This window comes from Drosophila suzukii, chromosome X, assembly GCF_043229965.1.
Source record: "Drosophila suzukii chromosome X, CBGP_Dsuzu_IsoJpt1.0, whole genome shotgun sequence".
NCBI lineage: Eukaryota > Metazoa > Arthropoda > Insecta > Diptera > Drosophilidae > Drosophila > Drosophila suzukii.
This window is the reverse complement of record NC_092084.1, coordinates 24,427,887-24,551,261: the sequence shown is the minus strand read 5'-3', so window position 1 is coordinate 24,551,261 and position 123,375 is coordinate 24,427,887. Positions and strand designations below refer to the sequence as shown.

The following is a 123,375-nucleotide window of genomic DNA, read 5'->3' as shown; positions in this document are numbered from 1 at the left end:
TTATCGTCATCGATTCGCCTCGCAGCTCCTGTCAAATATGTGCAATTAAAAGCCATAAATTTGTGCAAGACTAGGTATATCCCACAGGCACTGGCCACGCCTCATCGCCCCTAGGATGCATTATCTTTGGCCATTTGTTTGGCTGCTCCAGAACAGCTCAAGTGGGGCCAGATCCTAGATCCCAGATCCTGCCAAGTGCCGACTGGAGATGAGGACCGGCACAGTGGGCTCAGGTGCTCATTTAGTGAACAAAATGTTGTTTGTTCTATAGTGCAAAGGCTGTAAATTAGGCAAAAAGTATAAGTTACTTAGAAGTAGTAGTATGAATTTAAAAGTTTATAAAAAAAATCAATCATCTAAATAAAAAAAAAAAAATTTTAAAATCGAAATTTTTTTTTATTACAAAATTGTTTAAAGTGGGTTTTTGAACCTTTTGAAATTTAATTTTTTTCTTTATTTAATTATATATATTTAATATATACACTTTTCTTAAGATGTATGATCCTTTCCCACTGTTCGCCTCTAGCTATGTCTAATGCTCTCGACATTTGTCGCCTTCAAATGGTTAACAAGTTTCTGCAAACATCGACAGACATCATTACTTACTGCTTTCTCCGCTCTCACCACTGCACTTTCTCCTCTCTCCGCTCGGTTGTAATCATGTGAATCCGCTTAAACTGTCGAAGTGTATTGTGCGTCATTATTCTCTTTCGTGCCATTAGACTTGAATAGTTTTTCCACACTAAGAAGTTAAAAAGGTCGGGGAAAAAAACACAAGAACGGCTAAGACGAACGCAAATCGCATCGTCGACTTTGCTGCTCATCATTTGTTGCTGCACTTTTGCCCATATCTGCAAGTACACTGGGAAAAACAAGTGATCGATGTTTGACCTAAATTTATAATTTGTAGTAATGATATTTAAACTACTTTTTTAATGATACAAATCATGTAATAATTCATGATAACAAGTTTATTATACTCGTAGTTAAAATGGAACTTGAATAGCTCTCTTCGATTGGTAATTGAAAATATGTAATTAGAAGTTAGATCTTAATTTCATATTTATAATTTTTTATTTTTTTGAGTTAAATATTATTAAGCATTATTTATTATTGTGTATTATACATGAGTCCCACTAATATTTTAATATCTAATAATTTTGGATGGTCAGGGCCTTTAAGCATTTGTGTTTGGAGATATCCCCACCATTTGGTAGTATTTGTTCTCTCTGTACAAGTGTCGTATTTGAAAATGTGCAATTAGAAGTTAGATCCTAAATTGATATTTGTGTTTATTTAATTTTATGTGTTAGTTATTTTTATGCATTATTTATTTTGATGTATTATACATGAGTCCCACTAGTATTTTAGTTTCTTATAATTTTGGATGGTCAGGGCCTGAAAGCATTTTTGTTTAGAAATATCCCCACCATTTGGTAATATTTTTTCTCTCTGCACCAGTGTCGCCCTTTTCGATTTTCTGCACTTGTGTGGGAGTTTGCTGGGATGTCCCCTTGATGATGATGACGACACTCGACTGCATTTCCACTTAAGTGCTCGCCCCTTTTTTTTTGCACCATCACACATTTTTTCCACCCGCTCCTCTCATTTTCCCACCATCTTGATCAAGTTGTGTCGGCTTTCATTTTTATACAACTATTTTCCGTTTTCGTTCTCAATTTATTTTGGTTTTTATTTCATTTTGCCTACAATTGTGGCCAATTTGGCTTAATTGTTTTTATTAAGAGTACGCCAGCACCGACGACACCCTGCGTCCCGCCAATTTCCAGTCGTCCAACAATGCGTATAAATAAATCACTTGAATTTTATTGAGCCTCGACTCTCGCTTTGCCGGGGAAAATTGCATTTTAAATGCACACACAAATTGAAAATTGCCATAATACAATATGCATGTGTGTGAATGGGCGAACTTTTGCTTTGGTAAAACGTGCCTCATTATAGAGATCAATGACATGTCCCGAACAGATATTAAACGCCATTTGAATGTAAATTGTTGCTCTTTTCATTTTCATATGCGTAAGCATATAATAAAAAATTAGTATTTAAGTATTTTAAAGTGGGGCTACTATGTAGGTAATATGTAGCGATGGCCGTTATTTGTACTTGCAACTCTTTAACAAACGCAATTTTTAACCATTTCCCAAATAACATTTTTGTTTGTGGCATAAACATTTATTTTAACTAAGTCGACCTTCTGAACTGCATATGGTTTAGTAGTGTAATGTAATTCGTGTTTGTGTTACATTTGCGATATTATAAATTCGAGGAATGATGTATAATGTAGTGTATGTCGGTACGATAACGTTATATGGTTAAATAGAATATTTTATAATACGAGGTGTACTTCAATGTGTTGCGATGTTTTCTTCAGTACCTTCCATGTATAACATAATACGATGTATTTATTTACGAGTATGATGCAAGTCCTCCATCCTCTATCGCGCAGCCCCCAGTTATGTGTGGATACCTGGAATAGCTGCAAAGGGGGTTTGTTAAAGTTAATCCTTGGATTCTTTGATCGAAGTACCAACCTCATCCTCAGGATTATAACGACGTCCTACTTCTGTTGAAGCTTACATGTTAAGGGCACATGCATGAAATTTCTTTTAAAAAGATTGTTGTAAGATTAATAGATCGTAACTATGATTCATTGAAAATAGATTACCTAGTTGAAACCTTAATTACACGAGTGTCTGTTAAAAAGTGAAAGCTCCTTAAATACAATATAATTTTGAGAGGATAGCTGGAATGGCTGCAAGGTAAGGGATACTGAACGTTAATCATTAGATTCTTAAATCGTAATACCAACCTCATCCTCCTGATTCTTCTGTTTAAGCCTATACATGTTAGGGGCACATGCATATTTTATTTAAATAGATTACCTTAATTGGTGGCGTGTCTATTTAAGTGAAAATTTCGTATCAGGGTCCTTAAATACCATATAATTCTGAGGGTTGCTGCCGATTTCATTCCATTCATCCATTTTAACGAGGTGGCTCAAAATTGTACGTCACTTGTGTTGAACATAGTGTGCTTTACCGTTTCCGTATCATCCAATAAATTCTGTTAGTTTTGGCTGCCGTATACAAGGTCTTTTTCTGTTTACTGGCGTCTGCTATGAGCTCTCACGTGTGAAAATACCAAGTGTGTAGGTGTGTATTACGGAGGACTGGTCACGTTACATCCTGGGGCTATTCTACAGGTAAACTTAGTGTTTCACATATCTGAAAATGAAAAAAGTTCACTTTGTTAGACCGGAGAGTAAAAAATAACAAACTAAATAAATTAAAAAAAAAAACTTGTTTTTCACTTGCCTAAATAAGTTAATAAAACACGGAGATGTTGCGTTGTCGAGCCCGAAAACGAAACTGAAATTATTTGGGGCTCTGGCCCTTAGGTCCAAATCCGAATCGGTATTCGACTTGACAGTTAATTTCATGGCTAACTTGATGCTTTTCCTGGCTACTAGATCGTTAGAAAAAATCCTGGACGAACTGGGGGATCCCGTAGGTGCCGGGACCGTCCGCCGGTGGTAACTGAGAGAGGGTATGTACAATTTCATCGACCGGTTCATATTTCACCTCGGGCTTGGCCTGGTCCAGGAAAGATGGCAGCTGGCTCTGGTTCTGGCCCTGACTCGGATGCTGGTGGTCCGGAGTCACGATCTGGTACTTGTCGCTGTGCTCTGGCCTTTCCAGTTTGATCTTCAGCGGCTTGTGGTGGCAGTCGGCGGGCGGCTGGTGCTGATTCTGCTGCTGATGGTGGTGGTGGTCCATGTTGGGCTCCCCGCAACCAACCATCGCGGCTATGAAGTGAAAGCCCGAGTCCGACTCCGACTGCGAGTGCGAGTGCTTCTTCGAGGGCTTTAGTCACATGCCGCCTCCGCCTCCGCTGGTCGGCAACGATTTCTTATGCGGGCTGCTCTTCAGCTGGCGGTCGTGGGTGGCCAGGTGCTTGGTGAGGTGGTCGCTGCGTGAGAACTTCTTGGTGCACTGGATGCACTCGAAGGGCTTCTCGCCGGTGTGCGTCCGCAGGTGCCTGGTGAGCTCGTCGGAGCGCCTGAATCCCTTGCCGCACTTTGGCTCGCTGCAGACGAAGGGCTTGATGCCCGTGTGCCAGGTGAGGTGGGACCGCAGGTTGGAGCTCTTGGCATAGCTCTTTGTACAGTTGTCGTACGGGCAGACGAACTTGCGCTTGGGATCAGAGGAAGGGGGCGTGGCCATTAGCTTTACACTGGGCATTATCCGGATCTTGGAGTTGCCGTTGTCGCCGTATGGGGAATCCTCCTCCGGCTCAGTCTCAACTCCGTGGTGGGGCACGTTCTCCAGGTTCGCGTCGTCGTGCTTTAGCTCCTCGAAAATCGTGGTGGCCCGTATAATCATATCGGACGCCTGCTCGTGTATGTTTGCGCCGCCTAGCGTGGGGAACGCTGGTGGTGGTTTCATGGGTTCTATGGGCGTTGATGTCGTCAGCATTTGGGGTGTGGGCGTGTTGGGTATTACTTGTGACATTGCGCTTACGTTCGGGGTTCGCTGGCGGCTATCTAGAGTGTCCAAATTGCGTTTATCCAAAACTACACTCCTGTACAGGAAACAGCATTCAGTCAGGGCGTCGGCCTCGGAATTATCAGTTTTGTGGTCCCGAATCGAATTTCGATTTGACAGTTGATTTCATGGCTAACTTGATGCATTTCTTGGCTACTAGATCGGTAGAAAAAATTTGCTTCGATTTAGTTTACTGTCTTTATACCCGTTACTCGTAGAGTAAAAGGGTATACTAGATTCGTCGGAAAGTATGTAACAGGCAGAAGGAAGCGTTTCCGACCCCATAAAGTATATATATTCTTGATCAGGATCACACCCAGAAAAAAAAGAACGAAAAAAATCAAGAACATTTTTATTGAAATGCGAACAATCCGTTCTCCATTTTTAGTTCTCACATTTCGAACGTTTGTTCACGAAAATCGAACGGTGTTGGTATCAATTTCTACCGACGAACAACTTGGTTCCAAATTGCGAAAAAAGGTTCTCAGATATCGAACGCCGTTCATGAAAAAGCTGCGATAGACGCGTTAAAATCTATCGAAATCGATAAATTATCAACATCGTTCATAAAAACATGTATGTAGGTCTAGTGTCCCGATTGTCCGCACTCGAAAAATTCGCTCGGTGGTCCAGCTGCTAGAGCGTCCGCCTCCGACACATGGTAGCACATGTTCGAGTCCGCGAGAAGACGGTTGTGAATTGTAAGTTTTATTAAAACATTATTTCTATTAATAAATAAATTCTTTGTCTTCAGCAAAATATCCAAAATACATTGAATTCTAGCAATAACAAAACATAAGGTGGGAAATTAAATAAATCTCTACCAGGCGTCCAGAAAGTCTAGCGTGTACACAAACCTCGTTTTTTTTTAGATTTTTATGTTCTCAGGTTAAGCCCGAAATGTTCTTAAACTGACACCATTCGTTCGGAACCCGACCCTAAAGTTTCGGTCACATTTTACGAACACCTGTTCATGAACTGTCAACAAACGGGCTCACGCACTTTTTGACAACGTTTGGTCTTGATTTTTGAACGTTTCGAACGGATTTTTTTCTGGGTGCACTAGCCGAGTCGATCTAGCCATGTCCGTCTGCCCGTCTGTCCGTATGAACGCTGAGATCTCGGAAACTATGAGAGTTACAATACTGGGATTAGGCACGCAGATTCCTGAGATTCCTGCGCAGCGCAAGTTTGTTTCAGTAGAGTGCCACGCCCACTCTAACGCCCACAAACCGCCCAAAACTGTGGCTCCTACAGTTTTGATGCTAGATAAAAAATTTTAACTGAAATGTATTGTTCTCATCAATACCTATCGATTGACCCAAAAAAAAGTTTGCCACGCCCACTTTAACGCCCACAAACCGCGAAAACCTGTGACGCCCACAATTTTTATGCTAGATAAAAAATTTTAACTGAAATGTATTGTTCTCATCAATACCTATCGATTGGTTCAAAAAAAAAATTTGCCACGCCCACTCTAACGCCCATAACGCTTAAATCTGTATACCGCCGGTAGGTGGCGCATTTTAATCTCGCTTTGCTACTTGCATATCTCTATTTAGCTGAGTAACGGGTATCTGATAGTCGAGGTACTCGACTATAGCGTTCTTCCTTGTTTTATTTTAATTTTACTGGACCTAATACTCAGGGGCCGAAAATTACCATTACACTGGACAACAAAATCGAAATTTTTAATTTGTGAAGACGCTGCTTAAAAACCACATTTAATATTTAGATTTAAGATATTTTCGAGAGTTGGTACTTAATTTCATTGATAAGCTTTCAATAGATAGCTAATATGCTAATAGCTACAGATTTGATTTAAAGATTTTATCATTTTTTATGTGCTTAAGTGGCTGTAAGCCGTTTATTAACCAGGAGAAAAGGCTTTTACAAATAGAAATAATGCATTTGCCGCTTACAATATCACCATATCAAGACCATATGCATCAATTTATAGCACTTTTTAGAGCTAGTACTTTTTACCCCTTACACGTTGAGTAAAAGGGTGTAGTACTAAATTCGTCGAATTATGGAACAGGTGGCAACCTTGTCCGACCCTGCAAAGTATATATATTCTTCATCCTCACTAGCCGAGTCGATCTAACAATGTCCGTCTTGCCATAGGCAAGTACGTAGTTCGGCATTTGTAGGTAGACCCTCATAAAAAAATTCACCATATTACATTTAATTATTAAATTATTATAGCATTTTTGTAAGCATTTTGTGGTATACATTTTTATTTTAACTAGGTCGACGTTCTGAACAGTATTGGCTTGGCTACGTTACGTTACGTTACATTGTTTTTATGTGTGATGTGTGATTTACAATTGTGTGTGCCGGTACATAATCGTTCTGTGCTAAAGTTTCTGGATAAATAAAATATTTTATAATACGATGTGTACTTCAATGCGTTGCTGTCTTCTTCAGAAGTTGTGCGAGTGTGATGCAAATCCTCATCCTCTATCGCGCAGCCCCAGTTATGTGGATACCTGGAATAGCTGCAAAGACAAGGGCTTATTAAAGTTAAGCCTAAGATTCTTTGATGGTAGTACCAACCTCTTCCTCAGGATTATAACGGACGTCATCCTCCTGTTGAAGCTTACATGTTAAGGGCATATGCATAGAATTTCCTTAAGAAAGAGTTAGTTCTAAGATTAAGAGATCGATACAATGATTTTTAAAATAGATTACCTAGTTGAAGCCTTAATTACACGAGTGTCTATTAATAAGTGAACGTTTCGTGCTTGGGTCCTTGAGTACATTAACTTCTGTTGGAGCTTATATATGTTAAGGGCACATGCATATAAATTCCTTAGAGGAGGGTTAGTTCTGGGATTAATAGATCGTAAATACATTTTGTTTAAATATATTACCTTAATTGGTGGCGTGTCTGTTAAATCGAAAGTTTCGTTTTTGGGTCCTTTAATACAATACAATTTTGAGAGGGTAGCTGGCGATATTTGGGGATTTTGCTCTTCCATCCATTTTAACGAAGTGGCTCAAAATATTTACAAAGTCAATGAGTCTTAACTTTACGTCACTTGTGTTGAACATAGTGTGCTTTACCCTTTCTGTATCAGAGTATAACATCATCCAATAATTTCTGTTAGTCTTAGCTGCCTTATACAAGGTCTTTTTCTGGTTACTGGCGTATGCTATGAGCTCTCACGTGTGAAAATACCAATTGTATGGGTCTGTATTACGGAGGACTCGTCACGTTACATCCTGGGGCTATTCTACAGGTTAATTAGTGTTTCACATATCTGAAAATGACCGGAGACCGGAGACCGGAGAGTAAAAAAAACCAACTAAATAAATAAAATAAAAAAAAACTTGTTTTTCACTTGCCTAAATAAGTTTGTAGAACACGTAGATGTTGTGTTGTCGAGCCCGAAAACGAAACTGAAATTATTTGGGGCTCTGTCCCTTAGGTCCAAATCCGAATCGAAATTCTATTTGACAGTTGATTTCATGGCTAACTTGATGCATTTCCTGGCTACTAGATCGTACGCTAATTTTGCTCCGATTTCGATTTGTACACTGCCTCAAATTAGTTTTATGTGCCTTCTCATTTGAATTTGATTGGATCTAGAAATAAACAGAATTTTGTTATATTTCATAAAAATATTCATTATGTGTTGATTTTATTTTCTGAAGAATAATGAGATTTTTAGTTCCAAGTCGCACAGGCCAAGAATAACACTCTTATCCATAAGTGTGTATGTATAAATTAGTCACATATTGAAGAAAACAAAACTAAATGTAGTGACATCGTTACTTAAAATCAGAGACATTGAAGAACTATATATATAAAAAGAAATTGCGACCCCTGGTTTTATGTTGGCAACGCAAAAGTCTTCCACTTTTCTTGAACGTTGTAAATATTTATAGATGTTTATATTTTTGCTTTTATTTTGTATTTATTTATCATCTCCTACAAAAGTTTACGCTATTTATTCGACTATTTAAATATACACATGTACTAGAAGTTGAAGGACGATTTGGTGGATGAGATTACAGGACAGATCGATGAACGCCACGAAAAGCCAGGCCGGGAATTCAGCTGGGATTGGACACCGGCTCTGGTGGTGGCCTGGCTACTTGGCCTGGGACTGGGATTCGCCTTGGGATGGGAATGGGGCTGCAGGTGGGGATGCAGGATGCGAGGTGGCCTTGGCCTTGGCCAACTCCTCTAGCCTGGCCAGTTCCTGGTCGATGCGCTCCTTGGCCCGAAAGACCTTCGACTGAATGTAGAAGGTGCCGCCGGAGGACTTCTCGTTCGCCCGGAACAAGTGCTGGTAGTGCGTGTCAATGGCCTGACGGTCCCCCAGGTCCTGCACATTGAGGATCTGCTGGGCCTCCACCAGGGTCATACCCTTGACCCTCGCACTACTGCTGCTGTCGCGCGAGTTGGCCGTCATGGTCTCGTGCATTCGGGCCGCATCCTCGAAGGCCTGCAGCTCCTGGCGCAGCGTCTTCATCAGCGCCCGCCCCACCACCTGGGCACCCAGAATCACGATCTTTGTCAGATACCGTGCCATTGCCTGATTGTCTATAAGGAATTTTGCTCGCGATTGTTTAGAGATCTCCGAAATCAGAACCTGAACATAATAGGAAGTAGAAGTGAAAACTGACTCGATTGCTTAATACAGATATGGCAGCTGGGTGAAAATTTTCATAGAACACTAATCTTCTTTCCTTTTTCTTACACAAAAAAATATATATACTTTTAAAATATTTAATAATTTATAAATGAACTTATTTATGTATATTTGTTTAGTCCTTAAATATTATTGCTTCAACAAATCATCTTTTACTATTTTTTTTGCTTACTGTTTACTTTTTCTTGATCTTAAATGTAACCTATTTTTATTTCATCTATCTACCAAATTTAACTCACTTAATGCAAAAAAATACAGCTTTTGCAAACTAGCAAATTCCATTTAGCAAAAAATATTCCAAGAATTCTTTTGCCATTGAATTTGAATCGAAGCCTTTCAGTTTTGACTGCATTTGTTTTGGTTTAAATGTTTGAATTGATGTTTCCATTTTTAATACACTCCACCACATGGCACCACACCCGGTAAACTCCTGACCCACTCAAGTGTTTAAAAATGCCAAGAAACGACTGCGTCATAAGCTCATAGTGACACAGTTAAGGGTAAAATAATAGAACTTCTTTGCCTTTTTAAGTTTGGGATTTTTGTAAAATATTTTGTGTTAATATATGTCTTTAATTTTAATTAAACTAATAATTTAATTAATTAAAGAAAGAGATTAATATTTCAACAACAAAATTTATACCAAGCGTGATTTGGGTGTTTAAATTATACTTGCAAATATTATAACTATGCAAAAATATTCCAACTGGCAGTGCTATTATTATGAGCATCGTTGTGGCTGGGATTTGAGAGACACTGAGGTAGCTGAATGAAATCAAAACGTTTCCTTGCTCTGATTTCCAGCTTCCGTATCCGCTCTGGAGGCGTTTTTGGAGATGTGTGTGTGTGTGCGAAGCTCATAAACAAATTATACGCAAATTGACAGACTTCCGGCCATATGAGCAGGCCATCAAGCAGTTTAGTCTACTCTCCAGTCTCTTGGTTGACACAGCCCCATTTTCCCGGGGCACGTACTCTCCCCGGGATGTCCTGGGTGTGGATAGTATGGGGACTGGATTGCATTGCATTGGATGGGGTGAATATTAACATAATTACAATAATGACTTGTTGCCTTGCCCTTCACTGGGTTGTCCGGAATTTCGGTCAGGCATTCAGCCATGCGGCGATGCAGATGCAAAGATGGAGCTGGCAACCCTGGCTGGCCAGAGTCACCATCCATCCCCACCGCAAATGCACAACAATGGCTTTCTGGCCATTTGCCGTTAAAATTCACAAACTGTAATTGATCACATTTGCGTTTGTCGTTTGATTTCATTGTCTTGTGCGTGAGACCAAGTCGACACTACTACCACCCCCCCCTCCCGGATTTCCCATTTTCCCGCCCACTTTTCCAATTCGGGAGCCGCAGTTGATGGTCAGCGGCTGTTGTTGCCACTGGTTGGGGCTCATTCATTATGCAAACACCTCCACATGGCTATCTAAACGTGGCCATGTCCGATGCGCTCTGCCACACAGAGAGAAAATGTGTTGGCAAATTTACAAAATTATTTTATTATATTTTTGGAATTATTTATAGTATATAGATAGTGCCGAAAAAATATTTCAATACAATTCCAGTGTTGGTAAAAATATATTAAATTTTTTATGAAGCAACTGGTCTTGTCGAACTGTAAATAATATTGATAAAGATAGTAAACATTTGCGGAATTTTAATTTAATGAATAAGTTTTGCTTTTTATACCCGTTACTCGTAGAGTAAAAGGGTATACTAGATTCGTCGGAAAGTATGTAACATGCAGAAGGAAGCGTTTCCGACCCCATAAAGTGTATATATTCCTGATCAGGATCACTAGCCGAGTCGATCTTGCCATGTCCGTCTGTCCGTCTGTCCGTCTGTCTGTCCGGATGAACGCTGAGATCTCGGAAACTATGGGAGCTAGGCTATTGAGATTTGGCGTGCAGATTCCTGAGCTTCTTACGCAGCGCAAGTTTGTTTCAGTAGAGTGGCACGCCCACTCTAACGCCCACAAACCGCGAAAACCTGTGAATGTATTTGTCTCGTCAATACCTATCGATTGGTCCAAAAAACAATTTGCCACGCCCACCCTTACGCCCCTAACGCTTAATTCTGTATACCGCTGGTAGGGGTCGCATTTTAATCTCGCTTTGCTACTTGCATATCTGTATTTAGCTGAGTAACGGGTATTTGATAGTCGAGGTACTCGACTATAGCGTTTTTCCTTGTTTAAATATGAAAATATTCAATTTAGTTTGAAATTTGTCAAATACTCGAAATAATGTAAAAATTAAAAAAAAAATACTAAGTGAGTGTTGCAAAACGGCTTCTTGGTGACAGTAATTTTCCCTCTGTACAGTTGGAGCTACTGCCTTTTGCGATTAGTTGCCATTTAAACTGCTGTTACCGCCCCCGAATCCTCGTCCGTTTCCCATTCGGAGTTCCATTTTGATTTCGAACCGTTTGGGGGTTTTTTCCGGGTACTTTTTTTTCGAATGGGCCTCGTCAGTTGTGTCCGATGGCTGGCCGCCATAGCATTTTGATTTCCGCACTGCATCCGGCAGTTTTAATCCCCAGACAGCAGCGTTGTCCACTAACTCTCAGTACCCCTCAGTACGACCACCGCCATCGGTACTCTTAAAAAAAAAAACACAAATTGTTTGAGTGCAAATGCAACAAGAAGAAGGGATTGTGTTTGACATCGAGTACAACTGTAGATTGGCTTACATTTCACTTGCAGTGTTGGAAAGCGATTTACCTTTTTGTAGCAGAACCTTTTGCAATACTATTTGGAATATTATAGTATTATAAGTGTGGGATTTATTTTAAACAAATATAGATTGATTAACTTGTGGTGAAATTGGGTATTATCTATTAAATATCTTATTATTTATTATTTATTATTTCTTTTGAAAGGGTAGTGTTATAAAATGAAAAATATTACGAAGATGTAATAGCTGATAGGTTATATTTCTTATAGAGCACTGCAGCCACCAAAGCGAGGGAGTCAGGGAAAATGCGAACAGTTCACTATTTACCACACACGCAACGTGGGATCCACTGCAGCGCGGTGGTGTTGGTGAGTGGGTGGTGGTGGGGCCCACTGGGTGGTGGTGGTGGTGAGGGTGGTGCTCTATTGGCGGTGGCCATCGGTGATGCATGGCCATGGCCATGGCGCTGAAAATGCCCCTGCCTGCCTGTCTGCCGTCCAGTTGGTCCGCCCGTCCAGTGTCGCATTCATTGCCATTCATTCGCTGCTGCCGTTCGTGGTTGCCCCACCACCCAGCCACCCAACCACCCACCAGCACCCCCAACCCCCTTCGGGATGTTGATGTTGCTGTTGTTGCATGTGGCTAACATGCAAGCTTAGGATTTGGAAAACAATTTCACTGTTAGTGGAATGTCAACGTCAGGTCTCGCTCTGCCAACGGCTACCCCCACCCACTCCACTGGTCACCCACCACCCACTTTGGATGCCCATCCCTTATCCGCCTTCAACCACCCACCACCCCCTTTTGATGGTCAGAAATTTTAGGCGCGATGCGTCGCACACATCACTAATTAGTGATGTGCAATAATCGTGCCAGTGCGTGTGGAGAAGGGCGGTGGGTGGTTTGCTGGTTCAGTGGGTGGGTGGTACACTCAGAAAAAATAGGGTAACATAATTTATTTAAAAAAACCAGACCTGGTGGGTTTTAAGCCTTAAAGAAGAGCTGAAGAAGCATTAATGGTATATTTTATTATTTATATCATCCATAAAATATTTAAAACTAGTTCTTAAAAATGAAAATAATATACATTTCATGAACAAAAAAAAAAAAAACAAAAATATAAACCTCCAATTTGGATTATTTTTAAGATCCTTTTATAAAAAGTACAATCTTTACGGTCCTTGAAAAAAACTTTACCTTTTATATTAAATAAATGTATTTTCTTTTATACAAGTTTAAAAATGTGTTGTACTTAAATTAAACTCTTAATTCTTTCTGATTCATTATATTATAACCAGTTGGTTTTACCTTATATTTATTTAGTTATAAAACTGCCGAATTTTTATAGTTTCCATTTTATAAATGGGGCTATATATATGCACTTGAAATTGAAGTGCATTTTTTTCCGTGCATTTTAGCCCTGGGTGAGATTTCGTCGTTGGTTCGGTTCAAAAATTGCGACATTGTTAATCAACTGTGCGTGTCGCATAAGTTGCATTTGCTTTCGGTCGCTTGGTCGGAATGGATTGCATGCGATTGCCATTGGGGGTTAAGGCCGGTTGGTGGAAAAAGGGTTAAGTCGGGGGGTGCGATTGGGCACTGGGTTGTGTGATTGGTTTCCATGCTCCAGAGGTCGAGCTCAACTGACTCAACAGAACCGGGACTATCTAAGTAAGTGGAAAATTGCTGTGGGTCATCAAACAATGATATGCAGTGGGATAATTACTTTTGGCTGGGTTCAAGGTCGTTTGGTGGGGAAAAAAGTTATCAAAACCTTTAAATATTTGTATTATTTCAGGAGCAATTATAGCGAATTTCTCTGCAGCTTTTCCGAGTCCCATAAATGTTGGACCTTTTTTTACCTTTGTAATTACTAGCCAGTTATTCATTTTTCTGTTAACAGCTTTAACCTCTCATATCTCTTTACAGGAATTTTAAGCTTTCGGTGGCTCTTGATTTGCTCGATTTTGGTACTAGGTTTTAACGGCTTTCGAAAAAACAAAATGCAATCCGATGAGAAGTGAAAAGGTTATGGCAAATGGGGCAGAGATGAGGCTGCGGAGTGCAGGGGCAGCCGATATGGTTGCATTTAATTGACCAGAAAAACAGCAAAAGGGCTGCGGGGTCAGCCTAATTGAAATTTCATGTTGCAAAAGTAAGTGAGAGCCGACGGCGGGGGTGGAAATCAGGGGGAGGGGCTGTGCTGCCATTTTCCGGGATTTGTAATCAAGTGGAGAAGAAAAACGCAAGTTGGGGCACAAAACGAGCAGATGGCAGTGGTAAGATGAAACCCATAAAGAACCGCTGGCGAATTTAATGAGTTCATTTCAATTCTTTAAATATGGCAAGGAAATTTAATCTTTATCCCTAAAAAAGGATACATTTTATACATGGTATGAGTAATTTGACTGAAATTTGTTTAATCTAAAAGAATTTATTAAAGTAATGAAATTTAGCGAATCCACAATTATGTGAAGTGTACTATAAATTGTATTAAAATTTAAAAGAATTAAGTGTGATATATAAGAAAAACAAATCCATTATTAATGGTTAACTGCCATAATATAAGTAAATAGGGAACTATAACTTATAATATATGGAACATTGTCTTTGTGAGTAGTGCACTAATTTATAAGCAACCCCATTTAGAACCAGGAAACAAGTAAGAATTAAATAAATCAAATAATAATTTATTATTTTTAATAAATATTAGAGATATCAATTAATGTCGAGATAACCCAGTTGCCTTCGAATCATATATCAAAGTCTGTTTGCCTGTCGATAAGCATTACTTGTTCAATTAAAACAGAATTCGGTTAGATCTTTCGATCGTTCGACTAAATTCGAGTTTTTGAGATAGAGCTGCATTCAGGAAGGGACTCGAGAATGGACCACATGGAGTACAATCGTCGTGATTCTCAGGCAGGAGGATTGGGAATGGGTGGTGGCGATGCGGATAACAGTGCCCTGATGCGTCGCACCACCACACCACATGGACTTCAGGTGGTGCGTCACCGGCGAAGCGAATCGCTGGTGGTGGAGCACAGCTCCCAGATGACCTTCGAATCTGGCCAGGATGAGGGGGACAGTCCGACTAGCAGTTGCCAGGAATCAGAGGTGGAGATGGGCCCTTCAACCTCCGCATCCTCCACATCGCCGGGCAAGCCACCAGATCATGGCAAACCCAATCAATTGGTGCGCTTTTGCCTGCGCCTGGCCTACAATTCCTTTTACTATCCCTACGAAATGGCCAAGGTGCTCATCCAACTGGGTCACGAACCCATCCAGGCCAGGCCCTTCCATTTCCCCCTGCTGCACCGGCGGCCACGCCTCTTCCTGCCCGGCGTCCATCAGTATGTCCTGCACATCCAGCGGATGGATGGCTATTTGGGGATGTATCGTGGTCTGACCGCTCGCCTGGCCGCCAGCACAGTGGACTATTTGCTGGGTGATCTGGTGCTGGCCTTCCTGCACTTTCATCCCTACAAACGGGCTCCCCGGGAAGAGCCAAGCCTCAAGGAGTTCTGGTGGAATTTCGCCAGGGATAGTCTACGTTTGGCCACCGCAGTGGTGCTGACCCAACCCTTTTACGTGGTAATGGTGCGCCAGATAGCCCAGTTTGTGGGTAAGGAGAGAATCTATGAGGGAGTCCTCGCCAGCCTGATGACCCTGATAAAGCAGGAGGGATATGCTGGACTCTTTGCTGGCATCTTGCCCCGTCTCCTGGGCGAATGGAGCGTCCTGACCATCACCAGTTTACTAACTCACCTGTGCCTTCGCCTCATCCCGATGAGCCGTAACCAGCAGCAATACAACTCGGTGATTATCCAAATGGTGGCCAGCCTACTGGTGTATCCCATGGAGGTGACCTCCGCCTGCATGGCCGGAACCGGAGCACCACTGGCTGCCTGCGAGCCACCGAGGATGCCGCTCTACAACCACTGGGCCGACTGCCTCACCGATCTCTACGCCCGCGGGGGGCACAACCGGGGGGCCATTCTCTTCTGGCGCACGGTGCCCAGGATCCAGTTGCTCCGCCATCAGGATGGTCATGTGGTGAGATCGGGTTAGTGATCAACGGAAGAATGGTAAAGGCACAGCTGAAGAATGGAGAGAAGCCCAGAGGTGAGAAGATTGTATGTTTTGTGAGTTTTGGTGCCCATAGTGGCGAAGAAAAGAAGGGAAGAGAATTGAGGAGATTTGAAGAAAAATGGTGTGGGGAATCGAGAAGGGAAAGTGAAGATTCATAACAAAATATGAAGATAAGAAAATATTAAGGGATTGAAGAAAGCATGTAGTACAATCATCTGAAAATGAGAGTAGAAAGCGTGGAATTGATAAATCGAGGTGTTCCATCAAAAAATATAAACTGAACAGACTTAATAACAAAGAAAACAGAAGAACGCAAAAACAGCATACAGAAAAGAAAATGTAGAGAGAAGAAACTGGAGATTTACGAAACGGAAAGGCTTAGAAAACAAATTGAAAAACAGAATTGTGAAGACAACAAACAGAAATTGGATATTGAAGACTATGTATATTGAAGAATGTGACAAGTGAAGACAACGAGCAATAATTGGAGGGAAAAGAAAGTTAAGAAGATGGCAAGTGAAGGTGGAGAGAAGATAAGTGGAGAATGGAGAGGCGGAGACTGGAAAATGGAGAGCAGACCGGACAGCAACAGCGGGCGAATGTCGTTGATCATTAATCATGCAATGTTCCATGACGAAACTTTCGATATTGGGTCGAAAGAAAATTTTACGTTTTAAAGATGTGATTTGGAATGCTGTACGTAATAAATCCCAAAAAGCTACTTGATTTTTAACAAAACTAATGGAAGTAAATTTAAGATTTTAGTCAAAAAAACACTTTTTTTGCGGGTTTTCAATCATAATTCAGCTAAATTTAGTCGTACAGCTAGAAAACCGACTGTTTTGGGCAGCTTGGCTCTTATATTAACGATCCGCATCCATTTCCGGACAATTTATTTTTTGACCAATTTTCGGATTTTTTATACATCATCCATTTTTGCAAAAAAAAACTAAAATTAAAAATTTCTAGATTTGAACGCCAATAGATTGGAAATTAAACCACGAGCTCAACGAAATATGACATCCCTCATTCTGACCAATATTTGCTTTATGCCAGCCAAAACACAGGCTTTTTAGGGCGAAAAAATAGAACTCCGATTTTAATAAAAAAAAATTTATAAGAGGTTTTGTACATCTGTTTATAAAGTTTATACAATTCAATGTTTATTTAGAGGACATCTAAATATTAAGGAGACATCCGACAGCTTACACCAACTGCAACTGTTTAACCCGACATATTTTGCCTATGAAAGGAGCTCAGATGGCAAAGTATGAGGATGCTTGGCAGAAGAAAAGAGCCCAGTTGAGTTGTAGATTTGCACATCCCTTGTTGTTTCGCATTCATAAGCTTGTAAATCAGCAGGGCCGCTCTTTATCTGTCTCTTTTCACTGGAGCTGCTGCTTCTGCTGTTTCACCAAATGTCAGCAGAGATTAAGCGACTGAAATCCGGGCAGAATGAAACTACTAACCAAGGCCAGGACACATGTACGACATTCTATGTACTCCTTAACCCCCGACCCATATACGTACATATGTATATACATTCGAGTGCACACCCACACAAAGAGGCGTAACTGGCAGATGCACGTAATGAAAATATCAAAAATCTACAACGAAATGTGCCAACAGGATTTCAGTGGCCAGTGGCGTGCGGAAAGGGGCGACAAAGGGGGGCGACGGCTCAGACACAATTCAGTTTTGGTTCATTTGAATGCGACACATTTGCGGGCCACACTTCGGTGGGCAGAGGGTAGCACCAGGGACTCGGATCTTCTTGGATGTCAGAGGAGCTTGAAGCCAGATACTGGATATAGTAATCATTAGGTAACCATTTTCTGATAATCACAACAAATACACAATACTGAGGAGAAGTTCCCATTAAATGTGTTTTATAATTTGCAATATTTTAAACTCTTTTTAGTAAATACTTAAAATAATTTGCATAATAATTTTGTATCTTAAATATGTATTTATTTTAAGAGCCATAGAAAATATTATGTAATATATTGATCCATTACAATAATTTTTGAATACAAAGAAGTCCGAATTCCGGATACGAAAGTTTAAATACATGTTAAAAAATACTTGTTTTAATAATATTTATATTTTTCCAAGATCTACATATATCAACAATGATCCATTACAATGATTTTTCCATGCAAAGAATTTGAAGTTCCGGATACGATAGTTTAAATACCTGTTCCAAAATATTTGTTCTAATAATATTTATATTTTTCCGAAATCCACATATATCAACTATAGATCTTTGACCTCCCACAGGGTATACCCAAGTCCATTGACATCTGAATCGATTTGGTAAATGCCAGTTATGCTCGGTTGTTGCTATTGCGAGTTGGTCAGGTTCATTTGGGCCAGAGAAATCAAGAGTCAAAAGTTGGACCTCCTCCATCTTCCATAAACGTTGCAAAATTACTAGTTATTACTCGGCAGTGTGTGTGTGCTTGTGTGTGTGGCTTTGGGTGTTTGTGTGCCTGTGTGTGTGACGATGACGATGGTGCAGTGGGTCCAAGTCGTATCGTCTTAATAACCAAAAAATGCCATCAGCCGTCAGCCTTTGCAGGACGAGGACTACGTGTCCTGCTGGCAGGCTGATTCCTTGATTCCTGCAACATTCACGCATGCCTGCATATACAAAATATATACATCTGGATTTATATGTACGTACATTCGATACATATATGCAGGCAACTGTTGAGCAGAACACGAATCTGTTGTTACTGTCGCCTGGCAAAATGCAATTAGACTAACGATGCAACACAATTTTGTCTTCAGCTTCATAAAGATGCGATGACTGGGATAAAGGAGGCGGCGCTGTTGGGCGGCCAGTTGACAGAGTCAGATGGTCAGTCGAAAATCGAGGGGTGGTCCAAGACTATTTGGAGGAGCCTGGTAAAGTTGCACTATCTCATCTTGAAAGTTATAGGATTTTTTCCATATTTCATTGATGAATATTTCATATGAAGATTGATAAATACCTAAACTTGGTATAAATTAAAATGTAACCCATTAACAAATATTTCATATATCATAACAAAAAAAGAAATGTATCAACATTTAAAAAATATATAAAAAAAACTGTGCAAAATGTCAAGATATTTAAGAAATGGTTTCTTTTAATACAAAATATGCTGTGATTTATTTTTATGGATTTTGTATTAAAAAAAAGTTTTAGAAATTGACTATAAAAAAATTGTTTAATATAAAAAAAGGTGTGCCCGTTTCTTTCTGAAAAACTTTTAAAAATTGAGTACAAAAATATGAGCATTTAAAAAAAAATGTATAACACATTTGAAATGTCCATTGCTTTACTATTTACAAAATGGAAAAAAAAATTTATTTATTTTTGTTAATGAATTTCAGAAGTCTTTACTCTGCCCTCGCACATCTTGCCAAAGTCTCAGGCTCAACAAATTCGTGTTTCAATTTTTGTTCATCTGTGTGGGTATGTGTAGCGGAAATGCTGAACAAAGTCATGAATTTGCATGGATAACTTGGGGCTTTGTCTTGGCCTCAACTGGCAAAGCTGCTAGTTTCTGGGCCCGAAACTAATTGCCCTGCGCTCGGGCTTAATTAACATTAATATCAAGTCCATTATCAAGTCAATTATGAATTATTATTGGAAACAGATCAAATTAAAGCCACAACTGTATCCGTTTCAAAAGCGATATGAATATATATTGGCTGTGTTCTAAGGGCGGGAATAGCAAAGTCGGTGAATAAATGTCATAATTAACACAAGCCACTAAATGCATGTGTGCGGTTCTGCTTTTTTTTGCCCTAATAGGTAACAAATGTAATAATATCAATGGTCAAATGCGTTCCACTTAATAAAATCTCTTTGAAAAGTGCACATTCTTGCGAATCTTAAATGTATTTTGTTTAAATTGATGATATACATACCTTTATATTAAGCTTATTGGATATATAATGAATTTTCCTTAAAGTATTTCGTAACTAACTATAAGATTGTTTAGTTAGTTTATTATTTAAATTTACAACTCATATTGTATTGCATTTATATTAAGCCTAAAGGATATATTATGAATTTTACTTAAAGTACCTCATAACTAACTATAAGATTGTTTAGTTAGTTTAATATTTTAATTTAAAAATCATCCTTGGAGGATTTTCCACTTAAAACGTAGCACAATATTTTGTATTTCAATATTATTTAAGTTTATTTAAAATGATATCACGGATGGGAACACAGATGGTTTTCATTGCGGGGGGAAGTCCCTGTTTTCCGGCGGTTCGGGAATATATTACGCCTACGCCGCATGGGCTTCCGACTTCCGACAACAACGTCGGCGGTTTCAATTTTATAACGTTAAACCAATTAACAGGTTTTACACACAGCTACACACACGCATTTATGAGGTGTTAATCGACGTCATTCTGATGTAAAGCGCGATGAGAAGCAATATATATTTTATGGGTTGCGTAATTAACGGGCAACAACAATAACACACCAGACAGCGACAGGTTAATGAGGCTCCATTGATTATGCATATGAGTTTTGCGGGTGCGGAATGTGAATGTGTGTGTGGGTGGGTGTTGGTGGGTGGGTGTGTGGGAAAAGGAGGCTTCCCACATCAAATTAAAACGTTACATATGCTAATGAAATCAACCGAAATTATGAGCAATTATGAATAGCTTAATGGGATTGCCAATGACTGGCACTGGTTTCACTCACTCGCTTTTCCTTTGTTTATTTGTATAACTCATCCTTTGATACAGTTTCCCCTTTGAGCTTAGCCTTAAAGCTGTTTTTGGTATTTACATTATAACAAAGTATTACACATTTATGTTGGCTAATTTAAAGGTAATTTATATATTTATTATCTATGTATTTTATTCAACATACTTTCTTTTGTTTTTAAATTTAATATTTTGGTTTATTCCCTTTGCTTTTTTGTTATGTACACTTCACATTATAACAAAATATTACACAATTATATTTGCTTATTTAAAGGGAATTATGTATACATTTATTATCTATATATGTTATTTAACATATTTTCTTTTGTTTTTAAATATTGATTTATTTATTTACATTATAACAAAATATTACACATTTATATTTGTTAATTTAAAATAAATTATATATTTATTACCTATATATTATATTTAACATAATTTCTTTTGTTTTTAAATTTAATATTTTGATTTGTTCCCTTTGCTTATTTTGTTACTTACACTTTACATTATAACAATATATTACACAATTATATTTGCTAGTTTAAAGGGAATTATATATTTATTACCTATATACTTTATTTAACACATTTTCTTTTGTTTTTAAATTTAATATTTTGATTTATTCCCTTTGTTTATTTGACCCTCCTGCTTTTTTTCCTTAAAGCAGATTTTTTTGCCATCTTTTTTTTTGTTTTGGGTGGGTGGGGTGGAAATATGAAGTGGGCAGCCAGGTGTAAATTACAAAACTTGTAAGATTTTCCCTGGCATTTCCTCGGATGATGATGATGATGGCACTGCCGGCACGACTGTCGTCATAGCTGGCTGCCCCGGATCTCGACTCGAACGTAATGCCAACAATTACGCAGCTGAATATTTTATGAGCCAAGCAGATTAATATGAATATTTTATTATCATTTTAGATTCCCTATTTCCCTCTATCGCAGTCTCTGTCTCTGGCTGAAAAAGGAGCCAGGACGAGGGGCCAAAACCAAAGGCAGGACCAAAGGCGAAGTCAACTCAGAAATATGCTTTGTTTGGCTTTTACCAGTCAGGTCGGGCCCAGTCAAATGGAGCTTCTTGGCACAAATGTGCAGTCTGTTTAGGTGGATTTAGAAGATATAATATTATGGGATATACTATACTTCAAAACACAAAATATATATCCATACATTTCCTTCATATAATAGTTTTAATAAATACATTAAAGGACCCTTTTGAAATACTAAGATGAGTTCAGCCATTTTATAACTTTGCTTATATTTTCAAATGTAAAATCTAATATAAATTTTATTTGAATTTTCACACCTTTAATAACCCCTAAAGCTGTTCTTAAATATTACAGAGCATTTAATGCTCGACTTTTTGTGAACGCAATTTAATTTTTAGCTGCCTTGGCTGACTCTTGATGCTGCCACAGTTTTTTTTGCACCTTGGCAGACGGAAATGTTTGTGCCGGCCCCTTGCCAATGGCAAACAAAAAAGCGGCAAGGAATACGAAACGAATAAATGAAAAACGCAGGACTCGCAGGACTCGCTGGAAAAGGCGGCAAAGGCTGGGAAAATGTGGTGAGAATGGAATTTATGACCACGAGCCTTCAAAGGGCCAAGTTGCCTAAATGTTTTTTTTCTTTCTTCGCAGCGCCGGCCTCAGACAGCCAAATAAAAACGGGCCAAAACAAATTGTGGCCCAGAGAGCCGGCCTCGTCCTTCGTCCTTTGTCCTGCGTCCTGCGCCCCTTTTTCCCACCAGCCTTAATTCGCAGTCAAAACCAGAAAGCCACTTGGAAATGTGTAGGGTGCAAAAATAAAAAAAATGAGAGGGGAACTTGGAAAAAAGCCGAAACATTTTCTTTCATTTGTTGCGTTTTAAATTTTCATGCGCAGCGAGTGTCGGCAATTACCAAGGCCTAAACTATATAAACGTATGTATATATGTATTTACGTAGTTTTCGGGGGGGCCTCCAAATAATAACGTCGTCATGTATAAATTGCCTGCCACGCCCACAGACGACTGGATGGGGGAGGCCATCTCTGATTTATGCAGCCCATAAAATTGCCTGGCGTGAAAAAGTGGAGAAAGTCGAAGCTGAAGAAGTGCAGCAGCCATCGAAAGGGGAAGCTAAGGGGTTGGGGATTGGGGATCCGGGATTCGGGAGTCCGAATCCAAGTCGGAGATGGCTTAGCCCCGGGCTGAAAGGAGCTCAACGTGTTTTGGGGGCAGGCGCAGGATGGCTGTCAGCTCGCATCGAGATGAGTCGGCCAAGGGTTCCTCTAATCCTGGAGCTGAATCCTCACAGGAACTAGTTCTCCTTGGATTGGCATTTAAGGAAATATGTTTTACAGCTTTACATTAGGTTCCAGAACTCATAAGGTTGGTCTAAAATATATTTAAAATATTCCCACATTTATTTATTAAGTGTTTTTACCTTTATAATGTATACCAGTTCGGTGTAAAATTAATTAAACTTCAATGTGATCCCGCTTGAAAATTTTCCATAATTATATACAAATTTCAAAATTAATAGAGAATTATTATTTATTTTTAATTTTTATGGCAACATAAGCATGCTTTAAAATATATATTCATAAAATGTTATTACTTTTAGATCCTTTTTCTCTAGGTTGTCATTTTTAAAAGGCTATTACTACCCGACCCATAACTTGACCCCTTGCAATAGGATTTCCTAGTGATTGATATCGATTAGTCAACATAAAATATTAATTAAATTAAATTTGAAGGGATGGAAAAAATGCGTCAGGATTAGCAATCAATCAATCAAATAGCAGAAGTGAAAGAATGCATATTCGCTAAGCCTTTCTGGGAACTCGGGGAACCAGTTTCCTGGAATCCCTGGCTGCAGTCCTGACCAGATAGTCACGTAGCTTAAATGGAGTCCCAGGAGCAACCGGGAGGATGGGGAAACGGAGGCGTTCGTTCACGTTCATGTCGGTTGGCAGGCGGCATTATAATGCATTTTTTTTGCAACCCGTCTCTCCGGCTTTGCCAGGCACTCATTATGCGTTCGTCTTGAGCTCCGGACGGAGGAAGGAGGAAGGACTCGGTGCTCAGGACTCAGGACTCGGGTCTGACAGGTCCTGAATAGGCAACAGGCAGAAGGTCTCGTGCGATTTTTCCTTGGCCGCACATGCCTGACTGCACTTCAATCAAAATCAAATATTACAGCTGGCAGAAGGGAAAGGCAGGTGCTAAGGTACATACACGGAAAATAAAATTTAATATATTTTTTATTAAAAGTTATATTATTAAGCTTTAAAATAAAATTAAGAAAGCAATTTAAGGATTTTTTTAGAAGGAGATATTCAATTTTTAAGTGAGAGAGGCTGTAAAACTAGACCCTGACCCAAAAAGTATGCTATAAAATATGCTTACACGGAAAAATAATAAAATCGAAATTCTCTAATCATAGATTTATTTTATAGTTTTGAAATAAAATTTATTAAACATTTTAAAGTTTTTGTAGAAGGAGCTATTCGATTTTTGGCAAGATGTACAGTGAAACTAGCTTTGCCCCAAAAAGTATGCTAAGAATTTTGCTTACATGGAAAAGTTAAAAGTTCCATAGTCTCTACTAATAATTTTATTATTAAGCTTTTGAATACAAGTCATTAAGCAATTTAAAGATTTTCGTAGAAGGAACTATTAGATTTTTGGCGAGAATGACAGTGATACTAACTTTGCGCCAAAAAATATACTCTGAAATATGCTTCCATGGAAAAATAAAAAGTGCAATATTCTCTAATCATAGTTTTATTATTAAGCCCTTAAATACAGCCCTTATATACAGCCCTTATAAAGCAATTCAAAGATGTTTTTAGTTGTAGCAATTCTATTTTTGGCGAGAGTGACAGGAAAAAGTAAGCCGGCCTTAAAAAGTAAGCTATAAAATGTGCTTACTGAAATATAACCGACTAGAGGAACTAATCCAAGGACAAGTGCCCCCCTCTTCCTCTCAGTGCACCACATGTGCACTGCCATTGGCTTTTGTTGTGTGCCTTCGACATTCAGACAGATATACCTGGCCATGGCTTGATTACGCACGTTTATTACTGGAAAAGGAGCAGGAATTGGAATCAGGATCTGGTTAAGAATCGGCATCTGAATGGGATTCGCTGCGAGAATAGACGCCCAGCCATCAATATGCGCTGTGTGTGGCCTGGAAATGTACAACATGATTACTTGCAAATCACTTGAATGCGTTGCGGATTATGAATGGCAATGGCCATGGCCATGTGTGCGGTGCTCTGTCGGTGCAACAAGTGCTGGAATTATTTATTTCTAATTAAAATTTGAACGGCTGAAGCGGCGCCGCTGGTTCATGAATATTAATTTCGATTTTAAGGCCGCAAACAATGCAAACTAAACATGAATTACAACTAAATATTTAAAACTCATTTTCAACGCGGCGTGCACACAAAGATAAATAATAGACAAAGTTAAATAAAATGGATTTTCCCCAAAAAAAATCCAGACAAAACGAGAGAGAAAGAGATGGAGAGTACACAAAAATTAACTTGTATTTAAAATTTAATTAAAACTTTTGCTGTTATTTACATGTCCGGCCCTTTCCGCCCATCGCTTTTTCCGCATTGCTAAAAACTTTCCTTGGGGGCGGGCCAAAATGCAGCTAAAATGTGGCCAAAATCATAATGCATTACATATGCATGGCCATCGGCATACCAATTTAATTGAAATATCGTGCACAATTTTTGGTTTATCGCAACGCAGAAAAACACATAAAAAATATGTATATAAAACATCCAGTTACAACTGCAGTGGCGGAAAAAAGAAGCGGATGGGTTTTGGCCATGGCTAACTGGTTGTTGCGGTTTTGGCGTTTAGCATAATTAGTCCTTTTGACCGCATTTCGTAAAATGCGGTTGATGCCTCAATGCCCCGCCCCCTTTTTTTGGCCCAAGGCTACCGAACAATGGCCAAAATCGGAGGTAGGAAAAAAGCATGGCTTTCGGCGGTTTAATGTGCCCATCAGAGGAATGTTGGCCAAATCGCTCAAATATTTTTCAAGGCATATAACTGCATCCGATTGCAGAGTTTAATGTTTAATGAAAAGCTATGGCTGTTTGTAAATGAATTGTTGGTGACCTATTATTAAAATTTATTATATTCCTTGTAGATTCTAACATAAAAAAATATTTTTGTGATTCTAGGTTTTGTTTTAAGTTCTCTTATTTCAGATTACTTTTCAGCTTATTAAAAATCCAATGCACAAAAATAAAGTACAATACAAATTCAAGAATGTATTGTTTCATAAAGGAATTTTGTTATAATAAAATAAATATAAAATAAATATAATTAAATTAAAAATATACTGAACATAGGGGTTACAATTTAAGACAGTAAATAATTATTTAGAGTGTTGTAAGCGAATAAATAAAATTGTTGAACCTCTTTTCATTGAGCTTTAATATATTATTCTTTCTTGATTAACTTCTGCCAATGACCTCTTTTGAAAACACTTTTATCACCTTTCCCCTTTTACCAGAATCACAGTTGGTTGGCCAAAAATCAACGCATTTCAGCCGACCCGCCACTGATTGCTTGAATTAATTCCCTTTAAAACGAGTGACCACTGTGTGCGAATTTTGAGGGGCGCTAATGAACAGTCGTTATGTGTATTTATGGCAGAGAGAGCTACGTTCCCGACTTTTGGGGTACCCGCAAAAACAAAATCGCACTCGTAATGCGTTTGGGCCATGGCCCAGTGATTGGGGCCGACTTTCGGGCCACTCGACTGACCAGCCACGCCCAGTTCTCGGTGCTCGGTGCTCAGTGCTCAGTGCAATTTATGGTAAATTAATTTGTAATTAATTTTTATGCGAAACGAAACGAAACGAATGAATTTCTATGGCTGTACGGCCATATGGCCGCAAGCAGCAATTCTATTTGTGTTTTTATTTCTATTTTACGCTAGTTTAGTTTCAATTGCGTCCAATTAAACATGCGGCCATCGCCCAACCGCCGCTCAAATCCGCCATTTCCGATTGCCTGGTAAAATTCAACATCAAATTTTACATCCTCCCAATCGCCACCGGTTTTCCGCCTTTCCGCCTTTCCGCTTTCCCCATTTTAACCCCTTTTCCTCCTTTAACCCATGGCAGCCATCACATTGCCATTGCCATTCAGTGAAATCCTGAGCTGTGAATCCTCTGCGTGTTGCACGCGTTTTGTGTTTTTCGGAAATTGAAATTGCATATTTAAACAGGCCATTCCCACTGTGTCCATCGCATTGAGTGTGTGTGTGTGGGTTCTGAGAGTGTGTGGGTGACTGCATAGATGTGTGTGTGTCGTCATTGTGGCAGCAAACGGAAATAAAGTGTGTTTTTGTTGCTGGCCCATTTCTAAGCACTTGACTGCGCTACGCACTCGCTTCTATAATTATTATTGTTCAGCTGCCCAAGGACATTCCAATTGGGATTACACTGGCAGAAAAATTTCTTAGTTTGCATAGCTGGAATTTCTGAACAACTGTGGCAGTGGTCACAATTCAATCCAAAATGAAATCTAAGCTATTATGATATTTAAGTAAATAATATTATTACTATTGTTCAGCTGCCCAAGGACATTCCAATGGGGATTACACTGGAAGAAAAATTTCTTAGTTTGCATAGCTGGAATTTCTGAACAACTGTGGCAGTGGTCACAATTCAATCCAAAATCATTTAAATTCTGAACTTTTTAATGATATTTAAATTAATAATATTTATTATTGTTCAGCTGCCCAAGGACATTCCAATTGGATTACACTGGCAGAAAAATGTCTCAGTTATTTTTTTTAGTTTGAGGTGTTGCATAGTTGGAACAGCTTTTTAAAATAATATGTCCAAATTAATTTTATTATGGTTAAATTCTTGACTATTGTCATATTAAAATTAATAATATTTTTATTCCAATTGGGATTACACTTGCAGAAAAATGTTTCAGATATATTATCTTACTTGAGAAGTTTTATTTCCTTATTGGGAAAAATTTATAAAAAAACACTTCTGAATCAAAAATTGATAAAAAAAAAATTAAAATTAAAATTAATAAATTAAATTAAATAATATTGTGATATTTAAATTGATAATATTATTAATATTGTTCATCTACTTAGGGAAATTCCAATTAAGACTACACTTGCAGAAAAATACACTTCAGTTATTATCACCTTTTTTATAACAAAAACTTTTCTAAATTAAATAAAATGATTCTAAATAAATTGAATTTCAAAAAAAATAAAATAAATGTCCACTTGACAATTTAACTATCATATTTTTACTTTCAAAGGACATTCCAATTGGGGTTACACTTCCAAATTAAATGTTTAAACGGTGAAAAATTAAGCCCTAGTCAATATATATTAATTCTGGACTAATGTGATGTTTTTAATTAATAATACATATTAATAATACGTTAACTAGCTATTTGAAGTGCACAGAACAATGTACAGCGGCATAATTATCTGCGGTAGACCTACGATTCGATCAGACCACAATAATATCGAATTAACTTCCCAAACCAGAACCGAATTCCGGAGAAGTCATCACTCGCCAGGATGTTTGGTTTATTAGGAACCTGCCATCTAGAGAATGTAAAGTCCTTACCCCATCCTCACCCCAACACAAATATCTGGAGATGATTTGAAATTCCATTTCTGTTTGGAGTTCCGGATATTGGAGTGACTGCCTGAAAAGATTACCCACCCCCCAAAAGTAAAAGAACAAATCGGTAACTTTGGTTTTCATATAATACTTTCGCATTTCATTTATTAGTTTTGCATTCTCCAATTTTGTTTTTCTCGGGAAACAATACCTTCTCTCCCCACTGCTGCTAGCCCACTCTATGCTTAGTAATTCTTGCATTTATAGTTACATATATATAGAATTTGTATAATTTATATATATATATATATATGTATATATATAGTTTCTGCTCCTTTTTGTAATATTTTTGGTTTTTCATATGGCAACACAATAGTAACTTACAGTCGTAGCAAAGTGTTACCGAGTTGAGGAATTCGTTTCGATCCCCATAGCTTTTATACAAATAGTTAATGCTCTACATATAATCGGGGGGCCTAACTGGTCGGCTAGTTAGTATGTTCCTTAGTTAGTTTTGGTTGGTTGGTTGTTGGCCCAAAGAAATAATTGCACAAAGTGTCGCTCGACAGCTGCGAATGTGGGAATTGAACGGATCTGATATATATAACTCTATATATATGTTTTTTTTGGTATACTATATATTCGTGTGTATATTATACAAACTCAGGTGGTGCTAACTGCTAAATGCTATTCAGTAACTTAGGTTCTACATTAGCCATAATACTTGTCTTTACAGCACTTTACAACACTGCTTGTCTTCCAAAAAAAAAATGTCGTTACATATATATATATATATAGATCGTGTTTTTTGGTTTACTCATTAATTCGAATTTGATTTTCTTGGTTTTTTTTTGTTAGCAACACGGCTAGTTAATCAATTATTTAGTTAGTTTATTCTAATGCCTTTTAGAGTTAGATTACGTTTTGTAGCCCATTCCATTTAGCTAGTTGTATACTCCATGACTGGTGACTAGATTTATATAGATATATATAGATGGCCGCTTACAGAGGATGGGATGTCCAGCCAGATCATCGTTTTCGAAGCCAAGTATATAGACGTTTATAGATGCTTTTGGGTGTATGTGAGTGGGTGTATCTAAGGGTGTGGGAGTTATACATAGCCATCGGATATAGTGCACCGATTTTTGTTCAACTCCTGGCTGCATTGCTTAGTAGTTCGGTTTAAGGTTTTATTTTAGTTACTTTACTGTCCCTTTTCATATATATATAGTGTGTATATATATACAGGGAAGCCTCAGAAATCTCTAGAGGTTTTCCTAAACTCCTTAAAAGATGTCATCTATCCAAGATGTCTGTGATTTTGGTATGTATCTTAAAGATACAAATAAAAATCTCCAAAGATATCTGTGGTTTCCCTGATGGAGTGGTGTATATATGTGTGTATATATATGATTTTATATAGATACCTTTACTTTTGTGTATATTTATATGAATATTTACGTTTTTGTTAATTTCTGTTACCATTTGTTTATATTTCTTCTCCAACTCTTCGTTTACCTTTCGTTTCATTTTGTTTGTTAGTTATTGTCCACCCATCCAGTTTACGGAAATTCTCTTATTTCACTTTGTTGTCAATCTTTTTTTGTTTGTTGCTTTTAACATTGTTTCTATTTTTTTTCTGAATTGTTTTTCTATCGGCGTTTTAACAAAGAGGCAAATCACAAATAATTATGAATTTATAGAATGCATTGAAGCGAAAATATTTAAATTAGATCTAAGCCTTTAAATCGACCAGATTTCCTGTTCGACAAAAGTATCTTTTGAAAAGCAGGTGATTACTAAGCTACATTCCTGGTTTATTTAATTAACGCTCTTAAATTTACCAAAATTTAAGCCATCTATAAAAACTATAATAGACTCGTGCTCTTTGTTTTACGCATAAATATAAATCGAAGACAAAACAAGAATTGTTTTAAATTTCATTGAATTAAGTTCTAATACTTCCCCCCCCCTCCCCAAAAAAAATATGTATGCAATACAATTTTTACGCAAATTTTCAGCTACTATTTGCTATTTGCTATTTTTGCTAGGTTCTGTGTGTCAGCTTTTTGTTTGCTAAATTTAGCATTTGCGTTTGGCATGGAATTTACTCTATTGTTATGCCCGCTCTATAAGCATTTTTTTCCGCATTTTGCATGCATTTGTTACCTAAATTTGTCCCGTTGTTGTATTATTAATAATAATGAAATAAATAATACAAATTGCTGTGTTGCCGCTGCTGCTGCTGTAGGAATATTGCAATTGCAAGCCAAACGAATCCTGAGTTCGTGTTGTAAACATGAATATAAAAATTGAATGCGACATAAAAAATGCAAAATGCAAAATGCTTCGTTGCCAGCCTCAGTTGTTGATGTTTTTGTAACCAGTTGTTGTCATTATAGTTGTAATTGCTGTAACATTATTTACCACACATAATAATAATAGCAATAATAATAATTGCTTTTCGCAGCACTCCCAGCCCAGTTGTCAACGTATCAAGAGTCCCGTGTCCGGAGACCATCGATTCGCCCGATAGTACATATCCTTGTACATCGAGGGGCACGCATATTGATTCTGTAGATATTTTTTGGAAGGCATGAAAAAAAATTGATAAGAGAAAATGCAATAGTTTAGTATTTTTCGAAAGACGAAGTATGTTTTATAAAAAGTATCCACACGGTTGCAGGACTAAAAACGTAAAGTAGTGATCAACTTTAAGAAAAAAGTCTTTTATTTGAAGGCAGCCGAACTTAACACGTTATCCAACACTAGAAACAGGGTTTGCAACGCTTTAGTTACAGATTTTAAACAAATATTAAGTTACAATTTAATTCTCTTTCAATATATACATTTTAAAATAATTCTGGTTAAGTATTAATAACTAGTAATATTAATAAAAAATTAAACAAAAGTTTACAAAATCGCTGGCATGTTTTACACTCCTTGTGTGCCCACAAAATGCCACCTTTTTCATTAAAAATAAATTAACAGAATTAATACTGCCATGTAAGTAAACTATGTATAAAAAAGTAATCAGGGATAAAATTTGTGCCCAACCAACGTCGCGCCCTGGCATTAAAAATAAATGAACAAAAAATGTGTAAATACTATAATGATGTGGCCGCAAATAAAAACGGTGTCCATGTGTCCACTTGGCAACCGTGTGGCTAATGGGTTAATTAAGGCGATGCCACACTCACCTTGTTGCGCTTAAAATCTATGTTCGTTCTTACGGTTCTATGATGTAAACTTTGCACGGGTCGCGCATTATTACCTAGGGGAGCTTTTGGAGTACTCTCGGAGCCTTGCATCAGTCGTCGGAGTTGGTACAACTGGAATATAAACATAATATAATACATTGGTAATTGCTTAATATCGGGTTTTTAAGTGGTCTGTCTAGCTGGTTAAATGAGCCACTAATTTGCCACTAAATTGAGTGCTGAATTCCCTGTGCAATTTGTCAATTTTGAAGTGTTTAATTGATATGACAACTAAAGTTTTGTCTAATTCCAATAGAGCATACTTGAAATATTTTCAATTTTTTTTCCCTTTAATAATAAATCTTATTAAGTAATTTAAAATATTTTCACCTATTTTACCAGCTCATGTAAAATTTTGAAATTCCAAAAAACCTTGATGAAAATCACACTTGCCATTCGTTGACTTGTTTACATTCCACTTAATGTGTTTTGGCCAACCTTTTTGCCTGTCCTATTTTATTGTTTACTCATTTACTTTGAGTATTTTTTCGCCAGCACTTTTGACCCCAGCGGCATGGCCATTACACATGTTTCATATGCATTTATGCAAATTGATTAAACTAACCAAATATTGTTTTTTAATTATGCACAGAGCGGAATATTGACCGCATTTCCACCGCGATCTGACCAATGCCCAAATTGATGAGCAATTTTATAATTGCATTTATGCGATTTCATTGTACTTCCAATCAGCAACCAATAAAAAAAATGGGAGGGGTGTACAAAGTACAAAACAAAAAAAAATGGAATCGATTCGAATCGAACATAAATAAACCAGCAAGTACAAGCCGCTCTAATTGCAATTGAAAAACACACGAAATGCATTTAATTATTTGCGGTTCGCAAAATGGGGTAGTATACTCGTATATTTATGGGGGAATGGGACCTACTCGACTCACCTCCTGTTTGGTGATATAGATGGGCTTATTAACTATAATCCAGACGGTGCTCTCCCAGCAGCCCGGATGCGTCGTGGAGCCCTCGTAGGTGATGTAGTGATCCGTGTTTGGCAGCAGCGACCTCACGGATATGTGTCGAATGGGCGTGGAGAAGCCTGCGGATGAGATGGATTTGGGAGGGGAGTTCATAAAGTGCTAAGTTCAAGGTGGGTGGCCCCGGCTATTTATGCGCATATCGCACAAAAAATATGAAAACACGTCTGCCGGGGTCTAATGAATAATTCAGGCCACCACCCAGTTCCCAGTTCGTAGTTCTCAGTTCTCAGTTCTTAGTTCCCCAGTTCCCAGTTGCCAACCTGACCACTTCAACGTCAGCGCTCCGCTTTATTCATACAAATCATTTTGCCAGCCGGAAATAAAACAACTCGCGGCTTGCAGCCCAGGTCAAACTGAATCCGGTGGTGGAGAAAATGGAGTTCCATTGGAGTTCCACTTTTGGAGCCAGAGTTTTTGCATTGCAAGTGTTAGTTTTACTTTCTAAGGGGATACTCTCACATCAATCAGCTGATTGGAAGAGGAATCTCACGAGCATTTCAATCAGGATTAGAGGGTTGTGAGTGTTGGAAAGTTCCTTTACAACTCCATAAATATTCCATCTATCATTTTTTTAAATGCTTTAACATTTTAAAATATTTTAACAATAATTCATTTTGCACTTCTTCTAACAATTTTCAATTTACCATTCTATTATTTTATTTCGCCCTTTAAAGATTTGTTTAAATGTTATTCCATTGATATATAAGCTAATTTCATCTTTCAATTTTTTTAATTCTATTTTTAAAATAATAAATTAAGCACTCTTTTTTAACACGAAACTCAATATATAATTTTATTTTATTTTTTTACACTTTTAATATTTTTTTTAAATGTTGTATTTATTATATTAATACCAATATATTTCCCATATTTGATCCCATATTAGATTATTATTATATTTAAATATATTCTCCCCATTTTAAACATTGGTTACATTTGCAAGGCCACACTTTCCATACACCTATAGTTTTCCTAAGCTCCCTTTTACTTTTAAAAGAGTATCCCCAATCTGAGTACTTTAAACTTTATATGGCTTATACAGCCCTATCCTGTTGTATCCTGTATTACGCTTGGCCTGGCATATTTCTTGGCTCTCGGTTTCTGTCGGTCGGTTCGCCCTGGCATTTTACAAATTAAGGCTGGGGCTGGGCTCCCATAAAGTTGTACGACCTGTAAAAAGGCTATTAAACTGGCCAAGAAAATGCCAACGAGACGTGCCGTGGTCTTACCCAGGGGGGGGAATTATTAAGTGTCGGTTTAGTGTAATTCGAGGTTTCATTTTCGTCACTTTGTGCTGGTCGGCCAGTCTCAATTTGGCCGAACCTCCAGCCCCCTGGCCCTTCGATTTTTTATGGCTCGCCTGGACATAATTATGGCCCTCTGGAGTTGTTGTTGCTGCCGCTGCAATGACATCATAAAAACGAGCAGCCGAAGAAAAGGCAACTTGCAACGGTATTAACATTGCAACATTTCCGGTAGCATTTTGCGTAGACGGAAATGAAGGTGGTCTTGGTGGCTTGGGTTCGGGTTTTTCGGTTCTGGATACCGGATACCTGGGGCACTGGGTTGGCTGAAAGTCGGAAGGTCGAAGCACCCAATCGCTCACTCACCTCGATACAAAACCTTGTTGAAGGTGCTCGTGATGATCCGCAGCTCCGGATTGGGCGTCTCGCCAATTTGCACCATCAGCGACAGGCCGACGATGCCCTGCGACTTGTGCTGCGCCTCGGACATGTTGTGGTACAGCTCCTTGTTGAACCCGTAGATCTGGATCTGAAACGGGGGATTTATTTCAAGACAATTGTTAACCATTATTTATCCTTGAGTTTAGCAACATTGGCTGCGTAAAAGTTCTGTGGACAAAAGGATCTTCCCTTTGATTAAAACACTTTGTAAGATGCGAAAATTGGTCACAAAATAAATTTCCCCAAAAGTGATGCAGATCGTTAGCAGAGGAAGCAAGCTGTCCAAAACAGTCGCAATTTTAGCTGTATGACTTGATTTAGCTAAATTACGATTGAAAACCCGCAAAAAAAGTGTTTTTTTGACTAAAGTCTTAAATCCAAAAAAACATGATCCTTATTAAAAATGAACAATTTGGTCAAAAAAAAAATTTCCCCAAAAGTGATGCAGATCGTTAGCAGAGGAAGCAAGCTGTCCAAAACAGTCGGTCTTTTAGCAATACTCCTTGCTTTGGCTGAGCTACGATTGAAAAACTTAAAAAAAATAGTTTTTTTTAATAAAATCTGAAATCAAAAGAATCATGATGTAAACCCTTAGAAAAATGCAAAAATTTGTCAAAATATAAATTTCTCCAAAAGTGATGCAGATCGTGAGTGATTTTGCTTTCAATTTGTCTTCCCCATATCCATTCATGATCAAAAGATCAAAGCACTTAGTTTAGTGTTTTTGATGATCTCACCTCGCCGGGGAAGCTGTAGCCCTGAATGAAGTGCTCGGACCCGCGGACGTTCTCCGTGCCGTAGTGGATGTAGATCTCCTCGAACTGGTAGCGGTAGGCCAGGGGTCCGCCGGATATGTTCACGTGCTGCTTGGTGTCCTTGTCCACCCGGAAGACCAGCGACTGGCCGGTGTTGTGCAGAGTGCCGGAAACCTGCAATAATATGTAGGGGGCACATCCGGTTTAGTTTTTGGGGAAGTTCCATGGGTCGTACTCAACGCACCTTGTGCTTGTCGATGTGCAGGGGCCGCAAATAGGGATCGAAGAGCAGCTTGTCGGGCACAACGTCGATGGGCGACTGGCGGCGTCCTTTGTTGCACATATTCCACTGCGGATTGATAAGGCCCCAGAAGCTTGGTCCTGCCAAAAAAAAAAAAAGGATGCAAAAGGATGAGTCGCCGCCGCTCAAACGGACACATGCGCAAAAAGTGAGCAAAACAGTGACGGGTGTGGGCTATGGAATATTTTTCATTTCTGTGGGTCATACACCCTATTCACAGGACCTTTCCTGAATGCTTAGTGGAAAATAGTATCTATAATAATAATAATAAATAAAAAAGAATATTTTATTGCATACTACACTCAAAAAACTCTTTGTGATCAATGAAAATACTATTAAAAAGAAACTAAACAAAAAGAAAGTTCAAGATTCTATTTTTAATAGAATAAAACTGCTTATCATAGCTAGGTAACAATCCATTTTAATTAATTTTAATCACACAAATATTTTTTGAGTGTAGTTTTAGTTAATTAAATTAGGCAAGGGAGTATTGAATTTTCAAAAAACTACAGTGATTGTTCAATTTTTAACTGTATTTTTTTTAGAATATATTGAAATAATTGGGTATTATATTTCAGGATAAAATGCCAATAAAAGCCTATATTTTATAGTGTTAATATTTATTAAATCCAATTAAAACCGAAAAAATCCTCTTATAGGATTCAAATTAAACAGGGAGTGTTTCATAGGATTTTCGTAACCATAAAGGGTAAAAGAGTATTTCCCCTTTGACCCTGGCCTTATACATTGGTTATTGGGCCCCCCTTCGTTGGGCTGCTCCCCCCCCTGTTCCTGCGCCCCTGCCTTATATAGTGTCCTGTCAATCGAGCAAATGGAAAACGTGTCTTCGCCTCTTCGCCCAATGCAAACAGAAACAGGAACAGAACTGAAACTGCAGCAGCAACATCGATGACAATTCCAAATGCCAAATGAAATTTCATAAGCTCCCCCCGACTGACCCCATCGACCCCCTTTTAAATGGCAATTAAATGCACCGTTGGGGGTCAGAGGCACCCCCACTTGTTTGGGTTTTCGGCCGGTCTGGTTTCAAACTCCGATGTGACGTCCTGAAAACTGTCGAAAGTTTTCCAAACAATGCTACACCATATATGTTTGTATGTGTTTTCCTATATGGGCGATCTAAGGGGTATGTGGTTAAGGGCTGGAACTGTGGTCTCTGTGAAAAAAAAAAACGAAAAGGAATTAGACCTTTGTGCCTTATGATAAATTTAATATTTTCCTCCATGTTCCTGGTGTGCAAATAAATAGGAGTTCGATTTGTTTGGTAAACATAGTCGAAAACAGTTTAACACTCTTTTCAGTTTGAGTAAAAATATTATTTTAAAAAATATATATCATTTATAACTAATAGCTAGTTTAAAGGTTGGTCTTTTTTTATTAAGTAGTTAAACTAATGTTAAAGTAAAAAAATATATTTTTAATAATGATATGCTAAGATTACCTTTTAAATATTTTGAAATCTTTAACTTAATACTTTAAACTATGTTTCTTATTTTTTCCATATTTTTCTATTAGATGATGGAACCCTTAAAACATTCAGGACTTCCAGGCTGCGAATTCCGTTTTGTACAATTTGGTTTCGATGGCTAACTGTTTGTGGGTGTGGTTGTTTTTTCGCCGTATTTGTGTGGGTGCTTTGATGACACGCGGCGGCAATAAATGCCAAAGTTTAAAAACTGCTCTGTGATGATGCAGCTGACCCGCCCAATAACCGCCCACCTATCAACCACTCCATCCGCCCACTTTGACCACCACCCACCGCCCACCGCCCACCGCCCACCTCACCACCCCGCAATTGTCGCTTTTGTGGCCGTTGTTCATTTTGTGTTTTGCATACATTTGTTGCTACTGTTGCAGTTGCATGTTGCTTGTTTCTCTCCCTTTTTTTTTGATGTGAAAACTGCATCGGGGGTCAAAGGGGAATGTGCAGACAGTGACAAGCAACAATTACAACAGCAACAACATGGCACACCCCCTTTTGTTTGTTTGTTTGTTTGCTCTGTCTGCGTTTTTGTTGCCAAACCATTTGAAATGTAATTAAATCAGCCACAGCATCCGAAGGGGGTGCGAAAGTTTTACCAATTTATTCATATAAAGATTTAAACGTTTGCCCATTCACAAAAGGAATTGATTAAAGGGAGGCCAAAAAGAAAAATGGGATGGATGAATGTTTGTTGGGAAAGCTTGGACCACAATTTAGAAGGAAATATCCATTGAATATAGGAAAGTTTCTAAGTTGAAGTGATGTAAAAAAATGTAATATAAAGTTATTGTGATTTATTCATAAAAATATCTAAGCATTTATTCATCAGAAAATAAGTTAATAAAAGGAAGGCAAGACAATTGGATTTATAAACCCATTTCTTGGGAATATCCATTGAATATATTAAAGTTCCTAACTTTAAGTGTTTGGAAACAAGTAAAACTAAAAATTATGGTTACTGTTATTAAAAAGATTTCATCATTTGGTTATCAGAAAATAAATTAATTAAAGGGAGGCAACACAATATAACTTATAAACACATTTTAGAAGATTCTAGGGAATATCCATTAAGTATTTGATAGTTCCTTATTTTTTGAGTTAAGAAAAAATAAAATTAAAAACAAGGGAGAACGCTATAGTCGAGTACCTCGACTATCAGATACCCGTTACTCAGCTAAATGGAGATATGCAAGCAGCAAAGCGAGATTAAAATGCGCCACCTACCGGCGGTATACAGATTTAAGCGTTATGGGCGTTAGAGTGGGCGTGGCAAATTTTTTTTTGGATCAATCGATAGGTATTGATGAGACCAATACATTTCAGTTAAAAATTTTTATCTAGCATGAAAATTGTGGGCGTCACAGGGTTTTGCGGTTTGTGGGCGTTAAAGTGGGCGTGGCAAACTTTTTTTTGGGTCAATCGATAGGTATTGATGAGAACATTACATTTCAGTTAAAATTTTCTATCTAGCATCAAAACTGTAGGAGCCACAGTTTTGGGCGGTTTGTGGGCGTTAGAGTGGGCGTGGCAGTCTACTGAAACAAACTTGCGCTGCGTAGGAAGCTCAGGAATCTGCACGCCAAATCTCAATAGCCTAGCTCCCATAGTTTCCGAGATCTCAGCGTTCATCCGGACAGACAGACGGACAGACGGACAGACGGTCAGACGGACAGACGGACATGGCTAGATCGACTCGGCTAGTGATCCTGATCAAGAATATATATACTTTATGGGGTCGGAAACGCTTCCTTCTGCCTGTTACATACTTTCCGACGAATCTAGTATACCCTTTTACTCTACGAGTAACGGGTATAATGATTGTTATATGTTTTTGTAAAGATTAAATTGGTTGGTTATCAGAAAAGAAATTAAACAAAAAGAGGCAAGGAAATAAAATTTAAGGGAGGCAAGAAAATAGAATTTATAAAAAACATTTAGAATGTTTTCTGGGATTTTCATTAAATATAAATATGTTGGGATCATGTGATTTAAAAATATATTAAAATAAAATTTATTCAATGGTTCTAATTCCACCTACTTTAGATACAAATCTCTTCCTGCTGTGATTGTCACCCCTTAAAACTACTTTCAAACCACTTACCGGATATGCCATCGTATGTCCACCACTCCTCCCAACTGGACAGGACCTCTGAAAATAAAGGAGACCAAAAATACCAATCAAATTGAGAGCCTTAAAGCAGAAAGGTAAGCACCGAGGTGCCAGGGAGCTTAAAGTCTAGACAAACTGAAAGTGCCAGCCGAATTTGACTCCAAGGAGCAGTCAGCCCGTTATGCTACCAAATTCCAGATCCCCAGATCTTAGATCCCAGTTCGCCAAGCCCAGATCCCTTTGCATATGCAGGATTGATTTTTTTTAGGAGTGCAGGATTGCAAGACTGGAGGACTGCGAACACCCGCTGGCTGGCGAATCTCGGTTTTTCAATGCGCATAATTCGCTGCCAATGTAAACAGCGCATGAAATCAACTAATGTAAGACTTCCTCGATTTTCATACTTATTTTACCCACAGACTGAGAGTCACCGGCAAAGTCAGACAAAACAAACAAGCGGCTTCTTTCTGGGGGGTAAACGATGACTTTAGTTGCCAGCCATCGAGACGCCATCGGATCTGGTGGCGGTCGTCCTTTTGGTCCTGCTTATCCTGCGTGTCGCATGAGTCAACGTCCAACTGGGCCACAAAAAAGCAGCCAGGATGCTGGGATGCTGGAATACTGGGCTGCTGGGATCCTTGGATCCTGGGATAGTGGATTCTGGAGGGGGGTTTAAGGGATGAGCTTGACAACAGCGATGTCGCCAGGCAGTCTGGCGCCAATAAAGTTTACACTCAGTTGCCACATTTCGTTTATGGGCAAGTTCTGCTTCCGCTTTATCAAGCGACAGACAATTTTCGCTATTTTCTTCTTTTTTTTGGGGGGTGGCAGTACCCCCATTGACTGCCCCCTTTGAGCAGTTTGAGCGTATTCAAAATTTATGCTATATGCGTCGTAACGGAGCTTTTTCGGCAGGGGGATTTTGCCTTTGCCAAAAAAGGGGGCGGGGCCGGCAATAAAGCCCAAAGAAATTGCTGCAAGCCAAAGCGGAAGTTCAAAAGGGAGTCGCTGGAACTGGAACCGTTGCCCGCTTCCTGTTGGCTGCCATCACAGCGAATACCCTATGAATCCATAGAGGGGTAATACGACTTTCGGGGGATACCCTGGTCATCGTATTTATAAGACTCGCTGATCTTACTATTCGATATCCAAGCTGCATTTGGCATATATGGTTCTTTAAACTCAGTGGGATTTATTAGAATATTTGATAACTATTTTTTAGTTCCAATTGTGTACCTTTTTATCAATCCCTTTACAAATTCTAGTATTATTTAAGAAATACAATAATGCCAGAGATTAAATTGTGGGCTGTGGGCCCTATGACATTTGCTGGGTTTTTTAAAACTGACTGGATTTCTTTTAAGAAGTCAAAAACCGCATATATGGTACTTAAAAGTCAGAAAAATCTATTACAATTGAAAAGATTGGCTTAGAATATTACTTTATTTAATAATATTAACAACCAATAAAAATAATAATGATAATAATTAATAATAATGATAATAATAATTTTAGTCCTAAATGTATGCCATTTTATCAAAGCATATTCATAATATTCTTATTATTTGGTACAATAATGATCTAAATCAAATTGTGATTATTCTTATTTATAATTTGAATGATGTTAAAGGCCTTATGACATTCACTAGATTTTTTAAAAACTGACAAGATTTTTATTTAAGCTTAAAAGCATCTTATTATTTTCTGTATGAAATCAAAGCGAACATACTTAGAAACATCTATTTTTAGACTTCTTATAATAAATCCAGTAAGACCAAAAAACAGAAAATGTCATTATAACTTTGTCTAAAAATCTAATCGTTTGGTATTTAATATTTGGTGTACTTACATAATTTTCAAAAAATGTAGATACTATCCAATTTAATTATTGGTGCTGATTTGGAATTGTTCGAAATGTTATAAAATAAGTTTCGATTAAATTTAACATTTTAAATTGCTTAAAGAAAATTGTGAAGGCATTGTAAAAGGTAACCAATGTTGACAGAGCCACAAAAACATAAAAACCCTATTACATATTTTCCCAATTATGATTTTAAGTGCTGTCTCATTGCAATGGTGACCTGGAAAACCTGCAGCAGATAGTGTATCTCGAATTTGGCATTTGAACCCGGGGCATCTCGGCCTTTGTCTCTGTTGGCTTCTGTTGAATTCCTTTTCGGGTCGTCGTGTTGCTTTTCTTGGCATAACAATGAACGTCCGTTTTTGTGAGCCGCGACTCGGCGACGTCACTTCATTTTGTTTGTTTGTTTGTCGCTTGTCGGCGATTCCTTTTCCCTTTCTTTTTGCCTCCTATTTGCGCTGCTGTTATTGTCTGCTTAGCGCTGTAAAGTATGCTATTAAATTGGCCCCAAAACGGAGAGTCAAATGGGCGCAAATTAAATGGAGACATTGCCGAATCCTCTCGATTCCCATCCTTTACAGGACTTCATCTCCAGCGATCCGTCAACCGATTGCATAGTCCCCAAATCATCCAGCCCCCCCGCCCCCGAACCCAAATACAATTCAGTCATTTGGTAAATTCGTTTTTATGCTGCAACAGCAACTTAATTTATTGTTATCACACTTTTATTTCAACGACCCACAAAATTTGGTTACACAGGAAGAATTTGTATGGTATTCAAAACAGATTTTAAAATATTTTTAAAACATTTGTGGGGGCTTTGAATATTTTATAAATCATTAAAAAACTTGAATTAATTTGGAACTTAAGAGAACAGGAATTTGGTATTATATTATAACATATTTTTTAAAACATTTAAAATCTTGACTTAATTTACAACTTTAAAGAACTTGAATTTGATGTTATATCTTTATAATTTATAAATATGATGTACAATTTTTTTAATGTTTTTAAATATAATAATAATTTACATTTAAGATCCCCTTAAAATAAACTGATTCATGGAGTTTATATTAATAAATTCCATTTGTAAAAGACCTATAAGTGAAATATTCCGAGTAAGCGCAAATTTTAGATTGATCCTTATAGACTTGAGTGTATTTTTTTGGGTACGAAAAGGGTGTTTGGTTTTTACTAGGGGAGGCTGGGGTGTTATGGTGTGCCAAAGACAGTCAGTCTGTCGCCACAATTGTGTGTGTATTTGCGAGTGTGTGCGCTTTGGCCAATGGTTTATGGGTTCCTGTTGGCCATTCAAATGGAATCTGGCTTTCGGGTTATTGTCTCTATCGCTCCCCGAAACCCACCATATACATACATATATATTACCATCTCTATCTGTCTATATTTATAACTATCTATTTGGCCTCTCTGGCATTCGGAGCATTAGGCCTTTGTGCCAGTTCCAGCTGCTTTAATTCCTATCTCAGGCTGTTTATCAATTCCATCGGCCAGAAGTCGATAGCCCTACATATATAGGTTTATAGTTATAGGAGGGCGTTTAAATAGTTCATGGGTTTGCCGATTAAATGTCTGGCTGGGCTTAAATGCAAAGCGGTCAAGATGGTTAAAGTGACAGTTAGGTTTTTATCATATCCTGAAAGTCTTATCTCATTACTTTATATTATTACTTTTATATTATTATTACAAATCTAATAGAACAGCAATTTTTTTATTTAATTTAAACTTCATTATAAAATCATCAGAATGCGATAACATCTTAACAAACAAAATACCCATGTTGTTCTCTCCCTCAAATGCTTTTTCCTGTCAATAAATCTTGTCCAATAAATCCATAAAAATGTCTACAAACAGCATGAATATTTAAACATAATTTCTTATTCATTCCGCCTCTTAACCTGAATGTTATTTGCCTTGTCGTTTAACTTGTTGGGTTAAAACAACCCCCTCCCCCTTCTATTTTATTACTTTATCAAAAAGGACATATTAATTGCCGTGTTTTTCCCTGACGGAGCGTGACTCACTTTCTTATCGATAACAAGCGCGTTTAGATGGCTAAATTAACTGGGATTTCCATTTCGGTTGTTTGTTTGTTGTAATCACTGTACGGTGGGCGTTAAATCAGAATCAAGTGGGCAAAATGTAAGGGGGGCGGGGCCATTTGGCATTGTTATTTGTTTGTTTGTTTGTTTGGCTGGCTGGCCTTTGCATGAAAATGGCGTAAAGTTGAAATGTTTGGCTATCAAAGAGCGGGTAGATGTCCCCGACTTTCCTTTTCTCGGTTTCCCATAAAGTCACGCACATCATATCGTGCGTGGGTGCCATCAAAAAAGGGCCAACACGCCCACCACACGGCCACATTTCAATGTCTAAATGAATTAAGCCAGCCAAACAAAGGCTGCTTAAGGAAAACGAGGGGGGTTTGGGGACTTGGGGACTGCCATAGCCCTTTTATGTGTAAATTATGGGCTCAATATAATATTGACAGTGAATCAATAAAGGAAATGTCCTTAAAATTAATAGGCGACATTTTGATATTGAATTACTCGCTGTGTCATCGCTTTTAATTAAAATTTCTAGACAAGGGCGCGGAAGGCACACAGTCTTATATATGTGTTATATGTGTGTATGAGCATATATCCTGGCATGTCCTGGCAGGATTTATTGCTTCCTGTTAAGCGAAAAGCGAAGCGCTGATTAGTATCTCAAGCGCTACTCCAGTTTATCAAACTGTCGCCTTGGCAGGACCCCTTCTGCAAGCCCCCTCTGCAAAGACTGACGACCATAACTCTGGTTTTTAGCCAGAGAACCCCCTAGAGAATTTAAGCCCCCCCTTTCATAAAGCCTTTCAGCGAGTTAATTTACTCGCAAACATTCGATCAGATTCGTTGGGTTTTTATTTCCGCATTTTTCACTTAAATTTTTAATTTGTTTTGCGCGCTCGAGCTGAAAGCTTACACTGGATTTCGATGGAAAGCGCATTAAAACTGATTAGCTGCATAATGCATGCCCCGAAAAGGGGAAAATACATGGTGCAACTACATGGTGCAACTACATGGTGCAACTACAGGTAGCCGAGGGCCAACTGGGGCTTTAAATATATTAGCGAGTGTAGCGAACTCTGAACTACCAAACCCTAACATTGTTTTTAAAAATAAGCTTTATCCATTTTTGTTTCTAGCTCCTAAATAGCCAATGGAATTTTATTTAAATAAGGGCTTCAGATTTTAAATACAATTTGTAAATAAGCAACTGAGTGAAGTGAACTCCAAACTACCTAACAGGAAAAATGTTTGTTTTTTAATTCCTTAATGGCTTATAAATTTGTATTAAAATATTAGCTTCATATTTAGTAAAGTTCTTCAGAATTAAAGTTCATTATGTAAATTTGAAACTGAGTTTAGGAAACTCTGAACTACCAAACAGGAAAATTTGTTATTGTTAATTCCTTAATGGCTTAGGCATTTTTATTATAATACTGGCTTCATATTAAATAAAGTTCATCAGATTTTAGATACATTATGTAAATTAGCAACTTAGTAAAGGGAACTACCATAAGGGAAAAAGGTTTGTTTTTAATTCCTTAATAGCTTTTGAATTTTTATTAAAATATTGGCTTCATAATTAAAAAAGTTCTTCAGAGTTTAAATACATTACGAAAATTAGCAACTGAGTAATAAAACTCTGAACTACCAAACAGGAAAAATGTTTTTATCATGCATTTTTATTAAAATTTTGGCATCATATTTACAAAGTTCTTCAGAATTTAAGTACATAAAATAAACTAGCAACTGAGTAAAGGGAAACTTTACTCTATCAGACAGGAAAAATGTTTGTTAAAATTAATTTAATTTATTTTCTTTGTTTGATAATAATGATAATAATTCATTATACATTTTACATTTATAATAGCTTATATAGTTTTATTAAAAGTAAAGCTTGAACTTTAAGGCAGCTCTTGGCATTTAAATTTTTAAAACACTGGTTTACCAAACATATTCCCCCCTATAAGTCCTTACAAATAATCACACATTATTTAAAGGACTTTAGAAACGTTTTTGTAAGAGTCCCCAATTGCCACACAATTTACATTTAATCGCTCAGCAAATTAACCAGCAATTGGGACTGCAACAATTTCCACGCCATTACATGATTTTTCTAAATAGTTAGCAAAACTTTTTCCATTCCCTCGCCCAAGAAGAAACATTTTAGGAATTCCGCACTTCATTTCATTTCTTTTTGTTTCGACTTTTTCGTTTTTCGTGTGTTGCAGTGAAATACTTTTGTTGGTTCTTGGCGCCAAAAATAAAATTCCCATTTCATCTTCTGGGGTAAATTAAAAAATGGGTCAGAAAAAATAGCAAAAATAAAAAAATGCGAGGGGAACACTGATGAACAAAGTGAAGAGAAATAAACGTTCAACTCACGCGATGAGTTAACAGCAAAAGTTGATGTTTGTGCTGCTTGATTTGTTATTTTTTCGCATGCTGTGGAAATGCGTTTAAATGCTACCGAAAACGTTGATTGAAAAGCAATTTCAATCGGAAAGGATCTGCTTCAAAAAAAAAATCAAACCAAAAGGGGCCCACCCTGAAAAGTATTGAAGAAACCGCTACTTTTCTTTGGTTAAAAACTAAAGCCAAGTGTTTTTGAGTGTAAATATTTATAGTACATAACCAAGGAATATTTTTTAAGACTACCAACATCAACGGAAATATAAAATACATTTTTTTATGATTTATAATCAATTTATTTTGATTGGTTATCTAATATTTGTTAATTTTAGAAAACATATTTAACTTAATTTATTGGCTGATAGCAAAACACTAGCAAGGGAAAATATTTACGAGTATACAAAACTTCCAAGAATGTTATTTATTTATAGTGTGATAACAAGTGTTTTTTATGCAAAATATTTATAGTAAGTCCCCAAAGAATATTTTTAAAAACTACCAATATGAATATAAATATAAAATAAATTTTATATAATTATATAATATTTTGTTTTAGTTGGAAAACTGCTCTTCATAAATTTTAGAATACATATTTCAGTTCTTTTATAAGCTGATATTTGCTTAGTGATTTCCACCATCAGACAACCAGTAGCTTTATAAAATGAGTACTTTCGTTCTCCAAACATGGGTATTTTACTAAATTCCCATGTTTTTCCCTAGTGCATTGGGGTAATTGCCAACATAGTAAGCCAAAGCTCATGTTCAGGAAGGATCGGGGTTCTGGTGGCCCAGGGCGAGCAAATACAACGTTTGAAAACCATAATTTGGCTAAAAACCGTCTAGACATTTGCCGCTTGCAACTAACCAACTATCTTAATTTGTTGGTGCCAACAAACTTTTACCTTACCCACTACCAACTGCACCAACTGAAGTTACCCACTCTCTTCTATAAAAAAAAGGGAAATGGGAAAAGGGAAATGGGAAAAGGGAAATGGGAAACGGGAGGGGAAAAGCCACCTGACAAAAGTGGCTAAAAGAAAGCGCCGAAGAAGGCTCAAGAGGAAGTTGTGGCCGCCGCTGCTTGGCATATACAATTTCGATAATAAGCAACAGTACATTTTCCTGTGCAGCAGGCAAAGTGGGTGGTTGGAGGTCAAAGGTGAGCGGTCACAGGTAAAAAGGGGGGGAGACACACACGTGTGCAGTTTTCGGGGGGCTAATGCGAGTCACGTCAACGCTGCATGCGAAATCGTTTTTTGAAAACTTTTTCCAGCTCGGCAACTTCATCTACGGGTATCTGCGCCGTCTCAATTAGTGGCATTGGCCTTAAAAAGGCCAAAACTACTGCATATACCAGCATATAGCTGCGGTCAAAATGCTGGCACTTTCGTAACACTCTTTAACGTTAAAAGTAGGTTTTAAAACAAGAACCATTTATGGAAATTTCGATTTCGATAAAAACCCTTTTTAGTTTAACAAGAGGAAAAGATGTCTTTAGATGTTAAGGCCTGCTTTTTCTTAACATGACGATGAGAAAATGGTCCTTAGATTTTAAAACCTACTTTTAATTTATCATGTGGTTGAAAAAGCGGTTTTTGGGTCTTAAAACCCACTCTTAGTTTAACAAAACGACTAGAATTCGTTCTTTTAAGCCCTACTTTTAGTTTATCATGAGGACGAGAAAACGGTATTCAGATTTTTAAACCTACTTTTAGTTTAACCTGACGAAGAGAAAACGGTTTCTAAATTTTCAAACTAGCTCTTAGTTTATCATGAGGATCAAAAAACGGTCCTTGGGTTTTAAAACCTTCTTTAAGTTTAACAAAAGGACAAGAAAACGGTCTTTGGGTTTTAAAACACACTCTTAGTTTAACCTAAGGATGAGAAAACGGTCTTTGTGTTTTAAAACATACTTTAAGTTTAACGGGAGGATGAGAAAATGGGTAAAATGGTACCAATACTTATATCAGTAGAGATAAGAAAAAAGTTACGTTTTTCTAAAACTAAACAAAATAGATTTTCTTTGTGCTTAAAGGATTGACAATCAAATAAATATTTATAAAATAATGGTTTTCCACTAATGGCCGCTTAAGTATTGAACACATATGCCTCGTTCAACCCCTTTGTTAAACACCTTCGGTGCTATTATCTTGACCGCAGCTGTGGTTCGAAGCACTTGCAGCAGATTGGGGCAGCCACTTAAACTTGATCGGTGGTCAAACGAGGCGTATTGCCCGCCGGCTGACATATGTATTGGCGTCTGTAATACGACAGACAAAGGCACAATCAGCTAAGCACTTCTTGGGAAAGCGGAAAAGTGGGGAAGCTGGTGGAATATAAAAAATGAGTAGAGCGAAAAGGAAAAGCACTTCCTCTTGGCTGGCCATGTCAAAGTGATTTTTCACCTCAAGGGCAAATTTAACACAATAATTTGCACAATTTGTCAAAACAACCCTCTGGCTAAATGGTATCATAAACCACACACACACAATATCGAGTCCTGCGAGTGAGACGGTGTGTGTGTATGTTAGAGTGTGTGTGTGTGTGTGTGTGTGGAGAGTTGATTGTCCTGCATGCATTTCTGCCATATAGTTCGCTTTTGTTACGCCCCACAAAATGTTTTCCGTTTTTCCTTTTCCCGCTTTTCCCGCTTTTCTCGCTTTTCCTGGGCTTCCCTGCCTTATTTTTTATGGCCTGCCTTCCATGGAAAGGCCTTTCTATTATTATCAGGGTGTTTTGGCCACATTCATATGATTAGTCGACTTTTAGATTTAAAGTGACCTGATTTGGTAAAAGCATTTTTTGGCTGGCCCATCGCTTAAATTCGGCACTCTATTTTTGGCCAGGCTCAAGGGAAATTCACGGAATTTGGGAAAATCCCTAGACTTTTACTTTGAATTTTATTTATTTTATTTACTATATTAAGAAAAGTTTTTTACATCTTAGTTTTCAAATATAGTTTTAGGCATTCGAAGTTTTTGTTAAATAATAAATTTTGCCAATTTGTATGTCATGAATTATTTTCAAAACCATTAAAATATTTAAAAGATAGATCACTTTACTTAATGTATTATATCGCAATAGAAATTAAAATCATTTTGTTAAAAAAAGGCATATTTTTATTTAAGTCTTTATAAAATTAAAATATATTTCTTTCTGTTTTTGTTCGGAAAATGAATATAATATTTTTTGCTAAGGTTTTTTTTCTTTGAATTTTTAATCATAAACAATTTTAGCTCACAATCCCAATATTTTCGCAATGAAAAGAGCATTTGAGGTTCGCTTTTTTGCGTATAACCCACTGTTAAATATTTTCATATTTATGACTGGCGATGTTTTGTCGCCCCGCTTTTCACACCACTCTTCATTCGCTTCACTCGTTTTTCAGTTTTGCACTTTGCAGTTTATGCAATTTCAGTTGTTGTTGTTGTCTGACCGCACTGCCACTGTTGTTGTTTGTGTTTCGCTTATTTTTATTTGCACTTGTTTATGCTGCAATTTTTATAACAAACGCCAGAGTGTCCTGTGTCCCGTGTCCTGTGTCCTGTCCCCTGGACTCCTGACCACCTGACCATCTGACCAGCCAACCTCGTAGATTCCCCGAATCCAAAAAAGCCCCTGTACCAAAAACCGATCTGTCTGCGGTTTTTATCACTAATGCGCTGTTCAATGTGTAAAAACATTATGAATATAAAATTTAAATATAAATATATATTGTACCCATCAACTGCAAAGCTGCAGTGCAAAACGACAAGCGGAATCTGTAGGCCGTGGCAGGAAAAACTGTGCAAAATTCATGGAATTAAATCAGCTTGATGAACTGTGTCTGTGCTCGGTTTTACTATTTAATTCGCCTTCTGTTCTTGTTGCCACTTTAATTGATAATTGCTCTTGATTTGCAAAAATATGAAAGGTTAGTGAGTGCCTTGGGGGATTTTTTGAAGATTTTAGAGAGATTTAGGGAAAAGTTGCAGCTTAAAATGGGAGTAAATGGTTTTTAAAGCGACTAATTTTGAGGGGAATTGATTTACCATATACCGTTAAAAAAAATTATATTATATATTTTTAAGTGAACATTTTGATTTGTCTGTAAGAAAGAGCTTGATCCTTGCCTTAATTTAATGTATATTTTATTCGTTAGTGGTTTTTTTTAGTTTAGAATAATTTTTTTAACCACCTTTCTTTATAAGGAAACGCAAATTCTAAATGGCCTAAAAAGAAAAGCTTGATACTCTGAAGATATTTGAAACTTTATAAAATTTTGAACATTTTCTTTTGTTTATTTAGATTTCTTAAATATCTCCTTTCTTTCAACTGCATTTTTGAGTGCAAAATTTATTATTATATCTTAGATATCTTATCTTAGAAAAGGACCCTGGATGCTTTTAGTGACATACAGAGTCCAAAACATGAGATATTAGATTAGCACAAAGGAAACCCCATTTTGGTCTGAGGTTGAGGTTTGGCTACTTGAGCGTTAATTTGTTTCCTCGTGGCAACATAGGGGTTAAGGCGGTGGTTTGGGGTCGCCCCAAGCTGTTTTCAGCACATTTTTGTGCAAATATATTTAGGAATTTTTTTTTGTGGCATTTTTGTGTGTGCAACAAAATGCATTAACTCAGCTGAAGTTGTCCGAGAACATCCTGTGACACGCGTCCTTGTGTCTGAGTGTGTGTGTGTGTGAGTGTCCTTTGTCCAGACCTTGGCTGTGTTTTCGCCAGGACTCTCGTCCTTTCAATGCCACTGCCCCATGCTCCTGCTTTTCTGCTCCTTTCACTCTGTTTGTGGCAAGTGTCGGTGCGTTTTTGTTGCGGTGCTACTCGTAGGATTCCTCTAGGAATCACTATATCTGTGTGAGTGTATCTGTGTGCCACTGCCAAAATCCTTTTAAACTTGCCTCGCAAAACATTTTACATTCGATGACGTTTCCATTGCAAGATGCAACGTCAACAATAAACCAGAAGCAGGCAAAATCAAATTTGTTGGTCAAGAGAAAAAAAAAAAAAAAAATGGTAAGGCAGTAGGGTAAAGGATACTCGATTCCCGGATCCTGAGACTCGGAGTCCTGAGCTTCGAATCCCTTTTGTTGGGGGCATATTTCACTTACCGGAACTGCACAGCAGAACGATTGCTGAGCAAGCGATAAATCCTGCCGTGGAGCAGCAGAATGATGTGTGGTGTCCTGGCGACGGCATTTCTATGTGGCTGGACTATTGGATTGGATGGGACTATCTGTGGATCTGCAACTGCAGCAGGACTCTGGCTCCTGGGATTTCTTTTTTTTTTTTCTTTGCTGGTGGGTTGGATTGCGCACGAGTGAGTCTGAGTCTGGCTTGTTAGATCTGGCACTTGAGTCTTTGGATTTGGTTTTTAGTCGGGGTTGCTGTTGCTGTTTCTGTCTCTGATTCTGATTCGGTTTCGGTCAGTTTCGGGCTCGCTTTCATCTTAATTTCCATCTTCATCGCTCACCGCCCACCGCCGCCCGCCGCCTCTTGCATATATGCAAATTTTAATTTCCGTTACTTTCTCCGATATGCACACAACTTGCTGGTTTCATTTCCGCCTTCTGCTTTCTGCTTTCTCCTTTCAGCCTGTCTGGCCCGTCTTTCGCCCCCTCTCTTTTCACACCGCACACTCGAAAAAAATAGTATTTCTTTTTGTTTTGGGGGGGGGCACCTCTCTTTTCAAATATTTCAGTTTTCGCGCTTTTTCGAAAGAAAACTAGTTGGCGGTGAAAGGACGAAAGGACGCGTCCGTCTGTCTCTGCATGCGAATCGAAACTGAACGGCGCTGTCAGTGGCATCAGCGCCAAAGGATATGCAACGGGCTTCTCGGCAGGCGCGCAGCAGCAGCAGCAGCAGCGGCGGCAACAGCAACAGCAACAGCAACAGTAGCAGCAGCAACAGCAGCGGCGACGGCAGCAACACCGACGGGATGTTCGTCGCAGGACGAAAAAGGACGAGCGGAGACGAGGGACCCCGAGTAACCGCCACACGAAGAGCTGTCATTCAAAATACTGGGATCGAACGGAAGCGAAATCCTTCTTATAAACGTTGGGAAATCAACGAAACTGAGAACAATCTCAAAGGGAAATGGCAAAAGCCCTATTAACTTCTAAAAATTTGCTATGCATATCTTAAAGAATGGATTTTAATTGATTTTTTTTCGCTAACATTTTCAAAAGCTATTTTGTTTCAAAAGAAAATATTAAGAACAATCTCAAAGGAAAATGGGCTAAGCCTTAATAACTATTAAGAATGTATAATGCACTTCTTAAAGAATGCATTTTAGTGGATTTTTCTTTCAATAACATTTTTAAAAGCTGTTTTATGTTAAAAGAAAACATTAAGAACAATCTTAAACGAATAATATGAATAGGGATAAGCCATAATAACTTTTAAAAATATATTATGCATTTCTTAAAGAATGGATTTTAGTTTTTTTTTTTTAAATTAAATTTTTCAAAATTTTTAGATTTAAAAAATAACAACACAATTTGTTTTTACAATTTTGGATAACTAAATATTCTACGCTTATAGCCAATGACTGTTACTATAACTTGCCATATTAGTACTGGCCTTGCATAAATATTGATAATATAATAAAAATACAAAAATATATATACAAATATAAATATATAATACTAATATTTCACATGTGTAGAGGTTAAGCCATCAAATCTCGGTAAAATTTAAATAGTTATTAATGGGATAATATTTTTTTAAAATAATTCCTTGTGCTGCCAAGTGTGACATTAAGGCTCCTTTAATTTCCCCAAAAAAAAAATTAAATATAGTTTTAAAATATTTGTAACCGTTTTGTTTTTTAAACATTTTATACTTTAAAATACCTCATTGTTATTAGAACGTTATGAACAGAAAACAAAAATATTTGACCTTGCTATTTATTTTGAACATATTTTTTTGACAATAAGACTTTTAATTTTTGTTTACCGTGACAAGTATAACCTTATTAACGGAAAACATAAATATTTTCCTTCAAAAAATTGTTTTTTAAAATTTTTGTAAATTTTTTAATAGTTATTATGGTATAAATTCTTTAAAAAAAAACGTTTAATACTCATGTTAATGCACAGAAGAACCCCTTTTCCTTACTGTTCCCACTCGAAACACAGCTGTTCCCACTGGGCAGCCCCACTCTTATACGGAAAACTCTTCTAAAACCCCACTTCGGGCGCCAACTTCGTGGCAGGACACGAGGTCCTTGCGTCGCTGCCGACGCCTGCGCGACTTTGGGGCGACGAGTGCCGCGGATCCGGCGAATTACAACGCTTGCCAGCCACGTGCTGATGTTGTTGTTGTTGTTGCGATTGTCCTGGGTTATGGTTTCGTCCTTTTTTCGTATTCTTTTTCCACTTTTTTTTAGTCCTTGCTGCTGGCAATCAGCGAAACGTTACGTGCGTTGCCTGTTTTTTGTGTTTTTGTCCTGTTCCAGGACGGGTTTTCTTATCAGTGGCGGAGGAGCAAGGAGCAAGGGGGGGGGGGGGGGTGCAAGGAGCAAGGAGCAGGAGCCTTCGACCACGAGGAGTCCTCGGATTTCGTCGGGAGTCGTGGCTGAGTTTCTCTGGTTTCTGCTTGGCAGCCGGCGTTGATATAAATTCTTATTGGCGCATTACAAATTGCCGTCTTGTGTGTGCGTGTGTGTGTGTGTGTGGGAAGGTCCTTGCACATAATGTAATCGCCTTACATAACACAAGGCATAAACAGTTTTTCTTACTTGATTCGCGACAGACAACGGATTTGGTCCTTTGTTTTGCGGTAATTAGATTTCCACCTCATTTGCATACAAATGAAAGCGAATCCATGAATGGCGAATCAGTCTATCCACAAGCAGGCATAAATTCCAGGAATAAAATATGAGTATATACATAGGTATTTTGAACGCATTTGACACACACACACACACACACAGGTCCTTTGTGGTATTAAATGCGACGCGATAACATATTAATGCCGCTAAGCCAGGCATTACACAGTTTTCATTTTACCCCGTATAATTTGAAGCTTTTCCAGCCGCCACGCATTCGCATCGATTTCAAGTTTTTGCCATCTAATCCATAAAATCGCTTTCGCCGCTAATTCAATTCAAATGTCTCGCTGCATTATTAAAAGCATTTCAATCAAAGTCAGTCAGCAGTCGTTGGCATTTGGGGAAAGTGGCAATGGAAATTGGTTAAGGGAGTCAGGCAGCTGGGGGTCTTAACCCCACAGTGCCCCCCGCACTCGTCAACGCACTGGAAGCCAATCACTTGACATTGCAATCGAATGCAAAGGCAGCCCAACAAAAGCATCGGGGCCAACTAACAATAACAATGGCGAAAACAAGCTGCGGTTTTACCCAATCCGATTTCTGCATTACCCTGGATTTTTTGCCAGATATTACAATTTAATTTGGCAGAAATAAGATGGCAAAACCACGAGGTGTTGCTATATTTCACTCTTAGCTCTGCCAGGATTTTTCAGAATTTAAATTAACTTAGTTTAGTTCTCAAGCTTTTAAATAAATTCCTTTGAAAAGGGATCATATCTTTCATTATTTTGTTATAGGAGAAATCTTAAAGGTCATGCCATAGTTAGCCTTAATACTAATTTTCAAGATGAAAGTAAATCATTTATCTATAATACAATGCTTAAAAGATAAAATTATGAATTTTATTTAACCATAATTTCAGATAAATAAGGACATTTTTTAGTAAAATCATATGTGTCCCTTAGTAAATCCATTAAAAACACATTTCAAGATGAAAATAAAATATCTATTTATAATAAAGTGCTTAAAAAATAAAATAATGAATTAACCATAGTTTTAGATAAATAATAAAATTGTTTACTATTATCATTTAAGACCCTTGGTAAATCCCTAAAAATATAAAATTCTAATACCCTCAAACCTCATAAATAGGGAATATTTCAGAGAGCGATCATTAGCGAGCGGATCACATTGCATTTCGGATGCTGTTGCTCTTGTAATTGGCAGGCATTCGGAATTGATTAAGGCCAGTGCCCAAAAAAGTATGCAACACATTTTGCCGCTCGCACTCACACATAGACGCTGACAGGCACACGGACACACAAGGACATGCACATGCACATGCACATTCAGATTCAGATTCAGATTCACATTTACACTTGCACTTGCACATTGCACATTGCAATTGCAGGCAATGCAATTGAATTCGTGGCAGTTTTAATGTAATTAGTTTTTACACCTTGCCAAACCGAATGAGAGACAGACACGGCGAATTGAATGTGTGTGGGTGAGGATGAGCAGGATGTGGGTGGAAAAATGGAGGGAAAAGGGGGCGATGGGTGGGAGCAGACACTGCGCATTTTCTAATTAAAAACGCCAACGGCAATTGCCATTGGCCTGCGACCCAAGAGCAGCATCGCCATTGCCATGGCATTTCCGTGCTTTCCCCGGCTTTTCCATCAACCCACCCACTTGGCCCACCTTATTTCCACCTCATTTTCCACCGCCCCCCGACGACAGGAAACGGCGGCTAATTGGCAACAAGACAAATCGCTGTGGCAATTTGCTGAGAATTATGCGACAAGATCAATTTGGCCATCGAATTGCTTGCGATTGCGAATGCGGCAGGTTCAAGGTCTGCAATACTTGTAAATTTTCATCTGCCATCGGGAAAATTGGGCCAAAAGAAATAATAAGAAGAAGAAAAAAGCCCGCTGGTTCGAAACTCATAAAACTTTTACGGCATTTTCGGTTCACGCCTTTCGCGAGTGGGGTGTGATTTGAAATTAATATAACTAAAAGGTTTTACGGCGCCGCATTCAATCGCTCTATCATGGGTTTCCCATTTTCCTGTCTCTCTATTTCTTATTTTTCTTTTTTTTTATTGATTTCCACGCTGGGCTGCTTCGTTATTTCCCCGATATATATATATGTATATATATATTTGTATAAGTATTGGTGTGCATAGTTTTCCTTTTCGCGGAAATTCAGCTCCTTTCCGTTTCCCCCCGCCCTGCCCTTCCGTTCCGTTCCGCTGACGGATCCGTTCCATTCCGTTCCGTTTCATTGCCGGCGGTGCGTTTAGTTGGTTTTTCCTTTGACGTTGCCGCTTCAAGCGGAAGTACGGAAATGCTGGTGTGAGTGTGGCCACACACAAACACACGCACCTACACTCTGTGATGGATAAAGCCCGGCCTTAACCCTTGGGCGGTCACTGCAGTCGAAAAGTGGACAGCGATGCACTCGAACGGACCGCAAATTAAATTGGAACTTCATCTCCAGGCGCTGGCAATTCATTTGGTTTGATGGACCATGGGAGCCCAAGGGCAGCAGATGGCTTATTAGCAACACTAGAGGTGCAAACAACTAGCTGGCCAAACAAAGATGTTCCAGAACTATCTTAATTACTAACAGATTTGTTTACAGGTTGGAAACAGAGAGACGACCGAATTATGAAGCTATTTCATTGATAAATCTTGACCTGCATAATAGTTTACCCCAAAATAATCCATATATTTGACTAGTTTAAAATGTATTTAAAGTCTTAAGGAATGACACTAAATTTATTTTACACATGGGTATATATAACATTTCAAGCTGGGCTAAACCAACTGAAGTAAGATGTAAAAAATTGATTAAAAAAATAACCGTGTCATATAAGTTTCATAATAAAACTCTCTGTTAGCTTAGAGTATTAAATATAAAATTAATAATTATTATTATTATATTCAAAGTAAACTAAAGTACACATTTCAACATAAAGAACTCCCATAGACAATATTGTTTTCTTTACAAAAGCTATATCTAAAGGTTCTATAAAAAATAAAGCTATAAAGCTTAGAGCCTTAACTACATTTATAATAATAATATTATATTAGTCAACTTAAACTTTAAGACAAAATCCACCCTTGAACCCCATATTAGAAAGGCAGTCTTATGTTAACTGAACCCAAGATATTCCCCCCAAAACACAAGGGTTAAGAGGTGCTGTCCCCTCAACTGCCATTTCAATCATATTCGATATCAAGCATAGAAATTGTTATTTATTTATTTATGCATTATGATTATTTGCTGGGAACACAACCAACAGCTTCTCGGAATTTATCATAGAAAAGACAAGTTTTCCGCTATCTGCTCAAGTTACCGGGGGTCCTGGCAGGACAGAAGGTCCTGTCCACCTGCTGCTTCCTTTTAATTCGGCTTGCACAAATATTTCCGTTTTAGTTTAAAGCGCCGTATCCGTTTTCCTTTTTCCACCAACACAATCCGATCTTCTCGTTTTTTTGTGTGTGTTGTGTTGTGCTTGTGTGTGGCCTTCAGGTGTAAACATTATCTGCATTTTCACGCTCCAAACAGAAATTTATTGCCGATGCTGGAAAATGCAGGGTGTTGGAAAAAGGGAGGGGATGGAAAAACCAGGCACATCCTATCTTTTTGAGGTCTGGTCCGGGCAATCGAAGAGCAACTTTATCGCTGCAATTGCGTCTCATCTTCCAGCACTTGACTGTTGCTCTCTCTCGTTCGGTGTGTTTGTGTGTGCATTACGCTAAATTACATTTTGAATATTGAATTGACGCTGCTGCTAACCTGACCTTACCTTTCATATCCCCCCGCCTAAGACCCCTCTGAATCTACCCCACCTGTCTGGGAAATCGAATTCGTTTGTTGCATTCCTTCAATTGAATTTTTGCGGTTCCTTCGCCATCGTCCTTGTCGTTTTCCCTGGCTTGGCTGTCTTGGGGTCGCCTTTCGCCTTTCGACTTTCCCCATTCCCCATTCACCTTTCACCTTTCTCCCCCTTTTGCTTTCTGCCTGGGCTCCTTCTGCATCTAATTTGATGGTGACGCAAACAAATTCGCTGCACAACCTGGCAATTTTCCGAGTTTGTCGAGCTTTCCGCGGCATCGCTTTCATTTGCCATTTCCCCGGGTGACAGCGATCGAAATTGGGTTGCAACTTCGGGCTAATGAAATATGAGTAGATTGCTTTGCCAGGGATCAAGGATATAATCAAATGGGGTTTCTGCTTATCATATGGACTTAAAGATAATTTTGCTTTTAAGGAAATTAACCTCTTTTTAAATAAAGTTCAGCATAAGTTCGAACTAGGATCCTCAATATTTAAAATATTTCCTTAGTGGGACTCAAAATGAAATTTTTAAAAATATAGTTTTAATCTATTTGAAAATTATGTTTAATTTAAAAAAGTAGAAAAGAGTGAGTTGGCATCTAAAATTGCTAGAAATAAGGTCGATACAGCAATATTCGAAACATATTGTTACTAAAATTTACTAAAATTACCATTATAACTTATCTTTCTTCTTTCTCTGTGTATTATTTAAAAGTCTTAACATTTAAAAACAAACAAAACTATTAAGCCCACAGAAAAACAAATAAATTTCACACTTACTAGAAATAGACTTATAGTCAAAATTGAATCAAGATCCTTAATAATTGAAATCTCCCGAAAATCCCTATCAACTTGTCTAGCATCTAAAAGCCTTTACACTAGAAATCAAATCAAATTATTTTCCCATCAAAATATCATATTAATTCTGTTAGCAATTCCTCTAAGCCCCCATTTAACCCTTAATGTCCTCTCAAGTTTCCACACTCCGTCTATAAATCATTATACCCAGCTATCTTCGACTATTCCCCAAAAGCTGGGCACAAATCAAAACTCCGGACATTAGCAGCTACTGATTTGGAGTCCACAGTCTTTAGTCAGATTAGGGTTAGCTTTACTTTGGCCTACGTGTGTGGAGTGGCCTTTGGGGAGTGGGTTGTTGGGTGGCTTGATGGTTGGATGGTGGGGTGGCTCAAAAGCCTGAAGAGCCTTTCTTCTTTCGGTCACGCACATGGCGAAAAACATTTCACAGACACGCAACACCTGACTCCCTGCCTCTCAGTGTGTGTGTGTGTGTGGATGGGTGAAAGGCTGTCGGTGAAAGTGGGTGAGTGTGGGGGCTTCTCGACTGCCTGACTGCCTTGGCTTTTTATTACTCAACTTTGGCCGCCATCCAGCGGCGAGCCTTTTGTTTGCTCTTATGAGTTCGACTTGTAATAAAATGTAATTTTAATGTGTTAATTCAGTTGGCTTTGTCGTGTCAGGGGTCAGTTGACTTGAGTTTAGTCCTACAGCTCGAAAAGGCAAGGAGGAAAAGCTTAGGGAAAGCCCAGAGAAAACTAGAGGAAATACACGAAGAAACATTCGCCGTTTTCAATTAACAACTTTCTCTCCTTTTTCGGTTCTTTTTTCTTGAGCCAAACAAGAGGACTTTTTGCAATGTTTAACAACGCGCTGCGTTGCCTAATTGATTTGCAGGTCCTTGGGTCGAAGTTCTAGTTCCAGCCAGACAATGCACCACCCCGAGCCACCCTGCACCACCCTGAACCACCCACTTTCGTGCTCATTTGTTGCCAATTAGTTGTGGAGCACCGCAGTCGATTGGAAATTCTCGGCAGACAGGAACAGGTAGGAAAACTGTTGACCAGTCGAATGGCCTGGGTAAATGGGTTTGTCTGCCCTTCCCCACAATGACAACACAAAGTTGGGCCCCGGAAGGAGGCTGCTCCCAGGATCCCAGTATCCTGGCATCCTGGCATCCTGCTCCTGTTTTGGTTATCCATTTATCGATGCGGCAAACTTTCGTAATGACTTTGAAAATAAAAACAGCACAACAAATGGCAAAGAAAACGGAGCAGAAGGGTATGGCATGGAAATAAAACAATGGTTTGGGGCCACAAACGAGATTCAGGAAGGCCGGGGAAAAGGTCTGAAATTATCTACCAACTATTGACAATAATGAGCTTTCCTAATGAGTAGTGAAATGGAATGGGAGATTGTGGGGTCAAATGAGGGCCAGTGGCCACCCAAAGTGCAAATGACAAAAGTTTCGGCCCGTACTCGTCGGACATGGGGTGTGTTTGGAAAATTATATTGTTTGGTGTTAATTAAGTGAGACCCAAAATGGAATAACTTTCCATCCAAACATTTTATGTGGCGAAGAGTTACGATCGGAGTTTCGGGGTCCTCGAGACCTTATCGATGGGTCAATGAGTTTGGACAGTTCGGTAATCAGTGGTGGGGGAGTATACCTTAAAGATAGAGTGCCTGCATAAATGCCAGTGTAAAAAGAAATCACCAGATAAAGGCTTTTATTAAAAAGCAGTACTTTGGTAACAAGTATTTCCCAAGGCTTGTGCTGTTTAGAAAAATACTACAAAGTGTACACAATGAGCGTTTGCAAAATCCTGTGGTTAACTAACCGCAGCACCAACATCATCATTATTATTATCAAAAACACCAACAATCACAATGGCAACCGGGCCAAAGGCGAGGGCATTAGTTATTTTACAAAAGGACAGAAGACACACCTAAGACATAAGCCGCTATCATTCACCCTTAATCCCTTTAAGGACACTTGACGTGTGCACGACCAACAACAGCAGCAACAACAACAGCAACGGCAGGATCTGGCACACCTCCGGCCAAGTCGAAATGGCCATGTCCTTGCTCCCGGCACCCCTTTTCACCTTCTCCCTCGACTGTCACTTCAAGGAAAACCACGCCCCCTTCCGCTAAAGCCAACTAAAAGTCAGTCAAGTTGACCAGAAGTGCTGGAGTTTATAAAATAAAATGACGACAACGATGATACAGATGATGATGATACGGAAAGAGATTCAGAAAGGAAGCTGCACTGGAAAGAATACTTCCTAAGCAAGAAATTACTATATCAAATATAAGAGAAGCTTGAAGTAAGAATATAATATTGAAAAATAAAAGATACTACCTTAAAGTACCTACAAATGGTTTTTTAAGGTATGGCTTACATAATACCATATCAATTTTTTCCCTGTATGGTATATAGATAGTTGTGGCCAGAATGCTGGAAAAATGGAAACATAGAGAAAATAGATGGAAATAGAAACAACAAGAGAGCCCGCATAGAAAGTGAAATAAAACAAAATACCGAGACAAGGGCTCCTCCTCGCCACTTCACCTGTACTTTGACTTCCACTTTCGCCCAACTCCCCACCACTTCACCACCTGGCCAGGTGTCCTTCGCATCCTTCTCTGTATCTGTGTGTGTGTGTGTGTTTGGGTGAGTGTGTCTGTTGTGTGCGGAAATCTGAAGCCTGAAATCATCCACTTAAAAGCTAAGGGTCGATAAGTTACTGATGCCTGACAGTTTATGGAGACTAAAATTCCTCCAAGCCCCGAAATCCCCGGAACCTGGAACCTGGAACCTGGTAACAGTAGCCCCCATCTCCCAAACTCCACCTATAGCCACTTGAAGTGGCCAGACAAGAAGACGTTTTATTTATGGTCTGTTGTGGGTTAAGGTTGAGCGGCCTTTCAAGGTGTCGTCTCGTCTCGTTTCGTTTCATTTCGTTTCGGCTCGTCAAACGTTTCACAAGTGGGTTAAAAAGCAAGGAAAAGGGTGGAACACTGACCTTATATAAATATATATGTATACATGGAGAAAAACAAACTGGAACTTGTCATATGTATATGCATGTGTCTATTGAAACCTTTGATCTTTACATATTTTTGATGAAAGTAAAATGCTTTATACTTTGCCTCTTTAAGATGGGTTGTCTATAATAAATCTTAATAAATCATTTAAAACCCTTCATATAAAGTAACAAACATGAATAAACAATGAATTTATTTTAAAGAATATGTTTTTCTAACTTTATTATAATATAATATAATATTAAAATATAATATAAATAAAAGCGTTTTCCTAAAAAATGGAAAGTTCAACCAAAAAAAAACATAAAACAGAAATTCAGGTATAATATTTTTAATTATGCTGCAACTTTGTCTTTTGGAACTAAGTACTTTCAACCATTTTCTACCGAAAAACTCCTTCCTAAGACTCTCCAGAAAGGCAGTGCTTAAAGTTTGTTTTATTCTGGTTTAGTTTTCATTTGAGAGTGGAAAAACATGGGGAAGAGTCATGGGGACAGAGCCTTACTGGCCAGCTACACTTATTGTGGCATAAATTTGCACTTTGTTGTGGTTTGCCGTCTGGCGATGTTGTCATCAGCCCCATCTTCATAGCCATACCCATACCCATCCCCATCATCATCATCATCATTATTATTCCACCGGCTTCATTGTCGCATCTTGCTGGCGTTTTGTTATTTAGCCGGCAAATTGTTTTATGTTTTGGCTTGTCTGGCAATTTGTGGCCAACAGAAAATCAGATAGAGAGAGATGAAGGGGACCAAAAGACCCCGCTTTTAAAGTCCAAATCAGCTTAAAGAGTCAGCAATCTGCCTTCATACATACAGCCTTTTTGCCTGCGCAAAACAATTAAAAAGTTGGCGCCCCAAAAATTTTTGGCGGCTGCCTCAAGATGAACACATTTTGATGGCTGGAAAACTCAACTTGTGGCACGTTCTTGGGCACAAACAACAAGAACAACAATGGGGCAAAGACAATGACACAAATCAAAAAGTTTTCCCACACTCTTGGCCTTCTACTTGGTCTTGCTCTTCCTTTTGCCAGCTTTCTGCCACTAATTGCATGCTAATTGCTGCACTCACGCACTACCGGCAACATGGCGTATACGTGATTTATTTGCTAGCTTTTTCTTATACATGGTATATGGTGTGTATGCAGCTACTTGCTTAATCGCTAGTGTCAATATTTGTGAAATATTTTTAAACTACGTGGGCAGACAAAGTTGAAAATCAATTGGCCAGACAGCTGACAGATGTTGCTGCTGCTGCTGGCGGGTCAAGAGCTGTATTTGAAAGCCAATCCCCAATCCGTTAACTTCCATTGACAGCTTTTGCGACACATGCGTTGGGTGTTCAGTTGTTGGGATCTATGTGGGTTGGGGTCATTCAATAAAACAAGTATCGCCATTTGTTGTTTGAGCCCATGAACAACCGTGTCACCGGAGGGTGGAAAGCACTCAAATTAATAAACTCCATAAAATGTGAGGCAGACAGTTATGAAAAAAGCTACAAAAAAAAAGAAGGGAAGAGGGGAAATAATACACCCAAGGAAGTGTGTGAGCAGCGTTAAGTGGCTGGCCCTTCTGTTTCACCCATTCCCCACGTAAATCAATGTGAAAACTGGACTCAGACAGACTGACAGACGGAGTGGGGCGGGAAAAACTGGTGGAAAACCCTGGGGGGAGGGGGTGTTGGTTTGCCATTGCTCTTGGCCTTTCTCACTGCCGCTCACTCAGTCAGTCAAACTTTTGTTTTCACAATGGGTGCTGCACCCCATTCCCCCGGGGAACTGAGAATTGGTCCGCATCGGATCGGATTGGATGGTATTGGGTGGTCTGCTGAGGGGCAGTATGTTGTTGTCGAGGTCTGGGGTCTGGGTTTTGGGGGTCTGAGGTCAACCCCCCGAACCACGCCTGTCAATTGGATCTGCTCCCGACAGGCATTGGTATCTGTTTGTCAATGTTTTCCATTTAAATAGTCCTCGGGGCTTCACACACAAAAAAAAGGAAAAGGGTGTGCAAAAAGGTTTGAGGGCAGCTACGAAAATCCTGCGATTTAAAAAACGTTTAATTAACAGCTATGCATTTGCCGCAAAACGCAACAGGTTTTCACCTGTTCTCCAAAACTTGGTAAATGGTAATCTCTCAAAAGGTTTTGTAACCACTAAAGAAATAATAGGAATTAATAGGCGCTTTTTTCGAATTCTTAAGATACCAATCACCATTGTACATAAAAACGTGGAATATAGAGAACTTTTCTAAACATGTAAAGTTTTTCTTTTCAAACAGCGATCGACAAAAAATGACGTGAAAGAAACAACAATAAAGTATGCAAAAATGATTATATACGTCTAGATTAACATAATGTAATTCTCAAGGGCCTGTACCCTTTAAAAATTTACATTTTGATGATTAGTTTTGCTTACGATCTAGTAGCCAGGAAATTAATCAAGTTAGCCATGAAATCAACTGTCAATCGAAACTCGATTCGGATTTGGACCTAAGGGCCAGACCCCCAAATAATTTCAGTTTCGTTTTCGGGCTCGACAACGCAACATCTCCGTGTTTTATTAACTTATTTAGGCAAGTGAAAAACAAGTTTTTTTTTTTATTTATTTGTTATTTTTTACTCTCCGGTCTAAAAAAGTGAACTTTTTCATTTTCAGATATGTGAAACACTAAGTATACCTGTAGAATAGCCCCAGGATGTAACGTGACCAGTCCTCCGTAATACACACCTACACACTTAATATTTTCACACGTGAGAGCTCATAGCAGACGCCAGTAACCAAAAAAGTCCTTGTATAAGGCAGCTAAGACTAACAGAACTTATTGGATGATGTTATAACTGATACAGAAACAGTAAAGCACACTATGTTCAACACAAGTGACTTGGTATGGATGGAAGAGAAAAATCCTCAAATATCGCCAGCTACCCTCTCAAAATTATATAGTACTCAAGGACCCAAAACGAAACTGTCACTTTTTAACAGACACGCCACTAAGGTAATATATTTAAACAAAATGTATTTACGATCTATTAATCCCAGAACTAACCCCTAGGAATTTAAATGCATGTGCCCTTAACATGTACAACCTCAAACAGAAGGACGCCTGTCACTCAGGGACCCAATTACGAAACTTTCACTTTTTAACAGACACTCGTGTAATTAAGGCTGCAACTAGGTATCGTAGTACCGATCTAATAATCTTACTCTATCTTAAGGAAATTCTATGCATATGCCCTTAGCATGTAAGCTTAAACAGAAGGAGGACGTCTGTTAATCCTGAGGATGAGGTTGGTACTGCCATTAAAGAATCTTGGGATTAACTTTAATAAGCCCTTGTCTTTGCAGCTATTCCAGGTATCCACATATCTGGGGCTGCGCGATAGAGGATGAGGATTTGCATCACACTCGCACAACTTCTGAAGAAGACAGCAACGCATTGAAGTACACATCGTATTATAAAATGTTTTATTTATCCAGAAACATTAGCACAATCGATTATGTACCGGCACACACAATTGTAAATCACACATCGAATTATATGCATGTACAGAAGAATCGTAAAAACAATGTAACGTAACGTAACCAAGCCAATACTGTTCAGAACGTCGACCTAGTTAAAATAAAAATGTATACCACAAAATGCTTACAAAAATGTTATAATGGGAATATAATTTAAGAATTAAATGTAATACCGATCTACGTACTTGCCTAAGGCAAGACACATTCTTAGATCGACTCGGCTAGTGATTTTGTTGTCCAGTGTAATGATAATTTTCGGCCCCTTAGTATTAGGTCCAATAAAATTAAAATAAAACAAGAAAGAGAGTTAGCTTCGGCAAGCCGAAGCTTATATACCCTTGCAGCTATAATTATTAAATTTAAAAACACAAAAAATGATATTCCCAATAGTATAAGATAATATGTCAAAAAACACCGAAGCTATAATTTGTTTCATATAATTTTCCTACCAATTTTCCGATCGTTCTTATGGCAGCTATATGATATAGTCGTCCGATTTCGATCAAATTTAATTCAAAATTCAAAACTAATTAAAAAATATTATTTCCAAGTTTATAAGGTTATATGCTAAAAAACACCAAAGATATAATTTTTTTAAATTTTTTTGTCCGATTATTCCTATGGGAGCTATAAGATATAGTTGTCCGATCCGGCTGGTTCCGACTTATATACTACCTGCAAAAGATATAAGACTTTTGGGAAAGTTTCAGCCCGATAGCTTTAAAACTGAGAGACTAGTTTGCGTAGAAACGGACGAACAGACGGACAGACGGACATGGCTAGATCGACTCGGCTAGTGATCCTGATCAAGAATATATATACTTTATGGGGTCGGAAACGTCTCCTTCACTGCGTTGCAAACTTCTGACTGAAATCAATATACCCTCTGCAAGGGTATAAAAAGACAGTAAACTAAATCGAAGAAAATTTTTTCTAACGATCTAGTAGCCAGGAAATGCATCAAGTTAGCCATGAAATCAACTGTCAAATCGAAATTCGATTAGGATTTGGACCTAAGGGCCAGAGCCCCAAATAATTTCAGTTTCGTTTTCGGGCTCGACAACGCAACATCTCCGTGTTTTATTAACATATTTAGGCAAGTGAAAAACAAGTTTTTTTTTATTTTATTTATTTAGTTTGTTATTTTTTACTCTCCGGTCTAACAAAGTGAACCTTTTTAATTTTCAGATATGTGAAACACTAAGTTTACCTGTAGAATAGCCCCAGGATGTAACGTGACCAGTCCTCCGTAATACACACCTACACACTTGGTATTTTCACACGTGAGAGCTCATAGCAGACGCCAGTAAACAGAAAAAGACCTTGTATACGGCAGCCAAAACTAACAAAATTTATTGGATGATACGGAAACGGTAAAGCACACTATGTTCAACACAAGTGACGTACAATTTTGAGCCACATCGTTAAAATGGATGAATGGAATGAAATCGGCAAATCGGCAGCAACCCTGAAAATGATATGGTATTTAAGGACTCAGATACGAAATTTTCACTTAAACAGACACGCCACCAATTAAGGTAATCTATTTAAATAAAATATGCATGTGCCCCTAACATGTGTAGGCTTAAACAGAAGAATCAGGAGGATGAGGTTGGTATTACGATTTAAGAATCTAATGATTAACGTTCAATACCCCTTACCTTGCAGCCATTCCAGCTATCCTCTCAAAATTATATTGTATTTAAGGACCCACAAAACGGAGCTTTCACTTTTTAACAGACACTCGTGTAATTAAAATTTAAACTAGGTAATCTATTTTCAATGAATCATAGTTACGATCTATTAATCTTACAACAATCTTTTTAAAAGAAATTTCATGCATGTGCCCTTAACATGTAAGCTTCAACAGAAGTAGGACGTCGTTATTATCCTGAGGATGAGGTTGGTACTTCGATCAAAGATTCCAAGGATTATCTTTAATAAGCCCCCTGTCTTTGCAGCTATTCCAGGTATCCACACAGAACTGGGAGCTGCGCGATAGAGGATGGAGGACTTGCATCATACTCGTAAATAAATACATCGTATTATGTTATACATGGAAGGTACTGAAGAAAACATCGCAACACATTGAAGTACACCTCGTATTATAAAATATTCTATTTAACCATATAACGTTATCGTACCGACATACACTACATTATACATCATACCTCGAATTTATAATATCGCAAATGTAACACAAACACGAATTATATTGCACTACTAAACCATATGCTGTTCAGAAGGTCGACTTAGTTAAAATAAATGTTTATGCCACAAAATGGTTACAAAAATGTTATTTGAGAAAGGTTGAGCATTACTTGTTTTTGGGTTTGCTTTGTTGAAGTTAAAGGGTTTCAAGTACAACAACGAAGACCGGAAAAAATTTATTTTTGAACCAATTTTCGCATTTTTTTGCAAACCCTTGCATCATGATTTTTTTGATTTCAGATTTTATTCAAAAATAATCATTTTTTAGTGGTTTTCCAGTCGTAGTTTAGCCAAAACAAGGCGTACAGCTAAAATACCGACAGTTTTGAGGAGCTTGCTTCAATTGCTATCGATCCCCATCATTTTAAAGATTTATTTTTTGACAAATTTTTTCATTTTTTGTAAGGGGGTAGCTCGGTTTGTTTTCGAATTCAGATTTTGGTCGAAAATACTCATTTTTTAGTGGTTTTTCAGGCGTAGTTTAGCCAAATCAAGGCGAACAGCTTAGGAACCGACAGTTTTGAGCAGCTTGCTTCAATTGCTATCGATCCCCATCACTTTAAAGAAGATTTTTTTTTGACAAAGTTTTTCATTTTTTGTAAGGGGGTAGCTCGGTTTGTTTTGGGATTCAGATTTTGGTCGAAAATACTCTCTTTTTAGTGGTTTTTCAGTCGTAGTTTATCCAAATCAATGCGTACAGCTAAAAGACCGACAGTTTTGAGCAGCTTGCTTTAATTACTATCGATCCCTATCACTTTAAAGATTTATTTATTTTTTGACAAATTTTTTCGGTTTTATTTATGATTATGATTATTTATGAAAAAATACTCATTTTTTAGTGGTTTTTATACCCTTGCAGAGGGTATATTGATTTCAGTCAGAAGTTCGCAACGCAGTGAAGGAGACGTTTCCGACCCCATAAAGTATATATATTCTTGACAGCATGACTAGACGAGTCGATCTAGCCATGTCCGTCTGTCCGTCCGTTTCTACGCAAACTAGTCTCTCAGTTTTAAAGCTATCGGGCTGAAACTTTCCCAAAAGTCTTATATCTTTTGCTTGTAGTATATAAGTCGGAACCAGCCGGATCGGCCAACTATATCTTATAGCTCCCATAGGAATAATCGGACAAAAAAATTAAAAAAACAAGGAAGAACGCTATAGTCGAGTACCTCGACTATCAGATACCCGTTACTCAAAGGGAAATGGAGATATGCAAGCAGCAAAGCGAGATTAAAATGCGCCACCTACCGGCGGTAGACAGATTTAAGCGTTATGGGCGTTAGAGTGGGCGTTGCAAATTTATTTTTGGATCAATCAATAGGTAGGTATTGACGACACCAATACATTTCAGTTAAAATTTTTTATCTAGCATGCAAATTGTGGGCGTCACAGGTTTTCGCGGTTTGTGGGCGTTTAAGTGGGCGTGGCAAACTTTTTTTTAGGTCAATCGATAGGTATTGATGAGAACAATACTTTTCACAATACTTTTTCTATCTAGCATCAAAACTGTAGGAGTTACAGTTTTGGGCGGTTTGTGGGCGTTAGAGTGGGCGTGGCAGTCTACTGAAACAAACTTGCGCTGCGTAAGAAGATCAGGAATCTTTACGCCAAATCTCAATAGCCTAGCTCTCATAGTTTCCGAGATCTCAGCGTTCATCCGGACGGACAGACGGACAGACGGACAGACGGACAGACGGACAGACGGACATGGCTAGATCGACTCGGCTAGTGATCCTGATCAAGAATATATATACTTTATGGGGTCGGAAGCGCTTCCTTCTGCCTGTTACATACTTTCCGACGAATCTAGTATTCCCTTTTACTCTACGAGTAACGGGTATAATTAAATTAAATTAAAACAGCAATGTATGAAAATTATAGCAGAAAATATTAAAATTGAATATGAAATTAATGGGATTACTACAGTGTTTCTTTTAGCAGTGATATTTATTTCCTTTTATAAGAAACCAAATTTTTTTTAAATAAAGAAAATACTTTCTTTAATAAAATACCGTAAAAAGGCCTTTCTAGGCACTTTTACCTCTATATTTTTTTCTTTGCATAAAGAGAGTATTTTCTTTTATAAAATACTGGAAAAAAGGCCTTTCTAGGAACTTTTACCTCTATATTTTTTTCCTTGCAAGGCTATCCTGATTTCATCTAGCCCCCAAAAGAGTGACTCCCGCATAATTCATGGCTGCACACCTCCAAATCACCTGTCAAGATGGAAACATAGTAGCCTACTTTTCAGGGTGTCCGTCGGTGGCCATTTGCATTATGGCCGCAAAAACAGTGGCGCAGTTGCACTTGCCACTCGCTGTTGCTGCTGCTGTTGCAGTTGCAATTGCTGCGGCACAAAAAATAAAGCGAAAATAAAGAAAAATGAGACGGAAATGCCGCTGAATGGATGCGGCTGTCAAATGCCGTGCAATTTGCCATTCAGCCCCGCCCACCCAGCTGCCAAACTCGACTCAATCTCAGCTGCGGCAAATGCACAACAAAAAGGGGGTTTCGGGGGCAACCATGGTTTGCAAGGGGGGCCAGGACTATGTATGTTGCAAGTGCGTGGGCTGCAACAACGACGAAATGGGGCCATCTGGCAATCTATCTCCGACGCTTGCCATGAATTTTCTCCATTATACCACCCCCTTCCCCCCTAAAAAAGCAGGGGCGGCGGTAAAGGGGGTTCGGGAAAATCCGGGCAGCATGTGTGATGTATTGCTTTGTGTGATTCTGACAGAATTAGCAGCTGCTGCTGCCGAAAATTGCACAACAATTGCCGACTTGTCGGCCAAATAAAGTTTCACATCTTCGATCAACGAAAACGGCCAGCCAAAAATATTCTTGGCCACATTCAAACTGCAAGCTCCCCCCTAAAAAAAAGTAAAGTATCTAGATATTTATAAATAAGAAAACTTCCCCCAAAAGAAGGTAGTCAGTTTTAATGTACTTTCAGTCTCCAAGGATATATTAATTTGGTTTTTATGTAGCTGCGCTTTTAGGCCAGCAGCATATTTTTATGTTTATTAGCCATTAGGCTGACCACAAAGTAACCAGTAACAACGGCCAAAATGTTAAGGAAAATGGGCCGCCGAACTTTGCCAATTAAAAGTTGATGTGAGTCGGATTAAAGGTTGCCAAATCAAACGAAACTTTGGCTTATTTCGGGGGTATACATCGAAATGGGGGTAAAAGGTTATACTTTTCGCCTGTCTATAGCCACAATTTGTTTGGCCCTTGATTAGCTTTGCATTTTATACTTTTCCCCTTGTTTGTTTTCATTTAATTGCTTATAGCTCAGGTTACTGAAGTTTATAGTTAATAATGGCTTAATTCAAATTGCTTGTTTTCGATTGCATTCAAGTCCTACAATTACTTGCAAATCTTGAACCCCCTAAATCTCCCTTTAAAACTTCCCCCACATTTACTGCACAACAAACAGACATACAGACACACACAATAAAATAACTTTTAATTACGCACAACTAAGGGCTGCTTTGCATATGTGTGATAAATATATATGTTCTCTATATATATATATATATATATATTCTGTGTGGGACTCGCCGTAAAATGTAATTAGAGTTTTGTGTAGTGAAGTTGTCAGCTTTTGGATAACCGAAAACGAGCGTTTTAACAAGTTTAATTGGTGCAAAGTTGCACACAAGTTCATCGAGTGAACCTCCCACCGCTCGCAACTTTGGCCCAACTTTTCCAAAAATATATATATATCCATAAATGTACATATGCGGGCTGCATTCAACAATAAGTTGCAAGATTGAGCGGCCGCCAACAGAAAGTTGTAACACAAATTGATCCGCAATTCGCTATTATAATTGGTTCAATGGTGATTTGGGAACTTTAATAGACTGGTAAAGTTTGATTTATATTTTTTTAGATAACAGTTTTTTAAGTTAAAGTTAATTATAGAATAATTTTTAAAACTCACATATGCCAATTTTTAAAAAGCCTAACAAATATTTTTACTTTGGAGATTGATGTTTTTTCCATAAAAGTTTAAGTAAATATCTTTAAACAAACATTGACTTAAGGTCTACAATAAATTAAATAAATTACCTGAATTTCAGTTACAAATATTTTATAGCAGACTTTTAAAATGATTCCATTCCTTAAGAATATTTTTCCATTACCCCAAGCTTGTACGAGTATTTACTTTTGAAAAGATGGTTTAGGCAAGGAATTAAGGCCATATGGCATTTGTGGATTTTTATTTTGGGGTATAATTTATTTTAGTTAAGGTAATTGAAACTAAAATGTAAGGGGTATTTACTTAGGGGGTTTACCGAACATTTTCCAAATACTAATAATTAAGTGTTTTATAAGGAAAAATCAACTGTAATTGATCACTTTTTTGACACATTCATGACATAAAAACTAAAATGTGTTTTCCATTCTATTCTGTGGACAGACCTTAAGTAGATATTTCAATTTTCCCCGGCTTGAAGTACATTTTCGTAAATGGGTTAAGGCAGGGAATTAACGCTTTGTGGTCTGCCACTGACAAGAATACCACCCTCTTTTCAACCAGTTTGAGGATAAAAAGCCAAGCCAAGAGCTACAAACTTTCGCCAGACAACTTTTGTCATCTCATTCTTGACTTTAGAATTCTTTCTTTGATTTTTTACTTGGCTTCCTGTTGTTGCTTTTGTTGTGCTTAGTGCAAAATTTTCATATTTACTAACTTATGCAGAAAGTGCCAGCCGCTGCCGCTGTTGTTGGCTAATGAAATGCAGTCGCTGCTGCAAGATCTTCTTCTGTCTAAAAGAAGAAGAAAAAAAGGACAAAAAATGGGAGAAAAAAAAGAAAGCAGCGGCAAAGTGTCGGCGGCAACTTTTGCCAGCTGCCAAAACTGGAGACAGTTGATAGCCACCAAAACGGAGGACGGAGGTTGGGGAAATGCAAACTTGGCCCTAAGTAAATGCTGCCACTGCACACATACCTTTCCGCCGGGTTTTCCTTGCCACCACACCCACCCCCCGCCCACTTTTCACCTGCTGCTGGATTTTCTTCTGCTCTGCTTTCCTCTGTTCTCTCTTGGCTGGCAAATTGCCCAGCAACAAAAACAGCTCCAATTTGCCACTGGTTAACAAATTGAATTGCCACTGACTCTGTCACTATCTTTGGTCTTTAGACACTGGCAGAAATAAATGAGTCCTCAAATTGGTCAATTAATCTTCAAGAGCATACAAACACTTTCAAATATTCTCGTGAATCATTTTAATTAAATGCTAAAAATAGAATGTTGCACGTTGAATATTGATTTTCGCTAACTATTGTAAATTGTTGAATTAAACGTACTGCAATTGCACGTGTGTTCTAGATAAGCAAAAAATTTCCCAACTTCCAAACGAACTGCATCGTTAGCATAGGAAGCAAGCTATCCAAAACAGTCGGTCCTATAGCTGTACTCCTTCATTTGGCTGAGCTACGATTGAAAAACCCCAAAAAAAGATATTTTTTGCCTAAAATCTGAAATCAAAAAAATCACGATGCAAACCCTTAAAAAAATTCGAAAAATTGTCAAGAAATAAATTAACCAAAAAGTGATGCAGATCGTTAGCAGAGGAAGCAAGCTATCCAAACCAGACGGTCCTATAGCTGTCATCCTTGAATTGGTTAAACAACGACTGAAAAACCACTAAAACATGAGTATTTTGACCAAAATCTGAATTCCGAATAAAACCGAAAAAATTTGTCAAAAAATAAATCTTCTTTAAAATGATGGGGATCGATAGCAATTGAAGCAAGCTGCTCAAAACTGTCGGTCTTTTAGCTGTACGCCTTGATTTGGCTAAACTGTGACTGAACAAGAAAGAAAGTTAGCTTCGGCAAGCCGAAGCTTATATACCCTTGCAGATATAATTATTAAATTTAAAAACACAAAAAATGATTTTCCCAATAGTATAAGATAACATGTTAAAAAACACCGAAGCTATAATTTGTTTCATATTATTTTTCCACCAATTTTCCGATCGTTCCTATGGCAGCTATATGATATAGTCGTCCGATTTCGATCAAGTTTAATTCAAAATTCAAAACTAATTAAAAAATATTATTTCTAAGCTTATAAGGTTATATGCTAAAAAACACCAAAGATATAATTTTTTTAAATTTTTTTGTCCGATTATTCCTATGGGAGCTATAAGATATAGTTGTCCGATCCGGCAGATTCTGACTTATATACTACCTGCAAAATATATAAGACTTTTGGGAAAGTTTCAGCCCGATAGCTTTAAAACTGAGAGACTAGTTTGCGTAGAAACGGACGGACAGACGGACATGGCTAGATCGACTCGTCTAGTCATGCTGATCAAGAATATATATACTTTATGGGGTCGGAAACGTCTCCTTCACTGCGTTGCAAACTTCTGACTGAAATCAATATACCCTCTGCAAGGGTATAAAAAGACAGTAAACTAAATCGAAGCAAATTTTTTCTAACGATCTAGTAGCCAGGAAATGCATCAAGTTAGCCATGAAATTAACTGTCAAGTCGAATACCGATTAGGATTTGGACCTAAGGGACAGAGCCCCAAATAATTTCAGTTTCGTTTTCGGGCTCGACAACACAACATCTCCGTGTTCTATAAACTTATTTAGGCAAGTGAAAAACAAGTTTTTTTTTATTTTATTTATTTAGCTTGTTATTTTTTACTCTCCGGTCTAACAAAGTGAACTTTTTTCACTTTCAGATATGTGAAACACTAAGTTTACCTGTAGAATAGCCCCAGGATGTAACGTGACCAGTCCTCCGTAATACACACCTACACACTTGGTATTTTCACACGTGAGAGCTCATAGCAGACGCCAGTAACCAATAAAGTCCTTGTATAATGCAGCTAATACTAACAGAACTTATTGGATGATGTTATAACTGATACAGAAACAGTAAAGCACACTATGTTCAACACAAGTGACGTAAAGTTAAGACTCGTTGACTTGGTATGGATGGAAGAGAAAAATCCCCAAATATCGCCAGCTACCCTCTCAAAATTATATAGTACTTAAGGACCCAAAACGAAACTGTCACTTTTTAACAGACACGCCACCAATTAAGGTAATATATTTAAACAAAATGTATTTACGATCTATTAATCCCAGAACTAACCCCTAGGAATTTAAATGCATGTGCCCTTAACATGTACAACCTCAAACAGAAGGACGCCTGTCACTCAGGGACCCAATTACGAAACTTTCACTTTTTAACAGACACTCGTGTAATTAAGGCTGCAACTAGGTATCGTAGTACCGATCTAATAATCTTACTCTATCTAGGAAATTCTATGCATGTGCCCTTAACATGTAAGCTTAAACAGAAGGAGGACGTCTGTTAATCCTGAGGATAAGGTTGGTACTGCCATTAAAGAATCTTGGGATTAACTTTAATAAGCCCTTGTCTTTGCAGCTATTCCAGGTATCTACATATCTGGGGCTGCGCGATAGAGGATGAGGATTTGCATCACACTCTAAAATAAATATTGAACTTTGCATCGAATTAAATTATCATACCTGCAAACTGCTGAAGAAGACAGCAACGCATTGAAGTACACATCGTATTATAAAATGTTTTATTTATCCAGAAACATTAGCACAAATCGATTATGTACCGACACACACAATTGTAAATCACACATCGAATTATATGCATGTACAGAAGAATCGTAAAAACAATGTAACGTAACGTAAAGTAACCAAGCCAATACTGTTCAGAACGTCGACCTAGTTAAAATAAAAATGTATACCACAAAATGCTTACAAAAATGTTATAATGGGAATATAATTTAAGAATTAAATGTAATACCGATCTACGTACTTGCCTAAGGCAAGACACATTCTTAGATCGACTCGGCTAGTGATTTTGTTGTCCAGTGTAATGATAATTTTCGGCCCCTTAGTATTAGGTCCAATAAAATTAAAATAAAACAAGAAAGAAAGTTAGCTTCGGCAAGCCGAAGCTTATATACCCTTGCAGCTATAATTATTAAATTTAAAAACACAAAAAATGATATTCCCAATAGTATAAGATAATATGTCAAAAAACACCGAAGCTATAATTTGTTTCATATAATTTTCCTACACTCAGGGAAAAACACCGTGCTAAAAACAAGTACAAACAGCCTTGATTTAAGAAAAATGGCATGCTTAACATTTAAGAACGTTCGTGCTCAAAAAATTCTCATATTGAGCACTTTTTGGATTTTTAATGTCTGCCAACTCTAATAATTCCCAACTGTTTATTCTGAAAGTACTCGGTATATAAGGCGCATAAATTAGACAGTTTTAATGGCCGTGAACGGCAAGTCGTAAGTAAACTTAAAATATTATTATTATTTATATATATCCCGATTATTTCGTTTCAGTTTCCAATACATATTTCTCTTACTAGCATAAAATAAAAACTCATTTTAATTTCATAATATTTATATACTGATTTAAGAATTATTCGTCCTTAAATCATGCCTGCAACTTTTTACTTTATTATTAAATCGTTCTTGTTTTTAGTCCAAATATGACTTGATTTAAGAATTATTCATACTAGATTCAAGACCGAAAGGTTCTTAAACCTAGAATTTTGGGTCTTGAAAATTCGTGCTCGAAAGTAGTATTTCGTTCTCGCGTTCTGTATTTTCCATGCTTGGCGAAGTTTTGACACCGAAAATACTAGGTTCAAGCACGAAATACTTGATTTTTTTTCTGAGTGTACCAATTTTCCGATCGTTCTTATGGCAGCTATATGATATAGTCGTCCGATTTTGATAAAATTAAATTCGAAATTCAAAACTAATTAAAAAATGTTATTTCCAAGCTTAGGAGGTTATATGCTAAAAAACACCAAAGATATAATTTTTTTAAATTTTTTTGTCCGATTATTCCTATGGGAGCTATAAGATATAGTTGTCCGATCCGGCTGGTTCCGACTTATATACTACCTGCAAAAGATATAAGACTTTTGGGAAAGTTTCAGCCCGATAGCTTTAATACTGAGGGACAAGTTTGGGTAGAAACGGACGGACAGACGGACATGGCTAGATCGACTCGTCTAGTCATGCTGATCAAGAATATATATACTTTATGGGGTCGGAAAAATAATATGAAACAAATTATAGCTTCGGTGGTTTTCAACATATAACTTCCAACTGGAAAACCACTAAAAAATGATTATTTTTGAATAAAATCTGAAATCAAAAAAATCATGATGCAAGGGTTTGCAAAAAAATGCGAAAATTGGTTCAAAAATAAATTTTCCCGGTTTTCGTTGTTGTACTTGGCACCCTTTTACTTCAACAAAGCAAACCCAAAAACAAGTAATGCTCAACCTTTCCCAAATAACATTTTTGTAACCAGTTTGTGGCATAAACATTTATTTTAACTAAGTCGACCTTCTGAACAGCATATGGTTTAGTAGTGCAATATAATTCGTGTTTGTGTTACATTTGCGATATTATAAATTCGAGGTATGATGTATAATGTAGTGTATGTCGGTACGATAACGTTATATGGTTAAATAGAATATTTTATAATACGAGGTGTACTTCAATGTGTTGCGATGTGTTCTTCAGTACCTTCCAGGTGTGATGACATAATACGATGTATTTATTTACGAGTATGATGCAAGTCCTCCATCCTCTATCGCGCAGCTCCCAGTTCTGTGTGGATACCTGGAATAGCTGCAAAGACAGGGGGCTTATTAAAGATAATCCTTAGATTCTTTGATTGTAGTACCAACCTCATCCTCAGGATAATAACGACGTCCTACTTCTGTTGAAGCTTACATGTTAAGGGCACATGCATGAAATTTCTTTTAAAAAGATTGTTGTAAGATTAATAGATCGTAACTATGCTTCATTGAAAATAGATTACCTAGTTTAAATTTTAATTACACGAGTGTCTGTTAAAAAGTGAAAGCTCCGTTTTGTGGGTCCTTAAATACAATATAATTTTGAGAGGATAGCTGGAATGGCTGCAAGGTAAGGGGTATTGAACGTTAATCATTAGATTCTTAAATCGTAATACCAACCTCATCCTCCTGATTCTTCTGTTTAAGCCTATACATGTTAGGGGCACATGCATATTTTATTTAAATAGATTACCTTAATTGGTGGCGTGTGTTTAAGTGAAAATTTCGTATCAGGGTCCTTAAATACCATATAATTTTGAGGGTTGCTGCCGATTTGCCGATTTCATTCCATTCATCCATTTTAACGATGTGGCTCAAAATTGTACGTCACTTGTGTTGAACATAGTGTGCTTTACCGTTTCCGTATCATCCAATAAATTTTGTTAGTTTTGGCTGCCTTATGCAAGGACTTTTTTGGTTACTGGCGTCTGCTATGAGCTCTCACGTGTGAAAATACCAAGTGTGTAGGTGTGTATTACGGAGGACTGGTCACGTTACACCCTGGGGCTATTCTACAGGTAAACTTAGTGTTTCACATATCTGAAAATGAAAAAAGTTCACTTTGTTAGACCGGAGAGTAAAAAATAACAAACTAAATAAATAAAATAAAAAAAAACTTGTTTTTCACTTGCCTAAATATGTTAATAAAACACGGAGATGTTGCGTTGTCGAGCCCGAAAACGAAACTGAAATTATTATGGGCTCTGGCCCTTAGGTCCAAATCCTAATCGAATTTCGATTTGACAGTTGATTTCATGGCTAACTTGATGCATTTCCTGGCTACTAGATCGTTAGAAAAAATTTGCTTCGATTTAGTTTACTGTCTTTTTATACCCTTGCAGAGGGTATATTGATTTCAGTCAGAAGTTTGCAACGCAGTGAAGGAGACGTTTCCGACCCCATAAAGTATATATATTCTTGATCAGGATCACTAGCCGAGTCGATCTAGCCATGTCCGTCTGTCCGTCTGTCTGTCCGTCTGTCTGTCCGGATGAACGCTGAGATCTCGGAAACTATGAGGGCTAGGCTATTGAGATTTGGCGTAAAGATTCCTGAGCTTCTTACGCAGCGCAAGTTTGTTTCAGTAGACTGCCACGCCCACTCTAACGCCCACAAACCGCCCGAAACTGTAACTTCTACAGTTTTGATGCTAGATAGAAAATTTTAACCGAAATGTATTGTTCTCATCAATACCTATCGATTGACCTAAAAAAAAATTTGCCACGCCCACTTAAACGCCCACAAACCGCGAAAACCTGTGACGCCCACAATTTGAGTGCTAGATAAAAAATTTTAACTGAAATGTATTGGTGTCGTCAATACCTATCGATTGATCCAAAAATAAATTTTCCACGCCCACTCTAACGCCCATAACGCTTAAATCTGTCTACCGCTGGTAGGTGGCGCATTTTAATCTCGCTTTGCTGCTTGCATATCTCCATTTCCCTTTGAGTAACGGGTATCTGATAGTCGAGGTACTCGACTATAGCGTTCTTCCTTGTTTTTAATTAGTTTTGAATTTTGAATTAAATTTTATTGAAATCGGACGACTATATCATATAGCTGCCATAGGAACGATCGGAAAACTGGTGGAAAAATAATATGAAACAAATTATAGCTTCGGTGGTTTTCAACATATAACTTCCAACGCTTGGAAATAACATTTTTTAATTAGTTCTGAATTTCGAATTTAATTTTATCAAAATCGGACGACTATATCATATAGCTGCCATAAGAACGATCGGAAAATTGGTAGGAAAATTATATGAAACAAATTATAGCTTCGGTGTTTTTTGACATATTATCTTATACTATTGGGAATATCATTTTTTGTGTTTTTAAATTTAATAATTATAGCTGCAAGGGTATATAAGCTTCGGCTTGCCGAAGCTACCTTTTTTTCTTGTCTTTTTATTTTAATTTAATGGGACCTAATACACAGGGACCGAAAATTATCATTACACTGGACAACAAAATCGATATTATTAATTTGAAAAGACGCGGCTTGAAAGCCACATTTAATATTTTGATTTAACATATTTTCGAGAGTTGGTAATTAATTTCTTTGACTTGCTTTTCAATAAATAGCTAAGTGGTTTGTTAACCGTTTATTAACCAGGCGTCCAATGTGGAGAAAAGGCTTTTAGAAATAGAAATAAATGCACTTGCCTTTAAATATTTTACATGCATATAGTTACATTTTTTCTGTGCCGCTTAAAGTATCACCATATCAAGACCATATGCGTCAATTTATAGCACTTTTTAGAGCTAGTACTTTTTACCCCTTACACGTTGAGTAAAAGGGTGTAGTATTAAATTCGTCGAATTATGTAACAGGTGGCAACCTTGTCCCACCCTGCAAAGTATATATGTTCATCATCCTCACTAGCCGAGTCGATCTAACAATGTCCGTCTTGCCTTAGGCAAGTACGTAAATCGGTATTTGTAGGTACCCCCAAAAAAAAATTCACCATATTACATTTAATTCTTAAATTATATTCCCATTATAACATTTTTGTAAGCATTTTGTGGTATACATTTTTATTTTAACTAGGTCGACGTTCTGAACAGTATTGGCTTGGCTACGTTACGTTACGTTACATTGTTTTTACGATTCTTCTGTACATGCATATAATTCGATGTGATTTACAATTTTATGTGTGTCGGTACATAATCGTTATGTGCTAAAGTTTCTGGATAAATAAAACATTTTATAATACGATGTGTACTTCAATGCGTTGCTGTCTTCTTCAGCAGTTTGCAGGTATGATAATTTAATTCGATGCAAAGTTCAATATTTATTTTAGAGTGTGATGCAAATCCTCATCCTCTATCGCGCAGCCCCAGATATGTGGATACCTGGAATAGCTGCAAAGACAAGGGCTTATTAAAGTTAATCCCAAGATTCTTTAATGGCAGTACCAACCTTATCCTCAGGATTAACAGACGTCCTCCTTCTGTTTAAGCTTACATGTTAAGGGCACATGCATAGAATTTCCTAGATAGAGTAAGATTATTAGATCGATTCTATGATTTGTATAGTAGATTACCTAGTTGAAGCCTTAATTACACGAGTGTCTGTTAAAAAGCGAAAGTTTCGTAATTGGGTCCCTGAGTGACAGGCGTCCTTCTGTTGGAACTTGAACATGTTAAGGGCACATGCATTTAAATTCCTAGGGGTTAGTCCTTGGATTAATAGATCGTAAATACATTTTGTTTAAATATATTACCTTAATTGGTGGCGTGTCTGTTAAAAAGTGACAGTTTCGTTTTGGGTCCTTAACTACTATATAATATTGAGAGGGTAGCTGGCGATATTTGGGGATTTTTCTCTTCCATCCATTTTAACGAAGTGGCTCAAAGTATTTACCAAGTCAACGAGTCTTAACTTTACGTCACTTGTGTTGAACATAGTGTGCTTTACTGTTTCTGTATCAGTTATAACATCATCCAATAAGTTCTGTTAGTCTTAGCTGCCTTATACAAGGACTTTTTTGGTTACTGGCGTCTGCTATGAGCTCTCACGTGTGAAAATACCAAGTGTGTAGGTGTGTATTACGGAGGACTGGTCACGTTACACCCTGGGGCTATTCTACAGGTATACTTAGTGTTTCACATATCTGAAAATTAAAAAAGTTCACTTTGTTAGACCGGAGAGTAAAAAATAACAAACTAAATAAATTAAAAAAAAAAACTTGTTTTTAACTTGCCTACATAAGTTAATAAAACACGGAGATGTTGCATTGTCGAGCCCGAAAACGAAACTGAAATTAAAAAAAAAACTTGTTTTTAACTTGCCTAAACAAGTTAATAAAACACGGAGATGTTGCATTGTCGAGCCCGAAAACGAAACTGAAATTATTTGGGGCTCTGTCCCTTAGGTCCAAATCCGAATCGATATTCGACTTGACAGTTAATTTCATGGCTAACTTGATGCATTTCCTGGCTACTAGATCGGTAGAAAAAATTTGCTTCGATGTAGATTTTTGTTATACCCTTGCAGAGGGTATATTGATTTCAGTCAGAAGTTTGCAACGCAGTGAAGGAGACCTTTCCGACCCCATAAAGTATATATATTCTTGATCAGCATGACTAGACGAGTCGATCTAGCCATGTCCGTCTGTCCGTCTGTCCGTCCGTTTCTACGCAAGCTAGTCTCTCAGTTTTAAAGCTATCGGGCTGAAACTTTCCCAAAAGTCTTATATCTTTTGCATGTAGTATATAAGTCGGAACCAGCCGGATCGGCCAACTATATCTTATAGCTCCCATAGGAATAATCGGACAAAAAAATTTAAAAAAATATCTTTGGTGTTTTTTAGCATATAACCTCATAAGCTTGGAAATAACATTTTTTAATTAGTTTTGAATTTTGAATTAAATTTTATCGAAATCGGACGACTATATCATATAGCTGCCATAGGAACGATCGGAAAATTGGTGGAAAAATAATATGAAACAAATTATAGCTTCGGTGTTTTTTGACATATTATCATATACTATTGGGAATATCATTTTTTGTGTTTTTAAATTTAATAATTATAGCTGCAAGGGTATATAAGCTTCGGCTTGCCGAAGCTAACTTTTTTTCTTGTCTTTTTATTTTAATTTAATGGGACCTAATACACAGGGACCGAAAATTATCATTACACTGGACAACAAAATCGATATTATTAATTTGAAAAGACGCGGCTTGAAAGCCACAATTAATATTTAGATTTAAGATATTTTAGAGAGTTTAATTTCATTGATTTGCTTTTTAATAAATAGCTTAATTGCTAAGTGGTTTGTTAACCGTTTATTAACCAGGCGTCCAATGTGGAGAAAAGGCTTTTACAAATAGAAATAATTGCACTTGCCTTAAAATATTTTACATGCATTTAGTGATATTTTTTCTTTACGGTTTAAGGTATCACCATATCATGACCATATTCGTCATTTTATTGCATGGTTTTAAGGCTAGTACTTTTTGCCCATTACACGTAGAGTAAAAGGATATATTAGATTCGTCACTAGCCGAGTCGATCTAAGAATCTGTCTTGCCTTAGGCAAGTACGTAGATCGGTATTTGTACGTAGATAGATTACATGCTTTAATTATTAAACTATATTCCCCTTATACAATTTTTGTAAGCATTTTGTGGTATACATTTTTATTTTAACTAGGTCGACGTTCTGAACAGTGTTGGCTTGGTTACGTTACCTTACATGTATGTTTTTAAGATTCTTCTGTACATGCATATAATTCGATGTGATTTACAATTTTATGTGTGTCGGTACATAATCGATATGTGCTTAAGTTTCTGGATAAATAAAACATTTTATAATACGTGTACTTCAATGCGTTGCTGTCTTCTTCAGCAGTTTGCAGGTATGATAATTTAATTCGATGCAAAGTTCAATATTTATTTTAGAGTGTGATGCAAATCCTCATCCTCTATCGCGCAGCCCCAGATATGTGGATACCTGGAATAGCTGCACGGACAAGGGCTTATTAAAGTTAAGCCTAAGATTATTTGATGGTAGTACCAACCTCATCCTCAGGATTATAACGGACGTCCTCCTCCTGTTGAAGCTTACATGTTAAGGGCATATGCATAGAATTTCCTAAAGATAGAGTAAGATTATTAGATCGATTCTATGATTTGTATAGTAGATTACCTAGTTGAAGCCTTAATTACACGAGTGTCTGTTAAAAAGTGAAAGTTTCGTAATTGGGTCCCTGAGTGACAGGCGTCCTTCTGTTGGAGGTTGTACATGTTAAGGGCACATGCATTTAAATTCCTAGGGGTTAGTTCTGGATTAATAGATTGTAAATACATTTTGTTTAAATATATTACCTTAATTGGTGGCGTGTCTGTTAAAAAGTGAGTTTCGTTTTGGGTCCTTGAGTACTATATAATTTTGAGAGGGTAGCTGGCGATATTTGGGGATTTTTCTCTTCCATCCATACCAAGTCAACGAGTCTTAACTTTACGTCACTTGTGTTGAACATAGTGTGCTTTACTGTTTCTGTATCAGTTATAACATCATCCAATAAGTTCTGTTAGTATTAGCTGCATTATACAAGGACTTTATTGGTTACTGGCGTCTGCTATGAGCTCTCACGTGTGAAAATACCAAGTGTGTAGGTGTCTATTACGGAGGACTAGTCACGTTACATCCTGGGGCTATTCTACAGGTAAACTTAGTGTTTCACATATCTGAAAATGAAAAAAGTTCACTTTGTTAGACCGGAGAGTAAAAAATAACAAACTAAATAAATAAAATAAAAAAAAAACTTGTTTTTCACTTGCCTAAATAAGTTTATAGAACACGGAGATGTTGTGTTGTCGAGCCCGAAAACGAAACTGAAATTATTTGGGGCTCTGTCCCTTAGGTCCAAATCCGAATCGATATTCGACTTGACAGTTAATTTCATGGCTAACTTGATGCATTTCTTGGCTACTAGATCGGTAGAAAAAATTTGCTTCGACTTAGTTTACTGTCTTTATACCCGTTACTCGTAGAGTAAAAGGGTATACTAGATTCGTCGGAAAGTATGTAACAGGCAGAAGGAAGCGTTTCCGACCCCATAAAGTATATATATTCTTCACTAGCCGAGTCGATCTAGCCATGTCCGTCTGTCCGTCTGTCCGTCTGTCCGTCTGTCTGTCCGGATGAACGCTGAGATCTCGGAAACTATGGGAGCTAGGCTATTGAGATTTGGCGTGCAGACTCCTGAGCTTCTTACGCATCGCAAGTTTGTTTCAGTAGAGTGCCACGCCCACTCTAACGCCCACAAACCGCCCAAAACTGTGGCTCCTACAGTTTTGATGCTAGAATAAAAATTTTAACTGAAATGTAATGTTCTCATCAATACCTATCGATTGACCCAAAAAAAATTTGCCACGCCCACTCTAACGCCCATAACGCTTAAATCTGTATACCGCCGGTAGGTGGCGCATTTTAATCTCGCTTTGCTACTTGCATATCTGTATTTAGCTGAGTAACGGGTATCTAATAGTCGAGGTACTCGACTATAGCGTTCTTCCTTGTTTTTTTTTTAATGTATCAAAATATTAAATGTATAATTTGTAGTTTATTCGAGGATTCCCCAATTTTTAAATTATCATACATGAATTATCATAAATGATTAATCAAATCATTTTGGAAATTTCATGTGAAACCGTACAATTTAAATACTTACTTAACATTTCACTATTATGTTTTTTTAAATCAATATGTTGATATTTTTTTTTAGCAGTTCCTTTTTTTATCACTGTAGGCATGTGAGTTATTACCTTTACCACATCTTTTAATAATATTTTAACATACACAAAAATAGCAAAACCATCTTTCATTTGCCCAAATCTTCTGGATTTTATTAATCAAATCTCCGTAGATTGATTTCCTTGCTTTACTGTTAGGTTGAAATCAAAGTCTCACTCATAAAATCAAGATCCTTGTGTTTATACAAGCTTGAGTGAACATAAAAATCAATAATTCAGACAATCGATAGTTACAAGGAAATAGCCATGTATCCCCCCACCGCCTTGACCCTTTCAATGTAGCCGAATTAATTGGCATGTCATTCAATTAAGCAAAGATAATTCCCCTAAAAATGCTCCAGTTACATGCAATCACAATTAGCCAGAAACAAAAGAAAAACCACAATAAATTCGGCTGGCGCAAAGGCAATAACAATTCAAATGGCAGTAACAATAACAATAAGTGCAAAGGCAACAAAAAAGCAGAAGAACATTTTTCAGCCGAATGCTTCGACATTTTCAGCATTTTCCACATTTTGCCACAATAAATAAGCAAGTAAATAAATAAATAAATAAATGCCTGCCCGTGTGCACACCGCACGTATTTAGAAAGAAGCGGCAATAAAATAAAATTAAATAAATTCTACGCTTTAGCCAAGGCCCAATGGCAAAGTGGTTGATAACGCTCTACACAAATATTCAATAAATATTTAAGTTCGAGTTCGAGTCCGAGTTCCAACGGAATATTTGCACTAGAATTCCGCTTAAATGCAACTTCTGCCTCGCATCGATGTGGCATATTTTCCCCAATTTGATATGATTTTCTTGGGCTGAACCATATTTATACCCAAGTTGTGATGGCTTTCCGACTTAACTGCGGTTGCAAGATGGCCAAGGGCAGCAAAGTGCCTAATCCAAAACATTTCGAAATGTTAGCATTTCAGCCTTAATTATGCTTCGATTTGTTAATCAATTTTGAATAAATGCCGAGAGTAAAGCAATAGATTATATTGATTTTCCCTGCCGATAAAGTGAAGTAAATATTTAAAAATATACATTAAATTATAATAAAATAATACTAAAGCAAGCGATTCTAAAGTGTATTGATTTTCCTTGACATAAAAGTAAAGTAAATATTTAAAAATATAAATAAAATATTTGTTCAATCCCAAAAATTTATTTCATAATTTAAATGATGATAAATAATTTGAATATCTTAATATCATACATCTAACCAGAGTAATTGTTAACTCTAAAACATTTTTTATCTTTATTTAAAATCTTATAAATAATTTTTCCTATTGAACTAATTTTTAATTTAACAAATTAATTGAAGCTTGAACAAAGTTTTTTTTAATCAAAGTCATAGCCAGTAATCAACTTATTTCCCCAACCTTTAACCCATGTCCTCTGTCGCATTTCTGCTAACTGCTATTAAGTACTTATTCCTTGGATAGCCATCTCTTTTTCCTTAACCCATCCTGGTATTTACCCTCTCTTTTCCACTTCCCGCAGCAGCAAGCGCGCTAAAATGTTTCAATTTAAATTAATTATTGTTTGCACCACAAGTGCCATGGGCGGGCTGCTGAAAGGGGGGCAGAGGGGGCCTCGGCCAGGCAGCACAACTTTTAATTATGGTTACAAAGATTTTTAGTCCTTGTCGATGGCTGCTGTTGCTCCATGCCCCCCTCTCCTCAACCCCCCTTCCCCCTTTTTTCGCCAGCAAATGTCTGTCTGGCAAACCGAAAAACCCCCTTCTCTGCCAACCAAAAAAATCCCCCTCCGCCCCTGTGCAACGCCATCAACTTTGACCAACATCGATTAAAACGATGAAAACGCGGAAAATTGCGCCAACTAGAGGAAAACTGCAGCGGCGGCAAATGAAAATGGCAAAAGCAAAAGCAAAAGGTCCAAAAAAACGAAAGGCAACTGAGGAAAAAATAAAAAAAAATTAAGAAAAAAAATAAGGGGAGAAGAAACGCTCAGAATGCAAGGCACTAGGCAAAAGTTGAACGTTTTTATTACGTCTGAAAAAGTTGTGCAAAAACGCGATTGCCGCCGCTTAAGAGCATCGAAAGGGTTAAGGAAAACCAGGGGGGGGTTAAGCAAAAAGAGGGGGGGTTAAGTAAAAAGATGGGGAATAAGGGTTGGGGGGCGAAAAGAATTGAAGTGGAGTTAAGGCAGTCGGCGACGTCATCCTCGAGTTGATTTAGGTTTTACCACCCTTTTGTTTGTTTGTAATTTTAAAATGCTGTTAACTGGTTTTTGTTTCTGGTTTCTTTCGGCTCCTCCAAATCCCCTTTCTTCTTTCTCCGATTAACTCGTAAACCCCCTTTTGCGCGCCCCTGGAACGTCCTCAAAACTAACGAATTAAGCACTATGGATTAACCACAAAAAACGAGAAGGGCAAGGTTAAGGAGTACAGTTATTCCCCAAAACGAAGAACAAACAGATAGAAAGAATTACTTTTATCTATTTTAAAGTCTATTTTGAGGACTGTAAATTAACATATTTATTTTAGAATTTCGAAAAGAGAAAGCAATCCATTCCCATTAAAAATTGTTACCAAAAAAATTATTTAAGCAATATTTAAATTTACAAAACTGCTTAAAAATACCAAAGATTGGTATCTAAAATATTTTCTAAGCAAGCAGCTTCCATAATTTATCAAAATAAACTAGTTCTTAAAAGATTTATTGACTTTCTATGTTTTACAGAGTTTTTGTCGAATTAACTTCATTTTAATATTTGGTATATTTAAAAAGTATTATAAAGGTTTGCCAGATGCCAAAATGGTATACGAAAAAACCTTGAAAGTCTGGATTACAGCTGATTGATTTGTCACCCAAAAAACGAGGGGTTTTTCCAAAGCTTCCAAGTGAATCCCAAATTAGCCGGTGATTCCCCGCTCATCAAACACTTAACCCTTTGTTGCCCATTGTGCTGGCACTCAATATTCTTTTCGCCCATTGTTGTTGCTTACTTTTCTTCCTGCTCACCCAGTTTTATTTTCGATTTTTTTTTTCGCAACGCTTTTGTGGGCGAACCTTCATAACGCCAACGCGGCAAAAATTGTTGGAAATTCAATTTGAGCGAAACTTGAAAGTGCCAGCGGCAGCAAATCCCCGGTCCACCGGCAAACCCAAAGTCACCTCGGCAGTCAGTGGGGGATTCCCCCGAACCCCGCCCACTGTTTATCCATGAAATTTAATTGGCTGCACTTGGCGGGGCGGCACAAAGAAATGCAAGAAGTAGCAACCGAAATCCACCTGGCGACGGCCACTTGAGTTTGCTTAATTAGTGCCCCGGTCCTGGCCTTAAAGTTGGCCCTTTTCAAGGACTTCGCCGGTGCTATTGTAGCTTTTAGCTCTTTAAGCTGTCGTGTGCTGGTGCCAAATCCGCCGCCAGACGTGACGTGACAATAATACCGAAAAATCTGTCAACCTAATGCGGGGAAGCCCACTTCACCCACTTCACCTCCTTTCCCGCGTGCCGAGTACTTTACACATTTTCCGGCACAGAGACAAAAAGCAAACATCTCAATGACACATTCATAAATATTTAATGCGGTAAATGATCTTTTTCTTAAATCAATAAGTCTTTAAGTCATAAAAAAATCTTTAAAAATATGTGGTGCACGTAATGGAAATGAAATTAATAGGTAAAAGATATTTTAAACAGAGAGATTGTAAACTTCATTTTGAATCCTATTTTAATAATATAAAATTCGTTTACATATTTTTTTTAAATATTTTAATCTATAAAGAAAAGTAGAAAATAGTTAAGAAATAATAAAACTTAAATAAAATGAAAACAAGCATTTCTGAATATTATGTTTAACTCCACTGAGATGGAAAATATTTAAAAATTTGTATATAATACCATTTAGTCTATAAATTAAGTAGAAAATAGTTATAGGGGTTTTTCTTTACTAAAATGAGTAAGACAAATATTTCCTAATATTACTTTTCGAACCAAGAGTACAAAATATTGTAAATATTGTAAATACTTTTATCTAATCAATAAAACAGAGTAGAAAATATTACAAAAAAAACGTGTACAACTTAAATGAGTTCAACAAAGATTTACTACTATTTTTTAAAAATAATATATGACAAAAAAATAAAAAACTCAAATCTTTCAATACGCATGAAATACTACTAATTAAAATATAATAAAAAATTAGAAAATAGTAATAAATATTTACAAGTATAATGAGTACCACAAAGTGTTTGTTTCCTTAAAAGCAACCCATTAGCGCACGCATTTTGTCACAGTGCAGCTTTCTCGAGCGCCGGTTGCCCCTTTGGGCAACTTTCATGGTGTCTGCCTTACATGTGGCTGCATAAATTTTACGCTCATCACCTGCCGCTGTTCCGCACCACCCACTTTGCACCGCCCATAGCACCACCCACCCACCGCCCACTTTCCCACCGGCTGTGACCTTGTTGTTGCTGCCGCCGAGTTACTTATTTAGCATAGCATACATTTGTGCGCGGGTCTTTGAAAATGGCAAGGGGCTGAAGGTTTCACACTTTGGCAGCCCTTGGCTCGTAAACAAATTGAATTGAAGTCATAAAAGTCGTCGCCAAAAAGAAGTGAGGTGGGCGAGTGGGCGGAAGGTTGAGGGGGCGGAAGGTCTGAGATTCTGAGCCTTATGCTGCGTGTCAGTGATTGCGTTGTTCCTTCCCCCATTTCACCTCTATATATATGTATCTCGTTCCAGTTTGCTGCTTGTCAGCGCCATTATGTCGCACTTGTTAAATCCGAGAGTGTGCCCCACACACACACACACACATACAACACCCCCCACTTACACACACTCATGCGGCGCGGCAGCTTCCCTTTTTTTATGCCTCAATAAAAATACAATACGTTACAATTGAATTGAACTCAATTGAATTTGATTGAAGTTGTAAAGCTCAGACAGGCACTGCAACTGTCTTCGTGTGTGTGAGTGAGTGTGCGACAGAGATAGCTGCCGGAGTGAAAGGGAGGGGGAGAGCTGAGCCAAGCGAGCCAAATGCAATAACGTATAGCCAGGCACAGAGTCTGCACTGTGGGAAAGAAGGAAAACCCCGAAAATATGGTATACAATTCATTATCTTCCTATGGAATATATTGTTCCAATTCAATTGCAATTTTTTAAAGTTAATTTTCAAGGATTTTTTAAGGAACAATACGTAGTTTCTTTTTAAACTTTTCCTTAAATCCTTATGGGGTATTGAGAAAGGGTAGCTTTAAAAAATAATTTGGTAAATATAAAACCAAATGAAGTCAATACCATAGTTCAGATTACAGGAAGTTTCCCATAATTTTGTATGAATAAGGGAAAAAGGAATTTTAAAAAAGTATAGTTTTCCTATATTTTAAGTATAAAATCAAATAGAGTAAAAACAATATTTAAGATTTTTAGAATTTTCCCTAACATGGTATGACTAAAAATAAAAGAGTTAAATTATTATATTCCATTAAAAATTCTTTATATGGTATTTGAAAAAAAATGTAACTTAAATGAATCGTTATCTTAAATATAAAACAAAATAGAGTCAAAATAACAGTATAGACTTACAGATTTTTTCCTAATTTGGTAAGACTGCTTAGATCTAGGATAGTTCCAATATTATAATCCATTTCTAGCAGTGTCCTCGGAACTCAGGACCTCCTTTCTCGGCCTGCCATCAATGAGGTGTCAATGCTGGAAACGACAACGACAACGGCAGGAGGACAATAATGACAACCAAAGCTAACAACGATGATGAAAACGATGGAGCCCATGATGATGATGATGATATTGATGATGATGATATTCCACCGATGATGAAGTGCGCTGCCATAAATACATCTTTGAAGACAAATGTGTTGGTGGCCATGATGATGATGGTGGTGGGGTTTTAAGCGGCTGCCCTGCACCTTTTGAACCCTGTATTTGGGCGGCGAATTGGGCGTATTGGGCAGGGGGCGTGGCACACACTCACACAGAAACACGGAGCCACAACTTCCGTTCGCCTGCAATCGAAGCCCAATATGTGCAGGGATATTCAGTGACATGTGAATACATGCACATCATTATATTCATTTTCATATTGCGCATTCATATATTACAGGTACATGGCGAGGACATGGCCACCTGCTGTTTAATATGTGCACCATGACACCGGAAGAGGGGAAAATACTCGCATATCGGTTGGCATTTGTTTGATAGTTAAAACTATGATTATAGGCTTTGTCATCTGATATATTTGCTGGGATATCACTTAATTTATCACATTTTGACTTTGATTTAGTTACCAACTAAATTAGAATGAAATTGTAAACAATCATTAGCTGGAAATTAACTTTGGTTACTAATTAAACTAAAAACCAATATTTTATATCACTCCATTGAAACTTTAAATACTTTATAGATTAAAGTGGATGTCCTGCGAAAACTGCAGTTGGCCATTTTCCGATTTCTAATGCTAATAGACGGATGCCAGGGGAGAGTGTGAAAAATCGAGGAAAATCCCCAGAAAGGTGACACCTTTCGCGCGATAGAAAGACAACAGAGTCCGAGTCACAATTGAAAAATAGATGAAATTGAAAATAAATATCAAGAGCGCGAAAAATGGGTAGTACTTCGATGGTGATGGAGGGGGGAGGGGGTACAGGGAATCGTGGTAAATAAAAACAGTGTACCAAACAATAAACGTGTCCAATAAATAAACAAAAGCAATTTTTGCATCTCCAATTCGCTTGCTCGCCTGCATTCCCCGTCTCTTTCCCGTTGCCCTGGTGCCGTCTCTTTCTAGCCCCTGGTGGATTGGTGTTGATAACACTTTCGCTGGCGTTCAGCCAACAGCGGGGAAAAAAAAGTGCCGAGAAAGTGGAGAAAGGGGGCGGCTGGTTAATCCCTGGTTGTTCATTATTTTCCTTCATTTTTTCCTGACTGTCCCGCTCCTTTTGGCCGAACAACCCCCCTCTGTTGTTTGCATTGCACGCTTGGACATTTTTTAATTTCCGCTTTAAATGAAAACCACTTTCCCGGCGAGCGGACCGGGGGAATAACAACAAACACAAAGCCCAACGCAAACACGGTAGCCAGGCGCAAAAACCAAAATTGCCATTAAGGGTCCTGAAACGCAACAATTGAATGCTGGGCCCCCATATATGTTTATATTGCCGGCGAGGGGCGACTGAGGAGTTGAATGGAGTTGCATCGCACTGCCCCGGATGATTGCAAATTCTCGAAATGCAAATGCGAATGCAAACGCAAGTTACCAAAATGTGCATTTGTCTTGGCCCTGGACAACCGACCGCTGTTTGGCACGTCAATGCCAGGACTCGCACTCCAAATCACTCTCAGGCACACCTAGTCCGTGTCCGAGTTCGAGTCCTCGCACAGTTGGGTTCGGAAAAATAGGTCTTAAATTTGGTTCGTTAACATATTATAAATAGCATATTTGTATTAGGAAAACAGGGGTTGAATATTTATTGATCAGCACGGACAGTAGGATTACTACAATGCTAAAGAATTCGCGTTTCACTGCTTACATTTCATTAGGCCACACAAAATATAACATGGGACAAATAAATTTCACATAAAATAAACTATTTAAATCTCAATAAACAATGATCAGATCAAGGATCCGATTTTTATTATGTCTTTCTAAAACAGTAATTCTAAAGAATTCGCGTTTTATTGCTTACTCTTCCTCGGCACACAAAATATAATATGGTACTTATAAATAAAACTATAAATATAGAATATGTATTAAATTAAAAAAAGGGAACAGCTTATATTTAATTTATAAAACTTAAAAAATAATTCTAAAGAATGCTTCCTTGCTCTTCCTTGGCACTAAAAAAAGGGAAAAGCCTATTATTAGTTTTCATAACTTTGAGAGCAGGTTATAAATAAAATTAATTTTTAGGTGCATGTATTTACTCAACACTCATGACTTATTTTCTTCAACTTTTCTGTTAGGCAAGAAAACAAAACCATAATTCCAAAGAATTCGCGTTTCATTGTAGGCACACAAAACATAACACGGTACACATAACTATCACTTTTAAGATAAAATGGGTTCGATATTGATACAAGGGAGAACCCCAGAACTTATACTTATTTCAAAAAATCCTTTTAATTTAAAACTCTCGATCCCTATTTTATTGACCTTGTCTGTTAGAAATCCCTCTTGACGCAGGTACATAATGGAACACACTTGAGCACGTCGGGCGATGCGAACGGATTTCGGGTGAGAGAAGTCAGCCACCAAGCCAAGTCCTTGGTCCTGAACCCCGCCCCCTTTTGACCCACCGCCCACCTCCAGCTCAAGCACTTGCCAGCAACAACAACAACAACAAGAATAACAGCACAACTCGATTAGTGCTGCAGTTGCTGTTGACAATGCATTTGCCTTACATGTTTAATGATGTATTTACCTAGGCCAACTAAACTGAGCTCTGCGCCTGCGATTCTAACCCATCGACGAACAATGCCCGAATCCAGCTGAGACTTCCCCAAAAGGAGGATGATGTGGGTGTGGATGGGGAGGAGGACATCAGTGCATCGGTCAGAGTTCCATTCGGATCGGCAGTCAGACCAAAGTGGTCGCAAAATGGAGGGGCTGCACTCGAAAAATGGATTAAGATAAGTTTTATACGCGGAATAAGCAGGAAAAACAATATAAGTGAGAAATTTCAAATACTTACAGTTTAGGCATAACAATTAAAATTTTTATAACAAAAATTCTGCAGATAAACGAATAGTTTGGGCCTGATTTCAAAGAAGAATACTTTCAAATTTTCCAAAAAAAACTTTTTTTCCTTTTAATAACACAGTGAATTTTAAAAATTTGATCTTGTTTATTATATTCAAAATTTTTGTTTTATTTAAAAAATAAATTTGTTAAGTTTGGATTGAAAAATGATTCCAAAGGCAAGGAGGAAAACTATAAGTTTTAACAACATACAAATAAAATAACAAACCTTTTTTTGTCTTACTGATACGATAAATTTTAAAATGATATGCTAACTTAAAATCTTGATCACTTTTATCCTTATAAAGGAATGCATTTGTCAAATTTTGAGCTTGCTTAAAATCTTGATAACTTATAAAACAAAAATATAAAAAGTTGGAGCTTGTTATCAATTGATTGAAAAGGTTTTCCAAAGGCAAAGAAAAAATCTCCAGGATTACCTAAATATTCAAGTACAAAAAACACTTTATTAGGCAATTTCTTAATTATTAAAAGACAATATTTCTTTGAGTGCTCATTCGTTTTGATTGCAGGCGTGCAAAATGCCAACACCTTATCGGGCCAGTTCCTCAACCGACCTCAGTCCACGGGAAGCACCACCTCCACCTCCACATCCTCATCCTCATCGACATCCTCACCCACATCCACCTCCAACCTTCCCGTAGCATTTGGAAACCAAACCATCTCATCCCATTCCACAGCTCTTCAAAATCCAACTGCAGTTGACGTGAATTGTTCTGCTTGAAATCTATGATTGCAGCTATAACTGCACACACACACACAGATATTCAGGGAGATAGGAGTGTGTATGGGGGGGGGGGGGGGGGGAGCGTTGGGTATATTGTGGGCGTGGCAGCGTTAAGAGCAAGTGGACATGCATAAATTTCTGACTTGCTGCCTGCCGTTTAAGTGGAAAATGGAACATTTCGAAGCCTGCAGCGAAGGATCAGCAAAAGGAGCCGTATTCGCATAAGGATGTGGATGTGGATGAGAAGTCAGCAGGAGCAGGACTTTAAAAAGCCATGTGAACGATTTGGCTGGGGCCACATAAATGGATGAATGGAATGCACATTGCACATGACATATTGATTGTTTATTGTTTATTGAAATTGATTACCATAAATTGATTGGGGGAATGCTGTGGCAGCGGAGTGGCCTCCTCTTTTCGGTTTGGGGGGATTCCGAAAGATTAATGCGGGAGCCATATAGGTTGATTGTTATCTGAAATGGTAGCAGAGATGCCTGGAATTAATTGAGATGATTAGGGAAATAAATGCCTAGGTCCTTCAGGATAGATGCAATTTTAGAGATAATATTATATAAGATAAGAGATAATATTTTTGGATTTCTGCTTAGCATTATAATTTTGTTTTTTTTTTTAAATAAACTATAATAATTTAAAACTACTCCAGCACTTTGGCAACCATTTGTTATACCATCTCACAGTAAGCTGGCCAAAAAAATATAGTTCTCCACTTTAAACCGAATTCCTGCGAGTTGTTTAAAATAAAATGTGTGTTTGTGTGCGTTTGTTTGCCTGTGTAAGTGCGTGTGCATGTGTGTGTGTGGAGCACGTTTTTATTTGCCCTCACACATTTTTCCATCTTTTGCTGCACTGTAAACAGCAGGGAAAATTCCGCATCTGCCATGTGCCAAGTGGCAAGTGCTGCCGCTTTTCACCAACAGCCGCTTAAGGCGGTCAACACACACACACACACTGTGTTACAAACACACACAGATACGCACCAACACCAGCAGCCATTTTCTAATGCAGTCCACACAACGCCATATGCAAATACTTTTCCCATTGCAATTGAAAAGCCAAAAAAGAAAAAGAAATGGGCGAAAAACAAAAACAAGCTCCGCTGGCAAGAATTATCCAGGGACAGGGTTCCGGAAAAACGAAATCCAGAATACCGAATCCGGGGGTCAAGGGGCAGAAATGTTGGAACATCAGTTCGAGATATGGTCCAAATAAGCTTCTCTCGGTTGGCAATCCCAAGGGAAGGATCTTTACTTGGGCACTGAAAAAAAAGAGGGACGTCGAAGGATTATATTTTATATATTATATATTTTTTAAATTCGAATCTATAAGATAACTCATTATATAAAGCCTCAAACTTGAATATTTAATATGAGGGGTCGTTTTCTCAAGTGACGGTTAAATTAAAAATTTCATAACTCTCAGAAAAATGAATGACCTGGTTAGACTGTCTTTAAATCCAAACAATTTTATTTTATGGTTTTTATCAAATGTTTTAAAATTCCTCTATTCCAAAAGAGGTATTCCCAAGCTATTCTTAGTTTATAACAATATTTAAATTTCTTTTTATATTTTCTATTCTATTTATATTTTTCAACACAAATGTCCATAGCATGGGATTGATTATAAAACCTGTCTTGGCGCAATTAATATTAACCATCTTTATTTAATATATTTATGTCTTACGGAGATATTCCCTAGCTACTGTGCCATAACGAGTCTATATTTACTACATCATTATATTTTATTTTCTTTTTAAACTGCACCTCTTCACCAACACAATTTTTCATAAAATGTGAGTGATTTTAAGACTTGGTATTACGATGTTTATCTTTTTATGGCGTTGCCCCGAACTCCCTGCCTCCACAAACTGTTTTGCCTTCATAACCGGCAAATATTTGGCTTTAAGCAAAGCGGGCCTGGCTCAAAGCGAGCGAATCAGGAGCACCAGGAACTTGCGCTGCTCAATCTTCATCAGGGCTGTCAGCAGTTGGCCAACTCACCTAGATTTGGGATGGGATCCCCCCCATTCCGACCCCGAAGAGATTTACTTTCTATTTGCGAGAGGACATCAACTTGATTATCATACAGCGGCCGTTCGATTTTGGCGCCCAGCGATGCCATTAAGCACTCAATCAGTCTTTATCAGGTTTTGACAACGATTAACGCTTGGGGCGCCGAATGCTTTTGATGGATGGCAATGGTGATGGCCGACTTGATGCAGGCTAGTCCAAAATTCCCCATCCCATTGCCATTGCCCAATCCCAGGATCCGGAACCACCCGATGTGGCAACTGTCAGGCGTCGTCCTGCGAAATTGATTTGCAACATGGACACGGATACTCACGTTCACATTTACCCCCCCAAAATCCGATCCGACCCCTCGCCAATAATTCCCCGATACCCAAAACTCAAACTCAAACTTAACCTCAACCTAGACCACATTAGCTTTTGGGTCTTGAATTCGATTTGCGGTCTTGCACTCGAGCAATCGATTGGCCCATCACGGCTCATTGACTCTGACTTCGACTGCGACTCCTTGACTCGCAGGATTCCAGGACTCCAGGACTTTTTGCGGTCAGTTCCACGTTATCCTTTGTCATGTTGACGCCGTTAAATGTTTACTACAAAAACGATGGCAAAACCAGAGGCAGACAGGCTCATCAATTTAAAAGCGAAGCACCTGAGGAGGCATGTCCTTGCAGGATATCACCAGAAAAAGGGGGGTATAATAATATCCTTTTAAATTCTGAACAACAAAAAAATGCATTTTCCAACTTGGCTTATGAAATATTAATTTTTAAATTTATTTCTTTAATATATAATATTTTTTCTTAATTAACAAAATTATTTTTTTTTCCCTAATGTTCAATTTAATGACAGCTATTTCCCTCCGTTTTTCGCAAAGGGTTTCGTTTGACTTTATTTCCCTTGCCATTTGGCTTTGATTTTTCCCATTTTGCCACGCTTTTCCTTGACTTGATAGCATTTTGAGTTTGCGGAACGATTTTGCGTGTTTAGTTAACATTAAAACGCAGCCAAATTAATTAATTAAAGCGCTTCCAGCCACGAACAAACACACAATCGAAAAGACAGACACACACACACACACTCACACAGAGGGCAGCAAAAATTCAATAAATTTCAATTAGGAAACAAAGGACATTTAATTGTTCGGGGAACCGGGCAAAGAATGCAATTTGCAATGCACAGCGACGCACAAAAAATATTCAATTATGATAAGTAAATAATAGAAATGTAACGCCAAAGCGTGCCAGGCCGTATTTTAATTATGCCAATAAAACTAGCTGGCTTTAAGCCCTTTGGTATAATTTTTTCATTTTTTTTTTTGGAGAGAAGGAATACTCATACACAAGCCCGGAAAAACTTTTTCGTGCCTTGTCATGGCTTGTGTTTTTAACGACTCGCCTTGAGTCAAATGGAACAAGAGCAATAAAAATATTCCTTCAGCCAGCAAAGACATTACATCATAAGGGGGGTTTTTCTTTGAGGGGGGAGGGGGTTTAGGTTAGAGCGAAAGTCTCATAAGTCATTAACATTCTAAAAGGTTTTTCTAGTCTATACGGGGCCCGACATCATCATAAGCCCCATCAAAATATTATCCCCGTGGCAGAGTCATTATCATTCAGTTGGCTCCTTTCCTCAAGGTGCGTCCTTCACACAGATTAACATACCGAAACGCAGACACAGATACTACACAGATGTAGATACAGATACAGATACAGATACAGATACAGATACAGACAGGACAAATCCCGCTGATGTCATTTCATTAGTTTCATAAATATGTATTCGATTTGTTATTGTTGTTGTCGCCTTTATCCATAATTTATCAATGTAAGCTGCAACATTTTCATCGTCGTCTTGCCGGCGTCCTTGCCACCCATTGCCACCCACTAAACACACACACAGAGGAATACATGTAGAAAAAGGACCTCCCCTTCGACATTTTCGTTGACAATTTTCTAATCCAATTGATTTGTGCTGCGGGCCAAGACCCCCCTCCCCCGCCGCCTCTTTTTCTGCTCATCCATAACTTGGACAGCCGCAAAACGCGTTGTTTATCTTCCTGAATATCTATATGTAGGGAGTGAAGTACACTGAAAACTATGGAATATAATTTTTCGCAGAATTAATCATCCATTTTTAATCCTATGTACCCGTACTCAATAAATAATAATTTAAATTGTCTCAATAATAAAAATGTTTGTAATATAAACACACAACGTTTATATAAAAGTAATAATCCAATATAATAATTAAATGGTCTCAACCAATCGAATTGTAAAATTTACCAACGAACTAGTTACTTTCCCACCAAAAAAAAAACAATTTTATTTGTATAATACTTTGAAATAATAACCAAAGCAACAATAAAATACACATAGCTATTTTTAATAGTTGAAATAATAACCAAAGCAACAATAAAATACACATAACTACTTTTAATAGTTGTCAACCTTTTTTTATAGTAATGTTACTATCCTTATTGGTCAATTTTACTTATTACATTTACTTAAGTGTTATTCCAAAGACATTTTTATCTCTTTAAATTATTTTTAAAAAGTCCTACATTGTGGTATAAAAATGCTTTTAAAAAAATGTTTAAGTACAAAATAAAAGATCCCGAAAATTGATTATGATCTCTAGAAATATTAATTACAGTGCACAAAAACATATATTTGTTTGTTGAGTGAGGGGGGGTATGCTTGGGGTATTTTATTTATGTATGTTATGTATTTTTGTAAATTTGTTATGAATTCTTTTTAAGCTTGTCGCATTAGGAATGCAAAATTGCCGCACACAAGCGCATTGCACTGGCGTTCACATAAATATAAATACAAATATATAAATACATGTACTTTATTTGTGCCATCCATGTTGCATATTTATTGGCGTGATTGTAGTTCGCATAACCGGAGGACAACCATCCATCTGACAGGAAAGGAAAGTAAAGTAGGGGAAACCAGAGAAAGTAAGGGAAAGGTACCCACCCCCCCTCCCCCCAAGTTGGCAAACACCGGCTGATTGTTAACGTTTATTAGCCATAATATTATGACAAGCCAAGCACAAAAGACGGAATAATATTATCCCACTCGAATGTCCTCCTGCGACAACTCTCGGTAATAATCCAAACAATAAATAAATGCATAGTCGTTGATAGTTATCATTGACTAATATGCACACATATCCGCAGAGCCATTAAAACCACATTTAATACGATCCCAGACAGATTTGATTGCCCAGAAGGCTATACCTTTGAGCCCATGCCACAAATCAAAAATGTCGAACTCTTTTAGATCATATTTACCAATTGTAGCATTAATAAATTCAAGCTTTGCGGTTGCAATGTGATTAAAATCATGGTGGATTATTCGATTTAAAAAAAAACCCATGCGGTACCCACTGTGCCAACTTAATTTAAGTTGCAACAATCGCCAGTAATTATATTCATATTCATATTCACTCTCGCATTTGAATTGCAGCCGGTTACCAGTTGTTTCCACTTCCCAAATTACTATTTACGTTTCGATTGAATGATTGATGGACTGGTGGGGGAGCTGGCCAACATAATTCAGTTTTAATCTATTAATTAAGCATTATGATTTCGACCATTGCGGAGTGGTAATACGACGTACGTATTCGTATGCCCAGCGTGCATATATAATCTAAACAAATAATGCGGTCGATTCTTGGGGTTAATTTGTTGATTGAGGCCTGCAAAGCGTGTATAATTTTGAATGGGGTTGAGGTAGGGATGGGGGGGATTCGAGGGGGCAAAGTCGATCGAATTATCAAGATTGCTCAATTAGTCAATCAATATGGCAGCAAATTGAATATCTGACATTCGGCCATTCACTCGCCTGTCGGCACTAATGACAGTTTGCCGACTTTGATTGCCCATAATGCCCATAATATTGCCATTCAAGGACGCACCCCAACCTGTAATTGTTGAGTATCCCTATGATATTCGATATCTTGAAAGGTTTGCGGGCCAAATTTAGGGACTTTAACTAGGGCCAAAGCGTAATGCGACAAAGGACCCAACAAGTATAAGAAAATTCTAAATATAAACATAGCTTCATTCGTTCCCTACCAAATCTAGTACTTCTGAAAAATCTAAATAAGAATGTATAAAAAACTAATGAAATGAAATTGAACAAGAAAAAAAGTTAGCTTCGGCAAGCCGAAGCTTATATACCCTTGCAGCTATAATTATTCAATTTAAAAACACAAAAAATGATATTCCCAATAGTATAAGATAATATGTCAGAAAACACCGAAGCTATAATTTCTTTCATATTATTTTCCTACCAATTTTCCGATCGTTCCTATGGCAGCTATATGATATAGTCGTCCGATTTTGATAAAATTTAATTCGAAATTCAGAACTAATTAAAAAATGTTATTTCCAAGCGTTGGAGGTTATATTTTGAAGAACACCGAAGCTATAATTTGTTTCATATTATTTCTCCACCAATTTTCCGATCGTTCCTATGGCAACTATATGAAATAGTCGTCCGATTTTGATAAAATTTAATTCGAAACTCAGAACTAATTAAAAAATGTTATTTCCAAGCGTTGGAGGTTGTATGTTGAAAAACACCGAAGCTATAATTTGTTTCATATTATTTTTCCACCAATTTTCTGATCGTTCCTATGGCAGCTATATGATATAGTCGTCCGATTTCGATAAAATTTAATTCAAAATTCAAAACTAATTAAAAAATGTTATTTCCAAGCTTAGGAGGTTATATGCTAAGAAACACCAGAGATATAATTTGTTTTAATTTTTTTGTCCGATTATTCCTATGGGAGCTTTAAGATATAGTTGTCCAAACCGGCAGATTCTGACTTATATACTACCTGCAAAAGATATAAGACTTTTGGGAAAGTTTCAGCCCGATAGCTTTAAAACTGAGGGACAAGTTTGGGTAGAACCGGACGGACAGACGGACAGACGGACATGGCTAGATCGACTCGTCTAGTCATGCTGATCAAGAATTTATATACTTTATGGGGTCGGAAACGTCTCCTTCACTGCGTTGCAAACTTCTGACTGAAATCAATATACCCTCTGCAAGGGTATAACAAAAATCTACATCGAAGCAAATTTTTTCTACCGATCTAGTAGCCAGGAAATGCATCAAGTTAGCCATGAAATTAACTGTCAAGTCGAATATCGATTCGGATTTGGACCTAAGGGCCAGAGCCCCAAATAATTTCAGTTTCGTTTTCGGGCTCGACAATGCAACATCTCCGTGTTTTATTTACTTATTTAGGCAAGTTAAAAACAAGTTTTTTTTTTAATTTCAGTTTCGTTTTCGGGCTCGACAATGCAACATCTCCGTGTTTTATTAACTTATGTAGGCAAGTGAAAAACAATTTTTTTTTTTATTTATTTAGTTTGTTATTTTTTACTCTCCGGTCTAACAAAGTGAACTTTTTTCATTTTCAGATATGTGAAACACTAAGTTTACCTGTAGAATAGCCCCAGGATGTAACGTGACCAGTCCTCCGTAATACACACCTACACACTTGGTATTTTCACACGTGAGAGCTCATAGCAGACGCCAGTAACCAAAAAAGTCCTTGTATAAGGCAGCCAAAACTAACAGAATTTATTGGATGATGTTATAACTGATACAGAAACAGTAAAGCACACTATGTTCAACACAAGTGACTTGGTATGGATGGAATAGAAAAATCCCCAACTATCGCCAGCTACCCTCTCAAAATTATATAGAACTCAAGGACCCAAAACGAAACTGTCACTTTTTAACAGACACGCCACCAATTAAGGTAATATATTTAAGCAAAATGTATTTACGATCTATTAATCCCAGAACTAACGCCTAGGAATTTAAATGCATGTGCCCTTAACATGTAAAAGCTCCAACAGAAGGACGCCTGTCACTCAGGGACCCAGTTACGAAACTTTCACTTTTTAACAGACACTCGTGTAATTAAGGCTGCAACTAGGTATCGTAGTACCGATCTAATAATCTTACTCTATCTTTAGGAAATTCTATGCATATGCCCTTAACATGTAAGCTTCAACAGAAGTAGGACGTCGTTATTATCCTGAGGATGAGGTTGGTACTTCGATCAAAGATTACAAGGATTAACTTTAATAAGCCCCCTTTGCAGCTATTCCAGGTATCCACACATAACTGGGAGCTGCGCGATAGAGGATGGAGGACTTGCATCATACTCGTAAATAAATACATCGTATTATGTCATCACACCTGGAAGGTACAAAAACACATCGCAACACATTGAAGTACACCTCGTATTATAAAATATTCTATTTAACCATATAACGTTATCGTACCGACATACACTACATTATACATCATACCTCGAATTTATAATATCGCAAATGTAACACAAACACGAATTATATTGCACTACTAAACCATATGCTGTTCAGAAGGTCGACTTAGTTAAAATAAATGTTTATGCCACAAACTGGTTACAAAAATGTTATTTGGGAAAGGTTGAGCATTACTTGTTTTTGGGTTTGCTTTGTTGAAGGGTTTCAAGTACAACAACGAAAACCGGGAATTTATTTCATCATGATTTTTTTGATTTCAGATTTTATTCAAAAATAATCATTTTTTAGTGGTTTTTCAGTCGTAGTTTAGCCAAAACAAGGCGTACAGCTAAAATACCGACAGTTTTGAGGAGCTTGCTTCAATTGCTATCGATCCCCATCATTTTAAAGATTTATTTTTTGACAAATTTTTTCATTTTTTGTAAGGGGGTAGCTCGGTTTGTTTTGGGATTCAGATTTTGGTCGAAAATACTCATTTTTTAGTGGTTTTTCAGGCGTAGTTTAGCCAAATCAAGGCGTACAGCTTAAGGACCGACAGTTTTGAGCAGCTTGCTTCAATTGCTATCGATCCCCATCACTTTAAAAAAGATTTTTTTTGACAAAGTTTTTCATTTTTTGTAAGGGGGTAGCTCGGTTTGTTTTGGGATTCAGATTTTGGTCGAAAATACTCTCTGCAAGGGTATAATGATAAAGAGAAAGAGAGGCCGATTCTATTTACAAAAAAATACCAAAAATAACTCCAAGGCATTAAAAAGTATGATAAAATTCTAAAATATACCCATACCTATCATTATACTCTTCACAATATACTTAGTATTTCTAAAAAATCCAGAGATTATTAATAAAGAACTCATGAAATGAAATTGAATAAAAGATAGAGAAAGACCGATTCTGATTAAAAAATGTCCAGAAAAAATCCAAGGCAGTAAGAATACTTGAGCTAACTCAAAGTATAAACATACCTACTTCATTATACTTTTTTCCAACAAGCCCAGAGTTTCTGAAAAATCTGCAAAAAATTAATAAAGAACTAATGAAATGAAATTGAATAATAAAGTGAGAGAGAGACCGATTCTGATTGAAAAAACCCAGCTGATTGCTAGGAAACATGCTCAGCGAACCAAAGCTAATTGTTTTGTCTGGCTTAACTTCTTATTCCCGGATGCCGAGCTCCTCCCGGTGCTTTGACCACCCAATCCCCAGATAAATGCTCCATGGATTTATCTTCAAGCCAGTCGATTGTTGGCCAGCTACCGAATATACCGTCCATTACCCCTTTTGTACGTTCGCCAGTGGAGAAGCAGTAATCAGTAACCCGTAATCATTTCGAATGGTCCATCGTTGTTGGCATTAAAACGGGCGTTTAGTCGGGGTTGTGTAGTGGGGTGGGGCATAACCGACCCCCAGACACTTTGCCCCCATTTCGAGGACTTCATCTTCTGGCCAAAACAAACTGCGCCATCCAACGGACGCTTGCAGTCGCCAGTCGAACCAAGTTCATTATTTGCGCTACGTGACCTGCAGGCAGCATTTGCCGAAACTTCCGCCCACTCTCGGGAAATCCCCCTTCGGAAAACCCCCTTCTGAAAGACCCCCTTTATAGCACCCCCTTGCCAGGCGTTGCAACATCATAATTGCGATGTTGTATGTGCCATAACTAAGAAAAGTAAGTGCAAATGCAGTATTAACTAGAGATGGAAGTGCGAAACTATCAAACTTATATATATTAAAAAATGTTTTAAATATTATATAATATTTTTCTAATATAAGTATAAAGAAAATATATTGGTTAAAAGGAGATACAAATTTTTTAGCTCATGTGCAAACCATTTTAGCAGCTATTATGTCATCGCAAGCACAACTCTAGTATAGAAAGTTTAGAGTTTTTTCACTTTATGACCAACGCCCCCATTTCACCTGGCCACGCCCCCTATCCGAAAACCTATGGAAAAAAAAGCCACAAAAAATGCGGTGAAAAGTAAAAACCGCAAAGTTTTTAGAGAGCGCATAAATCATTTGCTTCTTTTGTTTTCACTTCCAGCGATGGACAAACAGCAGCGACTGGTCATAAAATTGGGAAGACACCTGCTGCTACACCCCCTTGGCTTTAAAACCACCCACTGCCCACCGAAATTCCCTTGAATCCATAAAACTTCCACTCTAATTTAACTTAACCGAGCTGATTTAAAGCGATTTGTTTTAAAACAGCCCTTAAGCTATTATATCTTATTTATATATATATAACTGTTTTAACCTTTTTAAGAACGGATTCGTGGCTCAAGAGACCATAATCAGCTTCAAAGATATCCAATTTAATTTTAAATCCATTCAAGTATTTAAAAAAAATCACAGTAAAACCTAGTTTTCATAGATATATCTCGAGTATTTACACTGGCATTTCCCTGCACTTTCCCAACTGAGATTGAAAAGACTCCGCGAGATTTGCCTTCGACTGCGGCCTGTCATTCCGATGTCATGGCAGTCTCATTTGAGCCACTCCTGATCCTGATGCGCCACTCCCACCTGTCTCCCGCCCCCCTTTTTTGGCCAAAAACACCAGGAAGCCAAAAACCAAACACGTAGCCCCACTGAGGGCACGAAAAGTAAAAGTTAATACGATATTCATGAGCTGCTAAGCGCAGATGTGACTCGCATTGTGATACAGTCTCTGTAACCAAACACCAGGTACACATGGAAAAAGTTGGGTTTTAAATTTTAAATTCTATTTTATTAAATCAAGAACCATTTGTATTTTAATCAGTAGAGTTTAGGCTTTAATGCTGTAGTAAATATTTCATATTTGGGTAAAGAAGTATGAGCTTACAAAGACTATTTCCCAATTTTCACTTTGTTTTAGTGGATTAAGTATCAGTACATAATACTAAAAAGGTTTGATTTTAAATTAAATTTTTATATGACGAAATAAAATTTAAAAAAAATTGTTTGGCTGAAAACGATTTAATCTAACATAATATTAGGTTTTTTTTTTGTCTGGATGACTTTTAAAATATTTCAAAAAAGGTATTTAATTTTAGATCAAATAAGATACTTTCAATGTAAGATTGATTGTTTCACTGAAAGCCATTTAATCTATGATAATATATAGGATTGGCATATTTTGTCTGGAAGACTTTTGAAATATTAAAAAAACCTAATTTACTTTTGATCAAATAAGATAAATTTAATGGAATATTGCATTTTAAGTAAGATATTTTAAGTGCATAACTATAATCACTGGAATATATCGTGCAACTCAAAGTCACAGTAAGTATATTTTTTTGTGAGTCCATAAAATAACCCCCGCTTCTCTTGGTGTACAAATACAGTTAAATAGAGATACGATGCCGTTACAAGTGAGCACCATGCCACAGCCACATCGCCTGCCACATCCACCCCCTTCGAGGTCCTCCGCTCGCACAGGCTGAAGTTTAATTAATTATTTAATTTTAAGCACTTGAGCGCACCAAGCGACGATGGTGAGACGATGGCCAGGGATTAACTTAATAATATATGAGCCATGTGTGCGAGTGGCCATGTCCTGTTGGCCATGCTGTCCAGTTATCCTGCCCCATTGTCCTTGTTGGCCTGACCGCTTGGCCGCTTCAGTTAATGCAGACTAATGAGACATTGTGGAACGAATTAATTTCACGCATGATTAACACATCAAATGCCACAGTAGTTGGCCAAAAACAGGACCTCCTCCTTCTCTCCTCAAAGGACATTAGTGGCGAAATTCTGGGGCACAAAGTTTCGCAGTTCTTGGCGCTGTCAGCTTGCCACATTAACCCAGTTGCAAGTTCCCAGTGCAGATAACACGGAAGTGTCATCCTCATCGTCGTCGTCTGCCAGTGCAGTTCAAAATTTCCCAGTTCCGAGTGAAAAAACCAAAAAAAAAATAGAAAAGAAAACATAGGAAAAAAACCCGCTGCAAAAACATTTCTCGTACGCCGCATAAAAACATGGAAAATCATGAAAATATGCATATAGCCACACGTACGCGTAGAGGAATGTGCTTTAACTATAAAGTTGTTGCTGCAGTTGTAAGTATGTGGCGGCGAGTGTTTTTCTATGCCCTGCAAGCCATAAAATGCGGAAAGGTGTGGCATGTCAGTTATACAGCGATTTTCGGCTTTTTACAGCGGATATAATAAACGTTTACTGGGGCTTAAACTGTTTTTTAATATACACTTGAGATATAATTTTTTATCTTATTCAATATGAAATATTTAACAAATATTAGACTTTCGGAAGTATAAATTTCAAAACCATAATATGTAATGAATAACTCTTCTTTAAAGTGTACAAGAATTTTATTATAAGTTATAAAAGCAAAGAAAGCTCAATCTTTAATTTATTTAAAGAATGTTTTAATTATTTTTAAATCTTGTATAACAACTATAATTTTATAATATAATATATAATATTTTTTGTATACATATAAATATAAAAAGTCAAGTTCAAGTGACTTTGAGTTCCAAAAATCTTTAATTTTAAAATTTTATATGATAAACGAAGTACTTTTTATTTCAAAAGTATTTTCTGTTTATAAGAAACCTACAAGAATCTTATTATAAATTTGTAAGGCTGAGGTAGCTCAATTTTAATTTAAGATATTTATTTTTTTTCTTTAAAAACAAGACTTCTTAAATACAAAAATATACATATTTATATATAGCTATTTATATTTAAGCCATACACTTTTGGTACTTCTTGAGTATTTAAGAATCAAACAAAAACACCTCTCAACGAGGTAAAAAGTAGTGGCGAACGCGCCTTTAACAAAAAATAATATTACGTTCGATAAAATAAATAAACTATATTAAATTTATGATTTCGGCCCGCAACAAATAAATATTTATTTACCTACACGTAAATTTTCTGTTGTAGCGTGCCGAATACATAAATTTAACATAGTATATTTATTTTATCACCCAGTGAGAACCGAGTTCTTAAAATCTGATAGTATATCCAAGGTTCGTGGTAACTCGTCTGCTGTTTTTTAATGTTGTGCAAAGTGGGGTGGGGATTTTGTCGGCCCTAATGCCAAAGGTCGTCGCCGTGTGATGAGAGATAAATGCCAAATGCTCTGGCGCGCCCCAGCGAACAAATCTGGCATCTGTGGGTCGCATTTAATTATGTAAGTAGCTATGTAAGCAGCCTTCACGGCTTATTTTGGCTTTAAATTAGCATATGTGCAGGTGCTTAAAGCACAGTTTTGGATGGTAATCGTATGTGGGTAGGTATATATCCCACACATAGAGTACGACATGCCTGGCCTAATAAGAAATCAAATGGCCAATGGCAAATATTCAATAAATTCGACTTTAGTAGTCACGTGCGCTGCGAAGTGCGAACACGTACGGAGGGCAGTGCAACTGATACCAGGATCTGTGAGACGCGGATTCCGGGATGGCCTGGCCATCCAAGGATATCCAAGATGGCCGAGATGCGGAGATGCGGAGCTGTCTACGTGGGCCTTGGGCCCTGGGCCAGGTGCAAAGGTCCTGAAAAGTGGGTGGAACATCAATTGCTGTCTCTGCCAACTGGCTAACTGGCCATCTAGCCATCCGGCCAATAGACAATTCCCTTCGACGACCTCGCTTTTGGCAGCACGTGCTGCTCGATGGCCACCAAGAAGTTGGAGACGATTGGAATTGCTGGTGGCAAGTGGATAAGTGGACATTAATCAAAATAAATATGAGAAACGTGCTGAAATACGAGAGCCCACACGTGAGTGTGATCCTTGGTTCTTGCAATCGGTTCAAACTGTTGAGTTCGGCGCCTAATGAGGTCCTTCTTGCCAGGACCAACTATCTGTGGAAACCTTTATAAGAAGATATAATATTTTAATTATCTCTCGGTCATTTTTTCCTTAAAACGCAATTGTTTTTATATGTTTTTATAAGTTTACATTGGAATAAAAAGCCACTGAGCCACATGTACTTATTTATTATCAACAAAAACTATTTTATTCAAATAACATTGTTATCCTCCTATTTTTAAATTAAGGGCCAACGAAAAATCGCATAAGATCTGTAGATATTTCAGAATTATGAAATAACCTGTAAAACCATATAGCCCGCAATTAGTGACCTGATATCTAATCTCTAAAGGTCCGTCCATGGGAATTTTCCCTTCGATTAAATACGCAACATGACACACATGTCGCATTAAAATTCAAAGCACATTTCTATAAACTGAAAGAAGGGATGACTGTAAACACCCACAAAATACATCAAAGTTCAGGCTGTAACTTTGGCTCAACTTCTAAGCAAATTATGCATGAGAAATTCAATTTGCATTTATTTTGCAATAATTTTATATCAACGTCAACAACAAACATGCAAAAGAACAACAAATATATTTCGCATGTAAATAATCTTGAATGCTCTTTAGAAAAAAGGGAAAAGGGTATTTTAATCTGATCTGACTTAAGATGGAGTAGAGTTATTATATTCATATTGTTAAATCAAGCCATAAATACAACAAATAACATTAAAATAATACAATTAGGTTAAAATCGAACTGAATCTGGGACAATAGATGTTAATAAATGGGATGTATCTTATTATATTGCTTACAAAATTACTAATATTTCAAAAAATTCATAATTTTATAAAAAAAATTGTATCATAACAATGTAATATACATGTGTCGAAAAGATCTTAACCACTTTTTACACGATATTCTCAAGCTTCGAAATAAATATAGGGCAGCAGACAACAGCCTCCCAAAAGAGCTGCGTTGCGAGAAGGCCAAGAAAAAAAAGGCGAGCACAGGAAAAATGAAAACTTTTTCAATATTTTACGAATCAGGTGTTTCCTGTCGAAGTTTCCGCTTAAGGACACGCACACGAGGCACACAATGGCCCGAAAATGCCACAAGGCAGGAAAAGCGGGGGAAAAGCGGGTGGAAAAGCGGGAAAGCAGACGGCACGTAAAAATAAAATTTAATGAAATGTAACTGGATATGCCAGGACCTGGCCCACAGCTGGCCAGCCTCCTGCCTGCAGGATGTTCCCATTTCCCCCCTCACAGGATGCGAATAAAAGCCAGACAGACAGACAGGTAGAATGTCAAAAAGCCTATTTAGCATATATTTACTGGCAAAAAGGGAAGCCAAGGACCGAAAAGCGAAAACTTTTTGGCCAAGAAATCCTTTTCACGATTCCCCTCGGCCAGCAGCCGCTGTCATTCGAAATATTATAAATCATGTGCTACATTAGCCAAGCATCGGCTCTTGTGGCTTCTGCAAATTGCCAGAAAATTTATAGAACAAACACAAACACACAGTGGGGCCAGCGGAAGGAGTCGCAGGATTCGAAGGATTCGCAGGACATGCAGGAGCCGCAGGTTCCCAAGGAATGCCAACACCCAGCGGAAATGAAGTTCATTGACGCAGCAAACTCTGGCCAAGAAATCGAGGTAAGTGCGGCGCAACGAAGTCATTGTTATGTGCCGGAAAAGTCACCGAGGGGTATACAACATAATTCATTTGGTTTTGTATGGGACAAATTATGAGGTCTTAAGATGGGGAAGAATGGAAAAAATATAAAAGATACGACTAAAAAACTAAATGTAGCTATTTTTCATATATTTCGATTTGTGTTTTTATAGGAATATAAATATAAAAAATTTTACTAAAGCAAAATTAAGACAGTGTCGTTAGGTAATTTTTTAAAATATAAAAATAAGTAGAACACACAAAAATTACCACTATGGTATGCCTTAAAATTAAAGTTAGCTATTAATGCTACCTACTTTCTATTTAAAGAGTGTTTAATATGGCATCAAATGTTATAAAAAGTAGTGCCTACAAATTTTAAAATTTTAAAAATTTAAGCAACTAAAAGACAAATATCTTAAATATTAAAGCATTTGCAAAGTATCTGCTTTAATATTTAATTTAACATTTTATGTTATTTACTCTACTTTAATAGTATTTAAAAAGAGATTTTTTTCCAATTTATTTTTAAAAGAACTGTACAAAAGGATGCTAAAGGATATACCAGTAATTAAGTAGTTTTCATTAAAGAAATAAAAATTAATAGAAAGCACAAAAATTGATCTTTTAAATATGTTTTAATGTTTATTTTAACTTTTTTTGGTACCAGCAGCACCCGAAAAATATTTGGAATGCCATTTCCTTCCAATTGAGTTTATAAAAACTTTTCTAAAATTCGCTAAAATATAAAACATTAAAATGCTGTAATTTTTTAAATGTTATCTGTGACTTGCTTTGATATTCCATTTCAAGAGTATTTGAAATGCCATTTTCTTCCCACTTAGTTGTATTATTTTCTGTGCCATTTTCGGTGTGTTTGCTGTTTTTGTCGGCGCTTTGAATCACGCATTTGAAGCGCCACTGGCCACGCCCACCTCCCCGAATTTTCCACATTTTCCGCGGCACTTCTTGCACTCTTGTCACGCCAGGCACGGCCAGCAACTGCAATTCAATTGTTGTTCAACAACGCCCTGGTCCCACCCACAGACTTGGGTCCTTTCCTTAAAAACCCCCCGGATCCCTGAATCCCTGGATCCTTGGACAAATGTTTGAACTTCTTTTCCCCGACAGCAATTTGCGGCGAAAATTGTGATTTGTTGAGGAAAACTGAGTTGAGTTGAGTTGAGGCGCCCGCGCGCGCGATTTTCATCAGCTGTCGTCCTCATCGTCATCGTCATCGCCATCGTCCTGCGTCCTGCGTCCTTTGGCAGCTTTGCATTTTCCTCAGATACTTATCACACAGTTTTGGCAAAATGCTGCACAAAGTTTTGCTTAATAGCCTGGAAGTTTTTAATGAAATGCTTTCGCCACAGCCACAGTCACAGTCACAATCACAATCACAGTCACAATCGCAGTCACAATCACACTCACAGAGCGATTCGGTTTTTCGGTTTTGGTTTCAGTTTTCCTTCCCCACCTACCTACCTTTATATATATATTATTATTTTTTCCTTACCATTTTCCTTTCTTTCTTCCCGGCCATTTTGCAGGTTCAGCTTTAAGATGGAATGACCCCTATCAAGTCGAGGGCTAGATAGAAATTCCATTTGGAGACAAACAAAAATACAAAGAAAAAGGAAAAGGTGAAATGTCACACTCACATTTTTGCTTTATTAAAATAATACTTCTGTGTGGGGCCAAAAAGGGCGACTGGCAAAAAGGGAAATTCTTTTCCATTCTCTTTATTACACTCCTTGCCATTTTGCTTTTCCCCACTGACAGCTGTCCAGTGTTTCGGGGGCCTAAAACTATTCCGGCCAAAGATTAAATGTTTGCCGAGGAGAAGAAAATTAATTTGCCTCGGCATTAAGTTTGATTTTAATAAAGTGGCCCACAGGGTCAAAGGGCATCCCTTCAGTGGAGTGCGAAAGGGGGTTTTGGGGTTAGCCGCTGAGAAAAGGAAACTGGAAATACTGCAATTTTATTTACAAGGCACAAAAGGAGTTTTTTATTACATTTTAGGCAAGCAATGGAGAAAATTAAAATCTAAATGAATTTCCCAAAGCGATTCTTTTTAAAAAACAGTTTTTTTAAAGATTTAAAAGAAGTTATAAAATGCTAGAAAGCTTTAATTTAAATAGGGGTACATAATTTAGTTATTTTTATAAATGTCTCTTTAGCAAAAACATGATTTTTTTATAATGTTAGGAAAAAGTTTATAAAAATTCCCCTACGTCCCAGATTTTTTTATTATACCTTTGTTAATATTGTAAATATCTTCTCACCACAAAAATATTTCTTTATAATGTTAGAAAGCTTTGATGAAAATCCCCCTACGCCCCTGAATCCTTTACTTATACTCTTGTTATTTTTGGGTTGGAAGGGAACACAACCGGAAGGTTGCTAAACTTAATAAACTGTAACCCACTCCCATTTTTTCGGCTGCCCTGGAGCATTTGTCATTTGCGCTACTCTTGGCCGTTCATTTTTTATTTGCTGGGCAAACATGACAGCAAACATTAATTTCGCCAGCGCTGCGCGGTAATTAAAAGCGAAAGTGTTTGACGCCCTCAAGTGGGCAGTGGGAAAAAAACAAAAATTAGTGGACCCCTCTCGAACGAAATGAAAGTAAAATGTCGAAAAGAAATGCCCAGCAATAGAACAGACACTTCTGGAGACTTTCCCCTTGCAAACAGATTTATGATGGCCTCATTAATTACGCCCCAAGTTGAGAAAAGGCGACAAAGACACTCGAGGCCTGCAATTAAATGCTGCGAGTGCCACGACACGCAAATCAACATAAATTGCAGGCATTGTTAGCTCCATATGGAGGTCATAAAACTTTTCGGGATAATACGAAAAAAAGGCGAAAGGAGGGGTGCCAAAATAAATTTGGCACGCGCCACACTCAATAGGCAATATAAATCCCTAAAAAATGTATGCCAATTCTGTTCCAGAACATCGGAAAAAATTAAGCAAGAGATGAGGGATATATATAATAAATATAAAAGTTTATAAATTAAAAGTTTTCGTCATACAAACATTTTTTTAGTATGCAAGCAAAAATAATTTGAATTGATTTTTAGCTGCATGACATAAAGCCCATGGGCTTACGACACTTTTGATAGTGTCATAACACCCACTCAAAAAGTGTCATTGTGCCCTGCGCTCGAAAAGTCTAGGGTTCATATTATAACGCCCAGTGTCATAACGCCCGCAGGGTACAATGCTACTTTGTAATGGGCGTTATGACATACACCCTAGATTTTTCGGGATGTTTGTTTTTTAAAAGTCAAGGGTAGTTCTCTTATTTAAAAAACGACATATTCTTAAAAAACTTTACTTTTTATGTTATTAAAACCGACATCTTTAAACTTTTATCAATTTTGACCCCAATTTTTTCGCACTGCATAGTGTTGTAAGCCATGGGCATTGCCAATTTGCCGGTTGGCCGATTTTTTATAGTCCAAGGGGGTGGCATGGATTTCGCATTGGCATGGGAAATTCATTAATTCCGTCCGTCGACGACTGTTTGGCAAGTTTTCTAATTAAAACAACAAACAAATGGGCAGCCGGGATAACAATACATATGGAAATCAAAGTGGGTGGGTGGGATTCTGATACCCAGTTCCCCGTTTTTGGCCAAATCCAATGTTCTCTATGTGTGTGTGTGATGGCCGGAAAGTGTCTGGCAAGATGCTAATTCGGTTAAAAACTTTTGTCGTCAAGTTTGCAGCAAAACGCAAAACGGAGTCCCCCTGTCAGTTATCCCGGCATAAACTTCGTATAATTCCAATTCCACTGCTGCTGATGTTGGCAACTCATCGTCGCTTTGTTCTACGGCGCATGCAAATTGATCCAAGGATCCAGAGATCCAGAAATCTGGATATCCAGAAAGCGAAGCCAACTCCATCAGCATCTTCATGGGATATGCATCAGTTCAAAAATTGTTCCCCCGTTGTGGCAAGGGGGCAAAGGGCAGTGGCCATGACATCGTTTAAATGCCAGCAGTTTGTTGGCCAATTTACATGCTTGAAATGCTCGAGAGGCCATCACAATCAGAAATTATGCCACCAAGTATGCAACACTTTTCTTGCTGGCCAATTGGGAAAATTAAATCCAGGCGAATTTCCCATTTGCGGGAAATGTAGGGGAACTATCGAAACAATTAGGAGTTAATTAAAGGCAGTTTGGGAATTTTTGGAAGTAATGTCCTTTTTGTAATGCCCTTTTACCCAATGTTTTTTTACAATAAAGGTAATTTTGACAATTTTTTTTTATTTTTTATAGGGGGTAGCTCGGTTTTTTTTGGGATTTACTCATTTTTTAGTGGTTTTTCAAATCAAGGCGTACAGCTAAAAGACCGACAGTTTTGAGCAGCTTGCTTCAATTGCTATCGCTCCCTATCACTTTAAAGATTTATTTATTTTTTTACAAATTTTTTCGGTTTTATTTGGGATTCAGATTTTGGTAAAAAATACTCATTTTTTAGTGGTTTTTATACCCTTGCAGAGGGTATATTGATTTCAGTCAGAAGTTTGCAACGCAGTGAAGGAGACGTTTCCGACCCCATAAAGTATATATATTCTTGATCAGGATCACTAGCCGAGTCGATCTAGCCATGTCCGTCTGTTCGTCCGTTTCTACGCAAACTAGTCTCTCAGTTTTAAAGCTATCGGGCTGAAACTTTCCCAAAAGTCTTATATTATTTGCATGTAGTATATAAGTCGGAACCAGCCGGATCGGCCAACTATATCTTATAGCTCCCATAGGAATAATCGGACAAAAAAATTAAAACAAATTATATCTTTGGTGTTTTTTAGCATATAACCTCCTAAGCTTGGAAATAACATTTTTTAATTAGTTTTGAATTTCGAATTAAATTTTATCGAAATCGGACGATCGGAAAATTGGTGGAAAAATAATATGAAACAAATAATAGCTTCAGTGTTTTTTAACATATAACCTCCTACGCTTGGAAATAACATTTTTTAATTAGTTCTGAATTTCGAATTAAATTTTATCAAAATCGGACGAGTATATCATATAGCTGCCACAGGAACGATCGGAAAATTGGTAGGAAAATAATATGAAACAAATTATAGCTTCGGTGTTTTTTGACATATTATCTTATACTATTGGGAATATCATTTTTTGTGTTTTTAAATTTAATAATTATAGCTGCAAGGGTATATAAGCTTCGGCTTGCCGAAGCTAACTTTTTTTCTTGTCTTTTTATTTTAATTTAATGGGACCTAATACACAGGGACCGAAAATTATCATTACACTGGACAACAAAATCGATATTATTAATTTGAAAAGACGCGGCTTGAAAGCCAGATTTAATATTTTGATTTAACATATTTTCGAGAGTTGGTAATTAATTTCATTGACTTTGTTAACCGTTTATTAACCAGGCGTCCAATGTGGAGAAAAGGCTTTTAGAAATAGAAATAAATGCACTTGCCTTTAAATATTTTACATGCATATAGTTACATTTTTTCTGTGCCGCTTAAAGTATCACCATATCAAGACCATATGCGTCAATTTATAGCACTTTTTAGAGCTAGTACTTTTTACCCCTTACACGTTGAGTAAAAGGGTGTAGTATTAAATTCGTCGAATTATGTAACAGGTGGCAACCTTGTCCGACCCTGCAAAGTATATATGTTCTTCATCCTCACTAGCCGAGTCGATCTAACAATGTCCTTCTTGCCATAGGCAAGTACGTAAATCGGTATTTGTAGGTAGACCCCCATAAAAAAATTCACCATATTACATTTAATTCTTAAATTATATTCCCATTATAACATTTTTGTAAGCATTTTGTGGTATACATTTTTATTTTAACTAGGTCGACGTTCTGAACAGTGTTGGCTTGGCTACGTTACGTTACGTTACATTGTTTTTACGATTCTTCTGTACATGCATATAATTCGATGTGTGATTTACAATTGTGTGTCGGTACATAATCGTTATGTGCTAAAGTTTCTGGATAAATAAAACATTTTATAATACGATGTGTACTTCAACGCGTTGCTGTCTTCTTCAGCAGTTTGCAGGTATGATAATTTAATTCGATGCAATGTTCAATATTTATTTGCGAGTGTGATGCAAATCCTCATTTTATCGCGCAGCCCCAGATATGTGGATACCTGGAATAGCTGCAAAGACAAGGGCTTATTAAAGTTAATCCCAAGATTCTTTAATGGCAGTACCAACCTCATCCTCAGGATTAACAGACGTCCTCCTTCTGTTTAAGCTTACATGTTAAGGGCACATGCATAGAATTTCCTAGATAGAGTAAGATTATTAGATCGGTACTACGATACCTAGTTGCAGCCTTAATTACACGAGTGTCTGTTAAAAAGTGAAAGTTTCGTAATTGGGTCCCTGAGTGACAGGCGTCCTTCTGTTGGAGGTTGTACATGTTAAGGGCACATGCATTTAAATTCCTAGGGGTTAGTTCTGGGATTAATAGATCGTAAATACATTTTGCTTAAATATATTACCTTAATTGGTGGCGTGTCTGTTAAAAAGTGACAGTTTCGTTTTGGGTCCTTAAGTACTATATAATTTTGAGAGGGTAGCTGGCGATATTTGGGGATTTTTCTCTTCCATCCATACCAAGTCAACGAGTCTTAACTTTACGTCACTTGTGTTGAACATAGTGTGCTTTACTGTTTCTGTATCAGTTATAACATCATCCAATAAATTTTGTTAGTTTTGGCTGCCTTATACAAGGACTTTTTTGGTTACTGGCGTCTGCTATGAGCTCTCACGTGTGAAAATATTAAGTGTGTAGGTGTGTATTACGGAGGACTGGTCACGTTACATCCTGGGGCTATTCTACAGGTATACTTAGTCTTTCACATATCTGAAAATGAAAAAGTTCACTTTTTTAGACCGGAGAGTAAAAAATAACAAACTAAATAAATAAAAAAAAAAAACTTGTTTTTCACTTGCCTAAATAAGTTAATAAAACACGGAGATGTTGCGTTGTCGAGCCCGAAAACGAAACTGAAATTATTTGGGGCTCTGTCCCTTAGGTCCAAATCCGAATCGATATTCGACTTGACAGTTAATTTCATGGCTAACTTGATGCATTTCCTGGCTACTAGATCGGTAGAAAAAATTTGCTTCGATGTAGATTTTTGTTATACCCTTGCAGAGGGTATATTGATTTCTGTCAGAAGTTTGCAACGCAGTGAAAGAGACGTTTCCGACCCCATAAAGTATATATATTCTTGATCAGCATGACTAGACGAGTCGATCTAGCCATGTCCGTCTGTCCGTCCGTTTCTACGCAAACTAGTCTCTCAGTTTTAAAGCTATCGGGCTGAAACTTTCCCAAAAGTCTTATATCTTTTGCAGGTAGTATATAAGTCGGAACACGCCGGATCGGACAACTATATCTTAAAGCTCCCATAGGAATAATCGGACAAAAAAATTAAAACAAATTATATCTTTGGTGTTTCTTAGCATATAACCTCCAAAGCTTGGAAATAACATTTTTTAATTAGTTTTGAATTTTGAATTACATTTTATCGAAATCGGACGACTATATCATATAGCTGCCATAGGAACGATCAGAAAATTGGTGGAAAAATAATATGAAACAAATTATAGCTTCGGTGTTTTTCAACCTATAACCTCCAACGCTTGGAAATAACATTTTTTAGTTAGTTCTGAATGTCGAATTTAATTTTATAAAAATCGGACGACTATATCATATAGCTGCCACAGGAACGATCGGAAAATTGGTAGGAAAATAAAATGAAACAAATTATAGCTTCGGTGTTTTTAACATATTATCTTATACTATTGGGAAAATCATTTTTTGTGTTGTTAAATTTAATAATTATATCTGCAAGGGTATATAAGCTTCGGCTTGCCGAAGCTAACTTTCTTTCTTGTTCAGTCACAGTTTAGCCAAAGCAAGGCGTACAGCTAAGAGACGGACAGTTTTGAGCAGCTTGCTTCAATTGCTATCGATCCCCATCATTTTAAAGAAGATTTATTTCTTGACAAATTTTTTCATTATTTATAAGGGGTTTTTAGGGACTCAGATTTTGGTCAAAAACACTATTTTATAGTGGGTTACCATTCGTAGTTTAGCAAATCAAGGCGTACAGCTAAAAGACCGACAGCTTTGAGGAGCTTGCTTCAATTGCTATCGATCCCCATCACTTTAAAGAAGATTTATTTTTTGACACATTTTTTCATTTTTTGTAAGGGGGTAGCTCTTTTTTGGGATTCAGATTTTGGTCAAAAATACTCATTTTTTAGTGATTTTTCAGTCACAGTTTAGCCAAATCAAGGCGTACAGCTAAAAGACCGGCAGTTTTGAGCAGCTTGCTTCAATTGCTATCGATCCCCATCACTTTAAAGAAGATTTATTTTTTGACAAATTTTTTCTTTTTTTGTAAGGGGGTAGTTCGGTTTTTTTTGGGATTCAGATTTTGGTCGAAAATACTCATTTTTTAGTGGTTTTAAGCATTAAAATTACTCAAACATGATGTTTGCATATCCAATACAAATACTGTATTAACTATTCTTCTCTTATTACTAATATTTTTACAGAGAAATTTATTGCTTTTATTGCCAATTTATCAAAGATATTTCAACAACTTATCAGATTTATTAAAGATTCTATTAAGGAATGCCAAGCTAAAGATAAATATATCGAGGATATTTAAATTACTCCAACATGATATTTGCATATCCGATACGTATATCTGTACTTATCATTCCTCAAATCTTTTAAACGCCTGCCTTCTGCGAACATCATATTTGCTTTGAGGATGGGATGGCATTCTCGCGCCCTTAGCTAAACATTTATTTTGCTAATAATTTATTTATATGCCCTGTCAATATACATGCTGTAAGTACAGCCCCCCTCCCCTTCGCTATTTTCTGCCCCTCGGGGCGAACACACAATTTGCTGAAATAAGCAGAAAGAAACAAAACTGTTACGGCAACAACGAATTGATTTGCTTTATGGAACGTCAACGCTAGACTTATCCAGTTTATTTTTTTTCGTCCGATTTTCTCCCCGATTATTATGCACCACCACCCCCTCTGCCCCCTGCCCCTGCCTTCGGAAGACGTCGGTTGTCGTTGTTGAGTCAGTGACTCATATCATTATGGCGCCCATGTCCTGAGGCGCCACGCGCCCATCTCCACCCACTCGCCACCCCGCCACTCGAACTTTTGCCCCTCTGTTTTCCTTCGTTTTTATGTCTTAAGATCCTGGATTGCAAGGGTATATTGTATTCGCGAGAAAGCCTTTTCAATTTCTTATATCTCTGGATCTACAAAAGCTAGATCTACCATTTTTGGCGCACATAGATATTTTTGTTTAGTAATACAAATTCCCAATAATAGACCTTTTTGGTAATCTTTGACTTTCAGGTATCCCCAAGTTAATACTCCATATCAGAAAGCTTTTTCAATCGCCTAGAACTCTGGATCTATAAAAGATAGATCTACCATTATACAAAAAACATAATTATTTATGTTTGGTATTACGAATTCTTTTAATGAAATGTTGGATATAGAAATTTTCTGAAGCCCTAAAATATCAAGTATCCCCAAGTCAAAACTCAATACCAGGAAGCTTTTTCCATCGCCTAGATCTCTAAATCTATAACAGAAAGATCTAGAATTTTGCAAAACACATAAATATTTATGTTTAATATTACAAGTTCCCAATAATGAAATTGTTTGGTAAAGATATTTTTGGAAATCGTTGCTGTTAGTCAAAGTATCCCCAACTCAAAAGAAGATTCGCCTAGATCTCTGGATCTTTGAAAGATATATCTACTATTTCTTAAAAAACACGAATACTTATGTTAATACTACAAATTCCCAATAATACAATTATTTGGTATAGATATTTTTGGAAATCTTTGACTGCTAGGTATCATTAAGTCGAAACCCCATACCACATCCATATTTCTTGTTATGTCTACCAAGAGCCACAAACCGCACTCGATTTCCACATGAATAGGCCAGACCAGGCTTAGGATCAAAATGGAAATGAGTCGAAGACGTCGCTGGTGGAAAAGCGTCTGGGAGGGTGGTGGAAAATGCGATGGGGGGAGGGGGGATACCTGGTCGCCATCTCGGGCATTCTTTCATTCATTTTTATTTCCCTCTTCTAGCCGTGTTTGCCCCATTGATTAATGCGTAAATATGCGTTCCATTGCTCCGAGTTTCCTGTTTGTTGTCTGTCCTTGACTCAGCTGCTTTTCAGCTCAATCGAATTGAATCGAATCGAATAAGGACACTTTTAAAGCCGGCAGCTAAGGGAATTTAAAATGATTGGGAAAATAGAACAGCAGGAAATGTATTTTCATGGCAGAGGTTATTTTAAAAACAAAGCAAAGAATATTTAAATTGCATACTATTCGTATTGTCTTTCATTCAGTGCGGTTTTTATGTAGTTTAAATGTCGATATATAAAATTAAAGAGCCATAGTAAACTCTTTAGCTTTTATTTAATGATATAAAATGATTTAGACTAAGTGTCATATAAAATATGTTCTATCTATATTCAGATATTTAAAAATTAAAGCATGCAATTTAATATGTGCTATATCAGTTCTAACTTTGTATAACTTTGAATCAATACGCAGGTACTCAAACCCACTATTCCATATTTTTAATACACCTAAAAAAATCAAATATTTTTAGGTGGATTTTTTAAAATAACATTTGGAAAACAAATATTTATTTTAAAGCATAAATAGTATTATTCTTAAATATTTTCTAGGTATCATATTGCTTGTTTTTCTCTCACTGCACAGAATATGTTGATAATTATCTGGAAATCACGTAAACAACTTTGTGATGGCTGCATGTCAGTGGCTCAAAAGCGGCAACAAAGTGTTAACACCCTCGCTGGCGCACCTGCAAAAATGATGGCTTTCGCAGGACTCACCCACACCCACACACACTCACACCCATACACTTGCACACACTCACACGCAGCCAGGACTGCGATTACGTAACGCGACAAGGGCCATCAATCATATTTAGGAGCGTTGGCAGCACATCCCAAAAATAAATAATGATGCCCATTTGTAGTTGTTGCGGCAGCATTTAACATTTTTAACTAGCCCAAATAATTACAAGGCCTGTTTCCTCAATTTTTCAAGCTCTTCAGAAGGGCAAGAAAAAGGAAGGGGAAATGAAAATGAAACGGGGGAAAATGAAAGATAGCTGGAAAACAATTTCTTATGTGGGATTTGCAGGACTCGTCGTGAAATTGGAATCGCTGGATGTGGAAAGGGCTGAGGGGATGGTGAGATGCTGAGATCCTTAGCTGATGATAGTGATAGTGCTAGTGCCACCCTGCCAAATATCCCACCCCCACTTTAACCCCCTAAGTACTCGCATGGAGCTCATCTTGATGGTGGCAGCGGATTAAGCTGCAAAAACGCATAAACTGCCCTGTGACGTCAGTGCCGGGCTAGTAACAAAAATAAAGCAAAGCGCAAAAACACAACAAAAAAACAGGGAAACAGAAAAAATCTGCAGTTGAAGCACGAGGATTACGAAAGGATTCGTTTCTAACGAGATTGACAACAAACCGCACTCTAATACATGTGGATCCGTCTGTGTGTGTTTGCGTATCATCGGATGCAGCGTTTTTATTTCTATTCTTTCCCAGATCAAGGATATACCCTGCCAATTGATTAGGCACCCTTTCCTATTAAAGTAAATATGTATTCTTAATGAAAAAGTTACAGTAAAAGGGAATAATATACAAAATAACATTAAAATAAACTTTTTGTAAACCGGGTAATAGAGATATCATATTATTTACACATTTAGTTATATTCTGTTAGAATAATTTTCAGTTTAAATGAAGTCCTGTTATCATTTTAAACTTGATATTATACCAAATACTTCAAAAAACAATGTGACCAAATGTACTTAATAAACGAATTTCTTAACAAATTAATCAAAAAAATATTATACAAAAATGAACTTACTGTACGCCAGTAGATAAATACATGATATTACTTTTCTATTTATTTATATTCTTTTGGACTGATTTACGGATTACAAAATATACTGCTACCTTATTAAACTTGTTATTATAACAATATACCAAAAAGAATGTGACCAAATGTACAAAAAATGCTTTTTAAAATTTCTCTACCAAATTCTCAAAGACAACATTTTTAACCTTAGTTTTTTAAAATATAACGATATGTTAAAATATAACGACATTATTTTAAAAACTGTTATTTAGTATTTAAATTTAAATTTCCTTGAAATAATGTTAGTATTAATATTTATATTCAGGTATATTAAGCTTATCTTTGTGATAAATAAAAGATAGATAATATAATTAATTTAAGAGTATCTAAAATTCGATTTGCCCCCGTTTTAGGCCGTTGGCTTTGCGGTTGGCCGCACCCCATCCCCTTCGCCTTTCGCATTCCGCAAACAAAGCAAGTTTTGCCTCATAAAACTAAAACGTTGGATTTAATTCTGCAAAATAAACAAAAAAAATTCCAAAAAATGGGAGAAGGAAATACAATTAGAGAAGCTATAGTTCCTTAGAGCAGATGGATGGCTAGATATCTAGTGCGTGGATCTGATTGAAGAGGAAAGCTTTTATTCGAGCCCATGAATTTTGCGATAAGTAATTCAAGCCCCCCACACACACACAAACATAAGCGCAGATGGAAAACAGAAACAGAAATCCGAAAATGTGAAAATGAAGAGAAATTCATTATTCATTTGGCAGGCAGCAAAATAAAATAGAAAATGCAAATACTGCAGGGGGGGGGGGGTTTCCACAAAAATACTGTGGTGTTCAAAATCGTTTTTTGAGTTTTGCTGTTGCTGTTGCTGTTGGCTCTCCAGCCTTTTTGCTGCTGTTGTTGTTTGGTAAAAAAGTTTTCTAATTAAAACAACAACTGACAACGCAAAATTGTCAACGTATATATGTATGTATATATTTATACACAAACACATGCAGATACACAGATACAGAGGCACAGATATATTTGCCAACTACAAAATGCTTTGTTAAAACAACTTGCACAAAGCCGGGAAAATGCCGGGGGCAAAAAAGTGGTAGGAAAATGGGGGGGAAAACCGGTGGCTGCCCTTGGCGTTTAGATGGCCCGCTGAAAAAAAAAGGGAAAGGAGAGGGGAAAGGCTGGCTCTTATTGTTAGCAGTTGTTAGATTAGTTTGACTTTTCGACCCTCCCCCTTTTTGGCCAAAATGTAAATGTGCAACGAGCGGCGAGAAGGACATCGCAGAGCCGCAAAATTGTCAGTTGATGATGGCTTAAACTGAAATGGAACGGGGGAAGGGAAAAAACCTGCAGAAAAAAACGGGAAAAATAAGAGGAAACAAACAGGATCGGACAATTGTTTACATGTAAATTACCTGGGAAAAACAGGGCCATCGCCGAACAACGTGGCCCGTTGTGAAAGGCTTAATTAGCCGCTTTCCACTCGTATTTCCCTGCGAATTTGTGGTGAGTAAGGGGAAATTGGTATTTACAAAGGCCAAACATCAGTCGATTTGTTGGGCTTTTCATAAAACTTTTTCCAAAGCAACTAACTTTAGTTAAAGCTAGGGATTTAACTAACTATAACCAAACATTTGGACAGCATACACGATTAGTGTCAAAAGGATTATATTGTATGATCAAGTTAAACTTAAGCTGGTTTAGTTATTTCAATTTCAATACCTTTAAATTGGAGCACATTTGCCTTAGCAATTTTAAAGCCCAAACTTTCCTTCTCTAATTTTCCCAAATGGATTGGGAAATAACCGCAATGAATTTGCTTTAGCAAGTTGTAATGAAAAGTTTTGCATTTGGGCTTCAATCAAATTAATTTGTTTATTAGGAACAGAGCTTAAAACTCTAACCCAAACCCCGTTTTCCGATATTTCCAGCCATATCTGTCTGCGCCAATGAATCATAATTTTTATGATTACGTATACGCCGCGTGGGCGGCCACTCATTCCATAGTTTCGAGCGCCAAATTGCTGTTGTTATTGTGGCAATTGTTCTGCGGCACAAACTGGGTGGCTGGTTGGGTGGAAAGTTATTATTATTTTAACAATTTTCCAACTCTTTTGCGCTTGAGCGGCGCCAGCGAAGGTCGCGTAATTCAAAAGCAATTTGTTGAAATTAAATTTGATTACGTTTATTGCGCGCCAGCTGCTCTGCCGGAAAAACTTTCATCACTTTTTCCATGGAGTTTGCCGTGGAAACTCTTCTTTAATCGCTCGGTAATTGCCCCAAATTGTGCGACAGAGGGCGCCACGCAAATCACCGATCAAGCAAGCTCTTCCTTTTTCCATTTCCCATTTTCCCCATCCCATTCTGCTCATTTTCGCCACTGACAGTTGAAATTGGACAGCCGCG

The 123,375-nt window shown here is 37.5% G+C and overlaps 4 protein-coding genes and 6 long non-coding RNA genes across 22 annotated transcripts; 4 read left to right on the top strand and 6 right to left on the bottom strand.

The window, feature by feature from the left end:
- Window positions 1-2,171: 2,171 nt before the first annotated feature.
- LOC108014522 (Krueppel-like factor 13) lies at window positions 2,172-4,660 on the bottom strand. Its single transcript, XM_070997230.1, is given in 5 exon segments — window positions 2,172-2,497; window positions 2,553-2,624; window positions 2,687-2,773; window positions 2,827-3,245; window positions 3,336-4,660. A coding segment is annotated over 1 exon segment (1,038 nt). The 5' UTR covers window positions 4,533-4,660; the 3' UTR covers window positions 2,172-2,497; window positions 2,553-2,624; window positions 2,687-2,773; window positions 2,827-3,245; window positions 3,336-3,494.
- A 2,224-nt stretch (window positions 4,661-6,884) lies between these two features.
- LOC118878382 (uncharacterized) lies at window positions 6,885-115,954 on the bottom strand. Of its 5 annotated transcripts, none has more exons than XR_011604577.1 (5): window positions 115,934-115,954; window positions 115,480-115,844; window positions 115,320-115,422; window positions 115,190-115,261; window positions 6,885-7,066 (listed from the first exon to the last, which is right to left on the bottom strand). It is a non-coding gene; the product is annotated as an uncharacterized lncRNA (long non-coding RNA). The 5 variants fall into 5 exon arrangements; XR_011604575.1 differs by lacking the exon at window positions 6,885-7,066 and adding an exon at window positions 81,827-81,887 and having other exon boundaries at window positions 115,300-115,422; XR_011604574.1 differs by lacking the exon at window positions 6,885-7,066 and adding an exon at window positions 81,827-81,887 and having other exon boundaries at window positions 115,934-115,953.
- Window positions 8,504-9,201, bottom strand: LOC108004619 (mitochondrial import inner membrane translocase subunit tim16). The gene has a single exon (XM_017067559.4). The coding sequence runs from the start codon at window positions 9,107-9,109 to the stop codon at window positions 8,666-8,668; it is 444 nt and encodes a 147-aa protein (XP_016923048.1). The 5' UTR covers window positions 9,110-9,201; the 3' UTR covers window positions 8,504-8,665.
- On the top strand, window positions 14,691-16,726 carry LOC108004588 (mitochondrial carrier homolog 2). The gene has a single exon (XM_017067527.3). The coding sequence runs from the start codon at window positions 14,804-14,806 to the stop codon at window positions 15,986-15,988; it is 1,185 nt and encodes a 394-aa protein (XP_016923016.2). The 5' UTR covers window positions 14,691-14,803; the 3' UTR covers window positions 15,989-16,726.
- Window positions 28,480-51,065, bottom strand: CARPA (Carbonic anhydrase-related protein A). The gene is made up of 8 exons (XM_017067825.4): window positions 50,398-51,065; window positions 38,949-38,996; window positions 35,287-35,423; window positions 35,025-35,216; window positions 34,213-34,375; window positions 32,507-32,661; window positions 31,548-31,679; window positions 28,480-30,921 (listed from the first exon to the last, which is right to left on the bottom strand). The coding sequence occupies exons 1-8, from the start codon at window positions 50,483-50,485 to the stop codon at window positions 30,835-30,837; spliced, it is 1,002 nt and encodes a 333-aa protein (XP_016923314.1). The 5' UTR covers window positions 50,486-51,065; the 3' UTR covers window positions 28,480-30,834.
- On the top strand, window positions 63,316-66,565 carry LOC108004586 (uncharacterized). Of its 2 annotated transcripts, none has more exons than XR_011604567.1 (5): window positions 63,316-63,336; window positions 65,472-65,894; window positions 65,952-66,051; window positions 66,114-66,185; window positions 66,245-66,565. It is a non-coding gene; the product is annotated as an uncharacterized lncRNA (long non-coding RNA). The 2 variants fall into 2 exon arrangements; XR_011604566.1 differs by lacking the exon at window positions 63,316-63,336 and adding an exon at window positions 65,224-65,379.
- LOC108004585 (uncharacterized) lies at window positions 63,796-64,453 on the top strand. The gene is made up of 3 exons (XR_011604582.1): window positions 63,796-63,919; window positions 63,980-64,051; window positions 64,110-64,453. It is a non-coding gene; the product is annotated as an uncharacterized lncRNA (long non-coding RNA).
- LOC118878383 (uncharacterized) lies at window positions 73,011-101,676 on the top strand. Of its 5 annotated transcripts, XR_011604571.1 has the most exons (6): window positions 73,011-73,118; window positions 73,211-73,575; window positions 73,633-73,735; window positions 101,047-101,149; window positions 101,210-101,282; window positions 101,338-101,676. It is a non-coding gene; the product is annotated as an uncharacterized lncRNA (long non-coding RNA). The 5 variants fall into 5 exon arrangements; XR_011604572.1 differs by lacking the exon at window positions 101,047-101,149; XR_011604569.1 differs by lacking the exons at window positions 101,047-101,149; window positions 101,210-101,282 and adding an exon at window positions 73,794-73,865.
- On the bottom strand, window positions 75,846-77,190 carry LOC118878381 (uncharacterized). The gene is made up of 5 exons (XR_011604565.1): window positions 77,049-77,190; window positions 76,537-76,956; window positions 76,380-76,479; window positions 76,246-76,317; window positions 75,846-76,186 (listed from the first exon to the last, which is right to left on the bottom strand). It is a non-coding gene; the product is annotated as an uncharacterized lncRNA (long non-coding RNA).
- Window positions 78,892-80,268, bottom strand: LOC139353332 (uncharacterized). Of its 4 annotated transcripts, none has more exons than XR_011604580.1 (5): window positions 80,127-80,268; window positions 79,647-80,036; window positions 79,467-79,546; window positions 79,343-79,414; window positions 78,892-79,284 (listed from the first exon to the last, which is right to left on the bottom strand). It is a non-coding gene; the product is annotated as an uncharacterized lncRNA (long non-coding RNA). The 4 variants fall into 4 exon arrangements; XR_011604581.1 differs by having other exon boundaries at window positions 79,487-79,546; XR_011604578.1 differs by having other exon boundaries at window positions 79,467-79,589; window positions 80,127-80,267.
- Window positions 115,955-123,375: the final 7,421 nt, after the last annotated feature.

Bases quoted from the DNA above. Each gene is read 5' to 3' on its own strand.
- LOC108004619 (XM_017067559.4), bottom strand. From the start codon at position 9,109: ATGGCACGGTATCTGACAAAGATCGTGATTCTGGGTGCCCAGGTGGTG.
- LOC108004588 (XM_017067527.3), top strand. From the start codon at position 14,804: ATGGACCACATGGAGTACAATCGTCGTGATTCTCAGGCAGGAGGATTG.
- CARPA (XM_017067825.4), bottom strand. From the start codon at position 50,485: ATGCCGTCGCCAGGACACCACACATCATTCTGCTGCTCCACGGCAGGA. The intron at 35,424-38,948 runs GTAAGTGGTTTG...TTTTTTTGGCAG, and splicing joins GACATACGATGGCATATCCG to GACCAAGCTTCTGGGGCCTT. The intron at 30,922-31,547 runs GTGAGTGTGGCA...AAATATCTACAG, and splicing joins TAGATTTTAAGCGCAACAAG to AATCAATATGCGTGCCCCTC.